The sequence below is a fragment of the Hyperolius riggenbachi genome, chromosome 10 (assembly GCF_040937935.1).
Source record: "Hyperolius riggenbachi isolate aHypRig1 chromosome 10, aHypRig1.pri, whole genome shotgun sequence".
NCBI lineage: Eukaryota > Metazoa > Chordata > Amphibia > Anura > Hyperoliidae > Hyperolius > Hyperolius riggenbachi.
In genome coordinates, this window is record NC_090655.1 from 296,012,409 (window position 1) to 296,156,587 (window position 144,179).

General features: G+C 49.7%; 2 protein-coding genes across 2 annotated transcripts in view; both read right to left on the reverse strand.

Annotated features, from left to right (window-relative positions):
* Positions 1–33,904: 33,904 nt before the first annotated feature.
* LOC137535630 (oocyte zinc finger protein XlCOF7.1-like) lies at positions 33,905–97,316 on the reverse strand. Its single transcript, XM_068257488.1, has 5 exons — positions 97,280–97,316; positions 80,135–80,276; positions 61,991–62,095; positions 55,905–56,025; positions 33,905–37,620 (listed from the first exon to the last, which is right to left on the reverse strand). Exons 2-5 carry the CDS (start codon positions 80,210–80,212, stop codon positions 36,209–36,211), a joined length of 1,716 nt encoding a protein of 571 aa, XP_068113589.1. The 5' UTR covers positions 80,213–80,276; positions 97,280–97,316; the 3' UTR covers positions 33,905–36,208.
* A 32,867-nt stretch (positions 97,317–130,183) lies between these two features.
* Positions 130,184–144,179, reverse strand: part of LOC137535621 (oocyte zinc finger protein XlCOF8.4-like) — a 42,765-nt gene continuing 28,769 nt past the window's right edge. The window contains exons 4-5 of the mRNA XM_068257481.1: positions 139,203–139,326; positions 130,184–138,407 (exon numbers count right to left, since the gene is read on the reverse strand). Coding sequence (XP_068113582.1) covers positions 136,336–138,407; positions 139,203–139,326 — 2,196 coding nt within the window. The 3' untranslated portion in view covers positions 130,184–136,335. The remainder of the gene's footprint in view (positions 138,408–139,202; positions 139,327–144,179) is intronic.

Genomic DNA, 144,179 nt, shown 5'->3' on the forward strand with positions numbered 1-144,179 from the left:
GAGGAGCAGCACTTACACATCTCTCCTCTAGGGGCAGGAGGGGCGGCACTTACACATCTCTCCGCTAGAGGCAGCACCTCCGCATCTCTCCTCTAGAGGCAGCACCTCCACATCTCTCCGCTAGTGGCAGCACTCCACATCTCTCCGCTAGAGGCAGCACTTACACATCTCTCCTCTAGAGGCAGCACCTCCACATCTCTCCTCTAGAGGCAGCACCTCCACATCTCTCCGCTAGAGGCAGCACCTCCACATCTCTCCTCTAGAGGCAGCACCTCCACATCTCTCCTCTAGAGGCAGCACCTCCACATCTTTCCTCTAGAGGCAGCACCTCCACATCTCTCCGCTAGAGGCAGCACCTCCACATCTCTCCTCTAGAGGCAGCACCTCCACATCTCTCCGCTAGAGGCAGGAGCAGCAGCACTTACACATCTCTCCTCTAGGGGCAGCACTTACACATCTCTCCTCTAGGGGCAGGAGGGGCGGCACTTACACATCTCTCCTCTAGGGGCTGGAGGGGCAGCACTTACACATCCCTCCTCTAGGGGCAGCACTTACACATCTCTCCTCTAGGGGCAGCACTTACACATCTCTCCTCTAGGGGCAGCACTTACACATCTCTCCTCTAGGGGCAGGAGGGGCAGCACTTACACATCTCTCCTGTAGGGGCAGCACTTACACATCTCTCCTCTAGGGGCAGGAGGGGCGGCACTTACACATCTCTCCTCTAGAGGCAGGAGGGGCGGCACTTACACATCTCTCCTCTAGGGGCAGGAGGGGCAGCACTTACACATCTCTCCTCTAGGGGCAGGAGGAGCGGCACTTACACATCTCTCCTCTAGGGGCAGCACTTACACATCTCTCCTCTAGGGGCAGGAGGGGCAGCACTTACACATCTCTCCTCTAGGGGCAGCACTTACACATCTCCCCTCTAGGGGCAGCACTTACACATCTCTCCTCGAGAGGCAGGAGGAGCGGCACTTACACATCTCTCCTCTAGGGGCAGGAGGGGCAGTACTTACACATCTCTCCTCTAGGGTCAGGAGGGGCAGCACTTACACATCTCTCCTCTAGGGGCAAGAGGGGCAGCACTTACACATCTCTCCTCTAGGGGCAGGAGGGGCAGCACTTACACATCTCTCCTCTAGGGGCAGCACTTACACATCTCTCCTCTAGGGGCAGGAGGGGCAGCACTTACACATCTCTCCTCTAGGGCCAGGAGGGGCAGCACTTACACATCTCTCCTCTAGGGGCAGCACTTACACATCTCTCCTCTAGGGGCAGGAGGGGCAGCACTTACACATCTCTCCTCTATGGGGCAGCACTTAAACATCTCTCCTCTAGGGGCAGGAGGGGCGGCACTTACACATCTCTTCTCTATGGGGCAGCACTTACACATCTCTTCTCTATGGGGCAGCAGTTACACATCTCTCCTCTAGGGGCAGCACTTACACATCTCTCCTCTAGGGGCTGGAGGGGCAGCACTTACACATCCCTCCTCTAGGGGCAGCACTTACACATCTCTCCTCTAGGGGCAGCACTTACACATCTCTCCTCTAGGGCCAGGAGGGGCAGCACTTACACATCTCTCCTCTAGGGGCAGCACTTACACATCTCTCCTCTAGGGGCAGGAGGGGCAGCACTTACACATCTCTCCTCTATGGGGCAGCACTTAAACATCTCTCCTCTAGGGGCAGGAGGGGCGGCACTTACACTTCTCTCCTCTAGGGGCAGCACTTACACATCTCTCCTCTAGGGGCAGCACTTACACATCTCTCCTCTAGGGGCAGCACTTACACATCTCTCCTCTAGGGGGTGGAGGGGCAGCACTTACACATCCCTCCTCTAGGGGCAGCACTTACACATCTCTCCTCTAGGGGCAGCACTTACACATCTCTCCTCTAGGGCCAGGAGGGGCAGCACTTACACATCTCTCCTCTAGGGGCAGCACTTACACATCTCTCCTCTAGGGGCAGGAGGGGCAGCACTTACACATCTCTCCTCTATGGGGCAGCACTTAAACATCTCTCCTCTAGGGGCAGGAGGGGCGGCACTTACACTTCTCTCCTCTAGGGGCAGCACTTACACATCTCTCCTCTAGGGGCAGCACTTACACATCTCTCCTCTAGGGGCAGCACTTACACATCTCTCCTCTAGGGGCTGGAGGGGCAGCACTTACACATCCCTCCTCTAGGGGCAGCACTTACACATCTCTCCTCTAGGGGCAGCACTTACACATCTCTCCTCTAGGGGCAGCACTTACACATCTCTCCTCTAGGGTCAGGAGGGGCAACACTTACACATCTCTCCTCTAGGGGCAGGAGGGGCAGCACTTACACATCTCTCCTCTAGGGGCAGGAGGGGCAGCACTTACACATCTCTCCTCTAGGGGCAGGAGGGGCGGCACTTACACATCTCTCCTCTAGGGGCAGCACTTACACATCTCTCCTCTAGGGGCTGGAGGGGCAGCACTTACACATCTCTCCTCTAGGGGCAGGAGGGGCAGTACTTACACATCTCTCCTCTAGGGGCAGGAGGTGCAGCACTTACACATCTCTCCTCTAGGGGCAGCACTTACACATCTCTCCTCTAGGGGCAGGAGGGGCGGCACTTACACATCTCTCCTCTAGGGGCGGCACTTACACGTCTCTCCTCTAGGGGCAGCACTTACACATCTCTCCTCTAGGGGCAGGAGGGGTAGCACTTACACATCTCTCCTCTAGGGGCAGCACCTACACATCTCTCCTCTAGGGGCAGCACTTACACATCTCTCCTCTAGGGGCAGCACTTACACATCTCTCCTCTAGGGGCGGCACTTACACGTCTCTCCTCTAGGGGCAGCACTTACACATCTCTCCTCTAGGGGCAGGAGGGGTAGCACTTACACATCTCTCCTCTAGGGGCAGCACTTACACATCTCTCCTCTAGGGGCAGCACTTACACATCTCTCCTCTAGGGGCAGGAGGGGCAGCACTTACACATCTCTCCTCTAGGGGCAGCACTTACACATCTCTCCTCTAGGGGCTGGAGGGGCAGCACTTACACATCTCTCCTCTAGGGGCTGGAGGGGCAGCACTTACACATCTCTTCTCTAGGGGCAGGAGGGGCAGCACTTACACATCTCTCCTCTAGGGGCTGGAGGGGCAGCACTTACACATCTCTCCTGTAGGGGCAGCACTTACACATCTCTCCTCTAGGGGCAGGAGGGGCGGCACTTACACATCTCTCCTCTAGGGGCAGCACTTACACATCTCTCCTCTAGGGGCAGCGCCTCCACATCTCCTCAATTGGCAGCACTTACACATCTCTCCTCTAGGGGCAGCACTTACACATCTCTCCTCTAGGGGCAGGAGGGGCTGCACTTACACATCTCTCCTCTAGGGGCAGGAGGGGCGGCACTTACACATCTCTCCTCTAGGGGCGGCACTTACACGTCTCTCCTCTAGGGGCAGCACTTACACATCTCTCCTCTAGGGGCAGGAGGGGCAGCACTTACACATCTCTACTCTAGGGGCAGGAGGGGCAGTACTTTCACATCTCACCTCTAGAGGCAGGAGGGGCAGCACTTACACATCTCTCCTCTAGGGGCAGCACTTACACATCTCTCCTCTAGGGGCAGGAGGGGCTGCACTTACACATCTCTCCTCTAGGGGCAGGAGGGGCAGTACTTACACATCTCACCTCTAGGGGCAGGAGGGGCAGCACTTACACATCTCACCTCTAGGGGCAGGAGGGGCAGCACTTACACATCTCTCCTCTAGGGGCAGGAGGGGCAGCACTTACACATCTCTTCTCTAGGGGCAGGAGGGGCAGCACTTACACATCTCTCCTCTAGGGGCTGGAGGGGCAGCACTTACACATCTCTCCTGTAGGGGCAGCACTTACACATCTCTCCTCTAGGGGCAGGAGGGGCAGCACTTACACATCTCTTCTCTAGGGGCAGGAGGGGCAGCACTTACACATCTCTCCTCTAGGGGCTGGAGGGGCAGCACTTACACATCTCTCCTGTAGGGGCAGCACTTACACATCTCTCCTCTAGAGGCAGGAGGGGCAGCACTTACACATCTCTCCTCTAGGGGCAGCACTTACACATCTCTCCTCTAGGGGCAGCGCCTCCACATCTCCTCAATTGGCAGCACTTACACATCTCTCCTCTAGGGGCAGCACTTACACATCTCTCCTCTAGGGGCAGGAGGGGCTGCACTTACACATCTCTCCTCTAGGGGCAGGAGGGGCGGCACTTACACATCTCTCCTTTAGGGGCAGCACTTACACATCTCTCCTCTAGGGGCTGGAGGGGCAGCACTTACACATCTCTCCTCTAGGGGCTGGAGGGGCAGCACTTACACATCTCTCCTCTAGGGGCAGCACTTACACATCTCTCCTCTAGGGGCAGGAGGGGCAGTACTTACACATCTCTCCTCTAGGGGCAGCACTTACACATCTCTCCTCTAGGGGCAGGAGGGGCGGCACTTACACATCTCTCCTCTAGGGGCAGCGCCTCCACATCTCAAGTGGTAGCACTTACACATCTCTCCTCTAGGGGCAGCAGTTACACATCTCTCCTCTAGAGGCAGGAGGGGCGGCACTTACACATCTCTCCTCTAGGGGCGGCACTTACGCATCTCTCCTCTAGGGGCAGCGCCTCCACATCTCCTCAAGTGGCAGCACTTACACATCTCTCCTCTAGGGGCAGCAGTTACACATCTCTTCTCTAGGGGCAGGAGGGGCAGCACTTACACATCTCTCCTCTAGGGGAGGAGGGGCGGCACTTACACATCTCTTCTCTAGGGGCAGGAGGGGCAGCACTTACACATCTCTCCTCTAGGGGCAGCACTTACACATCTCTCCTCTAGGTGCAGCGCCTCCACATCTCTCCTCTAGAGGCAGCACTTACACATCTTTCCTCTAGGGGCAGCACTTACACATCTCTCCTCTAGGGGCAGGAGGAGCAGCACTTACACATCTCTCCTCTAGGGGCAGGAGGGGCAGCACTTACACATCTCTCCGCTAGAGGCAGCACCTCCGCATCTCTCCTCTAGAGGCAGCACCTCCACATCTCTCCGCTAGTGGCAGCACTCAACATCTCTCCGCTAGAGGCAGCACTTACACATCTCTCCTCTAGAGGCAGCACCTCCACATCTCTCCTCTAGAGGCAGCACCTCCACATCTCTCCGCTAGAGGCAGCAGCTCCACATCTCTCCTCTAGAGGCAGCACCTCCACATCTCTCCTCTAGAGGCAGCACCTCCACATCTTTCCTCTAGAGGCAGTACCTCCACATCTCTCCTCTAGAGGCAGCACCTCCACATCTCTCCGCTAGAGGCAGCACCTCCACATCTCTCCTCTAGAGGCAGCACCTCCACATCTCTCCGCTAGAGGCAGGAGCAGCAGCACTTACACATCTCTCCTCTAGGGGCAGCACTTACACATCTCTCCTCTAGGGGCAGCACTTACACATCTCTCCTCTAGAGGCAGGAGGGGCAGCACTTACACATCTCTCCTCTAGGGGCAGGAGGGGCAGCACTTACACATCTCTCCTCTAGGGGCAGCACTTACACATCTCTCCTCTAGGGGCAGGAGGGGCAGCACTTACACATCTCTCCTCTAGGGGCAGCACTTACACATCTCTCCTCTAGGGGCAGGAGGGGCAGCACTTACACATCTCTCCTGTAGGGGCAGCACTTACACATCTCTCCTCTAGGGGCAGGAGGGGCAGCACTTACACATCTCTCCTCTAGGGGCAGCACTTACACATCTCACCTCTAGGGGCAGGAGGGGCAGCACTTACACATCTCTCCTCTAGGGGCAGCACTTACACATCTCTCCTCTAGGGGCAGCACTTACACATCTCTCCTCTAGGGGCAGCACTTACACATCTCTCCTCTAGGGGCAGCACTTACACATCTCTCCTCTAGGGGCAGCGCCTCCACATCTCCTCAATTGGCAGCACTTACACATCTCTCCTCTAGGGGCAGGAGGGGCAGCACTTACACATCTCTCCTCTAGGGGCATGAGGGGCAGCACTTACACATCTCTCCTCTAGGGGCAGGAGGGGCGGCACTTACACATATCTCCTCTAGGGGCAGCACTTACACATCTCTCCTCTAGGGGCAGGAGGGGCGGCACTTACACATCTCTCCTCTAGGGGCAGGAGGGGCAGCACTTACACATCTCTCCTCTAGAGGCAGGAGGGGCGGCACTTACACATCTCTTCTCTAGGGGCAGGAGGGGCAGCACTTACACATCTCTCCTCTAGGGGCAGCACTTACACATCTCTCCTCTAGGGGCAGGAGGGGCAGCACTTACACATCTCTCCTCTAGGGGCAGTACTTTCACATCTCACCTCTAGAGGCAGGAGGGGCAGCACTTACACATCTCTCCTCTAGGGGCAGCACTTACACATCTCTCCTCTAGGGGCAGGAGGGGCAGCACTTACACATCTCTCCTCTAGGGGCAGGAGGGGCAGTACTTACACATCTCACCTCTAGGGGCAGGAGGGGCAGCACTTACACATCTCTCCTCTAGGGGCAGGAGGGGCAGCACTTACACATCTCTTCTCTAGGGGCAGGAGGGGCAGCACTTACACATCTTTCCTCTAGGGGCTGGAGGGGCAGCACTTACACATCTCTCCTGTAGGGGCAGCACTTACACATCTCTCCTCTAGGGGCAGGAGGGGTTGCACTTACACATCTCTCCTCTAGGGGCAGGAGGGGCGGCACTTACACATCTCTCCTCTAGGGGCAGCACTTACACATCTCTCCTCTAGAGGCAGCACCTCCACATCTCTCCTCTAGAGGCAGCACCTCCACATCTCTCCGCTAGAGGCAGCAGCTCCACATCTCTCCTCTAGAGGCAGCACCTCCACATCTCTCCTCTAGAGGCAGCACCTCCACATCTCTCCTCTAGAGGCAGTACCTCCACATCTCTCCTCTAGAGGCAGCACCTCCACATCTCTCCGCTAGAGGCAGCACCTCCACATCTCTCCTCTAGAGGCAGCACCTCCACATCTCTCCGCTAGAGGCAGGAGCAGCAGCACTTACACATCTCTCCTCTAGGGGCAGCACTTACACATCTCTCCTCTAGGGGCAGCACTTACACATCTCTCCTCTAGGGGCAGCACTTACACATCTCTCCTCTAGAGGCAGGAGGGGCAGCACTTACACATCTCTCCTTTAGGGGCAGCGCCTCCACATCTCTCCTCTAGGGGCAGCACTTACACATCTCTCCTCTAGAGGCAGGAGGGGCAGCACTTACACATCTCTCCTCTAGGGGCAGGAGGGGCAGCACTTACACATCTCTCCTCTAGGGGCAGGAGGGGCAGCACTTACACATCTCTCCTCTAGGGGCAGGAGGGGCAGCTCTTACACATCTCTCCTCTAGGGGCAGCACTTACACATCTCTCCTCTAGGGGCAGGAGGGGCAGCACTTACACATCTCTCCTGTAGGGGCAGCACTTACACATCTCTCCTCTAGGGGCAGGAGGGGCAGCACTTACACATCTCTCCTCTAGGGGCAGCACTTACACATCTCACCTCTAGGGGCAGGAGGGGCAGCACTTACACATCTCTCCTCTAGGGGCAGCACTTACACATCTCTCCTCTAGGGGCAGCACTTACACATCTCTCCTCTAGGGGCAGCACTTACACATCTCTCCTCTAGGGGCAGCACTTACACATCTCCTCAATTGGCAGCACTTACACATCTCTCCTCTAGGGGCAGGAGGGGCAGCACTTACACATCTCTCCTCTAGGGGCATGAGGGGCAGCACTTACACATCTCTCCTCTAGGGGCAGGAGGGGCGGCACTTACACATATCTCCTCTAGGGGCAGCACTTACACATCTCTCCTCTAGGGGCAGGAGGGGCGGCACTTACACATCTCTTCTCTAGGGGCAGGAGGGGCAGCACTTACACATCTCTCCTCTAGAGGCAGGAGGGGCGGCACTTACACATCTCTTCTCTAGGGGCAGGAGGGGCAGCACTTACACATCTCTCCTCTAGGGGCAGGAGGGGCAGTACTTTCACATCTCACCTCTAGAGGCAGAAGGGGCAGCACTTACACATCTCTCCTCTAGGGGCAGCACTTACACATCTCTCCTCTAGGGGCAGGAGGGGCAGCACTTACACATCTCTCCTCTAGGGGCAGGAGGGGCAGTACTTACACATCTCACCTCTAGGGGCAGGAGGGGCAGCACTTACACATCTCTCCTCTAGGGGCAGCACTTACACATCTCTCCTCTAGGGGCAGGAGGGGCAGCACTTACACATCTCTTCTCTAGGGGCAGGAGGGGCAGCACTTACACATCTCTCCTCTAGGGGCTGGAGGGGCAGCACTTACACATCTCTCCTGTAGGGGCAGCACTTACACATCTCTCCTATAGGGGCAGGAGGGGTTGCACTTACACATCTCTCCTCTAGGGGCAGGAGGGGCGGCACTTACACATCTCTCCTCTAGGGGCAGCACTTACACATCTCTCCTCTAGGGGCAGCACTTACACATCTCTCCTCTAGGGGCAGCACTTACACTTCTCTCCTCTAGGGGCGGCACTTACACGTCTCTCCTCTAGGGGCAGCACTTACACATCTCTCCTCTAGGGGCTGGAGGGGCAGCACTTACACATCTCTCCTCTAGGGGCAGGAGGGGCGGCACTTACACATCTCACCTCTAGGGGCTGGAGGGGCAGCACTTACACATCTCTCCTCTAGGGGCAGGAAGGGCAGCACTTACACATCTCTCCTCTAGGGGCAGCACTTACACATCTCTCCTCTAGGGGCAGTACTTACACATCTCTCCTCTAGGGGCAGCACTTACACATCTCTCCTCTAGGGGCAGGAGGGGCGGCACTTACACATCTCTCCTCTAGGGGCAGCGCCTCCACATCTCAAGTGGCAGCACTTACACATCTCTCCTCTAGGGGCAGCAGTTACACATCTCTCCTCTAGAGGCAGGAGGGGCGGCACTTACACATCTCTCCTCTAGGGGCAGGAGGGGCAGCACTTACGCATCTCTCCTCTAGGGGCAGGAGGGGCGGCACTTACACATCTCTCCTCTAGGGGCGGCACTTACGCATCTCTCCTCTAGGGGTAGCGCCTCCACATCTCCTCAAGTGGCAGCACTTACACATCTCTCCTCTAGGGGCAGCAGTTACACATCTCTTCTCTAGGGGCAGGAGGGGCAGCACTTACACATCTCTCCTCTAGGGGAGGAGGGGCGGCACTTACACATCTCTTCTCTAGGGGAGGAGGGGCGGCACTTACACATCTCTTCTCTAGGGGCAGGAGGGGCAGCACTTACACATCTCTCCTCTAGAGGCAGGAGGGGCGGCACTTACACATCTCTTCTCTAGGGGCAGGAGGGGCAGCACTTACACATCTCTCCTCTAGGGGCAGTACTTTCACATCTCACCTCTAGAGGCAGGAGGGGCAGCACTTACACATCTCTCCTCTAGGGGCAGCACTTACACATCTCTCCTCTAGGGGCAGGAGGGGCAGCACTTACACATCTCTCCTCTAGGGGCAGGAGGGGCAGTACTTACACATCTCACCTCGAGGGGCAGCGCTTACACATCTCTCCTCTAGGGGCAGCACTTACACATCTCTCCTCTAGGGGCAGCACTTACACATCTCTCCTCTAGAGGCAGCACCTCCACATCTCTCCTCTAGAGGCAGCACCTCCACATCTCTCCGCTAGAGGCAGCAGCTCCACATCTCTCCTCTAGAGGCAGCACCTCCACATCTCTCCTCTAGAGGCAGCACCTCCACATCTCTCCTCTAGAGGCAGTACCTCCACATCTCTCCTCTAGAGGCAGCACCTCCACATCTCTCCGCTAGAGGCAGCACCTCCACATCTCTCCTCTAGAGGCAGCACCTCCACATCTCTCCGCTAGAGGCAGGAGCAGCAGCACTTACACATCTCTCCTCTAGGGGCAGCACTTACACATCTCTCCTCTAGGGGCAGCACTTACACATCTCTCCTCTAGGGGCAGCACTTACACATCTCTCCTCTAGAGGCAGCACTTACACATCTCTCCTTTAGGGGCAGCGCCTCCACATCTCTCCTCTAGGGGCAGCACTTACACATCTCTCCTCTAGAGGCAGGAGGGGCAGCACTTACACATCTCTCCTCTAGGGGCAGGAGGGGCAGCACTTACACATCTCTCCTCTAGGGGCAGGAGGGGCAGCACTTACACATCTCTCCTCTAGGGGCAGGAGGGGCAGCTCTTACACATCTCTCCTCTAGGGGCAGCACTTACACATCTCTCCTCTAGGGGCAGGAGGGGCAGCACTTACACATCTCTCCTGTAGGGGCAGCACTTACACATCTCACCTCTAGGGGCAGGAGGGGCAGCACTTACACATCTCTCCTCTAGGGGCAGCACTTACACATCTCTCCTCTAGGGGCAGCACTTACACATCTCTCCTCTAGGGGCAGCACTTACACATCTCTCCTCTAGGGGCAGCACTTACACATCTCCTCAATTGGCAGCACTTACACATCTCTCCTCTAGGGGCAGGAGGGGCAGCACTTACACATCTCTCCTCTAGGGGCATGAGGGGCAGCACTTACACATCTCTCCTCTAGGGGCAGGAGGGGCGGCACTTACACATATCTCCTCTAGGGGCAGCACTTACACATCTCTCCTCTAGGGGCAGGAGGGGCGGCACTTACACATCTCTTCTCTAGGGGCAGGAGGGGCAGCACTTACACATCTCTCCTCTAGAGGCAGGAGGGGCGGCACTTACACATCTCTTCTCTAGGGGCAGGAGGGGCAGCACTTACACATCTCTCCTCTAGGGGCAGGAGGGGCAGTACTTTCACATCTCACCTCTAGAGGCAGGAGGGGCAGCACTTACACATCTCTCCTCTAGGGGCAGCACTTACACATCTCTCCTCTAGGTGCAGGAGGGGCAGCACTTACACATCTCTCCTCTAGGGGCAGGAGGGGCAGCACTTACACATCTCTCCTCTAGGGGCAGGAGGGGCAGTACTTACACATCTCACCTCTAGGGGCAGGAGGGGCAGCACTTACACATCTCTCCTCTAGGGGCAGCACTTACACATCTCTCCTCTAGGGGCAGGAGGGGCAGCACTTACACATCTCTTCTCTAGGGGCAGGAGGGGCAGCACTTACACATCTCTCCTCTAGGGGCTGGAGGGGCAGCACTTACACATCTCTCCTGTAGGGGCAGCACTTACACATCTCTCCTCTAGGGGCAGGAGGGGTTGCACTTACACATCTCTCCTCTAGGGGCAGGAGGGGCGGCACTTACACATCTCTCCTCTAGGGGCAGCACTTACACATCTCTCCTCTAGGGGCAGCACTTACACATCTCTCCTCTAGGGGCAGCGCCTCCACATCTCCTCAATTGGCAGCACTTACACATCTCTCCTCTAGGGGCGGCACTTACACGTCTCTCCTCTAGGGGCAGCACTTACACATCTCTCCTCTAGGGGCTGGAGGGGCAGCACTTACACATCTCTCCTCTAGGGGCTGGAGGGGCAGCACTTACACATCTCTCCTCTAGGGGCAGGAAGGGCAGCACTTACACATCTCTCCTCTAGGGGCAGCACTTACACATCTCTCCTCTAGGGGCAGGAGGGGCAGTACTTACACATCTCTCCTCTAGGGGCAGCACTTACACATCTCTCCTCTAGGGGCAGGAGGGGCGGCACTTACACATCTCTCCTCTAGGGGCAGCGCCTCCACATCTCAAGTGGCAGCACTTACACATCTCTCCTCTAGGGGCAGCAGTTACACATCTCTCCTCTAGAGGCAGGAGGGGCGGCACTTACACATCTCTCCTCTAGGGGCAGCACTTACACATCTCTCCTCTAGAGGCAGGAGGGGCGGCACTTACACATCTCTCCTCTAGGGGCAGCACTTACACATCTCTCCTCTAGAGGCAGGAGGGGCAGCACTTACACATCTCTCCTCTAGGGGCAGGAGGGGCAGCACTTACGCATCTCTCCTCTAGAGGCAGGAGGGGCAGCACTTACACATCTCTCCTCTAGGGGCGGCACTTACGCATCTCTCCTCTAGGGGCAGCGCCTCCACATCTCCTCAAGTGGCAGCACTTACACATCTCTCCTCTATGGGCAGCAGTTACACATCTCTTCTCTAGGGGCAGGAGGGGCAGCACTTACACATCTCTCCTCTAGGGGAGGAGGGGCGGCACTTACACATCTCTTCTCTAGGGGCAGGAGGGGCGGCACTTACACATCTCTTCTCTAGGGGAGGAGGGGCGGCACTTACACATCTCTTCTCTAGGGGCAGGAGGGGCAGCACTTACACATCTCTCCTCTAGGGGCAGGAGGAGCAGCACTTACACATCTCTCCTCTAGGGGCAGGAGGGGCGGCACTTACACATCTCTCCGCTAGAGGCAGCACCTCCGCATCTCTCCTTTAGAGGCAGCACCTCCACATCTCTCCGCTAGTGGCAGCACTCAACATCTCTCCGCTAGAGGCAGCACTTACACATCTCTCCTCTAGAGGCAGCACCTCCACATCTCTCCTCTAGAGGCAGCACCTCCACATCTCTCCGCTAGAGGCAGCAGCTCCACATCTCTCCTCTAGAGGCAGCACCTCCACATCTCTCCTCTAGAGGCAGCACCTCCACATCTCTCCTCTAGAGGCAGCACCTCCACATCTCTCCTCTAGAGGCAGCACCTCCACATCTCTCCTCTAGAGGCAGCACCTCCACATCTCCCTGCTAGAGGCAGCACCTCCACATCTCTCCTCTAGAGGCAGCACCTCCACATCTCTCCGCTAGAGGCAGGAGCAGCAGCACTTACACATCTCTCCTCTAGGGGCAGCACTTACACGTCTCTCCTCTAGGGGCAGCACTTACACATCTCTCCTCTAGAGGCAGGAGGGGCAGCACTTACACATCTCTCCTTTAGGGGCAGCACTTACACATCTCTCCTCTAGGGGCAGGAGGGGCAGCACTTACACATCTCTCCTCTAGGGGCAGCACTTACACATCTCTCCTCTAGGGGCAGGAGGGGCAGCACTTACACATCTCTCCTCTAGGGGCAGCACTTACACATCTCTCCTCTAGGGGCAGGAGGGGCAGCACTTACACATCTCTCCTGTAGGGGCAGCACTTACACATCTCTCCTCTAGGGGCAGGAGGGGCAGCACTTACACATCTCTCCTCTAGGGGCAGGAGGGGCAGCACTTACACATCTCTCCTCTAGGGGCAGCACTTACACATCTCTCCTCTAGGGGCAGCGCCTCCACATCTCCTCAATTGGCAGCACTTAAACATCTCTCCTCTAGGGGCAGCACTTACACGTCTCTCCTCTAGGGGCAGGAGGGGCAGCACTTACACATCTCTCCTCTAGGGGCAGGAGGGGCAGCACTTACACATCTCTCCTCTAGAGGCAGCACTTACACATCTCTCCTCTAGGGGCAGGAGGGGCAGCACTTACACATCTCTCCTCTAGGGGCAGGAGGGGCAGCACTTACACATCTCTCCTCTAGGGGCAGCACTTACACATCTCTCCTCTAGGGGCAGGAGGGGCGGCACTTACACATCTCTCCTCTAGGGGCAGGAGGGGCAGTACTTACACATCTCTTCTCTAGGGGCAGGAGGGACAGCACTTACACATCTCTCCTCTAGGGGCAGCACTTACACATCTCTCCTCTAGGGGCAGCAGTTACACATCTCTTCTCTAGGGGCAGGAGGGGCAGCACTTACACATCTCTCCTCTAGAGGCAGGAGGGGCGGCACTTACACATCTCTTCTCTAGGGGCAGGAGGGGCAGCACTTACACATCTCTCCTCTAGGGGCAGCACTTACACATCTCTCCTCTAGGGGCAGCGCCTCCACATCTCCTCAAGTGGCAGCACTTACACATCTCTCCTCTAGGGGCAGCACTTACACATCTCTCCTCTAGGGGCAGGAGGGGCGGCACTTACACATCTCTCCGCTAGAGGCAGCACCTCCGCATCTCTCCTCTAGAGGCAGCACCTCCACATCTCTCCGCTAGTGGCAGCACTCCACATCTCTCCGCTAGAGGCAGCACTTACACATCTCTCCTCTAGAGGCAGCACCTCCACATCTCTCCTCTAGGGGCAGCACTTACACATCTCTCCTCTAGGGGCAGGAGGAGCAGCACTTACACATCTCTCCTCTAGGGGCAGGAGGGGCGGCACTTACACATCTCTCCGCTAGAGGCAGCACCTCCGCATCTCTCCTCTAGAGGCAGCACCTCCACATCTCTCCGCTAGTGGCAGCACTCCACATCTCTCCGCTAGAGGCAGCACTTACACATCTCTCCTCTAGAGGCAGCACCTCCACATCTCTCCTCTAGAGGCAGCACCTCCACATCTCTCCGCTAGAGGCAGCACCTCCACATCTCTCCTCTAGAGGCAGCACCTCCACATCTCTCCTCTAGAGGCAGCACCTCCACATCTCTCCTCTAGAGGCAGCACCTCCACATCTCTCCTCTAGAGGCAGCACCTCCACATCTCTCCTCTAGAGGCAGCACCTCCACATCTCTCCGCTAGAGGCAGCACCTCCACATCTCTCCTCTAGAGGCAGCACCTCCACATCTCTCCTCTAGAGGCAGCACCTCCACATCTCTCCGCTAGAGGCAGCACCTCCACATCTCTCCTCTAGAGGCAGCACCTCCACATCTCTCCTCTAGGGGCAGCACCTCCACATCTCTCCGCTAGAGGCAGCACCTCCACATCTCTCCTCTAGGGGCAGCACTTACACATCTCTCCTCTAGGGGCAGCACTTACACATCTCTCCTCTAGGGTCAGGAGGGGCAGCACTTCCACATCTCTCCTCTAGGGGCAGCACTTCCACATCTCTCCTCTAGGGGCAGGAGGGGCAGCACTTACACATCTCTCCTCTAGGGGCAGCTCCTCCACATCTCTCCTCTAGAGGCAGGAGGGCCGGCACTTACACATTTCTCCTCTAGGGGCAGCACTTACACATCTATCCTCTAGGGGCAGGAGGGGCAGCACTTACACATCTCTCCTCTAGGGGCAGGAGGGGCAGCACTTACACATCTTTCCTCTAGGGGCAGCACTTACACATCTCTCCTCTAGGGGCAGGAGGGGCAGCACTTACACATCTCTCCTCTAGGGGCAGGAGGGGCGGCACTTACACATCTCTAGTCTAGAGGTAGCGCCTCCACATCTCTCCTCAAGAGGCAGCACCTTTACAACTGTCCTCTAGAGGCAGGAAGGGCAGCACTTACACAACTCTCCTCTAGGGGCAGCACTTAAGCCTCATCTACACGAGGCGATGTGACTCGGCGGCTCGATTGATAAGATCCGTCAGGTCAGATTTCGCCACCGCCGATTCCCTGCTCGTTCCCCACGAGGGGACAATGGCAGGGAATTGAGCGGAAGATAAACGGCGCCGGCGGGGACGAGCGGGGGATCGAATCCGACACATGCGCAGGCGAGCGGGGACGCGGCGGGTACGCACGGGGATGCGGAAGAGGTGATCCGGCGGCTAATCGAGCCGCCGGATCGCCTCGTGTGGATGAAGCTTTACACATCTCTCCTCTATGGGGCAGCACTTACACATCTCTCCTCTAGGGGCAGGAGGGGCGGCACTTACACATCTCTCCTCTAGGGGCTGGAGGGGCAGCACTTACACATCCCTCCTCTAGGGGCAGCACTTACACATCTCTCCTCTAGGGGCAGCACTTACACATCTCTCCTCTAGGGGCAGCACTTACACATCTCTCCTCTAGGGGCTGGAGGGGCAGCACTTACACATCTCTCCTCTAGGGGCAGGAGGGGCAGCACTTACACATCTCTCCTGTAGGGGCAGCACTTACACATCTCTCCTCTAGGGGCAGGAGGGGCGGCACTTACACATCTCTCCTCTAGAGGCAGGAGGGGCGGCACTTACACATCTCTCCTCTAGGGGCAGGAGGGGCAGCACTTACACATCTCTCCTCTAGGGGCAGGAGGAGCGGCACTTACACATCTCTCCTCTAGGGGCAGCACTTACACATCTCTCCTCTAGGGGCAGGAGGGGCAGCACTTACACATCTCTCCTCTAGGGGCAGCACTTACACATCTCCCCTCTAGGGGCAGCACTTACACATCTCTCCTCGAGAGGCAGGAGGAGCGGCACTTACACATCTCTCCTCTAGGGGCAGGAGGGGCAGTACTTACACATCTCTCCTCTAGGGTCAGGAGGGGCAGCACTTACACATCTCTCCTCTAGGGGCAAGAGGGGCAGCACTTACACATCTCTCCTCTAGGGGCAGGAGGGGCAGCACTTACACATCTCTCCTCTAGGGGCAGCACTTACACATCTCTCCTCTAGGGGCAGGAGGGGCAGCACTTACACATCTCTCCTCTAGGGCCAGGAGGGGCAGCACTTACACATCTCTCCTCTAGGGGCAGCACTTACACATCTCTCCTCTAGGGGCAGGAGGGGCAGCACTTACACATCTCTCCTCTATGGGGCAGCACTTAAACATCTCTCCTCTAGGGGCAGGAGGGGCGGCACTTACACATCTCTTCTCTATGGGGCAGCACTTACACATCTCTTCTCTATGGGGCAGCAGTTACACATCTCTCCTCTAGGGGCAGCACTTACACATCTCTCCTCTAGGGGCTGGAGGGGCAGCACTTACACATCCCTCCTCTAGGGGCAGCACTTACACATCTCTCCTCTAGGGGCAGCACTTACACATCTCTCCTCTAGGGCCAGGAGGGGCAGCACTTACACATCTCTCCTCTAGGGGCAGCACTTACACATCTCTCCTCTAGGGGCAGGAGGGGCAGCACTTACACATCTCTCCTCTATGGGGCAGCACTTAAACATCTCTCCTCTAGGGGCAGGAGGGGCGGCACTTACACTTCTCTCCTCTAGGGGCAGCACTTACACATCTCTCCTCTAGGGGCAGCACTTACACATCTCTCCTCTAGGGGCAGCACTTACACATCTCTCCTCTAGGGGCTGGAGGGGCAGCACTTACACATCCCTCCTCTAGGGGCAGCACTTACACATCTCTTCTCTATGGGGCAGCACTTACACATCTCTCCTCTAGGGGCAGCACTTACACATCTCTCCTCTAGGGGCTGGAGGGGCAGCACTTACACATCCCTCCTCTAGGGGCAGCACTTACACATCTCTCCTCTAGGGGCAGCACTTACACATCTCTCCTCTAGGGCCAGGAGGGGCAGCACTTACACATCTCTCCTCTAGGGGCAGCACTTACACATCTCTCCTCTAGGGGCAGGAGGGGCAGCACTTACACATCTCTCCTCTATGGGGCAGCACTTAAACATCTCTCCTCTAGGGGCAGGAGGGGCGGCACTTACACTTCTCTCCTCTAGGGGCAGCACTTACACATCTCTCCTCTAGGGGCAGCACTTACACATCTCTCCTCTAGGGGCAGCACTTACACATCTCTCCTCTAGGGGCTGGAGGGGCAGCACTTACACATCCCTCCTCTAGGGGCAGCACTTACACATCTCTCCTCTAGGGGCAGCACTTACACATCTCTCCTCTAGGGGCAGCACTTACACATCTCTCCTCTAGGGTCAGGAGGGGCAACACTTACACATCTCTCCTCTAGGGGCAGGAGGGGCAGCACTTACACATCTCTCCTCTAGGGGCAGGAGGGGCAGCACTTACACATCTCTCCTCTAGGGGCAGGAGGGGCAGCACTTACACATCTCTCCTCTAGGGGCAGGAGGGGCGGCACTTACACATCTCTCCTCTAGGGGCAGCACTTACACATCTCTCCTCTAGGGGCAGGAGGGGCAGCACTTACACATCTCTCCTCTAGGGGCAGGAGGGGCAGCACTTACACATCTCTCCTCTAGGGGCAGCACTTACACATCTCCCCTCTAGGGGCAGGAGGGGCGGCACTTACACATCTCTCCTCTAGGGGCAGGAGGGGCAGCACTTACACATCTCTCCTCTAGGAGCAGCACTTACACATCTCTCCTCTAGGGGCAGCACTTACACATCTCTCCTCTATGGGGCAGCACTTACACATCTCTCCTCTAGGGGCAGGAGGGGCAGCACTTACACATCTCTCCTCTAGGGGCAGGAGGGTCAGCACTTACACATCTCTCGTCTTGGGGCAGCACTTACACATCTCTCCTCTAGGGGCAGGAGGGGCAGCACTTACACATCTCTCCTCTAGGGGCAGCACTTACACATCTCTCCTCTAGGGGCAGGAGGTGCAGCACTTACACATCTCTCCTCTAGAGGCAGGAGCAGCAGCACTTACACATCTCTCCTCTAGGGGCTGGAGGGGCAGCACTTACACATCTCTCCTCTAGGGGCAGGAGGGGCAGCACTTACACATCTCTCCTCTAGAGGCAGGAGCAGCAGCACTTACACATCTCTCCTCTAGGGGCTGGAGGGGCAGCACTTACACATCTCTCCTCTAGGGGCTGGAGGGACGGCACTTACACATCTCTCCTCTAGGGGCTGGAGGGGCAGCACTTACACATCTCTCCTCTAGGGGCAGCACTTACACATCTCTCCTCTAGGGGCTGGAGGGGCAGCACTTACACATCTCTCCTCTAGAGGCAGCACTTACACATCTCTCCTCTAGGGGCAGCACTTACACATCTCTCCTCTAGGGGCAGGAGGGACAGCACTTACACATCTCTCCTCTAGGGGCTGGAGGGGCAGTACTTACACATCTCTCCTCTAGGGGCTTGAGGGGCAGCACTTACACATCTCTCCTCTAGGGGCAGCACTTACACATCTCTCCTCTAGAGACAGGAGGGGCTGCACTTACACATCTCTCCTCTAGAGGCAGCACCTCCACATCTCTCCTCTAGGGGCAGCATCTCCACATCTCTCCTCTAGAGGCAGCACCTCCACATCTCTCCGCTAGAGGCAGCACCTCCACATCTCTCCTCTAGAAGCAGGGGGTCTGCTCTTACACATCTCTCCTCTAGAGGCAGCAGCTATACAACTGTCCTCTAGAGGCAGGAGGGGCAGCACTTACACATCTCTCCTCTAGGGGCAGCGCCTCCGCATCTCTCCTCTAGGGGCAGCACTTACACATCTCTCCTCTAGGGGCTGGAGGGGCAGCACTTACTCATCTCTCCTCTAGGGGCTGGAGGGGCAGCACTTACACATCTCTCCTCTAGGGGCAGCACTTACACATCTCTCCTCTAGGGGCTGGAGGGGCAGCACTTACACATCTCTCCTCTAGGGGCAGGAGGGGCAGCACTTACACATCTCTCTAGGGGCAGGAGGGGCAGCACTTACACATCTCTCCTCTAGGGGCAGGAGGGGCAGCACTTACACATCTCTCCTCTAGGGGCAGGAGGGGCAGCACTTACACATCTCTCCTCTAGGGGCAGGAGGGGCGGCACTTACACATCTCTCCTCTAGGGGCAGGAGGGGCAGCACTTACACATCTCTCCTCTAGGGGCAGGAGGGGCAGCACTTACACATCTCTCCTCTAGGGGCATGAGGGGCAGCACTTACACATCTCTCCTCTAGGGGCAGGAGGGGCGGCACTTACACATATCTCCTCTAGGGGCAGCACTTACACATCTCTCCTCTAGGGGCAGGAGGGGCGGCACTTACACATCTCTTCTCTAGGGGCAGGAGGGGCAGCACTTACACATCTCTCCTCTAGAGGCAGGAGGGGCGGCACTTACACATCTCTTCTCTAGGGGCAGGAGGGGCAGCACTTACACATCTCTCCTCTAGGGGCAGGAGGGGCAGTACTTTCACATCTCACCTCTAGAGGCAGGAGGGGCAGCACTTACACATCTCTCCTCTAGGGGCAGCACTTACACATCTCTCCTCTAGGTGCAGGAGGGGCAGCACTTACACATCTCTCCTCTAGGGGCAGGAGGGGCAGCACTTACACATCTCTCCTCTAGGGGCAGGAGGGGCAGTACTTACACATCTCACCTCTAGGGGCAGGAGGGGCAGCACTTACACATCTCTCCTCTAGGGGCAGCACTTACACATCTCTCCTCTAGGGGCAGGAGGGGCAGCACTTACACATCTCTTCTCTAGGGGCAGGAGGGGCAGCACTTACACATCTCTCCTCTAGGGGCTGGAGGGGCAGCACTTACACATCTCTCCTGTAGGGGCAGCACTTACACATCTCTCCTCTAGGGGCAGGAGGGGTTGCACTTACACATCTCTCCTCTAGGGGCAGGAGGGGCGGCACTTACACATCTCTCCTCTAGGGGCAGCACTTACACATCTCTCCTCTAGGGGCAGCACTTACACATCTCTCCTCTAGGGGCAGCGCCTCCACATCTCCTCAATTGGCAGCACTTACACATCTCTCCACTAGGGGCGGCACTTACACGTCTCTCCTCTAGGGGCAGCACTTACACATCTCTCCTCTAGGGGCTGGAGGGGCAGCACTTACACATCTCTCCTCTAGGGGCTGGAGGGGCAGCACTTACACATCTCTCCTCTAGGGGCAGGAAGGGCAGCACTTACACATCTCTCCTCTAGGGGCAGCACTTACACATCTCTCCTCTAGGGGCAGGAGGGGCAGTACTTACACATCTCTCCTCTAGGGGCAGCACTTACACATCTCTCCTCTAGGGGCAGGAGGGGCGGCACTTACACATCTCTCCTCTAGGGGCAGCGCCTCCACATCTCAAGTGGCAGCACTTACACATCTCTCCTCTAGGGGCAGCAGTTACACATCTCTCCTCTAGAGGCAGGAGGGGCGGCACTTACACATCTCTCCTCTAGGGGCAGCACTTACACATCTCTCCTCTAGAGGCAGGAGGGGCGGCACTTACACATCTCTCCTCTAGGGGCAGCACTTACACATCTCTCCTCTAGAGGCAGGAGGGGCAGCACTTACACATCTCTCCTCTAGGGGCAGGAGGGGCAGCACTTACGCATCTCTCCTCTAGAGGCAGGAGGGGCAGCACTTACACATCTCTCCTCTAGGGGCGGCACTTACGCATCTCTCCTCTAGGGGCAGCACTTACACATCTCTCCTCTATGGGCAGCAGTTACACATCTCTTCTCTAGGGGCAGGAGGGGCAGCACTTACACATCTCTCCTCTAGGGGAGGAGGGGCGGCACTTACACATCTCTTCTCTAGGGGAGGAGGGGCGGCACTTACACATCTCTTCTCTAGGGGCAGGAGGGGCAGCACTTGCACATCTCTCCTCTAGGGGCAGAACTTACACATCTCTCCTCTAGGTGCAGCGCCTCCACATCTCCTCAAGTGGCAGCACTTACACATCTTTCCTCTAGGGGCAGCACTTACACATCTCTCCTCTAGGGGCAGGAGGGGCGGCACTTACACATCTCTCCGCTAGAGGCAGCACCTCCGCATCTCTCCTTTAGAGGCAGCACCTCCACATCTCTCCGCTAGTGGCAGCACTCAACATCTCTCCGCTAGAGGCAGCACTTACACATCTCTCCTCTAGAGGCAGCACCTCCACATCTCTCCTCTAGAGGCAGCACCTCCACATCTCTCCGCTAGAGGCAGCAGCTCCACATCTCTCCTCTAGAGGCAGCACCTCCACATCTCTCCTCTAGAGGCAGCACCTCCACATCTCTCCTCTAGAGGCAGCACCTCCACATCTCTCCTCTAGAGGCAGCACCTCCACATCTCCCTGCTAGAGGCAGCACCTCCACATCTCTCCTCTAGAGGCAGCACCTCCACATCTCTCCGCTAGAGGCAGGAGCAGCAGCACTTACACATCTCTCCTCTAGGGGCAGCACTTACACATCTCTCCTCTAGGGGCAGCACTTACACATCTCTCCTCTAGAGGCAGGAGGGGCAGCACTTACACATCTCTCCTTTAGGGGCAGCACTTACACATCTCTCCTCTAGGGGCAGGAGGGGCAGCACTTACACATCTCTCCTCTAGGGGCAGCACTTACACATCTCTCCTCTAGGGGCAGGAGGGGCAGCACTTACACATCTCTCCTCTAGGGGCAGCACTTACACATCTCTCCTCTAGGGGCAGGAGGGGCAGCACTTACACATCTCTCCTGTAGGGGCAGCACTTACACATCTCTCCTCTAGGGGCAGGAGGGGCAGCACTTACACATCTCTCCTCTAGGGGCAGGAGGGGCAGCACTTACACATCTCTCCTCTAGGGGCAGCACTTACACATCTCTCCTCTAGGGGCAGCGCCTCCACATCTCCTCAATTGGCAGCACTTAAACATCTCTCCTCTAGGGGCAGCACTTACACGTCTCTCCTCTAGGGGCAGGAGGGGCAGCACTTACACATCTCTCCTCTAGGGGCAGGAGGGGCAGCACTTACACATCTCTCCTCTAGAGGCAGCACTTACACATCTCTCCTCTAGGGGCAGGAGGGGCAGCACTTACACATCTCTCCTCTAGGGGCAGGAGGGGCAGCACTTACACATCTCTCCTCTAGGGGCAGCACTTACACATCTCTCCTCTAGGGGCAGGAGGGGCGGCACTTACACATCTCTCCTTTAGGGGCAGGAGGGGCAGCACTTACACATTTCTCCTCTAGGGGCAGGAGGGGCAGTACTTACACATCTCTTCTCTAGGGGCAGGAGGGACAGCACTTACACATCTCTCCTCTAGGGGCAGCACTTACACATCTCTCCTCTAGGGGCAGCAGTTACACATCTCTTCTCTAGGGGCAGGAGGGGCAGCACTTACACATCTCTCCTCTAGAGGCAGGAGGGGCGGCACTTACACATCTCTTCTCTAGGGGCAGGAGGGGCAGCACTTACACATCTCTCCTCTAGGGGCAGCACTTACACATCTCTCCTCTAGGGGCAGCGCCTCCACATCTCCTCAAGTGGCAGCACTTACACATCTCTCCTCTAGGGGCAGCACTTACACATCTCTCCTCTAGGGGCAGGAGGGGCGGCACTTACACATCTCTCCGCTAGAGGCAGCACCTCCGCATCTCTCCTCTAGAGGCAGCACCTCCACATCTCTCCGCTAGTGGCAGCACTCCACATCTCTCCGCTAGAGGCAGCACTTACACATCTCTCCTCTAGAGGCAGCACCTCCACATCTCTCCTCTAGGGGCAGCACTTACACATCTCTCCTCTAGGGGCAGGAGGAGCAGCACTTACACATCTCTCCTCTAGGGGCAGGAGGGGCGGCACTTACACATCTCTCCGCTAGAGGCAGCACCTCCGCATCTCTCCTCTAGAGGCAGCACCTCCACATCTCTCCGCTAGTGGCAGCACTCCACATCTCTCCGCTAGAGGCAGCACTTACACATCTCTCCTCTAGAGGCAGCACCTCCACATCTCTCCTCTAGAGGCAGCACCTCCACATCTCTCCGCTAGAGGCAGCACCTCCACATCTCTCCTCTAGAGGCAGCACCTCCACATCTCTCCTCTAGAGGCAGCACCTCCACATCTCTCCTCTAGAGGCAGCACCTCCACATCTCTCCTCTAGAGGCAGCACCTCCACATCTCTCCTCTAGAGGCAGCACCTCCACATCTCTCCGCTAGAGGCAGCACCTCCACATCTCTCCTCTAGAGGCAGCACCTCCACATCTCTCCTCTAGAGGCAGCACCTCCACATCTCTCCGCTAGAGGCAGCACCTCCACATCTCTCCTCTAGAGGCAGCACCTCCACATCTCTCCTCTAGGGGCAGCACCTCCACATCTCTCCGCTAGAGGCAGCACCTCCACATCTCTCCTCTAGGGGCAGCACTTACACATCTCTCCTCTAGGGGCAGCACTTACACATCTCTCCTCTAGGGTCAGGAGGGGCAGCACTTCCACATCTCTCCTCTAGGGGCAGCACTTCCACATCTCTCCTCTAGGGGCAGGAGGGGCAGCACTTACACATCTCTCCTCTAGGGGCAGCTCCTCCACATCTCTCCTCTAGAGGCAGGAGGGCCGGCACTTACACATTTCTCCTCTAGGGGCAGCACTTACACATCTATCCTCTAGGGGCAGGAGGGGCAGCACTTACACATCTCTCCTCTAGGGGCAGGAGGGGCAGCACTTACACATCTCTCCTCTAGGGGCAGGAGGGGCAGCACTTACACATCTTTCCTCTAGGGGCAGCACTTACACATCTCTCCTCTAGGGGCAGGAGGGGCGGCACTTACACATCTCTAGTCTAGAGGTAGCGCCTCCACATCTCTCCTCAAGAGGCAGCACCTTTACAACTGTCCTCTAGAGGCAGGAAGGGCAGCACTTACACAACTCTCCTCTAGGGGCAGCACTTAAGCCTCATCTACACGAGGCGATGTGACTTATCAATCGAGCCGCCGATGCGGCTCGATTGATAAGATCCGTCAGGTCGGATTTCGCCACCGCCGATTCCCTGCTCGTTCCCCACGAGGGGACAATGGCAGGGAATTGAGCGGAAGATAAACGGCGCCGGCGGGGACGAGCGGGGGATCGAATCCGACACATGCGCAGGCGAGCGGGGACGCGGCGGGTACGCACGGGGATGCGGAAGAGGTGATCCGGCGGCTAATCGAGCCGCCGGATCGCCTCGTGTGGATGAAGCTTTACACATCTCTCCTCTATGGGGCAGCACTTACACATCTCTCCTCTAGGGGCAGGAGGGGCGGCACTTACACATCTCTCCTCTAGGGGCTGGAGGGGCGGCACTTACACATCTCTCCTCTAGGGGCAGCACTTACACATCTCTCCTCTAGGGGCAGCACTTACACATCTCTCCTCTAGGGGCAGCACTTACACATCTCTCCTCTAGGGGCTGGAGGGGCAGCACTTACACATCTCTCCTCTAGGGGCAGGAGGGGCAGCACTTACACATCTCTCCTGTAGGGGCAGCACTTACACATCTCTCCTCTAGGGGCAGGAGGGGCGGCACTTACACATCTCTCCTCTAGGGGCAGGAGGGGCAGCACTTACACATCTCTCCTCTAGGGGCAGGAGGAGCGGCACTTACACATCTCTCCTCTAGGGGCAGCACTTACACATCTCTCCTCTAGGGGCAGGAGGGGCAGCACTTACACATCTCTCCTCTAGGGGCAGCACTTACACATCTCCCCTCTAGGGGCAGCACTTACACATCTCTCCTCGAGAGGCAGGAGGAGCGGCACTTACACATCTCTCCTCTAGGGGCAGGAGGGGCAGTACTTACACATCTCTCCTCTAGGGTCAGGAGGGGCAGCACTTACACATCTCTCCTCTAGGGGCAAGAGGGGCAGCACTTACACATCTCTCCTCTAGGGGCAGGAGGGGCAGCACTTACACATCTCTCCTCTAGGGGCAGCACTTACACATCTCTCCTCTAGGGGCAGGAGGGGCAGCACTTACACATCTCTCCTCTAGGGCCAGGAGGGGCAGCACTTACACATCTCTCCTCTAGGGGCAGCACTTACACATCTCTCCTCTAGGGGCAGGAGGGGCAGCACTTACACATCTCTCCTCTATGGGGCAGCACTTAAACATCTCTCCTCTAGGGGCAGGAGGGGCGGCACTTACACATCTCTTCTCTATGGGGCAGCACTTACACATCTCTTCTCTATGGGGCAGCAGTTACACATCTCTCCTCTAGGGGCAGCACTTACACATCTCTCCTCTAGGGGCTGGAGGGGCAGCACTTACACATCCCTCCTCTAGGGGCAGCACTTACACATCTCTCCTCTAGGGGCAGCACTTACACATCTCTCCTCTAGGGCCAGGAGGGGCAGCACTTACACATCTCTCCTCTAGGGGCAGCACTTACACATCTCTCCTCTAGGGGCAGGAGGGGCAGCACTTACACATCTCTCCTCTATGGGGCAGCACTTAAACATCTCTCCTCTAGGGGCAGGAGGGGCGGCACTTACACTTCTCTCCTCTAGGGGCAGCACTTACACATCTCTCCTCTAGGGGCAGCACTTACACATCTCTCCTCTAGGGGCAGCACTTACACATCTCTCCTCTAGGGGCTGGAGGGGCAGCACTTACACATCCCTCCTCTAGGGGCAGCACTTACACATCTCTTCTCTATGGGGCAGCACTTACACATCTCTCCTCTAGGGGCAGCACTTACACATCTCTCCTCTAGGGGCTGGAGGGGCAGCACTTACACATCCCTCCTCTAGGGGCAGCACTTACACATCTCTCCTCTAGGGGCAGCACTTACACATCTCTCCTCTAGGGCCAGGAGGGGCAGCACTTACACATCTCTCCTCTAGGGGCAGCACTTACACATCTCTCCTCTAGGGGCAGGAGGGGCAGCACTTACACATCTCTCCTCTATGGGGCAGCACTTAAACATCTCTCCTCTAGGGGCAGGAGGGGCGGCACTTACACTTCTCTCCTCTAGGGGCAGCACTTACACATCTCTCCTCTAGGGGCAGCACTTACACATCTCTCCTCTAGGGGCAGCACTTACACATCTCTCCTCTAGGGGCTGGAGGGGCAGCACTTACACATCCCTCCTCTAGGGGCAGCACTTACACATCTCTCCTCTAGGGGCTGGAGGGGCAGCACGTACACATCTCTCCTCTAGGGGCTGGAGGGGCAGCACTTACACATCTCTCCTCTAGGGGCAGCACTTACACATCTCTCCTCTAGGGGCAGCACTTACACATCTCTCCTCTAGGGTCAGGAGGGGCAACACTTACACATCTCTCCTCTAGGGGCTGGAGGGGCAGCACTTACACATCTCTCCTCTAGGGGCAGCACTTACACATCTCTCCTCTAGGGGCAGCACTTACACATCTCTCCTCTAGGGTCAGGAGGGGCAACACTTACACATCTCTCCTCTAGGGGCAGGAGGGGCAGCACTTACACATCTCTCCTCTAGGGGCAGGAGGGGCAGCACTTACACATCTCTCCTCTAGGGGCAGGAGGGGCAGCACTTACACATCTCTCCTCTAGGGGCAGGAGGGGCGGCACTTACACATCTCTCCTCTAGGGGCAGCACTTACACATCTCTCCTCTAGGGGCAGGAGGGGCAGCACTTACACATCTCTCCTCTAGGGGCAGGAGGGGCAGCACTTACACATCTCTCCTCTAGGGGCAGCACCTACACATCTCTCCTCTAGGGGCAGGAGGGGCGGCACTTACACATCTCTCCTCTATGGGGCAGCACTTACACATCTCTCCTCTAGGGTCAGGAGGGGCAGCACTTACACATCTCTCCTCTAGGGGCTGGAGGGGCAGCACTTACACATCTCTCCTCTAGGGGCAGCACTTACACATCTCTCCTCTAGGGGCAGCACTTACACATCTCTCCTCTAGGGTCAGGAGGGGCAACACTTACACATCTCTCCTCTAGGGGCAGGAGGGGCAGCACTTACACATCTCTCCTCTAGGGGCAGGAGGGGCAGCACTTACACATCTCTCCTCTAGGGGCAGGAGGGGCAGCACTTACACATCTCTCCTCTAGGGGCAGGAGGGGCGGCACTTACACATCTCTCCTCTAGGGGCAGCACTTACACATCTCTCCTCTAGGGGCAGGAGGGGCAGCACTTACACATCTCTCCTCTAGGGGCAGGAGGGGCAGCACTTACACATCTCTCCTCTAGGGGCAGCACCTACACATCTCTCCTCTAGGGGCAGGAGGGGCGGCACTTACACATCTCTCCTCTATGGGGCAGCACTTACACATCTCTCCTCTAGGGGCAGGAGGGGCAGCACTTACACGTCTCTCCTCTAGGGGCAGGAGGGGCAGCACTTACACATCTCTCCTCTAGGGGCAGGAGGGGCAGCACTTACACATCTCTCCTCTAGGGGCAGCACTTACACATCTCCCCTCTAGGGGCAGGAGGGGCGGCACTTACACATCTCTCCTCTAGGGGCAGGAGGGGCAGCACTTACACATCTCTCCTCTAGGAGCAGCACTTACACATCTCTCCTCTAGGGGCAGCACTTACACATCTCTCCTCTATGGGGCAGCACTTACACATCTCTCCTCTAGGGGCAGGAGGGGCAGCACTTACACATCTCTCCTCTAGGGGCAGGAGGGTCAGCACTTACACATCTCTCGTCTTGGGGCAGCACTTACACATCTCTCCTCTAGGGGCAGGAGGGGCAGCAGTTACACATCTCTCCTCTAGGGGCAGCACTTACACATCTCTCCTCTAGGGGCAGGAGGTGCAGCACTTACACATCTCTCCTCTAGAGGCAGGAGCAGCAGCACTTACACATCTCTCCTCTAGGGGCTGGAGGGGCAGCACTTACACATCTCTCCTCTAGGGGCAGGAGGGGCAGCACTTACACATCTCTCCTCTAGAGGCAGGAGCAGCAGCACTTACACATCTCTCCTCTAGGGGCTGGAGGGGCAGCACTTACACATCTCTCCTCTAGGGGCTGGAGGGACGGCACTTACACATCTCTCCTCTAGGGGCTGGAGGGGCAGCACTTACACATCTCTCCTCTAGGGGCAGCACTTACACATCTCTCCTCTAGGGGCTGGAGGGGCAGCACTTACACATCTCTCCTCTAGAGGCAGCACTTACACATCTCTCCTCTAGGGGCAGCACTTACACATCTCTCCTCTAGGGGCAGGAGGGACAGCACTTACACATCTCTCCTCTAGGGGCTGGAGGGGCAGTACTTACACATCTCTCCTCTAGGGGCTTGAGGGGCAGCACTTACACATCTCTCCTCTAGGGGCAGCACTTACACATCTCTCCTCTAGAGACAGGAGGGGCTGCACTTACACATCTCTCCTCTAGAGGCAGCACCTCCACATCTCTCCTCTAGAGGCAGCATCTCCACATCTCTCCTCTAGAGGCAGCACCTCCACATCTCTCCGCTAGAGGCAGCACCTCCACATCTCTCCTCTAGAAGCAGGGGGTCTGCTCTTACACATCTCTCCTCTAGAGGCAGCAGCTCCACAACTGTCCTCTAGAGGCAGGAGGGGCAGCACTTACACATCTCTCCTCTAGGGGCAGCGCCTCCGCATCTCTCCTCTAGGGGCAGCACTTACACATCTCTCCTCTAGGGGCTGGAGGGGCAGCACTTACACATCTCTCCTCTAGGGGCAGGAGGGGCAGCACTTACACATCTCTCTAGGGGCAGGAGGGGCAGCACTTACACATCTCTCCTCTAGGGGCAGGAGGGGCAGCACTTACACATCTCTCCTCTAGGGGCAGGAGGGGCAGCACTTACACATCTCTCCTCTAGGGGCAGGAGGGGCGGCACTTACACATCTCTCCTCTAGGGGCAGGAGGGGCAGCACTTACACATCTCTCCTCTAGGGGCAGGAGGGGCGGCACTTACACATCTCTAGTCTAGAGGTAGCGCCTCCACATCTCTCCTCAAGAGGCAGCAGCTCCACAACTGTCCTCTAGAGGCAGGAAGGGCAGCACTTACACAACTCTCCTCTAGGGGCAGCACTTAAGCCTCATCTACACGAGGCGATGTGACTTATCAATCGAGCCGCCGATGCGGCTCGATTGATAAGATCCGTCAGGTCGGATTTCGCCACCGCCGATTCCCTGCTCGTTCCCCACGAGGGGACAATGGCAGGGAATTGAGCGGAAGATAAACGGCGCCGGCGGGGACGAGCGGGGGATCGAATCCGACACATGCGCAGGCGAGCGGGTACGCGGCGGGTACGCACGGGGATGCGGAAGAGGTGATCCGGCGGCTAATCGAGCCGCCGGATCGCCTCGTGTGGATGAAGCTTTACACATCTCTCCTCTAGGGGCAGGAGGGGCAGCACTTACACATCTCTCCTCTAGGGGCAGGAGGGGCAGCACTTACACATCTCTCCTCTAGGGGCAGGAGGGGCAGCACTTACACATCTCTCCTCTAGGGGCAGCACTTACACATCTCTCCTCTAGAGGCAGGAGCAGCAGCACTTACACATCTCTCCTCTAGGGGCAGCACTTACACATCTCTCCTCTAGGGGCAGCACTTACACATCTCTCCTCTAGGGGCAGGAGGGGCAGCACTTACACATCTCTCCTCTAGGGGCAGCACTTACACATCTCTCCTCTAGAGGCAGGAGCAGCAGCACTTACACATCTCTCCTCTAGGGGCAGCACTTACACATCTCTCCTCTAGGGGCAGCACTTACACATCTCTCCTCTAGGGGCAGGAGGGGTAGCACTTACACATCTCTCCTCTAGGGGCAGCACTTACACATCTCTCCTCTAGGGGCAGGAGGGGCAGCACTTACACATCTCTCCTCTAGGGGCAGCACTTACACATCTCTCCTCTAGAGGCAGGAGCAGCAGCACTTACACATCTCTCCTCTAGGGGCAGCACTTACACATCTCTCCTCTAGGGGCGGCACTTACACATCTCTCCTCTAGGGGCAGCACTTACACATCTCTCCTCTAGGGGCAGCACTTACACATCTCTCCTCTAGGGGCAGGAGGGGTAGCACTTACACATCTCTCCTCTAGGGGCGGCACTTACACATCTCTCCTCCAGGGGCAGCATTTACACATCTCTCCTCTAGGGGCAGTACTTACACATCTCTCCTCTAGGGGCAGGAGGGGCAGCACTTGGCATGGATTGGGAGGCGGGGAAGGTTACAGATCAGCAGCGCTGGGTATCCTGCCAGTTCCTCTGTTTGCCCCTCCCACTTAGCATGGATTAGGAGGCGGGGGAAGGTTACAGATCAGCAGCGCTGGGTATCCCGCCTGTTCCTGTGTTTGCCCCTCCCACTTGACATGGAGTGGGAAGCATGGGGAAGGTTACAGATCAGCAGCACTGGGTACCCCGCCTGTTCCTGTGTTGGCCCCTCCCACTTGGCATGGATTGGAAGGCAGGGGGAAGGTTACAGATCAGCAGCACAGGGTATCCCGCCTGTTCCTGTGTTGGCCCCTCCCACTTTACATGGATTGGGAGGCAGGGGGAAGGTTACAGATCAGCAGCACTGGGTATTCCCACCTGTTCTGGGTTGGCCCCTCCCACTTAGCATGGATTGGAAGGCAGGGGGAAGGTTACAGATCAGCAGCACTGGGTATCCCGCTTGTTCCTGTGATGGCCCCTCCCACTTGGCATAGATTGGGAGGCAGGGGGGAAGGTTACAGATCAGCAGCTCTGGGTATCCTGCCTGTTCCTGTGAATGCCCCTCCCACTTGGCATGGATTGGGAGGCAGGGGGAAGGTTACAGATCAGCAGCGCTCTGTATCCCGCCTGTTCCTGTGTTGGCCCCTCCCACTTCACATGGATTGGGAGGCAGGGGGCAGGTTACAGATCAGCAGCACTGGGTATCCTGCCTGTTCCTGTGTTTGCCCCTCCCATTTGGCATGGATTGGCAGGGAGAGCGTTACAGATCAGCAGCCCTTAGTATCCCGCCTGTTCCTGTGTTTACCCCTCCCACTTTGCATGGATTGGGAGGCGGGGGAAGGTTACAGATCAGCAGCGCTGGGTATCCCGCCTGTTTCTGTGTTGGCCCCTCCCACTTTGCATGGATTGGGAGGTGGGGGAAGGTTACAGATCAGCAGCGCTCTGTATCCCGCCTGTTCCTGTGTTTGCCCCTCCCACTTGGCATGGATTGGGAGGCAGGGGGAAGGTTACAGATCAGCAGCACTGGGTATCCCGCTTGTTCCTGTGATGGCCCCTCCCACTTGGCATAGATTGGGAGGCAGGGGGGAAGGTTACAGATCAGCAGCTCTGGGTATCCCGCCTGTTCCTGTGTTTGCCCCTCTCACTTGGCATGGATTGGGAGGCAGGGGGAAGGTTACAGATCAGCAGCGCTCTGTATCCCGCTTGTTCCTGTGTTGGCCCCTCCCACTTTACATGGATTGGGAGGCGGGGGAAGGTTACAGATTAGCAGCGCTGGGTATCCCGCCAGTTCCTGTGAATGCCCCTCCCACTTGGCATGGATTGGGAGGCAGGGGGAAGGTTACAGATCAGCAGCACTGGGTATCCCGCCTGTTCCTGTGTTAGCCCCTCCCACTTGGCATGGATTGGGAGGCAGGGAGAGCGTTACAGATCAGCAGCGCTGGGTATTCCCACCTGTTCCTGTGTTTGCCCCTCCCACTTGGCATGGATTGGGAGGCAGGGAGGACGTTACAGATCAGAAGCACTGGGTATCCCGCCTGTTCCTGTGTTTGCCCCTCCTACTTGGCATGGATTGGGAGGCAGGGGGAAGGTTACAGATCAGCAGCACTGGATATCCTGCCTGTTCCTGTGTTGGCCCCTCCCACTTAGCATGGATTGGGAGGCGGGGGAAGGTTACAGATCAGCAGCGCTGGGTATCCTTCCTGTTCCTGTGTTTGCTCCTCCCACTTGGCATTGATTGGGAGGCAGGGGGAAGGTTACAGATCAGCAGCACTGGATATCCCGCCTGTACCTGTGTTTGCCCCTCCCACTTGGCATGGATTGGGAGGCAGGGGGAAGGTTACAGATCAGCAGCTCTGGGTATTCCCACCTGTTCCTGTGTTGGCCCCTCCCACTTGGCATGGATTGGGAGGCAGGGAGGACGTTACAGATCAGAAGCACTGGGTATCCTGCCTGTTCCTGTGTTTGCCCCTCCTACTTGGCATGGATTGGGAGGCACGGGGAAGGTTACAGATCAGCAGCGCTGGGTATCCTGCCTGTACCTGTGTTTGCCCCTCCCACTTGGCATGGATTGAGAGGCAGGGGGAAGGTTACAGATCAGCAGCACTGGGTATCCCGCCTGTTCCTGTGAATGCCCCTCCCACTTGGCATGGATTGGGAGGCAGGGGGAAGGTTACAGATCAGCAGCACTGGGTATTCCCACCTGTTCCTGTGTTGGCCCCTCCCACTTGGCATGGATTGGGAGGCAGGGGGAAGGTTACAGATCAGCAGCGCTGGGTATCCTGCCTGTACCTGTGTTTGCCCCTCCCACTTGGCATGGATTGAGAGGCAGGGGGAAGGTTACAGATCAGCAGCACTGGGTATCCCGCCTGTTCCTGTGAATGCCCCTCCCACTTGGCATGGATTGGGAGGCAGGGGGAAGGTTACAGATCAGCAGCACTGGGTATTCCCACCTGTTCCTGTGTTGGCCCCTCCCACTTGGCATGGATTGGGAGGCAGGGGGAAGGTTACAGATCAGCAGCTCTGGGTATTCCCACCTGTTCCTGTGTTGGCCCCTCCCACTTGGCATGGATTGGGAGGCAGGGAGGACGTTATAGATCAGAAGCACTGGGTATCCTGCCTGTTCCTGTGTTTGCCCCTCCTACTTGGCATGGATTGGGAGGCACGGGGAAGGTTACAGATCAGCAGCGCTGGGTATCCTGCCTGTACCTGTGTTTGCCCCTCCCACTTGGCATGGATTGAGAGGCAGGGGGAAGGTTACAGATCAGCAGCTCTGGGTATCCCGCCTGTACCTGTGTTTGCCCCTCCCACTTGGCATGGATTGGGAGGCAGGGGGAAGGTTACAGATCAGCAGCACTGGGTATCCCGCTGGTTCCTGTGTTTTCCCCTCCCACTTGGCATGGATTGGGAGACAGGGGGAAGGTTACAGGTTAGCAGCACTGGGTATCCCGCCTGTTCCTATGTTGGCCCCTCCCACTTGGCATGGATTGGGAGGCAGGGGGAAGGTTAGAGATCAGCAGCACTGGGTATTCCGCCTGTTCCTATGTTGGCCCCTCCCACTTGGCATGGATTGGGAGGCAGGGGGAAGGTTACAGATTAGCAGCGCTGGGTATCCTGCCTGTTCCTGTGTTTGCCCCTCCCACTTGGCATGGATTGGGAGGCGGGGAAAGGTTACAGTTCAGCAGCGCTGGGTATCCCCGCCTGTTCCTGTGTTTGCCCCTCCCACTTGGCATGGATTAGGAGGCGGGGGAAGGTTACAGATCAGCAGCGCTGGGTATCCCGCCTGTTCCTGTGTTTGCCCCTCCCACTTGGCATGGATTGGGAGGCGGGGAAAGGTTACAGTTCAGCAGCGCTGGGTATCCCCGCCTGTTCCTGTGTTTGCCCCTCCCACTTGGCATGGATTAGGAGGCGGGGGAAGGTTACAGATCAGCAGCACTGTATATTTTGCCTTTTGCAATGAATAGCACATTGATTATGGTGTATTTGGGTGTGATGTATACAGTATATAGTGTAAATCAATATATCCTCTATCCCCGCAGTCCATAAAAAACGGACAAATCTGAGGAATCTAACATGAGTTTATTTTCAATCTGGCAGCGAGCTTTAATTGGACAATCCAAATGTATAAAATTAAAGGAACACTATTGATTAACTTTTATTTCCCCTGGGATTGAGAGAGTTCCTGAAGTGCTGGCAAATAATGATGAATACAATTCACTTGCTTATCTCTTTTGCTCCTTTTTTTACTGTATCAAATTCCTTTAACTCTAATCTGATGACAGAATGAGCCATGATGGGAGGGGGGATTCCCTCACAGTGCATCTGTTAACCGTGCTAGTGTGTGTGAGAGAAAGCGGTGTCCTGTGTTTTTGACTGGAGTGTCTGAAGAGAGCAGACTTGTTATAAATATTTGTAATTGTCTCTGACACCACAGCTTTTCATACTTTAATTTGCTTTCAGAAAACAATACTCTGTAGTCTGATATGCAAAAAAATCATTGGTTGTGCATTGAAGCAGACACCAGTTTTGATAATTATTTGTCCCAATAGAGCTAAATCCTACACACAATGAATTACAGCTTTCACCTCTGATATTTAACATGAAAAGTAGAAAAATGTACTTAGACATTATTTGTACATTGTCATTTCTTTAAAGAGCGCTAAGTCTGTTTTCATTATGTAGAAAAAGGCCCTCCACAGGCTTCAAACTTGCCTATGTCTGTTTATTTGAGCAGCTGAACACACACTACATGTTACGGGTTCACTGCCCCTTCCTCAGGTGTAGCCACCACCCACTAAGAGTCTGTTTTACAGAACACAGATACAGTGCGCAAACTGCCCATGTTACAACTCACACAATTATAAAAATAAGCTCAGCTTTGCGCTTTCATAGATCCCAGACTCTGAGAATGGGGACAGCTGATTCTGTGCCTCCAGACATTTCATAGATCCCAGACTCTGAGAATGGGGACAGCTGATTATGTGCCTCCAGACATTACATAGATCTCAGATTCTGAGAATGGGGACAGCTGATTCTGTGCCTCCAGACATTTCATAGATCCAAGACTCTGAGAATGGGAACAGCTAATCCTGTGCCTCCAGACATTACATAGATCCCAGACTCTGAGAATGGGGACAGCTGATTCTGTGCCTCCAGACATTATATAGATCCCAGACTCTGAGAATTGGGACAGCTGATTCTGTGCCTCCAGACCTATCATAGATCCCAGACTCTGAGAATGGGGACAGCTGATTCTGTGCCTCCAGACCCTTCATAGATCCCAGACTCTGAGAATGGGGACAGCTGATTCTGTGCCTCCAGACCTTTCATAGATCCCAGACTCTGAGAATGGGGACAGCTGATTCTGTGTCTCCAGACCTTTCATAGATCCCAGACTCTGAGAATGGGGACAGCTGATTCTGTGCCTCCAGACATTACATAGATCCCAGACTCTGAGAATGGGGACAGCTGATTCTGTGCCTCCAGACATTACATAGATCCCAGACTCTGAGAATGGGGACAGCTAATCATGTGCCTCCAGACCTATCATAGATCCCAGACTCTGAGAATGGGGTCAGCTGATTCTGTGCCTCCAGACCCTTCATAGATCCCAGACTCTGAGAATGGGGACAGCTGATTCTGTGCCTCCAGACCTTTCATAGATCCCAGACTCTGAGAATGGGGACAGCTGATTCTGTGCCTCCAGACCTTTCATAGATCCCAGACTCTGAGAATGGGGACAGCTGATTCTGTGCCTCCAGACCTTTCATAGATCCTAGACTCTGAGAATGGGGACAGCTGATTCTGTGTCTCCAGACCTTTCATAGATCCCAGACTCTGAGCATGGGGACAGCTGATTCTGTGTCTCCAGTCATTTGAAAAACTGTTGATATGTTGGAAATAATCGATCTGACAGTAAATCTGTCAGAAAATTGCATCGTGTGTACCTAGCATTTAACTTGTCAGAAATGGCTTGAGGCCTCTGCATTGTGAAATTCGGGACATTTAAGATGGAAAATACTGTACAATCATCTTGTATCTATCTAGTATTACCCTGGAAAAAATCACTGGTAAAACCACAATGTGACTGAGGGGGCAATAGTGAGAATTGGAGGACAACAGAGATTCTTACAAAGGTGGCCACTGGAAGAAACAGGAAGGGTCACAAGAAAGATCAGACAAATTGGCTGCTTTACTTTGGGAAGGAAAACATAATGGAAAACTAGAAAGAAAATGTTGTATTTTGAACACGATTGATGATAAATTTAACTCACCCCCCCCCTCCCCCTCCCACCGGAGTGTGTAAGACGTGGGACATCATTCACCATATGTGAAAGCGGGAGTCTATAGTAGGAAGATGGTTATTATGGGATTGTTTGAAGTGTTGCTGGAAGGTTCTCTTGTGGACGTACAGCTGGGATTTTATCCTGGAGATCTTCCAGCAGTCGGAGGGAAAGGTGAGTTCTCCGGTGTGTGATGAGGTTGGAGCTGTTGGAAAAACATTTACCGCATTCTGGACAGGAAAATGGTTTCTCCCCCGTATGAACCCGCCGATGGCGGAGTAGATGAGGGTTGCTGGTGAAGGTCTTCCCACAGTCCTGGCATGCAAACGGCCGCTCTCCAGAGTGAGTGCGTTGATGCTTGAGAAGATTGGAGTCCTGGTTAAACCTTCGGCCGCACTCAGCACATTCAAACGGTTTCTCACCAGTGTGGATCCGCAGGTGGCGAACCAGGTGAGGGTTTCTGGCAAAGCGTTTGCCACACTGCAGGCAAGCAAAGGGCTTTTCCCCCGTGTGAGTCCTCTGGTGCATGAGCAGGTTGGAACTGCTGGAGAATAATTTTCCACAGTCTGTACATTTGAAAGGGCGTTCACCAGTGTGAGTCCGCTGGTGGCGTGTAAGGTGTGGACCACACGAAAAGCACTTTCCGCACTCTAAACACATAAAAGTCTTGTCCCCAGAAGCCTGGACACTTGAGGTGCCTGTCCCGCAATTATATAGCAGCCCTGGAGAATTGCTGGCTATCTGTGGTGGGGCAACGTCCCAGGGGCTTAGCTGACCTGCAGAGTCCTCGGTATATGTATTTAGTGCAGAGATGTAGAGGTTAGCGGAAAAGTTCTCATCAGTGAATACTGAGCTGGGCTCTTCTTTAATATTGGTGGACATATAGCCTGTTGGGCCATTTGCTGCAGGAGTGTAAAAGTCACTAAGGTCGGCTTCTTCACATAAACTGGATTCCTCCTTAATACTGGTGGATGAATAAAGGGTAGTATTTATGGACTTATAAATATTAGCATCAAGAAGATCTTCTTCATTTGGCTCCTCTTTAATGACTCTAGTTGTATACTCTGAAGGATCAATGCTTGTTGGAGCATCAAGCGTCCTCTCCTCAAGTGAGTGTGGTGGACCGATGCCATCACATGTAAAATGCACAGGACTTATAGTCATATAAAGGCCAGTACTTGCCATAGTGTCATCTACATGAGCATAGAGCTCTTCCTTGTGGGCCGGATCTGTGGGTGTATAAATGTCGAGAAAGGTTTCATCACATGACTGAAGATCTTCCATAGGAACGTTCTGAACAAGATTAGTCTCCATTACATTTCCCCTTTCTTCCAGCACACCATTCATGGTGTTTCTTTGCAACATGGCTGTCTTGGGACTGTACAAAATTTCACCTTCCTGATGACCATTAATTCCAGGGGTAAGGCAATCTGTGGCGCTGTGATGTTCTTCACAAATGGAATATTTGGCGATACATCTGGTTGGTGGTACATCTGGAAGGAACAAAGAAACAGTCATAAAAGGTTACGTGAAAGAAATATGTAGAGGTCAATGAAAGTGATTTTATTTTCACAACACTGCAGGTTTTTCTAAAGAAAGCTGAGAACTATTAGAGATGCTGCAACTATTAGATTGTGAGCTCCTTGTCCTTACACTATGATGGAGGTGTGACTATGGTAGGGATTAGATTGTGAGCCCCTTGTCCTTACACTATGATGGGGATGTGACTATGGTAGGGATTAGATTGTGAGCCTCTTGTCCTTACACTATGATGGAGGTGTAACTATGGTAGGGATCTTGAAGGCATTCAGCGCTTCAGGCATAGTAACCTCTTAGATTGGTTGGGGAGTCCACACACAGTACAGTTGTGATTGGATGTACAATTGATACAATCTGCGATCTCATATAGAGATGGGGTTGATGCCACCAATCCCCATTAGGATGCGGATACGCAAATGTAACTTTAGCTACTCCTGTAGGAAAAAAATCAATATCCTTTCTAGAGATGGCAAAATGTAACAATATCGATGCAACAGTTATTGTAATGTTATCTTAGGAAATGCGGGACTCTTTGTGGAGATTTTAGAACAAGCACTCCGACAAACCATTTGTAATCATTTATTTTATAGGAAAATAATACATAATATGAATACAGAAAATGAACAGATTGCTATAATAAAATAGTAGGCATTGAAAGTGAAAATGACCGGATAATGTCTGACGCAGTCTGTACAATGACGTTTAGCACTGAAAGTGTAGGTCAAAACAGAAGTTAGAAAGTTCTGTGGGTAATAGTCCTGCGGTAAATATCCAAATCCTTGATGGTGTATGGGTTGGCAATGGAAGAACCCCCAAACAGAGATGGGCAGTCTTTGTGTCCAGCAATGTAACCCTCTCTCTGCTGGAGGCTGGAGATGGTAATCAGAGATGGGCAGCCTGTGTGTCCTGCAATGTAACCCTCTCTCTGCTGGAAGGTGGAGATGGTAACCAGAGATGGGCAGCCTGTGTGTCCAGCAATATAACCCTTTCTCTGCTGGAGGGTGGAGATGGTAACCAGAGATGGGCAGCCTGTGTGTCCAGCAATGTAACCCTCTCTCTGCTGGAGGGTGGAGATGGTAATCAGAGATGGGCAGCCTGTGTGTCCAGCAATGTAACCCATTCTCTGCTGGAAGGTGGAGATGGTAACCAGAGATGGGCAGCCTGTGTGTCCAGCAATGTAACCCTCTCTCTGCTGGAAGGTGGAGATGGTAACCAGAGATGGGCAGCCTGTGTGTCCAGCAATATAACCCTTTCTCTTCTGGGGGTGGAGATGGTAACCAGAGATGGGCAGCCTGTGTGTCCAGCAATGTAACCCTCTCTCTGCTGGAGGGTGGAGATGGTAATCAGAGATGGGCAGCCTGTGTGTCCAGCAATGTAACCCTCTCTCTGCTGGAGGGTGGAGATGGTAATCAGAGATGGACAGTCTGTGTGTCCAGCAATATAACCCTTTCTCTTCTGGGGGTGGAGATGGTAATCAGAGATGGGCAGCCTGTGTGTCCAGCAATATAACCCTTTCTCTGCTGGAGGGTGGAGATGGTAACCAGAGATGGGCAGCCTGTGTGTCCAGCAATGTAACCCTCTCTCTTCTGGGGGTGGAGATGGTAATCAGAGATGGGCAGCCTGTGTGTCCTGCAATGTAACCCTCTCTCTGCTGGAAGGTGGAGATGGTAACCAGAGATGGGCAGCCTGTGTGTCCAGCAATGTAACCCTCTCTCTGCTGGAGGGTGGAGATGGTAATCAGAGATGGACAGCCTGTGTGTCCAGCAATATAACCCTTTCTCTTCTGGGGGTGGAGATGGTAATCAGAGATGGGCAGCCTGTGTGTCCAGCAATATAACCCTTTCTCTGCTGGAGGGTGGAGATGGTAATCAGAGATAGGCAGCCTGTGTGTCCAGCAATATAACCCTCTCTGCGCTGGAGGGTGGAGATGGTAATCAGAGATGCGCAGTCTGTGTGTCCAGCAATATAACCCTTTCTCTGCTGGAGGGTGGAAATGGTAATCAGAGATGGGCAGTCTGTGTGTCCAGCAATATAACCCTCTCTCTGCTGGAGGGTGGAAATGGTAATCAGAGATGGGCAGTCTGTGTGTCCAGCAATGTAACCCTCTCTCTGCTGGAGGGTGGAGATGGTAATCAGAGATGGACAGCCTGTGTGTCCAGCAATATAACCCTTTCTCTTCTGGGGGTGGAGATGGTAATCAGAGATGGGCAGCCTGTGTGTCCAGCAATATAACCCTTTCTCTGCTGGAGGGTGGAGATGGTAACCAGAGATGGGCAGCCTGTGTGTCCAGCAATGTAACCCTCTCTCTTCTGGGGGTGGAGATGGTAATCAGAGATGGGCAGCCTGTGTGTCCTGCAATGTAACCCTCTCTCTGCTGGAAGGTGGAGATGGTAACCAGAGATGGGCAGCCTGTGTGTCCAGCAATGTAACCCTCTCTCTGCTGGAGGGTGGAGATGGTAATCAGAGATGGACAGCCTGTGTGTCCAGCAATATAACCCTTTCTCTTCTGGGGGTGGAGATGGTAATCAGAGATGGGCAGCCTGTGTGTCCAGCAATATAACCCTTTCTCTGCTGGAGGGTGGAGATGGTAATCAGAGATAGGCAGCCTGTGTGTCCAGCAATATAACCCTCTCTGCGCTGGAGGGTGGAGATGGTAATCAGAGATGGGCAGTCTGTGTGTCCAGCAATATAACCCTTTCTCTGCTGGAGGGTGGGGATGGTAATCAGAGATGGGCAGCCTGTGTGTCCAGCAATATAACCCTTTCTCTGCTGGAGGGTAGAGATGGTAATCAGAGATGGGCAGTCTGTGTGTCCAGCTATATAACCCCTTCTCCGCTGGAGGGTGGAGATGGTAATCAGAGATGGGCAGTCTGTGTGTCCAGCAATGTAACCCTCTCTCTGCTGGAGGGTGGAGATGGTAATCAGAGATGGGCAGCCTGTGTGTCCAGCAATGTAACCCTCTCTCTGCTGGAGGGTGGAGATGGTAATCAGAGAGGGACAGCCAGTGTGTCCAGCAATATAACCCTCTCTCTGCTGGAGGGTGGAGATGGTAATCAGAGAGGGACAGCCAGTGTGTCCAGCAATGTAACCCTCTACCTGCTGGGGGGTGGAGATGGTAATCAGAGATGTGCAGTCTGTGTGTTAAGCAATATAACCCTCTCTCTACTGGAGGGTGGAGATGGTAACCAGAGATGGGCAGTCTGTGTGTCCAGCAATATAACCCTTTCTCTGCTGGAGGGTGGAGATGGTAATCAGAGATGGGCAGTCTGTGTGTCCAGCAATATAACCCTCTCTCTGCTGGAGGGTGGAGATGGTTACCAGAGATGGGCAGTCTGTGTGTCCAGCAATATAACCCTCTCTCCGCTGGGGGGTGCAGATGGTAATCAGAGATGGGCAGTCTGTGTGTCCAGCAATATAACCCTTTCTCTTCTGGGGGTGGAGATGGTAATCAGAGATGGGCAGTCTGTGTGTCCAGCAATGTAACCCTCTTTCTGCTGGGGGGTGGAGATGGTAATCAGAGATGGGCAGTCTGTGTGTCCAGCAATGTAACCCTTTCTCTGCTGGAGGGTGGAGATGGTAATCAGAGATGGGCAGCATGTGTGTCCAGGAATATAACCCTTTCTCTGCTGGAGGGTGGAGATGGTAATCAGAGATGGGCAGTCTGTGTGTCCAGCAATGTAACCCTCTCTCTGCTGGGGGGTGGAGATGGTAATCAGAGAGGGGCACAGTCTGTGTGTCCAGCAATATATCTGTAACGATTGTGGAATTCTTTCCGTGGTCAGCGCACAGGATGCGTGCTGACACTGCGGAAATCCTCCACAAGCGTATAATCTGAGAGAACCCAGCAAAAGGTGCAATGCACCTGTAGAGGGGAATTCCTGCCGGTAGATGGAGCCGTGCAGTGCAGAGGAAAAGATTCTCTGCACAGCCACAGATGCCAATAGGAATTGTACGAGGGGAAGCAATGCAGGGCAAGATAGCCCTTAAAGAGAGAGAGCACAGCGACAGGGTGTATGTGTGTCCACCAATCTAGTCGCCATCCAGCAACGATGAACCCACAACCGTGAAGATCAGGTGGGAAAGCAATCGCAAGAGATGGCGATTGCTAACAGCGACACTAGACTGAATAAGCACAGAGAAGGAATGTATGTATGTCCACCAATCTCGTCGCCAACCTGCGACGATGAACACACAACAGTGGAAACCAAGTGAGAACGCAATCGCAAGAAAAGCGAATGAGAATGAGCACAGGGACAGAATGTATGTGTGTGCACCAATCTAGTCGCCAACCCGCGACGGTGCACACACAACAGCAGAAACAAAGTAGGAACGCAATCGCGAGAGAGGCGATTGCCAGAAGTGACACAAGACTGAGCAAGACAGAGCACGACAGTAGCAAAGGCACAGCAAACAACAATGAGAAGATAAGGAAAATAACAAACGCTAGCTAAACGCGAACACCGCACTCATTCGCAAAAGCGGACGCGTTTACGGCACGGTCTCCGCACGATAAGCGCAACAGAGACAAGCACGCCACCCTAACTAACCAACGCCACACAAACACGAAATAGAGAACGCGAACGCTTGCTTAACGGTTACCCCAACGAGCCTACAGCAAGCGTTCGTATCAGACAAGACAGAGAGAAGGAGCAACCAGCAGCAACCGCAGCTCTGGCCTGCACTCCCAGACAGAGTTCAAAAGGAACCACCGCTGCTACCGCTAGAGCGAGTGCGATCCAGACAGACAAACGAACAGAAACAGGAATAGGTCAGATGAGATCCACCACTCTTCCGCCAGAGCGAGTGCGATCTAGGTTTAGGGACAGGACAGGAAGGATCCACTGCTCTTTCCGCCAGAGCGAGTGTGAACCAACTACAGAAACAGAGCTAGCAGGATCCACTGCTCTTTCCACCAGAGCAAGTGTGATCCAAGTACAGAAACAGGCTAGCAGGATCCACTGCTCTTCCCGCCAGAGCAAGTGTGATCCAAGTACAGAAACAGAGCTTAGTAGGATCCACTGCTCTTTCCGCCAGAGCAAGTGTGATCCAGGCTCTGGAGCAAACGATTCACCATCGCCAACCGCTGTCGACAGTGCAATCGCAAGGACAAACAGAAGACAGAACAGGCAATACAAATAATACAACCTGACTGTAATAGAGGGATGCCTAATGCAGTCCCCAGGAATACTCTAAGATAATCTTTAGCAGACAATAGCAAGGTTGACACTCCAGGAGTGTTTCAACAGTAACAAACCATGATGACCAGCAAAGGATTGTGGGATCACATGGTATTTATGCTGCAAGCCTTCAAGGGAGGCGACTAGGAAATTTGCATAATCAGTATATGCAAATTCCTCAGCAGAGCAGGTCTGAAGCTTGCAAAGCAAAGACAGGTCTCTTATCCAGAGACCTGCACCCCACAGAGTCAAGGAATGGTCAAACAGCTGTCTGCCTGTGCAGCCAGCTGAGCGGATCATTACATTAACCCTCTCTCCGCTGGGGGGTGGAGATGGTAATCAGAGATGGGCAGTCTGTGTGTCCAGCAATATAACCTTCTCTCTGCTGGGGGGTGGTGATGGTAATCAGAGATGGGCAGTCTGAGTGTCCAGCAATATAACCCTCCCTCTGCTGGAGGGTGGAGATGGTAGTCAGAGATGGGCAGCCTGTGTGTCCAGCAATATAACCCTCTCTCTGCTGGGGGATGGAGATGGTAATCAGAGATGGGCAGCCTGTGTGTCCAGCAATATAACCCTCTCTCTGCTGGGGGATGGAGATGGTAATCAGAGATGGGCAGCCTGTGTGTCCAGCAATATAACCCTCTCTCCGCTGGAGGGTGGAGATGGTAATCAGAGATGGGCAGTCTGTGTGTCCAGCAATGTAACCCTCTCTCCGCTGGGGGGTGGAGATGGTAACCAGAGATGGGCAGTCTGTGTGTCCAGCAATGTAACCCTCTCTCCGCTGGAGGATGGAGATGGTAACCAGAGATGGGCAGCCTGTGTGTCCAGCAATGTAACCCTCTCTCTGCTGGAGGGTGGAGATGGTAATCAGAGATGGGCAGTCTGTGTGTCCAGCAATGTAACCCTTCCTCCGCTGGGGGGTGGAGATGGTAATCAGAGATGGGCAGCCTGTGTGTCCAGCAATGTAACCCTCTCTCTGCTGGGGGGTGGAGATGGTAACCAGAGATGGGCAGCCTGTGTGTCCAGCAATGTAACCCTCTCTCTGCTGGAGGGTGGAGATGGTAATCAGAGATGGGCAGCCTGTGTGTCCTGCAATGTAACCCTCTCTCTGCTGGAGGGTGGAGATGGTAACCAGAAATTATACCTCCACCCCTAGCAATCGGGCCACTTGCCTTAGCGAGAGAATATGGCATTTTCTCCAATTTTTTCCTGTCACTGTGGATATCCAACATACGATATAAAAAACAACATTTTAGACTCAGTCATTATGCGCTGAACCCACAGATAGAAACATTCTTGTTTTACCACCTTCCCTGTCTATGGAATTGATATCTCAGGGTGTGAACCAGTTATCCGAACCATTAACCTCCCTGACGGTAATCCTGAGCGGAGCTAGCTAGCTGCTGTAGTCTCAATGCAAGTCAATGGAGGGCATCGGGAGCTTTTACTCACCTCCTGGGGGATCCAGACGTCGGTGGCCATTCTCCTTCCTGTCCTCTGAGGCTCTGAGTCACTCTGTTGAGATCACCGTCATTGATCTCACCAAAGTGTTACAGCACCACCCGGTGGATGGGGGTAAAACTGCAGCACTGGAGCCCAGGGAGGTGAGTGAGAGGTAGGGCTGCTGCTGGCATTCTGGCAGCATGATTGTTTCCTGATTTTAGGGTCTGAAATGTTCAGAAAATACCTCAAAATCTGGAAGTAATAATACCGCCAGGGAACGAAGCTCGCAGTGGGCGGGCGCAACGCGTCAATGGGCGGGGTCACGTCCCGTCCTGTGTACTGAGCACCTCACTCCAAGCTGACAAGTGCTGGGAGGACCGAGTGGACGCTGAATCGCCGCTCCCCGCTGATTGACGCAGTGTGGTTGAGTGCTGCGAAGAAGAAACAGCAGTCTGGAGACTCAGCCGAGACCAAGAGCTGTGGGATTAGCACTGGGCGCCCAGGGACTGGTGAGACACTTGACTGGCAGCGCTGCCAACTGTGCATACAAGGCTTGCTTTGGCTGCTTATGTCTGTGCATAGACCGGAACTAACAGCATTGTAATGTCGGCTTACCATCTAACTGACTACAGCAATTGTCTAAACCCCTCTCCACCACTCTGAAGAAAATCCGGATTGTGTGGTACCGGTACCAGTGTGGATGTGATTGGGTGACAGTTTGCTGGGTCATGAGTGAGGAGCGCTCCACAGGCTGTTTTTAAGTGATTTTAATGTGTTCAGGGACCTTTTGCATTTTTGGAGACTGTACTTAATAAAGGCATATAATTGAAATGGGAAACCCTAGAGCAGCTGGTTTGAATTTTTCTTCCTTAACCTGTAAAAAGGCGCATTGACCTTGTTGCATTGCGAATCGTCAACAACTGCACCCGAGCGGGTCTGAAATATTCATCAAGTGATGATGGCACCATATGGAATCATATATAGCAGAGCTGAATTAGGGGACAGTGAATTCCAGGCAATGTGCAGGAAGGTGGTTCTGGACAGCCAGACATTTATGATCGCTGATCTGGTTTCTGGCCTCTGGACTCTCCTGATCCATCCCTAAGGATATGAGATGCTTCAGGGTTTATGGCACTTTCAGTAGGGAAGGATAAGCAAACAACCGTTTCCCCCAGAGCAGAGGCCTGGGCTCAAGGAAACACTGTGTTTTTTTTGCAAAGAGGCTCAGAGACGACGTATAGTATAGCTCGGATACTTACCCAGGGGGTTCCTCCCGCCCCATAAACACGTCTCAGTCCCGCGCCATCCCCCCGTGGTCTGCCGTTCAGCCTTAGCTCCGTTATCAGCTTCAGTGATGTCAGTCCAAGACTACTGCGCATCCGAGGGAGGTCTGCTCATGCACGGGAGGCCTGCTCATGCACGGGAGGTCTGCTCATGCACGGGAGGCCTGCTCATGCACGGGAGGCCTGCTAATGCACGGGAGGCCTGCTCATCCGAGGGAGGTCTGCTCATGCACGGGAGGTCTGCTCATCCGAGGGAGGTCTGCTCATGCACGGGAGGCCTGCTCATCCCAGGGAGGTCTGCTCATCCGAGGGAGGTCTGCTCATGCACGGGAGGCCTGCTCATCCGAGGGAGGTCTGCTCATCCGAGGGAGGTCTGCTCATGCACGGGAGGTCTGCTCATCCGAGGGAGGTCTGCTCATCCGAGGGAGGTCTGCTCATGCACGGGAGGTCTGCTCATCCGAGGGAGGTCTGCTCATGCACGGGAGGTCTGCTCATCCGAGGGAGGTCTGCTCATGCACGGGAGGTCTGCTCATGCACGGGAGGCCTGCTCATGCACGGGAGGTCTGCTCATGCACGGGAGGCCTGCTCATGCACGGGAGGCCTGCTCATCCGAGGGAGGTCTGCTCATGCGCGGGAGGCCTGCTCATCCGAGGGAGGTCTGCTCATGCACGGGAGGCCTGCTCATGCACGGGAGGTCTGCTCATGCACGGGAGGCCTGCTCATGCACGGGAGGTCTGCTCATGCACGGGAGGCCTGCTCATGCACGGGAGGCCTGCTCATGCACGGTAGGCCTGCTCATCCGAGGGAGGTCTGCTCATGCACGGGAGGTCTGCTCATCCGAGGGAGGTCTGCTCATGCACGGGAGGCCTGCTCATCCGAGGGAGGTCTGCTCATCCGAGGGAGGTCTGCTCATGCACGGGAGGTCTGCTCATCCGAGGGAGGTCTGCTCATGCACGTTAGGCCTGCTCATGCACGGGAGGTCTGCTCATGCACGGGAGGCCTGCTCATGCACGGGAGGCCTGCTCATGCACGGGAGGCCTGCTCATCCGAGGGAGGTCTGCTCATGCACGGGAGGTCTGCTCATCCGAGGGAGGTCTGCTCATGCACGGGAGGCCTGCTCATCCGAGGGAGGTCTGCTCATGCACGGGAGGTCTGCTCATCCGAGGGAGGTCTGCTCATGCACGGGAGGTCTGCTCATCCGAGGGAGGTCTGCTCATGCACGGGAGGTCTGCTCATGCACGGGAGGCCTGCTCATGCACGGGAGGTCTGCTCATCCGAGGGAGGTCTGCTCATGCGCGGGAGGCCTGCTCATCCGAGGGAGGTCTGCTCATGCACGGGAGGCCTGCTCATGCACGGGAGGTCTGCTCATGCACGGGAGGTCTGCTCATGCACGGGAGGCCTGCTCATGCACGGGAGGCCTGCTCATGCGCGGGAGGCCTGCTCATGCGCGGGAGGCCTGCTCATGCACGGGAGGCCTGCTCATGCACGGGAGGCCTGCTCATCCGAGGGAGGTCTGCTTATCCGAGGGAGGTCTGCTCATCCGAGGGAGGTCTGCTCATGCACGGGAGGTCTGCTCATCCGAGGGAGGTCTGCTCATGCACAGGAGGCCTGCTCATCCGAGGGAGGTCTGCTCATCCGAGGGAGGTCTGCTCATGCACGGGAGGCCTGCTCATCCGAGGGAGGTCTGTTCATGCACGGGAGGTCTGCTCATGCACGGGAGGTCTGCTCATGCACGGGAGGCCTGCTCATGCACGGGAGGTCTGCTCATCCGAGGGAGGTCTGCTCATGCGCGGGAGGCCTGCTCATGCACGGGAGGCCTGCTCATGCACGGGAGGTCTGCTCATCCGAGGGAGGTCTGCTCATGCACGGGAGGCCTGCTCATGCGCGGGAGGCCTGCTCATGCGCGGGAGGCCTGCTCATGCGCGGGAGGCCTGCTCATGCGCGGGAGGCCTGCTCATGCATGGGAGGCCTGCTCATGCGCGGGAGACCTGCTCATGCGCGGGAGGCCTGCTCATGCACGGGAGGCCTGCTCATCCGAGGGAGGTCTGCTCATGCACGGGAGGCCTGCTCATGCACGGGAGGCCTGCTCATGCACGGGAGGTCTGCTCATCCGAGGGAGGTCTGCTCATGCATGGGAGGCCTGCTCATGCGCGGGAGGCCTGCTCATGCACGGGAGGCCTGCTCATGCACGGGAGGTCTGCTCATGCACGGGAGGCCTGCTCATGCACGGGAGGTCTGCTCATCCGAGGGAGATCTGCTCATGCACGGGAGGTCTGCTCATCCGAGGGAGGTCTGCTCATGCACGGGAGGTCTGCTCATGCACGGGAGGCCTGCTCATCCGAGGGAGGTCTGCTCATGCACGGGAGGTCTGCTCATGCACGGGAGGCCTGCTCATCCGAGGGAGGTCTGCTCATCCGAGGGAGGTCTGCTCATGCACGGGAGGTCTGCTCATCCGAGGGAGGTCTGCTCATGCACGGGAGGTCTGCTCATCCGAGGGAGGTCTGCTCATGCACGGGAGGTCTGCTCATCCGAGGGAGGTCTGCTCATGCACGGGAGGTCTGCTCATCCGAGGGAGGTCTGCTCATGCACGGGAGGTCTGCTCATGCACGGGAGGTCTGCTCATGCACGGGAGGCCTGCTCATGCACGGGAGGTCTGCTCATCCGAGGGAGGTCTGCTCATGCGCGGGAGGCCTGCTCATCCGAGGGAGGTCTGCTCATGCACGGGAGGCCTGCTCATGCACGGGAGGTCTGCTCATGCACGGGAGGTCTGCTCATGCACGGGAGGTCTGCTCATGCACGGGAGGTCTGCTCATGCACGGGAGGCCTGCTCATGCACGGGAGGCCTGCTCATGCGCGGGAGGCCTGCTCATGCACGGGAGGCCTGCTCATGCACGGGAGGCCTGCTCATCCGAGGGAGGTCTGCTCATGCATGGGAGGCCTGCTCATGCGCGGGAGGCCTGCTCATGCACGGGAGGCCTGCTCATGCACGGGAGGCCTGCTCATGCACGGGAGGCCTGCTCATGCACGGGAGGTCTGCTCATCCGAGGGAGGTCTGCTCATGCATGGGAGGCCTGCTCATGCGCGGGAGGCCTGCTCATGCGCGGGAGGCCTGCTCATGCGCGGGAGGCCTGCTCATGCACGGGAGGCCTGCTCATGCACGGGAGGCCTGCTCATGCACGGGAGGTCTGCTCATGCACGGGAGGTCTGCTCATCCGAGGGAGGTCTGCTCATGCACGGGAGGTCTGCTCATCCGAGGGAGGTCTGCTCATCCGAGGGAGGTCTGCTCATGCACGGGAGGTCTGCTCATCCGAGGGAGGTCTGCTCATGCACGGGAGGTCTGCTCATGCACGGGAGGTCTGCTCATGCACGGGAGGCCTGCTCATGCACGGGAGGCCTGCTCATGCGCGGGAGGCCTGCTCATGCGCGGGAGGCCTGCTCATGCGCGGGAGGCCTGCTCATGCACGGGAGGCCTGCTCATGCACGGGAGGCCTGCTCATGCACGGGAGGTCTGCTCATGCACGGGAGGTCTGCTCATCCGAGGGAGGTCTGCTCATGCACGGGAGGTCTGCTCATCCGAGGGAGGTCTGCTCATCCGAGGGAGGTCTGCTCATGCACGGGAGGTCTGCTCATCCGAGGGAGGTCTGCTCATGCACGGGAGGTCTGCTCATGCACGGGAGGTCTGCTCATGCACGGGAGGCCTGCTCATGCACGGGAGGCCTGCTCATCCGAGGGAGGTCTGCTCATGCGCGGGAGGCCTGCTCATCCGAGGGAGGCCTGCTCATGCACGGGAGGCCTGCTCATGCACGGGAGGTCTGCTCATGCACGGGAGGTCTGCTCATGCACGGGAGGTCTGCTCATGCACGGGAGGCCTGCTCATGCACGGGAGGCCTGCTCATGCACGGGAGGCCTGCTCATGCGCGGGAGGCCTGCTCATGCACGGGAGGCCTGCTCATGCACGGGAGGCCTGCTCATCCGAGGGAGGTCTGCTCATGCATGGGAGGCCTGCTCATGCGCGGGAGGCCTGCTCATGCACGGGAGGCCTGCTCATGCACGGGAGGCCTGCTCATGCACGGGAGGCCTGCTCATGCACGGGAGGCCTGCTCATGCACGGGAGGTCTGCTCATCCGAGGGAGGTCTGCTCATGCATGGGAGGCCTGCTCATGCGCGGGAGGCCTGCTCATGCACGGGAGGCCTGCTCATGCACGGGAGGCCTGCTCATGCACGGGAGGTCTGCTCATGCACGGGAGGCCTGCTCATGCACGGGAGGTCTGCTCATCCGAGGGAGGCCTGCTCATCCGAGGGAGATCTGCTCATGCACGGGAGGTCTGCTCATCCGAGGGAGGTCTGCTCATGCACGGGAGGTCTGCTCATCCGAGGGAGGTCTGCTCATGCACGGGAGGCCTGCTCATCCGAGGGAGGTCTGCTCATGCACGGGAGGTCTGCTCATCCGAGGGAGGTCTGCTCATGCACGGGAGGCCTGCTCATGCACGGGAGGTCTGCTCATGCACGGGAGGCCTGCTCATGCACGGGAGGTCTGCTCATGCACGGGAGGTCTGCTCATGCACGGGAGGCCTGCTCATGCACGGGAGGTCTGCTCATCCGAGGGAGATCTGCTCATGCACGGGAGGTCTGCTCATCCGAGGGAGGTCTGCTCATGCACGGGAGGTCTGCTCATGCACGGGAGGTCTGCTCATCCGAGGGAGGTCTGCTCATCCGAGGGAGGTCTGCTCATGCACGGGAGGTCTGCTCACCCGAGGGAGGTCTGCTCATGCACGGGAGGTCTGCTCATCCGAGGGAGGTCTGCTCATGCACGGGAGGCCTGCTCATGCACGGGAGGTCTGCTCATCCGAGGGAGGTCTGCTCATGCACGGGAGGCCTGCTCATGCATGGGAGGCCTGCTCATGCGCGGGAGGCCTGCTCATGCACGGGAGGTCTGCTCATCCGAGGGAGGTCTGCTCATGCGCGGGAGGCCTGCTCATGCACGGGAGGCCTGCTCATGCACGGGAGGTCTGCTCATCCGAGGGAGGTCTGCTCATGTGCGGGAGGCCTGCTCATGCACAGGAGGCCTGCTCATGCACGGGAGGCCTGCTCATGCACGGGAGGTCTGCTCATCCGAGGGAGGTCTGCTCATGCACGGGAGGTCTGCTCATGCACGGGAGGTCTGCTCATCCGAGGGAGGTCTGCTCATGCACGGGAGGTCTGCTCATGCACGGGAGGTCTGCTCATGCACGGGAGGTCTGCTCATCCGAGGGAGGTCTGCTCATGCACGGGAGGCCTGCTCATCCGAGGGAGGTCTGCTCATGCACGGGAGGTCTGCTCATCCGAGGGAGGTCTGCTCATGCACGGGAGGTCTGCTCATGCACGGGAGGTCTGCTCATGCACAGGAGGCCTGCTCATGCGCAGTAGCCCCTGACTGGCATCGACTGAGGCTGATAATGGAGCTAAGGCTGAACGGCAGAGGGCAGGAGGACGGCGTGGGACTGAGACATGTTTATGGGGCGGGAGGAAGCCCCGGGTAAGTATTAGAGCTTGAGTATTCTTCCTCTCTGAGCCTCTGTAAATGGATACTCTGAATCATGCTTTTCGTGCTCGATTTCGTGCAATTGTTAAGGTGGCGCAGGCAAATATGTGACACCCCCTACCCCACCTCTTGTTCCCCCCTCCCCATGCCTTTAGATTGTAAGCTTGCCAGGGCAGAGCTCTCTCACCCTTTTGTCTCTTTGAATTTGTTATGCAATGTATATTAATCATGTTACTCTTGTCAATGTAATTACCAATTCTGTATTTTACATTGATTCTGTATTTTGTCACCAATTTATTTTACTGCATTTTGTCTGTATTATTATGTACAAAAGTAAAAGCCACTGCACCAATGATGAGGAAATGATGTGCTGAAATCACCTCTGGAGCCACAAGTGTCATGCAAAATACTCCATACGATCCGCACCATCAAAAAGTGTATCTTTATTTATAGCTCATAAAAACAATTAAAATCCATCTATGGGTTTGTGCAAAATAGATGACGCACAGGCGTTTCTGGCCATCATAGGTCCTTTCTCAAATCATGACCAGCCCATAATGTTGTCTAGTTCATACAATAGTTCATTTAAGGTCTCAAAGAGGACCACATAGAAAACTGCAGGATTTGCATACATGCATATTCATGTTCCCAAACCTCCAATAGAAAGCCACAGAATAGTACATTCCAAACAAACATCCAAAGTTGTTATTTATATAATGTATATCATCTCCTGGTGTTAACACACATTTTATCCACAATATGGATACTCACCAACTGCCTCACATGTATAAAATACATGTGGGAAAAGCAGGATATACTCCAGGATCACAGTATCCAATTGCAATGTGGCCTACAGCGTCCGCCATAGGACTATATCCAATCACTGGGAGGAAGTCCGACACACCCCTCTCTCCACACTGGCTAGTCATGTGCGCTGCGGCGAAGAAAAAACATCGCTGTATACCAAAGCTTCCGTATCTGAATACGGAAGTAGCTAAAGGGAGCGCCCAATCCCGAGAGACATGCCAAGGCTCCCAGCCAATCAAAAATGGAGCGACAGCGTCCGCCTAAAAGACCGCAGCAGAACGCCAACCAATCTGGGAACAAAAGAGAGTGGCCAATGCAGACAGCGCCTACGCCGTCCGCCCAGGAAGACTGCACAGTCATCCAATAGCTAAGCCGCCGATGACGTCCGCTAGCTGTAGTCTATAGAGACCCGTGATAATATCACGTGTCTCTGGCTCCCTATCCCGCGCCGTCCGCCTCTAAGGGCGAAACAAACATATAATGGGGCAATCAGAATGTCCCTATTCAAATTAGCCATGTGGAGAGCAGGAGATTCTCGGACCTCCCCACAGCATCAGAATATATACAATCAGAGAACATAAGATGGATATCCGTAGAACGGATAAGTGAGGACGGGGCACACATAACATATGACCAACAATAAAAAGCAACAATAATAAGAAAAATGTGACCCCTTACCAAACCTAACCAATGTACGGTGGCCATCTATGGAGAAAAACAAACAATGCATAAAGCACCTTAAATCACAGCAGTCAGGTCGTAGTCTCTATTTAGACCCTTTGGGTTCACAAGTCTCCAACTTATTGATCCAATAAAATTCCCTCAAGGCTAGCAATTTTTGTCTATCTCCCCCCCTACGCAAGTGGGGTATCCCTTCAATCACCTGAACCCTTAGTTGTGCTAGAGAGTGGTTTTTGTTACAAAGGTGTTCAGATACAGTTAAATCCCTATTTTTGTTCCTAATATTGGATTTATGAGAAGCAATACGGTCCTTAAGGGGTTGGGTCGTCTTTCCCACATACCCCAAGCCGCAGGGACATTTTAACAGATAAATCACATATCTGGATTCGCAATTATAGAATCCTTTCATCTTATATCTAGTCCCTCGGCTTGGGTGGGTAAAGACGTCCCCCCTGACCATATAGCTACACAGATGAATATTTAAGCATGGATAGTTCCCATTCCTCTTATTAGTTATAATTTCCACCGGGCCCACATCATTTTTAACTACCTTGTCTCTTAGTGATGGAGCTTTTATAAATGAAAGAAGAGGATAATCATGAAACTCTTTTATGTTCTCTGATTGTATATATTCTGATGCTGTGGGGAGGTCCGAGAATCTCCTGCTCTCCACATGGCTAATTTGAATAGGGACATTCTGATTGCCCCATTATATGTTTGTTTCGCCCTTAGAGGCGGACGGCGCGGGATAGGGAGCCAGAGACACGTGATATTATCACGGGTCTCTATAGACTACAGCTAGCGGACGTCATCGGCGGCTTAGCTATTGGATGACTGCGCAGTCTTCCTGGGCGGACGGCGTAGGCGCTGTCTGCATTGGCCACTCTCTTTTGTTCCCAGATTGGTCGGCGTTTGTAATAAGTAGTTTTGATGTTTTAATCTCTGAGCAATCTAAATATGTGATGATTAGAATTCTCTGAGTGGCTTGGGCCCAGCTATGATGAGAAGAATAGTTATCTATATTGGATGTGACGCGATTGAGATATCAAAGCTATAGATAAATTATATATGTGATATTGATAAGACTGATTGAAAGAAATCTTCTATTATCTAGCATAGGCATACAAGGCTGGAGTGGAAATTCTATAGACAATAGGTCTGCTCTCAGGAAGTCTTTGCTTTGAGAAGCAATGGTATGTATAGGATAACCATCCCCACATAGTGGAATAAGAAGATTGGTCAAACAGATGTTTCTCATTATCTCTGGCCAAGGCATACCAGAAGATTGCCAGTTCTGGTTTAAGCCAGAATGGAACGTGCTTTCTCTGGGATATATGAACAGTGAACTGAAATAGCTAGATTCAGTAGTCGACCAATAGAGACTACAGCATTGTTTAATGGGACCAATCACAGATAGCATCGTGTTATATTGTGGGTCCATTCCATTTAAGTTATACAGGGTACTGAGGCGGGAAAAGGTTCATTCCTTTCTTTCCTTTCTTCCTGCTTCCAGCCTCAAGCACAGACTCATACACACACCCACATTCATATTCACATACATGCAGACATATAGGCTAGTACAATAAGTTTTTATTAATATACTTGCAGATTACTCAGCAATCAATTTGTTCATCTTTTGTAATCATTTATAATGTAACTAAGATTTGTACCTTTATTGATTTATTTTTGAATATTCATGGAAGATCAATAATGTTAAATAAACAACCACATCCTTTTAAATGATTTACTCTGGTCTCTGAAAGACTTTGTGTTCAAGTTACTAATCCCACATTTAACAGCGTTCTGCTGCGGTCTTTTAGGAGGACACTGTCGCTCCATTTTTGATTGGCTGGGAGCCTTGGCATGTCTCTCGGGATTGGGCGCTCCCTTTAGCTACTTCCGTATTCAGATACGGAAGCTTTGGTATACAGTGACGTTTTTTCTTCGCCGCAGCGCACATGACTAGCCAGTGTGGAGAGAGGGGTGTGTCGGACTTCCTCCCAGTGATTGGATATAGTCCTATGGCGGACGCTGTAGGCCACATTGCAATTGGATACTGTGATCCTGGAGTATATCCTGCTTTTCCCACATGTATTTTATACATGTGAGGCAGTTGGTGAGTATCCATATTGTGGATAAAATGTGTGTTAACACCAGGAGATGATATACATTATATAAATAACAACTTTGGATGTTTGTTTGGAATGTACTATTCTGTGGCTTTCTATTGGAGGTTTGGGAACATGAATATGCATGTATGCAAATCCTGCAGTTTTCTATGTGGTCCTCTTTGAGACCTTAAATGAACTATTGTATGAACTAGACAACATTATGGGCTGGTCATGATTTGAGAAAGGACCTATGATGGCCAGAAACGCCTGTGCGTCATCTATTTTGCACAAACCCATAGATGGATTTTAATTGTTTTTATGAGCTATAAATAAAGATACACTTTTTGATGGTGCGGATCGTATGGAGTATTTTGTATTATTATGTACCTCATGTTCGTTTCATACTTTGTACAACGCCACAGAATATGTTGCAGCTCTATAAATCAATAATAATAATAATAATGATACATGCTATTTGGATGTCGGGTTCCCCCGTTATGCCCTAGCGATGTGGGAGAGCTAAGAAAGGCGGGGCTGAATCTATTTACCAGCCAATCGGAGGAGAAGGGAGGGTTTATCCTCGCCTTCCTCTGCCTCTCCATTGTATTCTTAACCTCCTTAGCGGTAACCCCGTGCTGGACACGGGGTAAGCCGCCGGAGGGTGCCGCTCAGGCCCTGCTGGGCCGATTTTCATAATTTTTTTTTTGCTGGACGCAGCTAGCACTTTGCTAGCTGCGCCAGCACTCTGATCGCCGCCGGCCCCCGCCCGATCGCCGCTATCTGCTGCGGCGCGCGCCCCCCCCCCCCCCCAGACCCCAGCGCTGCCTGGCCAATCAGTGCCAGGCAGCGCCGAGGGGTGGCCCGGGACTCCCAATGACGTCCCGACGTCAGTGACGTCGGTGACGTCATCCCGCCCCGTCGCCATGGCGACGGGGGAAGCCCTCCAGGAAATCCCGTTCTATGAACGGGATTTCCTGATCGGAGATCGCCGAAGGCGATCGAAGCGGGCGGGGGGATGCCGCTCAGCAGCGGCTATCATGTAGCGAGCCCTGGGCTCGCTACATGATTTAAAAATAAAATAAAATAAAAAACATTGCTGCGCTGCCCCCTGGCGGGATTTTTCATACCGCCAAGGGGGTTAATTGGACATGGGATAAAAATCGACTTATTGTAAACTGCTTATTCTATATAACATCATTATGTATTATCACCTACCAGCTGACAGAAGAGTATGCCGATTCTCCATTACGTCCTTGTAGAGGTCCTTGTGTCCTGCTACATACTGCCACTCCTCCATGGAGAAATATACGGTGACATCATCACACCTTATAGGAACCTGAAACACAACATGGTACAGTCACCACACAGACACGCCCCTTGTGTTACTGGATAACATCCCATAATTCCCAGCACCTCTCACCACCCAGACACGCCCCTTGTATTACTGGATAATATCCCATAATTCCCAGCACCTCTCACCACCCAGACACGTCCCTTGTATTACTGGATAATATCCCATAATTCCCTGCTCACCACCCAGACACGCCCCTTGTGTTACTGGATAATGTCCCATAATTCCCAGCACCTCTCACCAACCAGACATGCCTCTTGTGTTACTGGATAATGTCCCATAATTCCCAGCCCCTCTCACCACCCAGACACACCCCTTGTGTTACTGGATAATGTCCCATAATGCTCTGCTCACCACCCAGACACGCCCCTTGTGTTACTGGATAATGTCTCATAATTCCCAGCACCTCTCACCAACCAGACATGCCTCTTGTGTTACTGGATAATGTCCCATAATTTCCAGCACCTCTCACCACCCAGACACGCCCCTTGTGTTACTGGATAATGTCCCATAATTCCCAGCACCTCTCACCACCCAGACACGCCCCTTGTGTTACTGGATAATGTCCCATAATTCCCAGCACCTCTCACCAACCAGACATGCCTCTTGTGTTACTGGATAATGTCCCATAATTCCCAGCACCTCTCACCACCCAGACACACCCCTTGTGTTACTGGATAATGTCCCATAATTCCCAGCACCTCTCACCACCCAGACACTCCCCTTGTGTTACTGGATAATGTCTCATAATTCCCAGCACCTCTCACCACCCAGACACGCCCCTTGTGTTACTGGATAATGTCCCATAATTCCCTGCTCACCACCCAGATAAGCCCCTTGTATTACTGGATAATGTCCCATAATTCCCAGCACCTCTCACCACCCAGACACACCACTTGTGTTACTGGATAATCTCCCATAATTCCTAGCACCTCTCACCACCCAGACATGCCTCTTGTGTTACTGGATAATGTCCCATAATTCCCTGCTCACCACCCAGACACACCCCTTGTATTTCGCAAGGAAATGAACAGCGCTACTTAAAAACAGGCAAGTGCCTACCTGCAAAAAAGTGCAAGCCCCACTTGTGGGGTCGAATACACACTGAGCATACACATGACCTGTATACCACTGGAGGATGTTGGTTTCCTGTAACAGCTTGCATGCAACCTATTAAGTACTCGTCCCTCCCACTGCAAAGAAGTCAATCCTCCATGGGAGGGGCCTAACACTAACTAAATCCTAACCTATGTATATGCATAGCCTGGGTGCGGCTAATCAAGTAAAATTTAAAATTGCGCAAAAGGTGGATCAGCGCAACACCAGGCCGCCTCCGAATGGCCTCCATCAGAGATGCGCTGAGCCCCCCCAGGAACTACAAACGCACCTTGAACCCAAACAGAAGCTCTGCATATACACTAAAAGCATGGCTGTTAAGTGGGAGCAGCTGACCAAAAACGAATTAAATTAGTACATAGCAAGGAAATGAGCAGCGCTACTTAAAAACAGGTGAGTGCCTACCTGCAAAAGAGTGCAAGCCCCACTTGTGGGATATAATACACACCGAGCATACACATGACCTGTCCCTTGTATTACTGCATATACCCCTTGTATTACTGGATAATGTCCCATAATTCCCAGCACCTCTCACCACCCAGACACGCCCCTTGTGTTACTGGATAATGTCCCATAATTCCCTGCTCACCACCCAGACACGCCCCTTGTGTTACTGGATAATGTCCCATAATATCCAGCACCTCTCACCACCCAGACACGCCCTTTGTGTTACTGGATAATGTCCCATAATTCCCAGCACTGCTCACCACCCAGACACGTCCCTTGTGTTACTGGATAATGTCCCATAATTCCCTGCTCACCACCCAGACACGCCCCTTGTGTTACTGGATAATATCCCATAATTCCCAGCATCTCTCACCACCCAGACACGCCCCTTGTGTTACTGGATAATATCCCATAATTCCCAGCACCTCTCACCACACATACACGCCTCGTGTTACTGGATAATGTCCCATAATATCCAGCACCTCTCACCACCCAGACACGCCCTTTGTGTTACTGGATAATGTCCCATAATTCCCAGCACTGCTCACCACCCAGACACGTCCCTTGTGTTACTGGATAATGTCCCATAATTCCCAGCATCTCTCACCACCCAGACACGCCCCTTGTGTTACTGGATAATGTCCCATAATTCCCAGCACCTCTCACCACCATGACACGCCCCTTGTGTTACTGGATAATGTCCCATAATTCCCAGCACCTCTCACCACCCAGACACGCCCCTTGTGTTACTGGATAATGTCCCATAATTCCCAGCACCTCTCACCACCCAGACACGCCCCTTGTGTTACTGGAAAATATCCCATAATTCCCTGCTCACCACCCAGACACGCCCCTTGTGTTACTGGATAATGTCTCATAATTCCCTGCTCACCACTCAGACACGCCCCTTGTGTTACTGGATAATGTCCCATAATTCCCTGCACCTCTTACCACCCAGACACGCTCCTTGTGTTACTGGATAATCTCCCATAATTCCCTGCTCACCACCCAGACACACCCCTTGTGTTACTGGATAATATCCTATAATTCCCAGCTCACCACCCAGACACGCCCTTGTGTTACTGGATAATGTCCCATAATTCCCAGCACCTCTCACCACCCAGACATGCCCCTTGTGTTACTGGATAATATCCCATAATTCCCTGCTCACCACCCAGACACGCCCCTTGTGTTACTGCATAATATCCCATAATTCCTAGCACCTCTCACCACCCAGACACGCCCCTTGTGTTACTGGATAATATCCCATAATTCCCAGCACCTCTCACCACCCAGACACGCCCCTTGTATTACTGGATAATATCCCATAATTCCCAGCACCTCTCACCACCCAGACACACCCCTTGTGTTACTGGATAACATCCCATAATTCCCTGCTCATCACCCAGACACGCCCCTTGTGTTACTGGATAATGTCCCATAATTCCCAGCACCTCTCACCACCCAGACACGCCCCTTGTATTACTGGATAATATCCCATAATTCCCAGCACCTCTCCCCACCCAGACACACCCCTTGTGTTACTGGATAATGTCCCATAATTCCCTGCTCACCACCCAGACACACCCCTTGTATTAGTGGATAATGTCCCATAATTCCCAGCACCTCTCACCACCCAGACACGCCCCTTGTGTTACTGGATAATGTCCCATAATTACCTGCTCACCACCCAGACACACCCCTTGTGTTACTGGATAATGTCCCATAATTCCCAGCACCTCTCACCACCCAGACACACCCCTTGTGTTACTGGATATCCCATAATTCCCAGCACCTCTTACCACCCAGACACACACCTTGTGTTACTGGATAATGTCCCATAATTCCCAGCACCTCTCACCACCCAGACACGCCCCTTGTGCTACTGGATAATATCCCATAATTCCCTGCTCACCACCCAGACACGCCCCTTGTGTTACTGGATAATGTCCCATAATCCCCAGCACCTCTCATCTCCAAGACACGCCTCTTGTGTTACTGGATAATGTCCCATAATTCCTGCTCATCACCCAGACACACCCCTTGTATTAGTGGATAATGTCCCATAATTCCCAGCACCTCTCACCACCCAGACACGCCCCTTGTGTTACTGGATAATGTCCCATAATTACCTGCTCACCACCCAGACACCCCCCTTGTGTTACTGGATAATGTCCCATAATTCCCAGCACCTCTTACCACCCAGACACACCCCTTGTTACTGGATATCCCATAATTCCCAGCACCTCTTACCACCCAGACACACCCCTTGTGTTACTGGATAATGTCCCTGAATTCCCAGCACCTCTCACCACCCAGACACGCCCCTTGTGTTACTGGATAATATCCCATAATTCCCAGCACCTCTCACCACCCAGACACGCCCCTTGTGTTACTGGATAATATCCCATAATTCCCTGCTCACCACCCAGACACGCCCCTTGTGTTACTGGATAATGTCCCATAATTCCTAGCATCTTTCACCACCCAGACACACCCCTTGTGTTACTGGATAATGTCCCATAATTCCCAGCACCTCTCACCACCCAGACACACCCTTTGTGTTACTGGATAATCTCCCATAATTCCCAGCACCTCTCACCACCCAGACACGCCCCTTGTGTTACTGGATAATGTCCCTGAATTCCCAGCACCTCTTACCACCCAGACACACACCTTGTGTTACTGGATAATGTCCCATAATTCCCAGCACCTCTCACCACCCAGACACGCCCCTTGTGCTACTGGATAATATCCCATAATTCCCTGCTCACCACCCAGACACGCCCCTTGTGTTACTGGATAATGTCCCATAATCCCCAGCACCTCTCATCTCCAAGACACGCCTCTTGTGTTACTGGATAATGTCCCATAATTCCTGCTCATCACCCAGACACACCCCTTGTATTAGTGGATAATGTCCCATAATTCCCAGCACCTCTCACCACCCAGACACGCCCCTTGTGTTACTGGATAATGTCCCATAATTACCAGCACCTCTCACCACCCAGACACGACCCTTGTGTTACTGGATAATAGCCCATAATTCCCTGCTCACCACCCAGACACGCCCCTTATGTTACTGGATAATGTCCCATAATTCCCTGCTCACCACCCAGACATGCCCCTTGTGTTACTGGATAATGTCCCATAATTACCTGCTCACCACCCAGACACCCCCCTTGTGTTACTGGATAATGTCCCATAATTCCCAGCACCTCTTACCACCCAGACACACCCCTTGTTACTGGATATCCCATAATTCCCAGCACCTCTTACCACCCAGACACACCCCTTGTGTTACTGGATAATGTCCCTGAATTCCCAGCACCTCTCACCACCCAGACACGCCCCTTGTGTTACTGGATAATATCCCATAATTCCCAGCACCTCTCACCACCCAGACACGCCCCTTGTGTTACTGGATAATATCCCATAATTCCCTGCTCACCACCCAGACACGCCCCTTGTGTTACTGGATAATGTCCCATAATTCCTAGCATCTTTCACCACCCAGACACACCCCTTGTGTTACTGGATAATGTCCCATAATTCCCAGCACCTCTCACCACCCAGACACACCCTTTGTGTTACTGGATAATCTCCCATAATTCCCAGCACCTCTCACCACCCAGACACGCCCCTTGTGTTACTGGATAATGTCCCTGAATTCCCAGCACCTCTCACCACCCAGACACGCCCCTTGTGTTACTGGATAATCTCCCATAATTCCCAGCACCTCTCTCCACCCAGACACGCCCCTTGTGTTACTGGATAATATCCCATAATTCCCTGCTCACCACCCAGACACGCCCCTTGTGTTACTGGATAATGTACCATAATTCCCAGCACCTCTCACCACCCAGACACGCCCCTTGTGTTACTGGATAATATCCCATAATTCCCAGCACCTCTCACCACCCAGACACACCCTTTGTGTTACTGGATAATCTCCCATAATTCCCAGCACCTCTCACCACCCAGACACGCCCCTTGTGTTACTGGATAATGTCCCATAATTCCCAGAACCTCTCACCACCCAGACACGCCCCTTGTGTTACTGGATAATATCCCATAATTCCCAGCACCTCTCACCACCCAGACACACCCTTTGTGTTACTGGATGTCCCATAATTCCCAGCACCTCTCACCACCCAGACACACCCCTTGTGTTACTGGATATTATCCCATAATTCCCAGCACCTCTCACCACCCAGACACACCCTTTGTGTTACTGGATAATCTCCCATAATTCCCAGCACCTCTCACCACCCAGACACGCCCCTTGTGTTACTGGATAATCTCCCATAATTCCCAGCATCTTTCACCACCCAGACACACCCCTTGTGTTACTGGATAATGCCCCATAATTTTCAGCAGCTCCCACCTCTCCTGTCAGCAGCTCTATCATCTTCCTGGTTACTTCCAGAATTTTCTGTTCTTTGATCTTCTCTGGTATTAAGTTGTGAGGCAATGGCACTCCAATAGAACTCTGTCGAAAAAAAAAATAAAGAATTTGACTAGTTAGAAGTTTGTTACCCAATACTAAAAATGTTTTTACACCCTCATGGTTCCTTATATTACATGAGTTTGACAGTGGTTACTGTCCTTACCAGTGGTATAACAATAACCCCTGCCATTGGGCATTTTATTATTACTAGAGATAAGAGTGATGTCATGTGACCTCGCAAAATCCCCCTCACCTCTCCGGTCACCTGTGTGTTATATTACTAGAGATAAGAGTGACGTCATGTGACCTCCCAGAATCCCCCTCACCTCTCCGGTCACCTGTGTGTTATATTACTAGAGATAAGAATGATGTCATGTAACCTCCCAGAATCCCCCACACCTGTCCGGTCACCTGTGTGTTATATTACTAGAGATAAGAGTGACGTCATGTGACCTCCCAGAATCCCCCTCACCTCTCCAGTCACCTGTGTGTTATATTGCTAGAGATAAGAGTGACGTCATGTGACCTCTCAGAATCCCCCTCACCTCTCCTGTCACCTGTGTGTTATATTACTAGAGATAAGACTAACGTCATGTGACCTCCCAGAATCCTCCTCACCTCTCCAGCCACCTGTGTGCTATATTACTAGGGATAAGAGTGATGTCATGTGACCTCCCAGAATCCCCCTCACCTCTCCAGTCACCTGTGTGTTATATTACTAGAGATAAGAGTGATGTCATGTGACCTCCCAGAATCCTCCTCACCTCTCCGGTCACCTGTGTGTTATATTACTAGAGATAAGAGTGACGTCATGTGACCTCCCAGAATCCCCCTCACCTCCCCAGTCACCTGTGTGCTATATTACTAGAGATAAGAGTGACGTCATGTGACCTCCCAGAATCCCCCTCACCTCTCCAGTCACCTGTGTGTTATATTGCTAGAGATAAGAGTGACGTACTGGACCTCCCAGAATCCCCCTCACCTCTCCTGTCACCTGTGTGTTATATTACTAGAGATAAGAGTGACGTCATGTGACCTCTCAGAATCCCCCTCACCTCTCCGGTCACCTGTGTGTTATATTACTAGGGATAAGAGTGACGTCATGTGACCTCCCAGAATCCTCCTCACCTCTCCAGTCACCTGTGTGTTATATTACTAGAGATAAGAGTGATGTCATGTGACCTCCCAGAATCCCCCTCACCTCCCCGGCCACCTGTGTGTTATATTACTAGAGATAAGAGTGATGTCATGTGACCTCCCAGAATCCCCTCACCTCTCCATTCACCTGTGTGCTATATTACTAGAGATAAGAGTGACGTCATGTGACCTCCCAGAATCCTCCTCACCTCTCCGGTCACCTGTGTGTTATATTACTAGAGATAAGAGTGACGTCATGTGACCTCCCAGAATCCCCCTCACCTCTCCAGTCACCTGTGTGCTATATTACTAGAGATAAGAGTGACGTCATGTGACCTCCCAGAATCCCCCTCACCTCTCCAGTCACCTGTGTGTTATATTGCTAGAGATAAGAGTGACGTCCTGGACCTCCCAGAATCCCCCTCACCTCTCCTGTCACCTGTGTGTTATATTACTAGAGATAAGAGTGATGTCATGTGACCTCCAAAAATCTCGCTCACCTCTCCAGTCACCTGTGTGTTATATTAATAGAGATAAGAGTGACGTCATGTGACCGCCCAGAATTCTCCTCACCTCTTCGGTCACCTGTGTGTTATATTACTAGAGATAAGAGTGACGTCATGTGACCTCCCAGAATCCCCCTCACCTCTCCAGTCACCAGTGTGTTTTATTACTGGCAATAATAGTGACGTCATGTAACCTCCCAGAATCCCCCTCACCTCTCCAGTCACCTGTGTGTTTTATCACTAGACATAAGAGTGAGGTCATGTGACCTCCCAGAATCCCCCTCACCTCTCCGGTCACCTGTGTGTTATATTACTAGAGATAAGAGTGATGTCATGTGACCTCCCAGAATCCCCCTCACCTCTCCGGACACCTGTGTGTTATATTACTAGAGATAGGAGTGACGTCATGTGACCTCCCAGAATCCTCCTCACCTCTCCGGTCACCTGTGTGTTATATTACTAGAGATAAGAGTGATGTCATGTGACCTCCAAAAATCTCGCTCACCTCTCCAGTCACCTGTGTGTTATATTAATAGAGATAAGAGTGACGTCATGTGACCTCCCAGAATCCCCCTCACCTCTCCAGTCACTTGCGTGTTATATTGCTAGAGATAAGAGTGATGTCATGTGACCTCCCAGAATCCCCCTCACCTCTCCGGTTACCTGTGTGTTATATTACTAGAGATAAGAGTGATGTCATGTGACCTCCCAGAATCCCCCCCACCTCTCTGAACACCTGTGTGTTATATTACTAGAGATAAGAGTGACGTCATGTGACCTTCCAGAATCCCGCTCACCTCTCCAGTCACCTGTGTGCTATATTACTAGAGATAAGAGTGACGTCATGTGACCTCCCAGAATCCCCTCACCTCTCCAGTCACCTGTGTGTTATATTGCTAGAGATAAGAGTGACGTCCTGGACCTCCCAGAATCCCCCTCACCTCTCCTGTCACCTGTGTGTTATATAACTAGAGATAAGAGTGATGTCATGTGACCTCCCAGAATCCTCCTCACCTCTCCAGTCACCTGTGTGTTATATTGCTAGAGATAAGAGTGATGTCATGTGACCTCCCAGAATCCCCCTCACCTCTCTGGTCACCTGTGTGTTATATTACTAGAGATAAGAGTGACGTACTGGACCTCCCAGAATCCCCCTCACCTCTCCTGTCACCTGTGTGTTATATTACTAGAGATAAGAGTGACGTCATGTGACCTCTCAGAATCCCCCTCACCTCTCCGGTCACCTGTGTGTTATATTACTAGAGATAAGAGTGATGTCATGTGACCTCCCAGAATCCCGCTCACCTCTCCGGTCACCTGTGTGTTATATTACTAGAGATAAGAGTGATGTCATGTGACCTCCCAGAATCCCCCTCACCTCTCCGGTCACCTGTGTGTTATATTACTAGGGATAAGAGTGACGTCATGTGACCTCCCAGAATCCTCCTCACCTCTCCAGTCACCTGTGTGTTATATTACTAGAGATAAGAGTGACGTCATGTGACCTCCCAGAATCCCCCTCACCTCCCCGGCCACCTGTGTGTTATATTACTAGAGATAAGAGTGATGTCATGTGACCTCCCAGAATCCCCTCACCTCTCCAGTCACCTGTGTGCTATATTACTAGAGATAAGAGTGACGTCATGTGACCTCCCAGAATCCCCCTCACCTCTCCAGTCACCTGTGTGCTATATTACTAGAGATAAGAGTGACGTCATGTGACCTCCCAGAATCCCCCTCACCTCTCCAGTCACCTGTGTGTTATATTGCTAGAGATAAGAGTGACGTCCTGGACCTCCCAGAATCCCCCTCACCTCTCCTGTCACCTGTGTGTTATATTACTAGAGATAAGAGTGATGTCATGTGACCTCCAAAAATCTCGCTCACCTCTCCAGTCACCTGTGTGTTATATTAATAGAGATAAGAGTGACGTCATGTGACCTCCCAGAATCCCCCTCACCTCTCCAGTCACCTGTGTGTTATATTGCTTGAGATAAGAGTGATGTCATGTGACCTCCCAGAATCCCCCTCACCTCTCCGGTCACCTGTGTGTTATATTACTAGAGATAAGAGTGATGTCATGTGACCTCCCAGAATCCCCCTCACCTCTCCGGTCACCTGTGTGTTATATTACTAGAGATAAGAGTGATGTCATGTGACCTCCCAGAATCCTCCTCACCTCTCCAGTCACCTGTGTGCTATATTACTAGAGATAAGAGTGATGTCATGTGACCTCCCAGAATCCTCCTCACCTCTCCAGTCACCTGTGTGTTATATTACTAGAGATAAGAGTGACGTCATGTGACCGCCCAGAATTCTCCTCACCTCTTCGGTCACCTGTGTGTTATATTACTAGAGATAAGAGTGACGTCATGTGACCTCCCAGAATCCCCCTCACCTCTCCAGTCACCAGTGTGTTTTATTACTGGCGATAATAGTGACGTCATGTAACCTCCCAGAATCCCCCTCACCTCTCCAGTCACCTGTGTGTTTTATCACTAGACATAAGAGTGATGTCATGTGATCTCCCAAAATCCCCCTCACCTCTCCGGTCACCTGTGTGTTATATTACTAGAGATAGGAGTGACGTCATGTGACCTCCCAGAATCCTCCTCACCTCTCCGGTCACCTGTGTGTTATATTACTAGAGATAAGAGTGATGTCATGTGACCTCCAAAAATCTCGCTCACCTCTCCAGTCACCTGTGTGTTATATTAATAGAGATAAGAGTGACGTCATGTGACCTCCCAGAATCCCCCTCACCTCTCCAGTCACCTGCGTGTTATATTGCTAGAGATAAGAGTGATGTCATGTGACCTCCCAGAATCCCCCTCACCTCTCCGGTTACCTGTGTGTTATATTACTAGAGATAAGAGTGATGTCATGTGACCTCCCAGAATCCCCCCCACCTCTCTGAACACCTGTGTGTTATATTACTAGAGATAAGAGTGACGTCATGTGACCTTCCAGAATCCCGCTCACCTCTCCAGTCACCTGTGTGCTATATTACTAGAGATAAGAGTGACGTCATGTGACCTCCCAGAATCCCCTCACCTCTCCAGTCACCTGTGTGTTATATTGCTAGAGATAAGAGTGACGTCCTGGACCTCCCAGAATCCCCCTCACCTCTCCTGTCACCTGTGTGTTATATAACTAGAGATAAGAGTGATGTCATGTGACCTCCCAGAATCCTCCTCACCTCTCTAGTCACCTGTGTGTTATATTGCTAGAGATAAGAGTGATGTCATGTGACCTCCCAGAATCCCCCTCACCTCTCCGGTCACCTGTGTGTTATATTACTAGAGAGAAGAGTGACGTCATGTGACCTCCCAGAATCCTTCTCACCTCTCTGGTCACCTGTGTGTTATATTACTAGAGATAAGAGTGATGTCATGTGACCTCCCAGAATCCCCCTCACCTCTCCGGTCACCTGTGTGTTATATTACTAGAGATAAGAGTGACGTCATGTGACCTCCCAGAATCCCCCTCACCTCTCCGGTCACTGGTGTGTTATATTACTAGAGATAAGAGTGACGTCATGTGACCGCCCAGAATTCTCCTCACCTCTTCGGTCACCTGTGTGTTATATTACTAGAGATAAGAGTGACGTCATGTGACCTCCCAGAATCCCCCTCACCTCTCCAGTCACCAGTGTGTTTTATTACTGGCGATAATAGTGACGTCATGTAACCTCCCAGAATCCCCCTCACCTCTCCGGTCACCTGTGTGTTATATTACTAGAGATAAGAGTGATGTCATGTGATCTCCCAGAATCCCCCTCACCTCTCCGGTCACCTGTGTGTTATATTACTAGAGATAGGAGTGACGTCATGTGACCTCCCAGAATCCCCCTCACCTCTCCAGTCACCTGTGTGTTATATTACTAGAGATAGGAGTGACGTCATGTGACCTCCCAGAATCCCCCTCACCTCTCCAGTCACCTGTGTGTTATATTACTAGAGATAGGAGTGACGTCATGTGACCTCCCAGAATCCTCCTCACCTCTCCGGTCACCAGTGTGTTATATTACTAGAGATAAGAGTGATGTCATGTGATCTCCCAGAATCCCCCTCACCTCTCCGGTCACCTGTGTGTTATATTACTAGAGATAGGAGTGACGTCATGTGACCTCCCAGAATCCCCCTCACCTCTCCAGTCACCTGTGTGTTATATTACTAGAGATAGGAGTGACGTCATGTGACCTCCCAGAATCCTCCTCACCTCTCCGGTCACCAGTGTGTTATATTACTAGAGATAATAGTGACGTCATGTGACCTCCCAGAATCCCCCACACCTTTCCAGTCACCTGTGTGCTATATTACTAGAGATAAGAGTGACGTCATGTGACCTCCCAGAATCCTCCTCACCTCTCCAGTCACCTGTGTGTTTTATTACTAGAGAGAAGAGTGACGTCATGTGACCTCCCAGAATCCTCCTCACCTCTCCGGTTACCTGTGTGTTATATTACTAGAAATAAGTGATGTCATGTGACCTCCCAGAATCCTCCTCACCTCTCCGGTCACCTGTGTGTTATATTACGATAGATAAGAGTGATGTCATGTGACCTCCCAGAATCCCCCTCACCTCCCCGGCCACCAGTGTGTTATATTACTAGAGATAAGAGTGACGTCATCTGACCTCCCAGAATCCCCCCCACCTCTCCGGTCACCTGTGTGTTATACTACTAGAGAGAAGAGTGACGTCATGTGACCTTCCAGAATCCTCCTCACCTCTCCGGTCACCTGTGTGTTATATTACTAGAGATAAGTGATGTCATGTGACCTCCCAGAATCCTCCTCACCTCCCCGGCCACCTGTGTGTTATATTACTAGAGATAAGAGTGATGTCATGTGACCTCCCAGAATCCCCCTCACCTCTCTAGTCACCTGTGTGTTATATTACTAGAGATAAGAGTGACGTCATGTGACCTCCCAGAATCCCCCTCACCTCTCCAGTCACCTGTGTGTTATATTGCTAGAGATAAGAGTGACGTCATGTGACCTCTCAGAATCCCCCTCACCTCTCCTGTCACCTGTGTGTTATATTACTAGAGATAAGAATAACGTCATGTGACCTCCCAGAATCCTCCTCACCTCTCCAGCCACCTGTGTGCTATATTACTAGAGATAAGAGTGATGTCATGTGACCTCCCAGAATCCCCCTCACCTCTCCAGTCACCTGTGTGTTATATTACTAGAGATAAGAGTGATGTCATGTGACCTCCCAGAATCCCGCTCCCCTCTCCAGTCACCTGTGTGTTATATTACTAGAGATAAGAGTGACGTCATGTGACCTCCCAGAATCCCCCTCACCTCTCCAGTCACCTGTGTGTTATATTGCTAGAGATAAGAGTGACGTCCTGGACCTCCCAGAATCCCCCTCACCTCTCCTGTCACCTGTGTGTTATATAACTAGAGATAAGAGTGATGTCATGTGACCTCCAAAAATCTAGCTCACCTCTCCAGTCACCTGTGTGTTATATTAGTAAAGATAAGAGTGACGTCATGTGACCTCCCAGAATCCCCCTCACCTCTCCAGTCACCTGTGTGTTATATTGCTAGAGATAAGAGTGACGTCATGTGACATCTCAGAATCCCCCTCACCTCTCCGGTCACCTGTGTGTTATATTACTAGAGATAAAAGTGATGTCATGTGACCTCCCAGAATCCCCCTCACCTCTCCAGTCACCTGTGTGTTATATTACTAGAGATAAGAGTGATGTCATGTGACCTCCCAGAATCCCCCTCACCTCCCCGGCCACCTGTGTGTTATATTACTAGAGATAAGAGTGATGTCATGTGACCTCCCAGAATCCCCTCACCTCTCCAGTCACCTGTGTGCTATATTACTAGAGATAAGAGTGACGTCATGTGACCTCCCAGAATCCTCCTCACCTCTCCGGTCACCTGTGTGTTATATTACTAGAGATAAGAGTGACGTCATGTGACCTCCCAGAATCCCCCTCACCTCTCCAGTCACCTGTGTGTTATATTGCTAGAGATAAGAGTGAGTCCTGGACCTCCCAGCATCCCCCTCACCTCTCCTGTCACCTGTGTGTTATATAACTAGAGATAAGAGTGATGTCATGTGACCTCCAAAAATCTCGCTCACCTCTCCAGTCACCTGTGTGTTATATTAATAGAGATAAGAGTGACGTCATGTGACCTCCCAGAATCCCCCTCACCTCTCCAGTCACCTGTGTGTTATATTGCTAGAGATAAGAGTGATGTCATGTGACCTCTCAGAATCCCCCTCACCTCTCCGGTCACCTGTGTGTTATATTACTAGAGATAAGAGTGATGTCATGTGACCTCCCAGAATCCTCCTCACCTCTCCAGTCACCTGTGTGTTATATTACTAGAGATAAGAGTGATGTCATGTGACCTCCCAGAATCCCCCTCACCTCCCCTTCCACCTGTGTGTTATATTACTAGAGATAAGAGTGATGTCATGTGACCTCCCAGAATCCCCTCACCTCTCCAGTCACCTGTGTGCTATATTACTAGAGATAAGAGTGACGTCATGTGACCTCTCAGAATCCTCCTCACCTCTCCGGTCACTTGTGTGTTATATTACTAGAGATAAGAGTGACGTCATGTGACCGCCCAGAATTCTCCTCACCTCTTCGGTCACCTGTGTGTTATATTACTAGAGAGAAGAGTGACGTCATGTGACCTCCCAGAATCCCCCCCACCTCTCCGGTCACCTGTGTGTTATATTACTAGAGAGAAGAGTGATGTCATGTGATCTCCCAGGGTCCCCCTCACCTCTCCGGTCACCTGTGTGTTATATTACCAGAGATAAGAGTGATGTCATGTGACCTCCCAGAATCCCCCTCACCTCTCCGGTCACCTGTGTGTTATATTACTAGAGATAAGAGTGACGTCATGTGACCTCCCAGAATCCCCCTCACCTCTCCGGAAACCTGTGTGTTATATTACTAGAGATAACAGTGACGTCATGTGACCTCCCAGAATCCCCCTCACCTCTCCAGTCACCTGTGTGTTATATTACTAGAGATAATAGTGACGTCATGTGACCTCCCAGAATCCCCCTCACCTCTCCGGTCACCTGTGTGTTATATTACTAGAGATAGGAGTGACGTCATGTGACCTCCCAGAATCCTCCTCACCTCTCCGGTCACCTGTGTGTTATATTACTAGAGATAATAGTGACGTCATGTGACCTCCCAGAATCCCCCACACCTCTCCAGTCACCTGTGTGCTATATTACTAGAGATAAGAGTGACGTCATGTGACCTCCCAGAATCCTCCTCACCTCTCTGGTCACCTGTGTGTTATATTACTAGAGATAAGAGTGACGTCATGTGACCTCCCAGAATCCCCCTCACCTCTCCAGTCACCAGTGTGTTTTATTACTGGAGCTAATAGTGACGTCATGTGACCTCCCAGAATCTCCCTCACCTCTCCAGTCCCCTGTGTGTTTTATTACTAGAGATAAGAGTGATGTCATGTAATCTCCCAGAATCCCCCTCACCTCTCCGGTCACCTGTGTGTTATATTACTGGAGATAAGAGTGACGTCATGTGACCTCCCAGAATCCCCCCCACCTCTCCGGTCACCTGTGTGTTATATTACTAGAGATAAGAGTGACGTCATGTGACCTCCCAGAATCCTCCTCACCTCTCCGGTTACCTGTGTGTTATATTACTAGAAATAAGTGCTGTCATGTGACCTCCCAGAATCCTCCTCACCTCTCCGGTCACCTGTGTGTTATATTACGATAGATAAGAGTGATGTCATGTGACCTCCCAGAATCCTCCACACCTCTCCGGTCACCTGTGTGTTATATTACTAGAGGTAAGAGTGATGTCATGTTACCTCCCAGATTCCCCCTCACCTCTCCAGTCACCTGTGTGTTATATTACTAGAGATAAGAGTGATGTCATGTGACCTCTCAGAATCCTCCTCACCTCTCCAATCACCTGTGTGTTATATTACTAGAGATAAGAGTGATGTCATGTGACCTCCCAGAATCCCCCTCACCTCTCCAGTCACCTGTGTGTTATATTACTAGAGATAAGAGTGACGTCATGTTACCTCCCAGATTCCCCCTCACCTCTCCAGTCACCTGTGTGTTATATTACTAGAGATAAGAGTGATGTCATGTGACCTCTCAGAATCCTCCTCACCTCTCCAATCACCTGTGTGTTATATTACTAGAGGTAAGAGTGACGTCATGTGACCTCCCAGAATCCCCCTCACCTCTCCAATCACCTGTGTGTTATATTACTAGAGATAAGAGTGACGTCATGTTACCTCCCAGATTCCCCCTCACCTCTCCAGTCACCTGTGTGTTATATTACTAGAGATAAGAGTGATGTCATGTGACCTCCCAGAATCCTGCTCACCTCTCCGGTCACCTGTGTGTTATATTACTAGAGATAAGAGTGACGTCATGTGACCTCCCAGAATCCCCCTCACCTCTCCGGTCACCTGTGTGTTATATTACTAGAGAGAAGAGTGACGTCATGTGACCTTCCAGAATCCTCCTCACCTCTCCGGTCACCTGTGTGTTATATTACTAGAGATAAGTGATGTCATGTGACCTCCCAGAATCCTCCTCACCTCCCCGGCCACCAGTGTGTTATATTACTAGAGATAAGAGTGATGTCATGTGACCTCCCAGAATCCCCCTCACCTCTCTAGTCACCTGTGTGTTATATTACTAGAGATAAGAGTGATGTCATGTGACTTCCCAGAATCCTCCGCACCTCTCCGGTCACCTGTGTGTTATATTACTAGAGATAAGAGTGACGTCATGTGATCTCCCAAAATCCCCCTCACCTCTCCGGTCACCTGTGTGTTATATTACTAGAGATTGGAGTGACGTCATGTGACCTCCCAGAATCCTCCTCACCTCTCCGGTCACCTGTGTGTTATATTACTAGAGATAAGAGTGACGTCATGTGACCTCCCAGAATCCCCCTCACCTCTCCGGTCACCTGTGTGTTATATTACTAGAGATAAGAGTGACGTCATGTGACCTCCCAGAATCCCCCTCACCTCTCCGGTCACCTGTGTGTTATATTACTAGAGATAAGAGTGACGTCATGTGACCTCCCAGAATCCCCCTCACCTCTCCGGTCACCTGTGTGTTATATTACTAGAGATAAGAGTGACGTCATGTGACCTTCCAGAATCCCCCTCACCTCTCCGGTCACCTGTGTGTTATATTACTAGAGATAAGAGTGATGTCATGTGACCTCCCAGAATCCCCCTCACCTCTACAGTCACCTGTGTGTTATATTACTAGAGATAAGAGTGATGTCATGTGACCTCCAAAAATCTCGCTCACCTCTCCAGTCACCTGTGTGTTATATTAATAGAGATAAGAGTGACGTCATGTGACCTCCCAGAATCCCCCTCACCTCTCCAGTCACCTGCGTGTTATATTGCTAGAGATAAGAGTGATGTCATGTGACCTCCCAGAATCCCCCTCACCTCTCCGGTTACCTGTGTGTTATATTACTAGAGATAAGAGTGATGTCATGTGACCTCCCAGAATCCCCCCCCACCTCTCTGAACACCTGTGTGTTATATTACTAGAGATAAGAGTGACGTCATGTGACCTCCCAGAATCCCCTCACCTCTCCAGTCACCTGTGTGTTATATTGCTAGAGATAAGAGTGACGTCCTGGACCTCCCAGAATCCCCCTCACCTCTCCTGTCACCTGTGTGTTATATTGCTAGAGATAAGAGTGATGTCATGTGACCTCCCAGAATCCCCCTCACCTCTCCGGTCACCTGTGTGTTATATTACTAGAGATAAGAGTGATGTAATGTGACCTCCCAGAATCCTCCTCACCTCTCCAGTCACCTGTGTGTTATATTACTAGAGATAAGAGTGATGTCATGTGACCTCCCAGAATCCCCCTCACCTCTCCGGTCACCTGTGTGTTATATTACTAGAGATAAGAGTGATGTCATGTGACCTCTCAGAATCCTCCTCACCTCTCCGGTCACCTGTGTGTTATATTACTAGAGATAAGAGTGACGTCATGTGACCGCCCAGAATTCTCCTCACCTCTTCGGTCACCTGTGTGTTATATTACTAGAGATAAGAGTGATGTCATGTGACCTCCCAGAATCCCCCTCACCTCTCCAGTCACCTGTGTGTTATATTACTAGAGATAAGAGTGACGTCATGTGACCTCCCAGAATCCCGCTCACCTCTCCGGTCACCTGTGTGTTATATTACTAGAGAGAAGAGTGACGTCATGTGACCTCCCAGAATCCCCCTCACCTCTCCAGTCACCTGTGTGTTTTATTACTAGACATAAGAGTGATGTCATGTGATCTCCCAGGGTCCCCCTCACCTCTCCGGTCACCTGTGTGTTATATTACTAGAGATAGGAGTGACGTCATGTGACCTCCCAGAATCCTCCTCACCTCTCCGGTCACCTGTGTGTTATATTACTAGAGATAATAGTGACGTCATGTGACCTCCCAGAATCCCCCACACCTCTCCAGTCACCTGTGTGCTATATTACTAGAGATAAGAGTGACGTCATGTGACCTCCCAGAATCCTCCTCACCTCTCCGGTCACCTGTGTGTTATATTACTAGAGATAAGAGTGACGTCATGTGACCTCCCAGAATCCCCCTCACCTCTCCAGTCACCAGTGTGTTTTATTACTGGAGCTAATAGTGACGTCATGTGACCTCCCAGAATCTCCCTCACCTCTCCAGTCCCCTGTGTGTTTTATTACTAGAGATAAGAGTGATGTCATGTAATCTCCCAGAATACCCCTCACCTCTCCGGTCACCTGTGTGTTATATTACTGGAGATAAGAGTGACGTCATGTGACCTCCCAGAATCCCCCCCACCTCTCCGGTCACCTGTGTGTTATATTACTAGAGATAAGAGTGACGTCATGTGACCTCCCAGAATCCTCCTCACCTCTCCGGTTACCTGTGTGTTATATTACTAGAAATAAGTGCTGTCATGTGACCTCCCAGAATCCTCCTCACCTCTCCGGTCACCTGTGTGTTATATTACTAGAGATAAGAGTGACGTCATGTGACCTCCCAGAATCCCCCTCACCTCTCCGGTCACCTGTGTGTTATATTACTAGATATAAGAGTGACGTCATGTGACCTCCCAGAATCCCCCTCACCTCTCCGGCCACCCGTGTGTTATATTACTAGAGATAAGAGTGATGTCGTGTGACCTCCCAGAATCCCCCTCACCTCCCTGGCCACCAGTGTGTTATATTACTAGAGATAAGAGTGATGTCATGTGACCTCCCAGAATCCCCATCACCTCTCCAGTCACCTGTGTGTTATATTACTGGAGATAAGAGTGACGTCATGTGACCTCCCAGAATCCTCCTCACCTCTCCGGTCATCTGTGTGTTATATTACTAGAGATAAGAGTGACGTCATGTGACCTCCCAGAATCCCCCCCACCTCTCCGGTCACCTGTGTGTTATATTACTAGAGAGAAGAGTGACGTCATGTGACCTCCCAGAATCCCCCTCACCTCTCTAGTCACCTGTGTGTTATATTACTAGAGATAAGAGTGATGTCATGTGACTTCCCAGAATCCTCCTCACCTCTCCGGTCACCTGTGTGTTATATTACTAGAGATAAGAGTGACGTCATGTGACCTCCCAGAATCCCCCTCACCTCTCCGGTCACCTGTGTGTTATATTACTGGAGATAAGAGTGATGTCATGTGACCTCCCAGAATCCTCCTCACCTCTCCTGTCACCTGTGTGTTATATAACTAGAGATAAGAGTGATGTCATGTGACCTCCAAAAATCTCGCTCACCTCTCCAGTCACCTGTGTTATATTACTAGAGATAAGAGTGATGTCATGTGACCTCCCAGAATCCCCCTCACCTCTCCAGTCACCAGTGTGTTATATTGCTAGAGATAAGAGTGACGTCATGTGACATCTTAGAATCCCCCTCACCTCTCCAGTCACCTGTGAGTTATATTACTAGAGATAAGAGTGATGTCATGTGACCTCCCAGAATCCCCCTCACCTCTCCAGTCACCTGTGAGTTATATTACTAGAGATAAGAGTGATGTCATGTGACCTCCCAGAATCCCCCTCACCTCTCCAATCACCTGTGTGTTATATTACTAGAGATAAGAGTGATGTCATGTGACCTCCCAGAATCACCCTCACCTCTCCAGTCACCTGTGTGTTTTATTACTAGAGATAAGAGTGATGTCATGTGACCTCCCAGAATCCCCCTCACCTCTCCAGTCACCTGTGTGTTATATTACTAGAGATAAGAGTGATGTCATGTGACCTCCCAGATTTCCCCTCACCTCTCCGGTCACCTGTGTGTTATATTACTAGAGATAAGAGTGATGTCATGTGACCTCCCAGAATCCTCCTCACCTCTCCGGTCACCTGTGAGTTATATTACTAGAGATAAGAGTGATGTCATGTGACCTCCCAGATTCCCCCTCACCTCTCCGGTCACCTGTGTGTTATATTACTGGAGATAAGAGTGATGTCATGTGACCTCCCAGAATCCTCCTCACCTCTCCTGTCACCTGTGTGTTATATAACTAGAGATAAGAGTGATGTCATGTGACCTCCAAAAATCTCGCTCACCTCTCCAGTCACCTGTGTTATATTACTAGAGATAAGAGTGATGTCATGTGACCTCCCAGAATCCCCCTCACCTCTCCAGTCACCTGTGTGTTATATTGCTAGAGATAAGAGTGACGTCATGTGACCTCCCAGAATCCCCCTCACCTCTCCGGTCACCTGTGTGTTATATTACTAGAGATAAGAGTGATGTCATGTGACCTCCCAGAATCCCCCTCACCTCTCCAGTCACCTGTGTGTTATATTGCTAGAGATAAGAGTGACGTCATGTGACCTCCCAGAATCCCCCTCACCTCTCCAGTCACCTGTGAGTTATATTACTAGAGATAAGAGTGATGTCATGTGACCTCCCAGAATCCCCCTCACCTCTCCAGTCACCTGTGTGTTATATTACTAGAGATGGAGTGATGTCATGTGACCTCGCAGAATCCCCCTCACCTCTCCAGCCACCTGTGTGTTATATTACTAGAGATAAGAGTGACGTCATGTGACCTCCCTGAATCCTCCTCACCTCTCCAGTCACCTGTGTGTTATATTATTAGAAATAGAGTGATATCATGTGACCTTCCAGAATCCCCCTCACCTCTCCGGTCACCTGTGTGTTATATTACCAGAGATAAGAGTGATGTCATGTGACCTCCCAGAATCCTCCTCACCTCTCCGGTCACCTGTGTGTTTTATTACTAGAGAAAAGAGTGACGTCATGTGACCTCCCAGAATCCCCCTCACCTCTCCGGTCACCTGTGTGTTATATCACTAGAGATAAGAGTGACGTCATGTGACCTCCCAGAATCCCCATCTCCTCTCCAGTCACCTGTGTGTTATATTACTAGAGATAAGAGTGATGTCATGTGACCTCCCAGAATCCCCCTCTCCTCTCCGGTCACCTCCTGTGTGTTATATTACTAGAGATAAGAGTGACGTCATGTGACCTCCCAGAATCCCCCTCACCTCTCCGGTCACCTGTGTGTTATATTACTAGATATAAGAGTGATGTCATGTGACCTCCCAGAATCCCCCTCACCTCTCCGGTCACCTGTGTGTTGTATTACTAGATATAAGAGTGATGTCATGTGACCTCCCAGAATCCCCCTCACCTCTCCGGTCACCTGTGTGTTATACTACTAGAGATAAGAGTGATGTCATGTGACCTCCCAGAATCCCCCTCACCTCTCCAGTCACCTGTGTGTTATATTACCAGAGATAAGAGTGATGTCATGTGACCTCCCAGAATCCCTCTCTCCTCTCCAGTCACCTGTGTGTTATATTACTAAAGATAAGAGTGACGTCATGTGACCTCCCAGAATCCCCTTCTCCTCCCCAGTCACCTGTGTGTTATATTACTAGAGATAAGAATGATGTCATGTGACCTCCCAGAATCCCCCTCTCCTCTCCGGTCACCTCCTGTGTGTTATATTACTAGAGATAAGAGTGATGTAATGTGACCTCCCAGAATCCCCCTCACCTCTCCAGTCACCTGTGTGTTATATTACTAGAGATAAGAGTGACGTCATGTGACCTCCCAGAATCCCCCTCACCTCTCCAGTCACCTGTGTGTTATATTACTAGAGATAATAGTGACGTCATGTGACCTCCCAGAATCCTCCTCACCTCTCCAGTCACCTGTGTGTTATATTACTAGAGACAGAGTGATGTCATGTGACCTCCCAGAACCCCCCTCACCTCTCCGGTCACCTGTGTCTTATATTACTAGAGATAAGAGTGACGTCATGTGACCTCCCAGAATCCCCCTCAACTCTCCGGTCACCTGTGTGTTATATTACTAGAGATAAGAGTGACGTCATGTGACCTCCCAGAATACTCCTCACCTCTCCGGTTACCTGTGTGTTATATTACTGTTATATTACTAGAGATAAGAATGATGTCATGTGACCTCCCAGAATCCTCCTCACCTCTCCAGTCACCTGTATGTTATATTACTAGTGATAAGAGTGATGTCATGTGACCTCCCAGAATCCCCCTCACCTCTCCTGTCTCCTGTGTGTTATATTACTAGAGATTAGAGTTACGTCATGTGACCTCCCAGAATCCCCCTCACCTCTCCTGTCACCTGTGTGTTATATTACTAGAGATAAGAGTAATGTCATGTGACCTCCCAGAATCCCCCTCACCTCTCCAGTCACCTGTGTGTTATATTACTAGAGATAAGAGTGATGTCATGTGACCTCCCAGAATCCCCCTCACCTCTCCGGTCACCTGTGTGTTATATTACTAGAGGTAAGAGTGATGTCATGTGACCTCCCAGATTCCCCCTCACCTCTCCGGTCACCTGTGTGTTATATTACTAGAGAGAAGAGAGATGTCATGTGACCTCCCAGAATCCCCCTCACCTGTCCGGTCACCTGTGTGTTATTTTAATAGAGATAAGAGTGATGTCATGTGATCTCCCAGAATCCTCCTCACCTCTCCTGTCACCTGTGTGTTATATTACTAGAGATAAGAGTGACGTCATGTGACCTCCCAGAATCCCCCTCACCTCTCCGGTCCCCTGTGTGTTATATTACTAGAGATAAGAGTGATATCATGTGACCTCCCAGAATCCTCCTCACCTCTCCGGTCACCTGTGTGTTATATTACTAGAGATAAGAGTGATGTCATGTGACCTCCCAGAATCCCCCTCACCTCTCCCGTCACCTGTGTGTTATATTACTAGAGATAAGAGTGACGTCATGTGACCTCCCAGAATCCCCCTCACCTCTCCAGTTACCTGTGTGTTATATTACCAGAGATAAGAGTGACGTCATGTGACCTCCCAGAATCCCCCTCACCTCTCCAATCACCTGTGTGTTATATTACTAGAGATAAGAGTGATGTCATGTGACCTCCCAGAATCACCCTCACCTCTCCAGTCACCTGTGTGTTTTATTACTAGAGATAAGAGTGATGTCATGTGACCTCCCAGAATCCCCCTCACCTCTCCAGTCACCTGTGTGTTATATTACTAGAGATAAGAGTGATGTCATGTGACCTCCCAGATTTCCCCTCACCTCTCCGGTCACCTGTGTGTTATATTACTAGAGATAAGAGTGATATCATGTGACCTCCCGGAATCCCCCTCACCACTCCGGTCACCTGTGTGTTATATTACTAGAGATAAGAGTGATGTCATGTGACCTCCCAGATTCCCCCTCACCTCTCCGGTCACCTGTGTGTTATACTATTAGAGATAAGAGTGACGTCATGTGACCTCCCAGAATCCTCCTCACCTCTCCGGTCACCCGTGTGTTATATTACTAGAGGTAAGAGTGACGTCATGTGACCTCCCAGAATCCCCCTCACCTCTCCGGTCACCTGTGTGTTATATTACTAGAGATAAGAGTGATGTCATGTGACCTCCCAGAATCCCCCTCACCTCTCCGGTCACCTCCTGTGTGTTATATTACTAGAGATAAGAGTGACGTCATGTGACCTCCCAGAATCCCCCTCACCTCTCCAGTCACCTGTGTGTTATATTACTAGAGATAAGAGTGACGTCATGTGACCTCCCAGAATCCCCCTCACCTCTCCAGTCACCTGTGTGTTATATTACTAGAGATAAGAGTGACGTCATGTGACCTCCCAGAATCCCCCTCACCTCTCCAGTCACCTGTGTGTTATATTACTAGAGATAAGAGTGACGTCATGTGACCTCCCAGAATCCCCCTCACCTCTCCGGTCACCTGTCTGTTATATTACTAGAGATAAGAGTGATGTCATGTGACCTCCCAGAATCCCCCTCACCTCTCCAGTCACCTGTGTGTTTTAGTAATTGAGAAAAGAGCTGTGTGTGAGAAGTGTCACCTCCAAGAATCCTTTCCCGCCCACCTCTCTAACTCCCCCCACCTCTCCAGTTAGCAGGTAGACGATCTCCAATGTGAGCTTTAGGATTCTACTGGCTATTTCCTTTCTGTCTTTGTCCATCCTTGGAGGGAGTGGTCAGGCAGGTGATTGGATTTTAGGCAGCAGATGTCCACATGAGATCGCCCTGTATATAACAAAGAGAAGCCATATTATGCTGACATCACAGAGCTTTTACAAAGTTTTGTGGATTCCATATTTTTAATAAATATATTACAAGTACCTGGCTTGCTGCATTCAGTGGGAGTTACTTCCCCAGTGCAGAGCTGATCACCTGACTCCGCCCACTTCTACATCTGGTGTTACGTAACGCTTTGCGACTAACACTAACTGCAGCTTACCACTTCCTCCCTGCTTCACGTGTGAGACCGCCGCTTACCACTTCCTCCTCGCTTAACGCGCAAGACCGCCCCCTGCCACTTTCTCCCCGCTTCACGCGCGAGACCGCCGCCTGCCACTTTCTCCCCGCTTCACGTGCGAGACCGCCGCCTGCCACTTTCTCCCCGCTTCACGTGCGAGACCGCCGCCTGCCACTTCCTCCCCGCTTCACGCGCGAGACCGCCGTCCTGCCACTTTCTCCCCGCTTCACGTGCGAGACCGCCGCCTGCCACTTCCTCCCCGCTTCACGCGCGAGACCGCCCCCTGCCACTTTCTCCCCGCTTCACGCGCGAGACCGCCGCCTGCCACTTTCTCCCCGCTTCACGTGCGAGACCGCCGCCTGCCACTTCCTCCCCGCTTCACGTGCGAGACCGCCGTCCTGCCACTTTCTCCCCGCTTCACGTGCGAGACCGCCGCCTGCCACTTCCTCCCCGCTTCACGCGCGAGACCGCCGTCCTGCCACTTTCTCCCCGCTTCACGCGTGAGACCGCCGCCTGCCACTTTCTCCCAGCTTCATGCGTGAGACTACCACTTTCTCATTATTATCAGCCCACCATACATTACTATTATTCCCTATACCAGCCCTGTATTCTGTATATACAGGCTGTACAACTACTGCCATATTACACAGAGACTGACACACATATTACAGGTGATCACAGGTACCATAGTAGTGTTATTATCAGCCCTCCATACATTACTATTATTCTCTATATACCAGCCCTGTATTCTGTATATACAGGCTGTACAGCTACTGCCATATTACACAGAGACTGACACACATATTACAGGTGATCACAGGTACCATAGTAGTGTTATTATCAGCCCACCATACATTACTATTATTCTCTATATACCAGCCCTGTATTCTGTATATACAGGCTGTACAGCTACTGCAATATTACACAGAGACTGTCACACATATTACAGGTGATCACAGGTACCATAGTAGTGTTATTATCAGCCCTCCATACATTACTATTATTCTCTATATACCAGCCCTGTATTCTGTATATACAGGCTGTACAGCTACTGCCATATTACACAGAGACTGACACACATATTACAGGTGATCACAGGCACCATAGTAGTGTTATTATCAGCCCACCATACATTACTATTATTCTCTATATACCAGCCCTGTATTCTGTATATACAGGCTGTACAGCTACTGCCATATTACACAGAGACTGTCACACATATTACAGGTGATCACAGGTACCATAGTAGTGTTATTATCAGCCCACCATACATTACTATTATTCTCTATATACCAGCCCTGTATTCTGTATATACAGGCTGTACAACTACTGCCATATTACACAGAGACTGACACACATATTACAGGTGATCACAGGTACCATAGTAGTGTTATTATCAGCCCACCATACATTACTATTATTCTCTATACCAGCCCTGTATTCTGTATATACAGGCTGTACAACTACTGCCATATTACACAGAGACTGACACACATATTACAGGAGATCACAGGTACCATAGTAGTGTTATTATCAGCCCACCATACATTACTATTATTCTCTATATACCAGCTCTGTATTCTGTATATACAGGCTGTACAGCTACTGCCATATTACAGAGAGACTGACACACATATTACAGGTGATCACAGGTACCATAGTAGTGTTATTATCAGCCCACCATACATTACTATTATTCTCTATACCAGCCCTGTATTCTGTATATACAGGCTGTACAGCTACTGCCATATTACACAGAGACTGTCACACATATTACAGGAGATCACAGGTACCATAGTAGTGTTATTATCAGCCCACCATACATTACTATTATTCTCTATATACCAGCCCTGTATTCTGTATATACAGGCTGTACAGCTACTGCCATATTACACAGAGACTGTCACACATATTACAGGTGATCACAGGTACCATAGTAGTGTTATTATCAGCCCACCATACATTACTATTATTCTCTATATACCAGCCCTGTATTCTGTATATACAGGCTGTACAGCTACTGCCATATTACACAGAGACTGTCACACATATTACAGGAGATCACAGGTACCATAGTAGTGTTATTATCAGCCCAACATACATTACTATTATTCTCTATATACCAGCTCTGTATTCTGTATATACAGGCTGTACAGCTACTGCCATATTACAGAGAGACTGACACACATATTACAGGTAATCACAGGTACCATAGTAGTGTTATTATCAGCCCACCATACATTACTATTATTCCCTATATACCAGCCCTGTATTCTGTATATACAGGCTGTACAACTACTGCCATATTACACAGACTGACACACATATTACAGGAGATCACAGGCACCATAGTAGTGTTATTATCAGCCCTCCATACATTACTATTATTCTCTATATACCAGCCCTGTATTCTGTATATACAAGCTGTACAACTACTGCCATATTACACAGAGACTGACACACATATTACAGGAGATCACAGGTACCATAGTAGTGTTATTATCAGCCCACCATACATTACTATTATTCTCTATATACCAGCCCTGTATTCTGTATATACAGGCTGTACAGCTACTGCCATATTACACAGAGACTGTCACACATATTACAGGTGATCACAGGTACCATAGTAGTGTTATTATCAGCCCACCATACATTACTATTATTCTCTATACCAGCCCTGTATTCTGTATATACAGGCTGTACAGCTACTGCCATATTACACAGAGACTGACACACATATTACAGGAGATCACAGGTACCATAGTAGTGTTATTATCAGCCCTCCATACATTACTATTATTCTCTATATACCAGCCCTGTATTCTGTATATACAGGCTGTACAGCTACTGCCATATTACACAGAGACTGACACACATGATACAGGTGATCACAGGTACCATAGTAGTGTTATTATCAGCCCACCATACATTACTATTATTCTCTATATACCAGCCCTGTATTCTGTATATACAGGCTGTACAACTACTGCCATATTACACAGAGACTGACACACATATTACAGGTGATCACAGGTACCATAGTAGTGTTATTATCAGCCCCCCATACATTACTATTATTCTCTATATACCAGCCCTGTATTCTGTATATACAGGCTGTACAACTACTGCCAGATTACACAGAGACTGACACACATATTACAGGTGATCACAGGTACCATAGTAGTGTTATTATCAGCCCACCATACATTACTATTATTCTCTATATACCAGCCCTGTATTCTGTATATACAGGCTGTACAGCTACTACCATATTACACAGAGACTGTCACACATATTACAGGTGATCACAGGTACCATAGTAGTGTTATTATCAGCCCACCATACATTACTATTATTCTCTATATACCAGCCCTGTATTCTGTATATACAGGCTGTACAACTACTGCCATATTACACAGAGACTGTCACACATATTACAGGTGATCACAGGTACCATAGTAGTGTTATTATCAGCCCACCATACATTACTATTATACTCTATATACCAGCACTGTATTCTGTATATACAGGCTGTACAGCTACCGCCATATTACACAGAGACTGTCACACATATTACAGGAGATCACAGGCACCATAGTAGTGTTATTATCAGCCCTCCATACATTACTATTATTCTCTATATCCCAGCCCTGTATTCTGTATATACAGGCTGTACAACTACTGCCATATTACACAGAGACTGACACATATATTACAGGTGATCACAGGTACCATAGTAGTGTTATTATCAGCCCACCATACATTACTATTATTCTCTATATACCAGCCCTGTATTCTGTATATACAGGCTGTACAGCTACTGCCATATTACACAGAGACTGTCACACATATTACAGGTGATCACAGGTACCATAGTAGTGTTATTATCAGCCCACCATACATTACTTTTATTCCCTATATACCAGCCCTGTATTCTGTATATACAGGCTGTACAACTACTGCCATATTACACAGAGACTGACACACATATTACAGGAGATCACAGGTACCATAGTAGTGTTATTATCAGCCCCCCATACATTACTATTATTCTCTATATACCAGCCCTGTATTCTGTATATACAGGCTGTACAACTACTGCCATATTACACAGAGACTGTCACACATATTACAGGTGATCACAGGCACCATAGTAGTGTTATTATCAGCCCTCCATACATTACTATTATTCTCTATATACCAGCCCTGTATTCTGTATATACAGGCTGTACAGCTACTGCCATATTACACAGAGACTGACACACATATTACAGGAGATCACAGGTACCATAGTAGTGTTATTATCAGCCCACCATACATTACTATTATTCTCTATATACCAGCCCTGTATTCTGTATATACAGGCTGTACAACTACTGCCAGATTACACAGAGACTGACACACATATTACAGGTGATCACAGGTACCATAGTAGTGTTATTATCAGCCCTCCATACATTACTATTATTCTCTATATACCAGCCCTGTATTCTGTATATACAGGCTGTACAACTACTGCCATATTACACAGAGACTGACACACATATTACAGGTGATCACAGGTACCATAGTAGTGTTATTATCAGCCCTCCATACATTACTATTATTCTCTATATACCAGCCCTGTATTCTGTATATACAGGCTGTACAACTACTGCCATATTACACAGAGACTGACACACATATTACAGGAGATCACAGGTACCATAGTAGTGTTATTATCAGCCCACCATACATTACTATTATTCTCTATACCAGCCCTGTATTCTGTATATACAGGCTGTACAACTACTGCCATATTACACAGAGACTGACACACATATTACAGGTGATCACAGGTACCATAGTAGTGTTATTATCAGCCCACCATACATTACTATTATTCTCTATACCAGCCCTGTATTCTGTATATACAGGCTGTACAGCTACTGCCATATTACACAGAGACTGACACACATATTACAGGTGATCACAGGTACCATAGTAGTGTTATTATCAGCCCACCATACATTACTATTATTCTCTATATACCAGCCCTGTATTCTGTATATACAGGCTGTACACCTACTGCCATATTACACAGAGACTGTCACACATATTACAGGTGATCACAGGTACCATAGTAGTGTTATTATCAGCCCACCATACATTACTATTATTCTCTATATACCAGCCCTGTATTCTGTATATACAGGCTGTACAGCTACTGCCATATTACACAGAGACTGACACACATATTACAGGAGATCACAGGTACCATAGTAGTGTTATTATCAGCCCACCATACATTACTATTATTCTCTATATACCAGCCCTGTATTCTGTATATACAGGCTGTACAGCTACTGCCATATTACACAGAGACTGACACACATATTACAGGAGATCACAGGTACCATAGTAGTGTTATTATCAGCCCACCATACATTACTATTATTCTCTATACCAGCCCTGTATTCTGTATATACAGGCTGTACAACTACTGCCATATTACACAGAGACTGACACACATATTACAGGTGATCACAGGTACCATAGTAGTGTTATTATCAGCCCACCATACATTACTATTATTCTCTATACCAGCCCTGTATTCTGTATATACAGGCTGTACAGCTACTGCCATATTACACAGAGACTGACACACATATTACAGGTGATCACAGGTACCATAGTAGTGTTATTATCAGCCCACCATACATTACTATTATTCTCTATACCAGCCCTGTATTCTGTATATACAGGCTGTACAGCTACTGCCATATTACACAGAGACTGACACACATATTACAGGTGATCACAGGTACCATAGTAGTGTTATTATCAGCCCACCATACATTACTATTATTCTCTATATACCAGCCCTGTATTCTGTATATACAGGCTGTACACCTACTGCCATATTACACAGAGACTGTCACACATATTACAGGTGATCACAGGTACCATAGTAGTGTTATTATCAGCCCACCATACATTACTATTATTCTCTATATACCAGCCCTGTATTCTGTATATACAGGCTGTACAACTACTGCCATATTACACAGAGACTGACACACATATTACAGGTGATCACAGGTACCATAGTAGTGTTATTATCAGCCCTCCATACATTACTATTATTCTCTATATACCAGCCCTGTATTCTGTATATACAGGCTGTACAACTACTGCCATATTACACAGAGACTGACACACATATTACAGGAGATCACAGGTACCATAGTAGTGTTATTATCAGCCCACCATACATTACTATTATTCTCTATACCAGCCCTGTATTCTGTATATACAGGCTGTACAACTACTGCCATATTACACAGAGACTGACACACATATTACAGGTGATCACAGGTACCATAGTAGTGTTATTATCAGCCCACCATACATTACTATTATTCTCTATACCAGCCCTGTATTCTGTATATACAGGCTGTACAGCTACTGCCATATTACACAGAGACTGACACACATATTACAGGTGATCACAGGTACCATAGTAGTGTTATTATCAGCCCACCATACATTACTATTATTCTCTATATACCAGCCCTGTATTCTGTATATACAGGCTGTACACCTACTGCCATATTACACAGAGACTGTCACACATATTACAGGTGATCACAGGTACCATAGTAGTGTTATTATCAGCCCACCATACATTACTATTATTCTCTATATACCAGCCCTGTATTCTGTATATACAGGCTGTACAGCTACCGCCATATTACACAGAGACTGTCACACATATTACAGGAGATCACAGGCACCATAGTAGTGTTATTATCAGCCCTCCATACATTACTATTATTCTCTATATCCCAGCCCTGTATTCTGTATATACAGGCTGTACAACTACTGCCATATTACACAGAGACTGACACATATATTACAGGTGATCACAGGCACCATAGTAGTGTTATTATCAGCCCACCATACATTACTATTATTCTCTATATACCAGCCCTGTATTCTGTATATACAGGCTGTACAGATACTGCCATATTACAGAGAGACTGACACACATATTACAGGTGATCACAGGTACCATAGTAGTGTTATTATCAGCCCTCCATACATTACTATTATTCTCTATATACCAGCCCTGTATTCTGTATATACAGGCTGTACAACTACTGCCATATTACACAGAGACTGACACACATATTACAGGTGATCACAGGCACCATAGTAGTGTTATTATCAGCCCTCCATACATTACTATTATTCTCTATATACCAGCCCTGTATTCTGTATATACAGGCTGTACAGCTACTGCCATATTACACAGAGACTGTCACACATATTACAGGTGATCACAGGTACCATAGTAGTGTTATTATCAGCCCTCCATACATTACTATTATTCTCTATATACCAGCACTGTATTCTGTATATACAGGCTGTACAACTACTGCCATATTACACAGAGACTGACACACATATTACAGGTGATCACAGGCACCATAGTAGTGTTATTATCAGCCCTCCATACATTACTATTATTCTCTATATACCAGCCCTGTATTCTGTATATACAGGCTGTACAACTACTGCCATATTACACAGAGACTGACACACATATTACAGGTGATCACAGGTACCATAGTAGTGTTATTATCAGACCACCATACATTACTATTATTCTCTATATACCAGCCCTGTATTCTGTATATACAGGCTGTACAGCTACTGCCATATTACACAGAGACTGTCACACATATTACAGGAGATCACAGGTACCATAGTAGTGTTATTATCAGCCCACCATACATTACTATTATTCTCTATATACCAGCACTGTATTCTGTATATAGAGGCTGTACAGCTACTGCCATATTACACAGAGACTGTCACACATATTACAGGTGATCACAGGTACCATAGTAGTGTTATTATCAGCCCACCATACATTACTATTATTCTCTATATACCAGCACTGTATTCTGTATATAGAGGCTGTACAACTACTGCCATCTTACACAGAGACTGACACACATATTACAGGTGATCACAGGTACCATAGTAGTGTTATTATCAGCCCACCATACATTACTATTATTCTCTATATACCAGCACTGTATTCTGTATATAGAGGCTGTACAACTACTGCCATATTACACAGAGACTGACACACATATTACAGGTGATCACAGGTACCATAGTAGTGTTATTATCAGCCCTCCATACATTACTATTATTCTCTATATACCAGCACTGTATTCTGTATATACAGGCTGTACAACTACTGCCATATTACAGAGAGACTGACACACATATTACAGGTGATCACAGGTACCATAGTAGTGTTATTATCAGCCCACCATACATTACTATTATTCTCTATACCAGCCCTGTATTCTGTATATACAGGCTGTACAACTACTGCCATATTACACAGAGACTGACACACATATTACAGGAGATCACAGGTACCATAGTAGTGTTATTATCAGCCCTCCATACATTACTATTATTCTCTATATACCAGCCCTGTATTCTGTATATACAGGCTGTACAGCTACAGCCATATTACACAGAGACTGACACACATATTACAGGTGATCACAGGCACCATAGTAGTGTTATTATCAGCCCACCATACATTACTATTATTCTCTATATACCAGCCCTGTATTCTGTATATACAGGCTGTACAGCTACTGCCATATTACACAGAGACTGACACACATATTACAGGAGATCACAGGTACCATAGTAGTGTTATTATCAGCCCACCATACATTACTATTATTCTCTATATACCAGCCCTGTATTCTGTATATACAGGCTGTACAACTACTGCCATATTACACAGAGACTGACACACATATTACAGGTGATCCCATGTACCATAGTAGTGTTATTATCAGCCCTCCATACATTACTATTATTCTCTATATACCAGCCCTGTATTCTGTATATACAGGCTGTACAGCTACTGCCATATTACACAGAGACTGACACACATATTACAGGTGATCACAGGCACCATAGTAGTGTTATTATCAGCCCTCCATACATTACTATTATTCTCTATATACCAGCCCTGTATTCTGTATATACAGGCTGTACAGCTACTGCCATATTACACAGAGACTGACACACATACTACAGGTGATCACAGGTACCATAGTAGTGTTATTATCAGCCCACCATACATTACTATTATTCTCTATACCAGCCCTGTATTCTGTATATACAGGCTGTACAACTACTGCCATATTACACAGAGACTGTCACACATATTACAGGTGATCACAGGTACCATAGTAGTGTTATTATCAGCCCTCCATACATTACTATTATTCTCTATATACCAGCACTGTATTCTGTATATACAGGCTGTACAGCTACTGCCATATTACACAGAGACTGACACACATATTACAGGTGATCACAGGTACCATAGTAGTGTTATTATCAGCCCACCATACATTACTATTATTCTCTATACCAGCCCTGTATTCTGTATATACAGGCTGTACAACTACTGCCATATTACACAGAGACTGACACACACACATATTACAGGTGATCACAGGCACCATAGTAGTGTTATTATCAGCTCACCATACATTACTATTATTCTCTATATACCAGCACTGTATTCTGTATATACAGGCTGTACAGCTACTGCCATATTACACAGAGACTGACACACATATTACAGGTGATCACAGGTACCATAGTAGTGTTATTATCAGCCCTCCATACATTACTATTATTCTCTATATACCAGCCCTGTATTCTGTATATACAGGCTGTACAACTACTGCCATATTACACAGAGACTGTCACACATATTACAGGTGATCACAGGTACCATAGTAGTGTTATTATCAGCCCACCATACATTACTATTATTCTCTATATACCAGCCCTGTATTCTGTATATACAGGCTGTACAGCTACTGCCATATTACACAGAGACTGACACACATATTACAGGTGATCACAGGTACCATAGTAGTGTTATTATCAGCCCTCCATACATTACTATTATTCTCTATATACCAGCACTGTATTCTGTATATACAGGCTGTACAGCTACTGCCATATTACACAGAGACTGACACACATATTACAGGAGATCACAGGCACCATAGTAGTGTTATCAGCCCTCCATACATTACTATTATTCTCTATATACCAGCCCTGTATTCTGTATATACAGGCTGTACAGCTACTGCCATATTACACAGAGACTGACACACATATTACAGGAGATCACAGGTACCATAGTAGTGTTATTATCAGCCCACCATACATTACTATTATTCTCTATATACCAGCACTGTATTCTGTATATACAGGCTGTACAGCTACTGCCATATTACACAGAGACTGACACACATATTACAGGTGATCACAGGCACCATAGTAGTGTTATTATCAGCCCTCCATACATTACTATTATTCTCTATACCAGCCCTGTATTCTGTATATACAGGCTGTACAACTACTGCCATATTACACAGAGACTGACACACATATTACAGGTGATCACAGGTACCATAGTAGTGTTATTATCAGCCCTCCATACATTACTATTATTCTCTATACCAGCCCTGTATTCTGTATATACAGGCTGTACAGCTACTGCCATATTACACAGAGACTGTCACACATATTACAGGTGATCACAGGTACCATAGTAGTGTTATTATCAGCCCTCCATACATTACTATTATTCTCTATATACCAGCCCTGTATTCTGTATATACAGGCTGTACAGCTACTGCTATTTTACACAGAGACTGACACACATATTACAGGAGATCACAGGTACCATAGTAGTGTTATTATCAGCCCACCATACATTACTATTATTCTCTATATACCAGCCCTGTATTCTGTATATACAGGCTGTACAACTACTGCTATATTACACAGAGACTGACACACATATTACAGGAGATCACAGGTACCATAGTAGTGTTATTATCAGCCCACCATACATTACTATTATTCTCTATATACCAGCACTGTATTCTGTATATACAGGCTGTACAGCTACTGCCATATTACACAGAGACTGACACACATATTACAGGTGATCACAGGTACCATAGTAGTGTTATTATCAGCCCACCATACATTACTATTATTCTCTATATACCAGCACTGTATTCTGTATATACAGGCTGTACAGCTACTGCCATATTACACAGAGACTGACACACATATTACAGGTGATCACAGGTACCATAGTAGTGTTATTATCAGCCCACCATACATTACTATTATTCTCTATACACCAGCCCTGTATTCTGTATATACAGGCTGTACAACTACTGCCATATTACACAGAGACTGACACACATATTACAGGTGATCACAGGTACCATAGTAGTGTTATTATCAGCCCTCCATACATTACTATTATTCTCTATATACCAGCACTGTATTCTGTATATACAGGCTGTACAGCTACTGCCATATTACACAGAGACTGTCACACATATTACAGGAGATCACAGGTACCATAGTAGTGTTATTATCAGCCCACCATACATTACTATTATTCTCTATACCAGCCCTGTATTCTGTATATACAGGCTGTACAACTACTGCCATATTACACAGAGACTGTCACACATATTACAGGTGATCACAGGTACCATAGTAGTGTTATTATCAGCCCACCATACATTACTATTATTCTCTCTATACCAGCCCTGTATTCTGTATATACAGGCTGTACAGCTACTGCCATATTACACAGAGACTGTCACACATATTACAGGAGATCACAGGCACCATAGTAGTGTTATTATCAGCCCTCCATACATTACTATTATTCTCTATACACCAGCCCTGTATTCTGTATATACAGGCTGTACAGCTACTGCCATATTACACAGAGACTGACACACATATTACAGGAGATCACAGGTACCATAGTAGTGTTATTATCAGCCCTCCATACATTACTATTATTCTCTATACACCAGCCCTGTATTCTGTATATACAGGCTGTACAACTACTGCCATATTACACAGAGACTGACACACATATTACAGGTGATCACAGGTACCATAGTAGTGTTATTATCAGCCCTCCATACATTACTATTATTCTCTATATACCAGCACTGTATTCTGTATATACAGGCTGTACAGCTACTGCCATATTACACAGAGACTGACACACATATTACAGGTGATCACAGGTACCATAGTAGTGTTATTATCAGCCCCCCATACATTACTATTATTCTCTATACACCAGCCCTGTATTCTGTATATACAGGCTGTACAACTACTGCCATATTACACAGAGACTGTCACACATATTACAGGAGATCACAGGTACCATAGTAGTGTTATTATCAGCCCTCCATACATTACTATTATTCTCTATATACCAGCCCTGTATTCTGTATATACAGGCTGTACAACTACTGGCATATTACACAGAGACTGTCACACATATTACAGGTGATCACAGGTACCATAGTAGTGTTATTATCAGCCCTCCATACATTACTATTATTCTCTATATACCAGCACTGTATTCTGTATATACAGGCTGTACAGCTACTGCCATATTACACAGAGACTGACACACATATTACAGGTGATCACAGGTACCATAGTAGTGTTATTATCAGCCCACCATACATTACTATTATTCTCTATATACCAGCCCTGTATTCTGTATATACACTGTACAGCTACTGCCATATTACACAGAGACTGACACACATATTACAGGTGATCACAGGTACCATAGTAGTGTTATTATCAGCCCTCCATACATTACTATTATTCTCTATATACCAGCCCTGTATTCTGTATATACAGGCTGTACAGCTACTGCCATATTACACAGAGACTGTCACACATATTACAGGTGATCACAGGTACCATAGTAGTGTTATTATCAGCCCTCCATACATTACTATTATTCTCTATATACCAGCACTGTATTCTGTATATACAGGCTGTACAGCTACTGCCATATTACACAGAGACTGACACACATATTACAGGTGATCACAGGTACCATAGTAGTGTTATTATCAGCCCTCCATACATTACTATTATTCTCTATACCAGCCCTGTATTCTGTATATACAGGCTGTACAACTACTGCCATATTACACAGAGACTGACACACATATTACAGGAGATCACAGGTACCATAGTAGTGTTATTATCAGCCCACCATACATTACTATTATTCTCTATATACCAGCACTGTATTCTGTATATACAGGCTGTACAACTACTGCCATATTACACAGAGACTGTCACACATATTACAGGAGATCACAGGCACCATAGTAGTGTTATCAGCCCTCCATACATTACTATTATTCTCTATATACCAGCCCTGTATTCTGTATATACAGGCTGTACACCTACTGCCATATTACACAGAGACTGACACACATATTACAGGAGATCACAGGTACCATAGTAGTGTTATTATCAGCCCACCATACATTACTATTATTCTCTATATACCAGCCCTGTATTCTGTATATACAGGCTGTACAACTACTGCCATATTACACAGAGACTGACACACATATTACAGGTGATCACAGGTACCATAGTAGTGTTATTATCAGCCCACCATACATTACTATTATCCTCTATATACCAGCCCTGTATTCTGTATATACAGGCTGTACAGCTACTGCCATATTACACAGAGACTGACACACATATTACAGGTGATCACAGGTACCATAGTAGTGTTATTATCAGCCCACCATACATTACTATTATTCTATATACCAGCCCTGTATTCTGTATATACAGGCTGTACAGCTACTGCCATATTACACAGAGAATGACACACATATTACAGGTGATCACAGGTACCATAGTAGTGTTATTATCAGCCCTCCATACATTACTATTATTCTCTATATACCAGCCCTGTATTCTGTATATACAGGCTGTACAACTACTGCCATATTACACAGAGACTGTCACACATATTACAGGTGATCACAGGCACCATAGTAGTGTTATTATCAGCCCACCATACATTACAATTATTCTCTATATACCAGCCCTGTATTCTGTATATACAGGCTGTACAACTACTGCCATATTACACAGAGACTGTCACACATATTACAGGAGATCACAGGTACCATAGTAGTGTTATTATCAGCCCACCATACATTACTATTATTCTCTATATACCAGCCCTGTATTCTGTATATACAGGCTGTACAGCTACTGCCATATTACACAGAGACTGACACACATATTACAGGTGATCACAGGTACCATAGTAGTGTTATTATCAGCCCTCCATACATTACTATTATTCTCTATATACCAGCCCTGTATTCTGTATATACACTGTACAGCTACTGCCATATTACACAGAGACTGTCACACATATTACAGGTGATCACAGGCACCATAGTAGTGTTATTATCAGCCCACCATACATTACTATTATTCTCTATATACCAGCCCTGTATTCTGTATATACAGGCTGTACAGCTACTGCCATATTACACAGAGACTGTCACACATATTACAGGAGATCACAGGTACCATAGTAGTGTTATTATCAGCCCTCCATACATTACTATTATTCTCTATATACCAGCCCTGTATTCTGTATATACACTGTACAGCTACTGCCATATTACACAGAGACTGACACACATATTACAGGTGATCACAGGTACCATAGTAGTGTTATTATCAGCCCACCATACATTACTATTATTCCCTATATACCAGCCCTGTATTCTGTATATACAGGCTGTACAACTACTGCCATATTACACAGAGACTGACACACATATTACAGGTGATCACAGGTACCATAGTAGTGTTATTATCAGCCCACCATACATTACTATTATTCTCTATATACCAGCCCTGTATTCTGTATATACAGGCTGTACAGCTACTGCCATATTACACAGAGACTGACACACATATTACAGGTGATCACAGGTACCATAGTAGTGTTATTATCAGCCCACCATACATTACTATTATTCTCTATATACCAGCCCTGTATTCTGTATATACAGGCTGTACAGCTACTGCCATATTACACAGAGACTGACACACATATTACAGGTGATCACAGGTACCATAGTAGTGTTATTATCAGCCCACCATACATTACTATTATTCTATATACCAGCCCTGTATTCTGTATATACAGGCTGTACAGCTACTGCCATATTACACAGAGACTGACACACATATTACAGGTGATCACAGGTACCATAGTAGTGTTATTATCAGCCCACCATACATTACTATTATTCTCTATATACCAGCCCTGTATTCTGTATATACAGGCTGTACACCTACTGCCATATTACACAGAGACTGACACACATATTACAGGTGATCACAGGTACCATAGTAGTGTTATTATCAGCCCACCATACATTACTACTATTCTCTATATACCAGCCCTGTATTCTGTATATACACTGTACAGCTACTGCCATATTACACAGAGACTGACACACATATTACAGGAGATCACAGGTACCATAGTAGTGTTATTATCAGCCCTCCATACATTACTATTATTCTCTATATACCAGCCCTGTATTCTGTATATACAGGCTGTACAGCTACTGCCATATTACACAGAGACTGACACACATATTACAGGAGATCACAGGTACCATAGTAGTGTTATTATCAGCCCTCCATACATTACTATTATTCTCTATACCAGCCCTGTATTCTGTATATACAGGCTGTACAGCTACTGCTATATTACACAGAGACTGACACACATATTACAGGTGATCACAGGTACCATAGTAGTGTTATTATCAGCCCCCCATACATTACTATTATTCCCTATACCAGCCCTGTATTCTGTATATACAGGCTGTACAGCTACTGCCATATTACACAGAGACTGACACACATATTACAGGTGATCACAGGTACCATAGTAGTGTTATTATCAGCCCACCATACATTACTATTATTCTCTATACCAGCCCTGTATTCTGTATATACAGGCTGTACAACTACTGCCATATTACACAGAGACTGACACACATATTACAGGTGATCACATAGTAGTGTTATTATCAGCCCCCCATACATTACTATTATTCTCTATATACCAGCCCTGTATTCTGTATATACAGCCTGTACAGCTACTGCCATATTACACAGAGACTGACACACATATTACAGGTGATCACAGGTACCATAGTAGTGTTATTATCAGCCCACCATACATTACTATTATTCTCTATATACCAGCCCTGTATTCTGTATATACAGGCTGTACAGCTACTGCCATATTACACAGAGACTGACACACATATTACAGGTGATCACAGGTACCATAGTAGTGTTATTATCAGCCCACCATACATTACTATTATTCTCTATATACCAGCACTGTATTCTGTATATACAGGCTGTACAGCTACTGCCATATTACACAGAGACTGACACACATATTACAGGTGATCACAGGTACCATAGTAGTGTTATTATCAGCCCACCATACATTACTATTATTCTCTATATACCAGCACTGTATTCTGTATATACAGGCTGTACAGCTACTGCCATATTACACAGAGACTGACACACATATTACAGGTGATCACAGGTACCATAGTAGTGTTATTAATATAGGTAATCAGCCCATGATACATTATTATTATACCCATAGTAGTAGCATTATGCTGCCATATAATATCTGCACCTGATAGTTCCTAGCCTGTATACTAGTAACAATGTCACATCATTTCTAACATGCACACAACAGTGTCTTTACCTCTCAGTAGATCAGCAGAGGGACACCATTTAGGGAGACACAGGAAGCAGTGACATCACAGCTCCAGAAATGATGGGAATTGTAGTCAGGGCTTCTGTAGACACTTTTATGGTGTGATGTAGGCTGAGGTTTCCCTCTAGTGCTGAGCAGGAGATGTCACATGACTTGGACCAGCCTATCAGAGGAGGGGGAAGGTAAACAATAGACAATAGAGGCAGAAGCTGTGACAGGGTTTGCTGTCTCCACTACGGTGAGAGTGGAGCTTCAATCCGCAGAGTGTTACTGACCGTATTACCGCACGTTCCGCAATAATGTCAGGTCGCTAATGCAAAAGCAGAATTCACAGAAAAGTATCACACAAGTTTACCACCTGGTCGGTAAATGTTTGGTAAATGTGCGGTAGAAATGCGGTATGGAATCGGTAAGTGCGCACAGAAATGCAATTCACCGAGGAAAAAAGGAGGCGGGAATTAGGAGCAGTTTATCACCTAAATGTAGCTGCATTATTTCATTCTCACACAGCTGCAGGAGGAATTCACACTTTACTTAATGGAGTTCTCCCCTATTTTGAGATATATATATATATATATATATATATATATATATATATATATATATATATATATATATAATATATATACTAGCAGACCCAATCCCGTTTAAAAACGGGCTGTAGGGTCTGTGTTTCTCGCAGCCACATGGACTGCACACGCACGTGCACCCGGCGCACACACCCGATTTACACCGCGCTGCCCGCTCACACGCCCACCTGGCTTCCTGGTCCCGTCCTTCTGTCTCTGTAAGGCTGGGTCCATGCTACACACATGCTGCGCAGTAGCAAAAAGCAGGGACCCAGCTACACAGAGACAGCACACGCAGGGACAGGTTTTTGTGACCCTAGGCTATGACCTCTTCAGCCTAGGGGCCCGAAACTCACCAGTCATGTTCTCCCTAAGGGTCCCTACAATGCTAGAAAATTTGCCACTGCTGAGCCATTGCCCTTTGAAAAGATGTGAGATTTTGGAACTGTAAATAGGAGGCCCAATTAAAGCCTATGGGGGATTTTACCAATTTTGGACCCCTGTAACTCTGGTTTGCAGAGATGTAGGGACCCCATCTTTGGAATCCAAGTCTAACAATATGTCTTCTACCTGCAATTCAGACGTTGCTAACGGCCATAGCTGAGATTTATGTACGTCAGCATCACTACCATTGAAATAGCCCAAATAAACAGGTTTTTGTGACCCTAGGCTATGACCTCTTCGGCCTAGGGGCCCGAAACTCACCAGTCATGTTCCCCCTTAAGGGTCCCTACAATGCTAGAAAATTTGCCACTGCTGAGCAATTGCCCTTTGAAAAGATGTGAGATTTTGGAAAGTGAAACAGGGCAGTATTCAGCACTTTTGCACCCCTATAATTCTGGTTGGTTATCATCACCCGCCAACTTTAGCAGTTAATAGCAGAGGCCCCTTACATCCTAGCAACACCAAATTTGCAGGATATGTTATAAAGATAGCAGGAAACAATATTTAACAGACTTCCTAGGCCACAAATGTGAAAAAAGTTAAATACCTTTTCATAATCCAGATCCATGGAGGACGCCATCCGCGCCCTCCCGTTCATTCCCCCATTGCTCCCGCAGTAATACCGGCCCCGGTCGGGTCCCGACTCCCGACCCCTCTGAACAGGTCGGGTTCTCATTCCCTCCTCAATATGGCCACCACAGATTGCCGCGACTGCGCAGTCCGCACAGACGCGATTGCACCTGCGCAGCTCTAGGTCCTCCTCCCGCCGCGTCATCAATATGCGTGCATACATTGGACGCATCGGGAGGAGAACCTAGAGCTGCGCAGCCGCAATCGCATCTATGTGGACTGCGCAGCCGCGGCAATCTGTGGCGGCCATATTGAGGGGGGAATGAGAACCCGACCCGTTTGGAGGGGTCAGGACCCGACCGGGGCCGGTATTACTGCGGGTGCCAATGGCGGAATGAACAGGAGGGCGCAGATGGCGTCCTCCATGGATCTGGATTTTGAAATGGTATTTAACTTTTTTCATACTTGTGGCCTCTTAAGTCCTTTAAAAAAAAATATATATATATTTTGCGGAGCAAGACCTCTGAGCTGCCAGTAGCCAAACATTGGCGCAATGCAGGTCACAGAGACACTGAGTTAAAGTTTATGGTCATTGACCATCAACCCAAACCGAGACGTGGGGGGGACAGAGTTCTCCTCCTAAGGAAAAGGGAGGTTATGTGGATACATAAATTGAAATGTTTACACCCTGAGGGTCTTAACAAAGATTTTGACCTCCATCTGTTTCTGTAAATTTCAGATTATATGATGCGACTATATTGGATCAGGAACGATGGGACACTGATGCTGGATTGGACTTGATTAATTTGAAGCTAAGTGTGAAATTTAACACTGTTTGCTCTATACTGGGCATGATCCCATATTTAACATATGTTACCTCCTTGTTATTGGGCGTTGTCCCACATTAGCATGTCACTTCCTGCCTGTCAGGTATATATTGATTTGATTCACTTCTTTTTGTGTTGGCATTGAGAAAGGTCGGGGACGACCGAAACTGTTTGCTTGTACCTTTGCTTGTACCTTATGGTTTTTGCTTCAAATAAAAAAAGAGCTGTGTGCTGCAACCCTACGTCTTTTTTCTATATATATATGTGTGTATATATATTTCCATACGTGTGCATGTCAGCACGGATGGGTTAAGTCCCGCCCACCTAACCCCTATAGGACCATACATGTATAAATTTCTCCCAGGTACTCCCCCCCAGTAGTCTTTTGTCCTCGTCATCACCTACTAGTGATGGGAATTCCGGCTCTTTTTAGAGAATCGGCTCTTCTGAATCGGCTCCCATTAAAGAGCCGGCTCTTACGGTTCTGAATCGGCTCTTCATTAAATGTCACTAAACACCACTCAGAGTCGGAGTAAAAGCCCCGCCCCCGTCTCCATGACTGCTTATCTGACTGAGGCAATCCCTCCTGCTAGTGCTCTGCTCCCCCATACATCCGCCCCGTACACTCCTACAAGCTGAAAGAGTAGGACTACATCTCCCAGCATGCCTCAGCGCCCTTTATCACACAGCAAAGCAGAGCTGTGTGGGGCGGCTGAGGCATCGGCTCTTTTAAAACTAAGAACCGGCTCTTGTCGTTCACAGCAAAGAGCCGGCTCGTTCGCGAACGACCCATCACTATCACCTACTCTGGGACCATTCGTGCAAGCTAAGTACTAAAAATATGTATAGCTGGTGTTCTTACCCTCCATGCAGGTTACCCCTCCTGTATGATGCTCCGATTTGAGTCTAAATGGCTCCCATATCTGGAAAGATCCACTGCTGGTCACGGATATCTGGCTCCCAGTGAGGTAAATCCTCCATTACTTAGGCCTGCTCGCAGGGACGGATCTAGGGGGGGCAAGCGGGTATCTTGCCCCAGGCGCAGTTTGTTGAATTCTTAAAAAGGCGGCAAACTGAATGGCAGTTTAGGCGCCAAAACCTGACCTTTAGGCGCCAAAACCTGACCTTGCCCCAGGCGCAACTTGGTCTTGATCCGTCCCTGCCTGCTCGTGTAGCTAAACGCTACCTCGGTAGCCTGTTCCTGTATGTCGGGTGGGCGTGCGTGTCAGCGTGCATTCCACCACTATAGAACTTCCGGCGCTTCCGTATAGGGATTGGATTGGTCAGGCGTGTTTTCCTCTGTGACGTCTAGAGGAGGCATTGGTGACTGCCGGCGCCGCCTTCCCTAGCAGCCGATTGGTTCAGGCTGATGGGGAGGAGGATTTAAGTGGGCTGCGCAGCGTCTAGCGCTGGCTGTCAGTCGGAGAGACGCTGAATGTTAGCAGGCTGCACTGCGGATAGCCCCCAAGCTTTGAGAAGATGTCAGAGGGTATGAATGGAAACAATCGGTGGATTATTAGACCTTCTGCTCAGAAGTATACTAAGAAGTGCTGGTATTGTGTTTTCTCTACAGCAGAGGCTGTTGGTGTGGAACAGGAGTTGCCAATTGACCAGGGACAGAGCAATGGGTAAGACACTATGCTATTAGGTAAGTGTTCTGTTTTTTTTTTTTTTAGGGAAAAAGGGAGGTGAGCTGACATGTTGTTCTGCTTTGCAGATCAGCGGAGCCACAGATGCCAATTAGGCGTAAAGCCTCGAGACCGCTCTGCATCACGCTCATGAAGTCGGAAAAGGAGGAATTCCAGGAGCAGATCTCGCTCAAGGAGAAGATCCTCACGCAGAAGACGTCGTCATAGTAGATCTTCTAGTAGAGAGAGATCATACCACAGACACTCATCAAGGAAGAAGTGTTGGGCCTGTGGGAGCGAAGTAATGCCAGGAAAACTGGTGTGTTACTCCTGCTTTAGATCCATGTCGGCGGGTACAGAACAACCTAAAGACATTGGCTTGATGATAAAAGAGGCAGTACAGGAGTCTATGAATGACTATATTGCATCATTACCAGCTCCTGCCCCTCCACAAGCAGAACCTCCGGCGGCACAGCATAGTACCTCTCAATTTGTGGAGGAGGCAGATCAGCCGGATGTAGGGTTTAATTTTAATCTAGTACAGCCCTATGTACAGTCAGTGTGTGAGGCCATGCAATGGCAGGAGGATGACGCTCAGGATCCTGCCACATCCGCCCAAAAGGAATATTATCCCCACTTAAAAAAGACGGTTAAGGCGTTTCCTCTTATTGATACAATACATGAGGTCATCACAGAAGAGTGGAAGAAGACGGAGAAAAAGATGGTTATTTCTAATAGATTAAACAAGTTATATCCTATGGAAGAGGGTAGATTATCTGCCCTAGAGAATCCCCCCAAAGTAGACGCTTCTGTTGTTGGCCTTGCAAAACATGTCACACTGCCCAGAGAGGATGCTGCCTCCTTCAAAGATCCTCTTGATAGGAAGATTGATGCAGAATGCAAGAAGGCGTATATATCATCCGGGGGCGCATGTAAGCCAGCAATAGCGTTGATGGCAGTAGCCGAGGCTCTTAGGGCCTGGATTGATAATATCGAGGAAGCCTTAAAAGCCGATACAGACAGAGAAACAATTATTGCTGCGTTGGACGACATTAAACTAACGGCCGATTTTATGGGAGAGGCAGCAGTCGACATTCTTCGATGTGCAGCAGGATCAATGCTACATTCGGTCATCGCTAAGAGGGCTTTATGGTTGAAAGGCTGGTCAGCGGACGCAACATCAAAGCAAGATTGGTGTAGAATTCCGTATGACGGCAAGAATCTTTTCGGAGAAGAGATGGACACGGCTATTCGCAGGGTGACAGGAGGAAATTCCGGCCTAATTCCACAAGATCATAAACCTAGGAGAATTAATTATCGAAGAAATTCATACCAGTCCAGATTCAGGCCAAGTGGACCTTCTCGACCTGGCAGAGACTTCAGGAGAAGTTGGCAAAGTTCTCAGTCAGCGTTGGCTAAGCTAAATAAACAAAGGAAAACAGCACAACCACCAAACCATCAGAAGTCTTTTTGATGGTCGTTCAGATACTACCGGTGGGGGGAAAATTGAAAAACTTCGCGAATATCTGGACAGAGGCGATGCAAAGTCAATGGATTACTCAAACGATAAAAGTCGGACATCGTTGGAGATTCTTGAGAGAACCCCCCAACATTTTCAGAATGACACATCTGCCAAGAAGTCAGGAAAAGAGGGACATTCTACAGAAATATATTCAGGAACTAATACTAAAAGATGCTATTGTGGAGGTTCCACTAGCGCAGAGAGGTCAGGGAATATACTCACCCCTTTTCTTCGTAAAGAAGAAGTCAGGCGACCTCAGACCAGTGATGGACTTGAGAAAACTAAATTCCTTTATCGAGGTGGAACATTTCAAGATGGAGAATATACAGACATTCGTGAAGATAGTCATGCCAAACGACTGGGCCCTCTCCATAGATTTGGAGGATGCCTACCTGCACATTGCAATACATCTGCAATACCAAAGATACTTAAGGTTCATAGTGGGAGATCAACATCTGCAATTCCGCTGTCTACCCTTTGGCATATGCACAGCCCCCAGAACCTTTTCAAACGTTCTACTGTCTTTGGTCGAGATCTTAAGGCTACAGGGTCTCAGACTTTTCCACTACCTTGACGACCTGTTGTTACTACACCAAGACAAAGACTTGATAATTCAACACAGACAATTGCTTCTCCAGGAACTACAAAGATTCGGGTGGAGAATAAATCTGGCCAAAAGTCATCTACAGCCAACACAGGATATCATATTTCTAGGAGCACGTCTCCAGACAAGTCACAATGCGATTGGTCTACCGGACGAAAAACAGTTGAAGATTCAGACGCTGATGCGGAATACAATATGTATGCCAATCCTGACAGCGAGACAATGTCTCAGTGTACTGGGAACTATGACATCCACAATTCCCATGTTGAGATGGGCACAGTGGCACGCAAGACCATGGCAAGTCGGACTACTGTCCCAGTGGTCCAGCAAGCACATGGATCAGAGGATAGTAATAACGCCGAAGATGAAGGACTCTCTGTTCTGGTGGTTACAGCGGGAGAACTTGACAGCGCCGCTGTCTATTCAGCCGTCGTCAGTGACCATACTTACCACAGACGCCAGCCAGAGAGGCTGGGGAGCACATCTTCAATCACAAGTAGTACAGGGTCAGTGGGGACACCAGCAGAAACAAGTCCCAGAAACAAGTCCCAGCCAATGTACTCTGTTCTGGGTCCAGTGCTCTTCAATTTATTTATTAATGACCTAGTAGATGCAGTAGTGAGCAATGTTGCTATTTTTGCAGATGATACAAAATTGTGCAGAATCATCAACTCTCAGGAAGATAGTGTCATATTGCAACAGGATCTGGATAGGATGGCTATATGGGCACATACATGGCAGATGAAATTCAATGTTGACAAATGTAAGGTCATGCATTTTGGACGTACTAATGGTCTAGCACCATACAAAATAAATGGGATACAGTTGGGGACATCAAACTTGGAGAAGGACTTAGGAGTACTCATTGACAACAAGTTAAATAATCGTACTCAATGCCAAGCAGCTGCAGCTAAAGCTAACAAAATTTTGGGATGCATTAAAAGGGAAATAAAAACTCGAGATGCTAGCATAATATTGCCCCTGTTTAACTCTCTAGTAAGGCCACATCTGGAATATGGAATTCAGTTCTGGGCACCACATTACAAAAAAGATATTGCAGTTTTAGAGCAGGTGCAGAGACGAGCTACAAAATTGATACGTGGGATGGAAGGTCTCACTTACCAAGAAAGGTTAGATAAACTGGGTTTATTTAGTCTAGAGAAAAGACGCCTTAGAGGGGATCTAATTAACATGTATAAATACATCAGAGGGCAATATAATAGCTTGGCGGATGAGCTTTTTGTCCCTAGGCCTTCTCAAAGGACTAGAGGACATGATCTGCGCATGGAGGAAAAATGTTTTAGCCATTTATTTAGGAAAGGGTTCTTTACAGTAAGAGTGATTAAGATGTGGAATGCATTGCCACAGGAAGTCGTTATGGCAAACTCTATACCTGCATTTAAAGGGGGCTTAGATGCTTTCCTTGCGTTGAAAGACATCCATGGCTACAATTACTAGGTAATGCCTAATGATGTTGATCCAGGGATTTTATCCGATTGCCATCTGGAGTCGGGAAGGAATTTTTCCCTTTAGGGGCTAATTGGACCATGCCTTGTAAGGGTTTTTTCGCCTTCCTCTGGATCAACAGGGATATGTGAGGGAGCAGGCTGGTGTTGTACTTTATACTGGTTGAACTCGATGGACGTATGTCTTTTTTCAACCAAAATAACGATGTAACTATGTAACTATATAACTATGTAACTATGTAACTATATAACTATGTAACTATGTAACTATATAACTATGTAACTATGTACTGGAGGTCAGAGCGGCTCTGTTAGCTCTTTTCAGCTTCAAGGAACAGTTACTAGGACAGCATGTTGTCTTACGTATGGACAATCGTATGGCAGTAGCCTACGTGAGGAGACAGGGAGGGACAAGATCAAAGACCCTCCTACGAGAGGTAGCCCCAATCTTTCTGTTTGCAGAGAAGTATCTCACCAGTCTCTCAGCTGTATATATTCCAGGGAAGGAGAATATAACGGCAGATTTCCTCAGCAGATCACAACTGGACAACAACGAGTGGTCACTGAGCAACCAGGTGTTCCAAACTATCTGCACTCAGTTCGGAACCCCACAGATCGATCTGATGGCAACCTCGAGCAACACCAAGTGCAAGAAGTTTTTCGCCAGACGACAGACACCGACAGCGTTAGGCACGGATGCATTACTAGTACCATGGGACTTTACCTTCGCATATGTATTTCCACCGATACCCTTAATCCATCAACTACTATTGAGGCTGATACGAGAGAAAGTAATAGTAATAGCAGTCATCCCGTTCTGGCCCAGGAGACCATGGTTTCTGCTATTGTGGCACCTAAAAACCCAACAACCACTGCTCCTCCCGTCGGACCACAACTTACTAACCCAGGGTCCAATATGCTACCCTCATCCACACAAATTAAACCTGGCTGTCTGGAGATTGAAAGGAGGAAGCTGCGATCCTTGGGATGTTCCACGGATGTGATTGAAACCTTGCTTAAAGCAAGAAAGCCATCTACTAACAACTCATACCAGAGAGTTTGGGCAAGATTTCAGGAGTTCGCGATACAGCATCAGTTTGAACCATTGAAACCGCAAGTAACACAGATCTTACAGTTTCTTCAATCTGGTCTGGACAAGGGGCTAGGTTTTCACACCTTAAAGGTCCAGGTGTCGGCACTCTCGGCACTTACGGACCAAAGGTGGGCGTTACACCCCTTAGTTGTTCAATTTCTTCGTGGTGTCTTGAAGGAAAGACCACCAATCAAGGTGGTTTTTCCTAAATGGAATCTTCCGTTAGTCCTGGAGACTCTGTCGCAACCACCTTTTTCAAACCTGGAAAATTGTAAGCTGGTACAATTAACACATAAAGCTATCTTCTTGGTGGCAATGGCCTCAGCCAGGAGAATATCAGAACTGCAAGCACTAGGATGTGAAGAACCTGAAGACAGGGTAGTTTTAAGGCCAGTGCAACATTTTATAACCAAAGTTGCATCAGTTTATCATTTCAACCAGGAATGGACTTTGCCAACCCTAATGGAAGAGACTAATGCTAACCCACATCCTCTAGATGTTGGAAGCACATTAAAAGTCTATCTTGATAGAACCAGAGAGATAAGGAAAACTGAAAAGTTGTTCATTATCCCGGCCGGATACAGGGTAGGCCAACCAGCATCTTCACGCACAATTGCCCAGTGGTTAGTGCACATGATTCAAACAGCCTACAAGACTAATAACTTGCCTCCACCAGAGCAGCTAACAGCCCATTCAACAAAGGGGATGGCGGCATCATGGGCCGCCTTTAATAAGGTACCGGCCGAGAAGATATGTCAGGCTGCCAATTGGTCATCAATTAATACCTTCATGAAGCATTATAGGGTAGACCCTGCAGTCAATTCTACTGTACAATAGTGTTGGGCGAACAGTGTTCGCCACTGTTCGGGTTCTGCAGAACATCACCCTGTTCGGGTGATGTTCGAGTTCGGCCGAACACCTGATGGTGTTCGGCCTTTTAAGTTCGGGTTCGCCCCGAACTTCTGTATGCCCCCGAACAGGGCCGAACAGGGCCCCTGTTCGGGCGAACAGGGCCCTGTTCGGCCGAACAGGCCGCAATACGGCCCCCCTATGGGGTCGCAGGCATAAGGGGGGAGCATGCCCCGATCGCGGGGGGGGTCGGAAATTCCCCCCACCCCCTCCGCTAGTGCTCCCCCCTCTGCCCGCTTCCCCATAAAAAAAGTTTAAATCAAGTTCAATAGTAGTGTACCTGGGCTGGTGGCATTGGCTGGCAGTGGAGTGAGGAGGAGGAGGAGTCCGAGTAGCAGAGTGACGTTGAGGCCGGGCAGCGGGCGGTTCAGCGCTAGTACCCTTGTGGTACTTCCGCCCTTTCTCTGACCTCACGTCCTCTGCATACGAGGGTACGCATCACGCGTACCCTCGTATGCGTCATCACGCAGAGGACGTGAGGTCAGAGAAAGGGCGGAAGTACCACAAGGGTACTAGCGCTGAACCGCCCGCTGCCCGGCCTCAACGTCACTCTGCTATTCGGACTCCTCCTCCTCCTCACTCCACTGCCAGCCAATGCCACCAGCCCAGGTACTATTGAACTTGATTTAAACTTTTTGTATGGGGAAGCGGGCAGAGGGGGGAGCGCTAGCGGAGGGGGTGGGGGGAATTTCCGACCCCCCCGCGACCGGGGCATGCTCCCCCCTTATGCCTGCGACCCCATAGGGCCCCCAAAATGGGCATGTTCGGGGGTCCCATTGACTCCCATTGAGTTCGGCGTTCGGGCCGAACATGCCGAACATCTGGCCCATGTTCGGCCTGTTCGGCCCGAACCCGAACATCCAGGTGTTCGCCCAACACTACTGTACAATTTGGAACTGCTGTATTAAAATTGATGTGAAGTAACATTAAACTTGTTTTCAGCATTGCACCCCATCCCTCCCTGAGTTTTATTCTAGTTAACTCCCATCCGTGCTGACATGGACACGTATGGAATACGGAAAATTGAATACTTACCTGCCGGTAATTTTCCTTTCCATATGTGTCCAAGGCAGCACGGAGCTCCCTCCCTAGATTCGGTGATTCCGAGTTTAAGACTACTGTGGGAGTACCTGGGAGAAATTTATACATGTATGGTCCTATAGGGGTTAGGTGGGCGGGACTTAACCCATCCGTGCTGCCATGGACACATATGGAAAGGAAAATTACCGGCAGGTAAGTATTCAATTTTCCATAATATGTGTGTGTATATATATATATATATATATATATATATATATTTTTTATTTTTTTATTATTTTTATGTGCTGAGTGTGGGAAATCTGAAAAAAAAAATGACGTGGGGTCCCCCCTCCCGAGCCTCTGTAACCCCTTGTCCCCCATGCAGGCTGGGATAGCCAGAATGCGGAGCCCCGGCCGACATATGTTGCGATCTTCTATTAAGTTGATTAAAGATCTCCGAAGCCCCCCACCCACATAGCAGAGAATGCGTCCTTTCGGATGCATAGCTGCTAGCTCCCGCTGTCTCTCCCCACCTGCCTGCCTGCACCTGTCAACCCCCACCTAGGCTGGCACTCAGTGCACCCATGGGTGCGCTGGGTGCCAGCCTAGGTGAGGGTGACAGGTGCAGGCAGGTGGGGAGAGACAGCAGCGGGAGCCAGCAGCTTCACGTCCTTCCGAGGATGCATTCTCTGCTATACTAACGGCTCATGAATGAATCGGTTCTTTTTTTATGAATCGACTCTTTTTTTTTACTTTAAAATCGATTTTCTCAAAAACTATAAGGTCTTTTTGAAAAAAAAATGTTTCCTCTTGTTCCCGCTTTTCTTCTTAACATTCCCAGTAATTTTGGTGTTGCTAGCTTTTAAAGGGGCTTTGCAATTAACCATTAAAGTCGGCTGGGGTATATTTTCCCACGGTCAGAAGGAGAATTTACATTGAAACTTTAAAATTGATTTTCTCAAAAACTATAAGGTCTTTTTGAAAAAAAAAATTTCCTCTTATTCCCACTGTTCTTCTTAACATTTTCTGCAAGTTTGGGGTTTCTAGCTTTTAAAGCGGCTTTGCTATTAACTGCTAAAGTCGGCGGGCGCTTAATTTTCACACGGTCAGAAGGAGTTACTTTAAAATTGATTTTCTCAAAAACTATAAGGTATTTTTGAATTCCCCCCAACCCCCTCTTGTAGTCACTGAAAGATCTCAGGTGTTAGACACCTTGAAACATCTTTTCCATCACTTTTGTGGCCAGCATAATTTTTTCTATTTTTCAAAGTTCGCCTCCCCATTGAAGTCTATTGCGGTTCGCGAACTTTTCCGCGAACCGAACCTTCCGCGGAAGTTCGCGAACCCGGTTCGCGGACCGAAAATCGGAGGTTCGCGACATCTCTAGCTTATACTGGGGGACACCTAAACCTGGCTACCTATACTGGGGGCACAGCTGCTGAGTTTATTTGGTCCTGCGTATGACCGTCATTACCATTACCATTTTCTTCTGCTGTTGTAGCCCATCCGCCTCAAGGTTGTGTGTGTCGTGGCTTCACAAATGCTTTGCTGCATACCTCGGTTGTAACGAGTGGATATTTCAGTCAACGTTGCTCTTCTATCAGCCTGAATCAGTCGGCCCATTCTCCTCTGAGCTCTAGCATCAACAAGGCATTTTCGCCCACAGGACTGCCGCATACTGGATGTTTTTCCCTTTTCACACCATTCTTTGTAAACCCTAGAAATGGTTGTGCGTGAAAATCCCAGTAACTGAGCAGATTGTGAAATACTCAGACCGGCCCGTCTGGCACCAACAACCATGCCACGCTCAAAATTGCTTAAATCACCTTTCTTTCCCATTCTGACATTCAGTTTGGAGTTCAGGAAATTGTCTTGACCAGGACCACACCCCTAAATGCATTGCAACGCCCCTGACCACACCCCTAAATGCATTGCAACGCCCCTGACCACACCACTAAATGCATTGAAGCAACTGCCATGTGATTGGTTGATTAGATAATTGCATTAATAAGAAATTGAACTGGTGTTCCTAATAATCCTTTAGGGCTCGTTTCCACTATTGCGGTGTGGAATCGCCTGGATTCCACCGCTGATAAAATCGCATGCGGATGCGATTCCCCATGCGGTTTTTGCCGCGAATTCGCATAGGTGAGGGTATATGCGATTTTAACCATGTCACTGCCTGGGTGAATTTACATTGGTACCTATGCAAATTTATGGCAAAAAACGCATTGGGAAAACACATGCGATTTCCCTATTAAATACATTGCATGCGATTCGCATGCATTCCACTCGCAGGCGAATTCTGCGGCTCTTTTGTGCGTTTTTTCACCGCTGAAAAAAACGCACCTCAACAACGCTACAGTGGAAACAGGCCCATCCACTTGCATTACATGTGTGAATCCGCATGCGTTGGACGCATGTGGATTCGCGATAGTGGAAACGAGCCCTCAGGTGAGTCTATATAGCACTGGCATCTTCTGCAGCACTGCAGAGAACATAGTCATGGTAAATAGAACATAGTCATGTAACTGACTTTTCTCAGAGGAGTTCACAATCTAATACCTACCACTATTTTGAGCGAGAGAACACTGGCTAATGTGTTTTTTGTTTTTTTTTTGGTGGGAACATTTCCTACTTGCTTTTTTAGGGTCACTTTTTACCCATATCCAGGGAGAAAACACGGCCCCACCGACTTTCGGTTGCACTCTTAGTAGGAAATTTTAATTGGTCACACCCACTGTAGGTTAGGGACACGCCCACTGCATTCTGTGACCACGCCCATTATTTGCTGCGCCGCGCTCCGCCAACGCACTTTTATAGGGGTGGGGAGGCGCGTCGTAGGTCTAGGGTGCCTAGGGCTGCCCAAACCCTAAATACAGCCCTGTCTATGAGAAAACTAATAAGAAATCTGCCAGCAGCATTGGTGTAATATCTCTGGAGCTCTTCGTCACAGTCACAGGTTGGAAGAAATATGGCCACCCCATTCTTTTTCTGCCTAAACAGTGGGCTCATAAGAGTGTCCGGACCACCAGTGTGGGGCATACCTGGCAATTCCCCCTCAGCTAAGCACTGCGTTACAAGGTAACTCACACCGATGAAAAGTCCAGTATCAGTGTGATGTGGCCATGTGTACTGTATTGCCAGTTAGGGTAAGAGTGTCTGGACCACCAGTGTGGGGCACACCTGGCAATTCCCCCTCAGCTAAGCACTGCGTTACAAGGTAACTCACACCGATGAAAAGTCCAGTATCAGTGTGATGTGGCCATGTGTACCGTATTGCCAGTTAGGGTAAGAGTGTCCGGACCACCAGTGTGGGGCATACCTGGCAATTCCCCCTCAGCTAAGCACTGCGTTACAAGGTAACTCACACCGATGAAAAGTCCAGTATCAGTGTGATGTGGCCATGTGTACCGTATTGCCAGTTAGGGTAAGAGTGTCCGGACCACCAGTGTGGGGCACACCTGGTGATTCCCCCTCAGCTAAGCACTGCGTTACAAGGTAACTCACACCCATGAAAAGTCCAGTATCAGTGTGATGTGGCCATGTGTACCGTATTGCCAGTTAGGGTAAGAGTGTCCGGACCACCAGTGTGGGGCATACCTGGCAATTCCCCCTCAGCTAAGCACTGCGTTACAAGGTAACTCACACCCATGAAAAGTCCAGTATCAGTGTGATGTGGCCATGTGTACCGTATTGCCAGTTAGGATAAGAGTGTCCGGACCACCAGTGTGAGGCACACCTGGCGATTCCCCCTCAGCTAAGCACTGCGTTACAAGGTAACTCACACCGATGAAAAGTCCAGTATCAGTGTGATGTGGCCATGTGTACCGTATTGCCAGTTAGGGTAAGAGTGTCCGGACCACCAGTGTGAGGCACACCTGGCAATTCCCCCTCAGCTAAGCACTGCGTTACAAGGTAACTCACACCGATGAAAAGTCCAGTATCCGTGTGATGTGGCCATGTGTACCGTATTGCCAGTTAGGATAAGAGTGTCCGGACCACCAGTGTGAGGCACACCTGGCAATTCCCCCTCAGCTAAGCACTGCGTTACAAGGTAACTCACACCGATGAAAAGTCCAGTATCAGTGTGATGTGGCCATGTGTACCGTATTGCCAGTTAGGGTAAGAGTGTCCGGACCACCAGTGTGAGGCACACCTGGCAATTCCCCCTCAGCTAAGCACTGCGTTACAAGGTAACTCACACCGATGAAAAGTCCAGTATCAGTGTGATGTGGCCATGTGTACCGTATTGCCAGTTAGGGTAAGAGTGTCCGGACCACCAGTGTGGGGCATACCTGGCAATTCCCCCTCAGCTAAGCACTGCGTTACAAGGTAACTCACACCGATGAAAAGTCCAGTATCAGTGTGATGTGGCCATGTGTACCGTATTGCCAGTTAGGGTAAGAGTGTCCGGACCACCAGTGTGAGGCACACCTGGCAATTCCCCCTCAGCTAAGCACTGCGTTACAAGGTAACTCACACCGATGAAAAGTCCAGTATCAGTGTGATGTGGCCATGTGTACCGTATTGTCAGTTAGGATAAGAGTGTCCGGACCACCAGTGTGGGGCACACCTGGCAATTCCCCCTCAGCTAAGCACTGCGTTACAAGGTAACTCACACCCATGAAAAGTCCAGTATCAGTGTGATGTGGCCATGTGTACCGTATTGTCAGTTAGGATAAGAGTGTCCGGACCACCAGTGTGGGGCACACCTGGCAATTCCCCCTCAGCTAAGCACTGCGTTACAAGGTAACTCACACCCATGAAAAGTCCAGTATCAGTGTGATGTGGCCATGTGTACCGTATTGCCAGTTAGGGTAAGAGTGTCCGGACCACCAGTGTGGGGCATACCTGGCAATTCCCCCTCAGCTAAGCACTGCGTTACAAGGTAACTCACACCGATGAAAAGTCCAGTATCAGTGTGATGTGGCCATGTGTACCGTATTGTCAGTTAGGGTAAGAGTGTCCGGACCACCAGTGTGAGGCACACCTGGCAATTCCCCCTCAGCTAAGCACTGCGTTACAAGGTAACTCACACCCATGAAAAGTCCAGTATCAGTGTGATGTGGCCATGTGTACCGTATTGTCAGTTAGGGTAAGAGTGTCCGGACCACCAGTGTGGGGCATACCTGGCAATTCCCCCTCAGCTAAGCACTGCGTTACAAGGTAACTCACACCGATGAAAAGTCCAGTATCAGTGTGATGTGGCCATGTGTACTGTATTGCCAGTTAGGGTAAGAGTGTCTGGACCACCAGTGTGAGGCATACCTGGCAATTCCCCCTCAGCTAAGCACTGCGTTACAAGGTAACTCACACCGATGAAAAGTCCAGTATCAGTGTGATGTGGCCATGTGTACCGTATTGCCAGTTAGGATAAGAGTGTCCAGACCACCAGTGTGGGGCACACCTGGCAATTCCCCCTCAGCTAAGCACTGCGTTACAAGGTAACTCACACCGATGAAAAGTCCAGTATCAGTGTGATGTGGCCATGTGTACCGTATTGCCAGTTAGGGTAAGAGTGTCCGGACCACCAGTGTGGGGCATACCTGGCAATTCCCCCTCAGCTAAGCACTGCGTTACAAGGTAACTCACACCGATGAAAAGTCCAGTATCAGTGTGATGTGGCCATGTGTACCGTATTGCCAGTTAGGGTAAGAGTGTCCGGACCACCAGTGTGAGGCACACCTGGCAATTCCCCCTCAGCTAAGCACTGCGTTACAAGGTAACTCACACCGATGAAAAGTCCAGTATCAGTGTGATGTGGCCATGTGTACCGTATTGTCAGTTAGGATAAGAGTGTCCGGACCACCAGTGTGGGGCACACCTGGCAATTCCCCCTCAGCTAAGCACTGCGTTACAAGGTAACTCACACCCATGAAAAGTCCAGTATCAGTGTGATGTGGCCATGTGTACCGTATTGTCAGTTAGGATAAGAGTGTCCGGACCACCAGTGTGGGGCACACCTGGCAATTCCCCCTCAGCTAAGCACTGCGTTACAAGGTAACTCACACCCATGAAAAGTCCAGTATCAGTGTGATGTGGCCATGTGTACCGTATTGCCAGTTAGGGTAAGAGTGTCCGGACCACCAGTGTGGGGCATACCTGGCAATTCCCCCTCAGCTAAGCACTGCGTTACAAGGTAACTCACACCGATGAAAAGTCCAGTATCAGTGTGATGTGGCCATGTGTACCGTATTGTCAGTTAGGGTAAGAGTGTCCGGACCACCAGTGTGGGGCATACCTGGCAATTCCCCCTCAGCTAAGCACTGCGTTACAAGGTAACTCACACCGATGAAAAGTCCAGTATCAGTGTGATGTGGCCATGTGTACTGTATTGCCAGTTAGGGTAAGAGTGTCTGGACCACCAGTGTGAGGCATACCTGGCAATTCCCCCTCAGCTAAGCACTGCGTTACAAGGTAACTCACACCGATGAAAAGTCCAGTATCAGTGTGATGTGGCCATGTGTACCGTATTGCCAGTTAGGATAAGAGTGTCCGGACCACCAGTGTGGGGCACACCTGGCAATTCCCCCTCAGCTAAGCACTGCGTTACAAGGTAACTCACACCGATGAAAAGTCCAGTATCAGTGTGATGTGGCCATGTGTACCGTATTGCCAGTTAGGATAAGAGTGTCTGGACCACCAGTGTGGGGCATACCTGGCAATTCCCCCTCAGCTAAGCACTGCGTTACAAGGTAACTCACACCGATGAAAAGTCCAGTATCAGTGTGATGTGGCCATGTGTACTGTATTGCCAGTTAGGATAAGAGTGTCCGGACCACCAGTGTGGGGCATACCTGGCAATTCCCCCTCAGCTAAGCACTGCGTTACAAGGTAACTCACACCCATGAAAAGTCCAGTATCAGTGTGATGTGGCCATGTGTACCGTATTGCCAGTTAGGATAAGAGTGTCCGGACCACCAGTGTGGGACATACCTGGCAATTCCCCCTCAGCTAAGCACTGCGTTACAAGGTAACTCACACCGATGAAAAGTCCAGTATTAGTGTGATGTGGCCATGTGTACCGTATTGCCAGTTAGGATAAGAGTGTCCGGACCACCAGTGTGGGGCATACCTGGCAATTCCCCCTCAGCTAAGCACTGCGTTACAAGGTAACTCACACCCATGAAAAGTCCAGTATCAGTGTGATGTGGCCATGTGTACCGTATTGCCAGTTAGGGTAAGAGTGTCCGGACCACCAGTGTGAGGCACACCTGGCAATTCCCCCTCAGCTAAGCACTGCGTTACAAGGTAACTCACACCGATGAAAAGTCCAGTATCAGTGTGATGTGGCCATGTGTACCGTATTGCCAGTTAGGGTAAGAGTGTCCGGACCACCAGTGTGGGGCATACCTGGCAATTCCCCCTCAGCTAAGCACTGCGTTACAAGGTAACTCACACCGATGAAAAGTCCAGTATCAGTGTGATGTGGCCATGTGTACTGTATTGCCAGTTAGGGTAAGAGTGTCTGGACCACCAGTGTGAGGCATACCTGGCAATTCCCCCTCAGCTAAGCACTGCGTTACAAGGTAACTCACACCGATGAAAAGTCCAGTATCAGTGTGATGTGGCCATGTGTACTGTATTGCCAGTTAGGATAAGAGTGTCCGGACCACCAGTGTGGGGTATACCTGGCAATTCCCCCTCAGCTAAGCACTGCGTTACAAGGTAACTCACACCCATGAAAAGTCCAGTATCAGTGTGATGTGGCCATGTGTACCGTATTGCCAGTTAGGGTAAGAGTGTCCGGACCACCAGTGTGAGGCACACCTGGTGATTCCCCCTCAGCTAAGCACTGCGTTACAAGGTAACTCACACCCATGAAAAGTCCAGTATCAGTGTGATGTGGCCATGTGTACCGTATTGCCAGTTAGGGTAAGAGTGTCCGGACCACCAGTGTGAGGCACACCTGGCAATTCCCCCTCAGCTAAGCACTGCGTTACAAGGTAACTCACACCCATGAAAAGTCCAGTATCAGTGTGATGTGGCCATGTGTACTGTATTGCCAGTTAGGATAAGAGTGTCCGGACCACCAGTGTGGGGCATACCTGGCAATTCCCCCTCAGCTAAGCACTGCGTTACAAGGTAACTCACACCGATGAAAAGTCCAGTATCAGTGTGATGTGGCCATGTGTACTGTATTGCCAGTTAGGGTAAGAGTGTCCGGACCACCAGTGTGGGGCACACCTGGCAATTCCCCCTCAGCTAAGCACTGCGTTACAAGGTAACTCACACCGATGAAAAGTCCAGTATCCGTGTGATGTGGTCATGTGTACCGTATTGTCAGTTAGGGTAAGAGTGTCCGGACCACCAGTGTGGGGCACACCTGGCAATTCCCCCTCAGCTAAGCACTGCGTTACAAGGTAACTCACACCGATGAAAAGTCCAGTATCAGTGTGATGTGGCCATGTGTACTGTATTGCCAGTTAGGGTAAGAGTGTCCGGACCACCAGTGTGGGGCACACCTGGCAATTCCCCCTCAGCTAAGCACTGCGTTACAAGGTAACTCACACCGATGAAAAGTCCAGTATCAGTGTGATGTAGCCATGTGTACTGTATTGCCAGTTAGGATAAGAGTGTCCGGACCACCAGTGTGGGGTATACCTGGCAATTCCCCCTCAGCTAAGCACTGCGTTACAAGGTAACTCACACCGATGAAAAGTCCAGTATCAGTGTGATGTGGCCATGTGTACCGTATTGCCAGTTAGGGTAAGAGTGTCCGGACCACCAGTGTGGGGCACACCTGGCAATTCCCCCTCAGCTAAGCACTGCGTTACAAGGTAACTCACACCGATGAAAAGTCCAGTATCCGTGTGATGTGGCCATGTGTACCGTATTGCCAGTTAGGGTAAGAGTGTCCGGACCACCAGTGTGGGGCACACCTGGCAATTCCCCCTCAGCTAAGCACTGCGTTACAAGGTAACTCACACCGATGAAAAGTCCAGTATCAGTGTGATGTGGCCATGTGTACCGTATTGCCAGTTAGGGTAAGAGTGTCCGGACCACCAGTGTGAGGCACACCTGGCAATTCCCCCTCAGCTAAGCACTGCGTTACAAGGTAACTCACACCGATGAAAAGTCCAGTATCAGTGTGATGTGGCCATGTGTACCGTATTGTCAGTTAGGGTAAGAGTGTCCGGACCACCAGTGTGGGGCACACCTGGCAATTCCCCCTCAGCTAAGCACTGCGTTACAAGGTAACTCACACCGATGAAAAGTCCAGTATCAGTGTGATGTGGCCATGTGTACCGTATTGCCAGTTAGGATAAGAGTGTCCGGACCACCAGTGTGGGGCACACCTGGCAATTCCCCCTCAGCTAAGCACTGCGTTACAAGGTAACTCACACCGATGAAAAGTCCAGTATCAGTGTGATGTGGCCATGTGTACCGTATTGTCAGTTAGGGTAAGAGTGTCCGGACCACCAGTGTGGGGCACACCTGGCAATTCCCCCTCAGCTAAGCACTGCGTTACAAGGTAACTCACACCGATGAAAAGTCCAGTATCAGTGTGATGTGGCCATGTGTACCGTATTGCCAGTTAGGGTAAGAGTGTCCGGACCACTAGTGTGGGGCATACCTGGCAATTCCCCCTCAGCTAAGCACTGCGTTACAAGGTAACTCACACCGATGAAAAGTCCAGTATCAGTGTGATGTGGCCATGTGTACTGTATTGTCAGTTAGGATAAGAGTGTCCGGACCACCAGTGTGGGGCATACCTGGCAATTCCCCCTCAGCTAAGCACTGCGTTACAAGGTAACTCACACCCATGAAAAGTCCAGTATCAGTGTGATGTGGCAATGTGTACCGTATTGCCAGTTAGGATAAGAGTGTCCGGACCACCAGTGTGGGACATACCTGGCAATTCCCCCTCAGCTAAGCACTGCGTTACAAGGTAACTCACACCGATGAAAAGTCCAGTATCAGTGTGATGTGGCCATGTGTACTGTATTGTCAGTTAGGATAAGAGTGTCCGGACCACCAGTGTGGGGCATACCTGGCAATTCCCCCTCAGCTAAGCACTGCGTTACAAGGTAACTCACACCCATGAAAAGTCCAGTATCAGTGTGATGTGGCCATGTGTACCGTATTGCCAGTTAGGGTAAGAGTGTCTGGACCACCAGTGTGGGGCACACCTGGCAATTCCCCCTCAGCTAAGCACTGCGTTACAAGGTAACTCACACCGATGAAAAGTCCAGTATCAGTGTGATGTGGCCATGTGTACCGTATTGCCAGTTAGGATAAGAGTGTCCGGACCACCAGTGTGGGGCATACCTGGCAATTCCCCCTCAGCTAAGCACTGCGTTACAAGGTAACTCACACCCATGAAAAGTCCAGTATCAGTGTGATGTGGCCATGTGTACCGTATTGCCAGTTAGGGTAAGAGTGTCCGGACCACCAGTGTGAGGCACACCTGGTGATTCCCCCTCAGCTAAGCACTGCGTTACAAGGTAACTCACACCGATGAAAAGTCCAGTATCAGTGTGATGTGGCCATGTGTACCGTATTGCCAGTTAGGATAAGAGTGTCCGGACCACCAGTGTGGGGCATACCTGGCAATTCCCCCTCAGCTAAGCACTGCGTTACAAGGTAACTCACACCGATGAAAAGTCCAGTATCAGTGTGATGTGGCCATGTGTACCGTATTGCCAGTTAGGGTAAGAGTGTCCGGACCACCAGTGTGGGGCATACCTGGCAATTCCCCCTCAGCTAAGCACTGCGTTACAAGGTAACTCACACCGATGAAAAGTCCAGTATCAGTGTGATGTGGCCATGTGTACTGTATTGCCAGTTAGGGTAAGAGTGTCTGGACCACCAGTGTGAGGCATACCTGGCAATTCCCCCTCAGCTAAGCACTGCGTTACAAGGTAACTCACACCGATGAAAAGTCCAGTATCAGTGTGATGTGGCCATGTGTACTGTATTGCCAGTTAGGATAAGAGTGTCCGGACCACCAGTGTGGGGTATACCTGGCAATTCCCCCTCAGCTAAGCACTGCGTTACAAGGTAACTCACACCCATGAAAAGTCCAGTATCAGTGTGATGTGGCCATGTGTACCGTATTGCCAGTTAGGGTAAGAGTGTCCGGACCACCAGTGTGAGGCACACCTGGTGATTCCCCCTCAGCTAAGCACTGCGTTACAAGGTAACTCACACCCATGAAAAGTCCAGTATCAGTGTGATGTGGCCATGTGTACCGTATTGCCAGTTAGGGTAAGAGTGTCCGGACCACCAGTGTGAGGCACACCTGGCAATTCCCCCTCAGCTAAGCACTGCGTTACAAGGTAACTCACACCCATGAAAAGTCCAGTATCAGTGTGATGTGGCCATGTGTACTGTATTGCCAGTTAGGATAAGAGTGTCCGGACCACCAGTGTGGGGCATACCTGGCAATTCCCCCTCAGCTAAGCACTGCGTTACAAGGTAACTCACACCGATGAAAAGTCCAGTATCAGTGTGATGTGGCCATGTGTACTGTATTGCCAGTTAGGATAAGAGTGTCCGGACCACCAGTGTGGGGTATACCTGGCAATTCCCCCTCAGCTAAGCACTGCGTTACAAGGTAACTCACACCGATGAAAAGTCCAGTATCAGTGTGATGTGGCCATGTGTACCGTATTGCCAGTTAGGGTAAGAGTGTCCGGACCACCAGTGTGGGGCACACCTGGCAATTCCCCCTCAGCTAAGCACTGCGTTACAAGGTAACTCACACCGATGAAAAGTCCAGTATCCGTGTGATGTGGCCATGTGTACCGTATTGCCAGTTAGGGTAAGAGTGTCCGGACCACCAGTGTGGGGCACACCTGGCAATTCCCCCTCAGCTAAGCACTGCGTTACAAGGTAACTCACACCGATGAAAAGTCCAGTATCAGTGTGATGTGGCCATGTGTACCGTATTGCCAGTTAGGGTAAGAGTGTCCGGACCACCAGTGTGGGGCATACCTGGCAATTCCCCCTCAGCTAAGCACTGCGTTACAAGGTAACTCACACCGATGAAAAGTCCAGTATCAGTGTGATGTGGCCATGTGTACCGTATTGCCAGTTAGGATAAGAGTGTCCGGACCACCAGTGTGGGGCATACCTGGCAATTCCCCCTCAGCTAAGCACTGCGTTACAAGGTAACTCACACCGATGAAAAGTCCAGTATCAGTGTGATGTGGCCATGTGTACCGTATTGCCAGTTAGGATAAGAGTGTCCGGACCACCAGTGTGGGGCATACCTGGCAATTCCCCCTCAGCTAAGCACTGCGTTACAAGGTAACTCACACCCATGAAAAGTCCAGTATCAGTGTGATGTGGCCATGTGTACCGTATTGCCAGTTAGGATAAGAGTGTCCGGACCACCAGTGTGGGACATACCTGGCAATTCCCCCTCAGCTAAGCACTGCGTTACAAGGTAACTCACACCGATGAAAAGTCCAGTATCAGTGTGATGTGGCCATGTGTACTGTATTGTCAGTTAGGATAAGAGTGTCCGGACCACCAGTGTGGGGCATACCTGGCAATTCCCCCTCAGCTAAGCACTGCGTTACAAGGTAACTCACACCCATGAAAAGTCCAGTATCAGTGTGATGTGGCCATGTGTACCGTATTGCCAGTTAGGGTAAGAGTGTCCGGACCACCAGTGTGGGGCACACCTGGCAATTCCCCCTCAGCTAAGCACTGCGTTACAAGGTAACTCACACCCATGAAAAGTCCAGTATCAGTGTGATGTGGCCATGTGTACCGTATTGCCAGTTAGGGTAAGAGTGTCTGGACCACCAGTGTGGGGCACACCTGGCAATTCCCCCTCAGCTAAGCACTGCGTTACAAGGTAACTCACACCGATGAAAAGTCCAGTATCAGTGTGATGTGGCCATGTGTACCGTATTGCCAGTTAGGATAAGAGTGTCCGGACCACCAGTGTGGGGCATACCTGGCAATTCCCCCTCAGCTAAGCACTGCGTTACAAGGTAACTCACACCCATGAAAAGTCCAGTATCAGTGTGATGTGGCCATGTGTACCGTATTGCCAGTTAGGGTAAGAGTGTCCGGACCACCAGTGTGAGGCACACCTGGTGATTCCCCCTCAGCTAAGCACTGCGTTACAAGGTAACTCACACCGATGAAAAGTCCAGTATCAGTGTGATGTGGCCATGTGTACCGTATTGCCAGTTAGGATAAGAGTGTCCGGACCACCAGTGTGGGGCATACCTGGCAATTCCCCCTCAGCTAAGCACTGCGTTACACGGTAACTCACACCGATGAAAAGTCCAGTATCAGTGTGATGTGGCCATGTGTACCGTATTGCCAGTTAGGGTAAAGAGTGTCCGGACCACCAGTGTGGGGCATACCTGGCAATTCCCCCTCAGCTAAGCACTGCGTTACAAGGTAACTCACACCGATGAAAAGTCCAGTATCAGTGTGATGTGGCCATGTGTACTGTATTGCCAGTTAGGGTAAGAGTGTCTGGACCACCAGTGTGAGGCATACCTGGCAATTCCCCCTCAGCTAAGCACTGCGTTACAAGGTAACTCACACCGATGAAAAGTCCAGTATCAGTGTGATGTGGCCATGTGTACTGTATTGCCAGTTAGGATAAGAGTGTCCGGACCACCAGTGTGGGGTATACCTGGCAATTCCCCCTCAGCTAAGCACTGCGTTACAAGGTAACTCACACCCATGAAAAGTCCAGTATCAGTGTGATGTGGCCATGTGTACCGTATTGCCAGTTAGGGTAAGAGTGTCCGGACCACCAGTGTGAGGCACACCTGGTGATTCCCCCTCAGCTAAGCACTGCGTTACAAGGTAACTCACACCCATGAAAAGTCCAGTATCAGTGTGATGTGGCCATGTGTACCGTATTGTCAGTTAGGATAAGAGTGTCCGGACCACCAGTGTGGGGCATACCTGGCAATTCCCCCTCAGCTAAGCACTGCGTTACAAGGTAACTCACACCCATGAAAAGTCCAGTATCAGTGTGATGTGGCCATGTGTACCGTATTGTCAGTTAGGATAAGAGTGTCCGGACCACCAGTGTGGGGCATACCTGGCAATTCCCCCTCAGCTAAGCACTGCGTTACAAGGTAACTCACACCGATGAAAAGTCCAGTATCAGTGTGATGTGGCCATGTGTACCGTATTGCCAGTTAGGATAAGAGTGTCCGGACCACCAGTGTGGGGTATACCTGGCAATTCCCCCTCAGCTAAGCACTGCGTTACAAGTTAACTCACACCCATGAAAAGTCCAGTATCAGTGTGATGTGGCCATGTGTACCGTATTGCCAGTTAGGATAAGAGTGTCCGGACCACCAGTGTGGGGCATACCTGGCAATTCCCCCTCAGCTAAGCACTGCGTTACAAGGTAACTCACACCGATGAAAAGTCCAGTATCAGTGTGATGTGGCCATGTGTACCGTATTGCCAGTTAGGGTAAGAGTGTCCGGACCACCAGTGTGGGGCATACCTGGCAATTCCCCCTCAGCTAAGCACTGCGTTACAAGGTAACTCACACCGATGAAAAGTCCAGTATCAGTGTGATGTGGCCATGTGTACTGTATTGCCAGTTAGGGTAAGAGTGTCTGGACCACCAGTGTGAGGCATACCTGGCAATTCCCCCTCAGCTAAGCACTGCGTTACAAGGTAACTCACACCGATGAAAAGTCCAGTATCAGTGTGATGTGGCCATGTGTACTGTATTGCCAGTTAGGATAAGAGTGTCCGGACCACCAGTGTGGGGTATACCTGGCAATTCCCCCTCAGCTAAGCACTGCGTTACAAGGTAACTCACACCCATGAAAAGTCCAGTATCAGTGTGATGTGGCCATGTGTACCGTATTGCCAGTTAGGGTAAGAGTGTCCGGACCACCAGTGTGAGGCACACCTGGTGATTCCCCCTCAGCTAAGCACTGCGTTACAAGGTAACTCACACCCATGAAAAGTCCAGTATCAGTGTGATGTGGCCATGTGTACCGTATTGTCAGTTAGGATAAGAGTGTCCGGACCACCAGTGTGGGGCATACCTGGCAATTCCCCCTCAGCTAAGCACTGCGTTACAAGGTAACTCACACCCATGAAAAGTCCAGTATCAGTGTGATGTGGCCATGTGTACCGTATTGTCAGTTAGGATAAGAGTGTCCGGACCACCAGTGTGGGGCATACCTGGCAATTCCCCCTCAGCTAAGCACTGCGTTACAAGGTAACTCACACCGATGAAAAGTCCAGTATCAGTGTGATGTGGCCATGTGTACCGTATTGCCAGTTAGGATAAGAGTGTCCGGACCACCAGTGTGGGGTATACCTGGCAATTCCCCCTCAGCTAAGCACTGCGTTACAAGTTAACTCACACCCATGAAAAGTCCAGTATCAGTGTGATGTGGCCATGTGTACCGTATTGCCAGTTAGGATAAGAGTGTCCGGACCACCAGTGTGGGGCATACCTGGCAATTCAAGGACTCTGAGAGATACCTTGACCTCCAGTCATTTTTGTCGTAGTGGTCGTCGTAGGCACTGCACCACAGTGGGTACCTATAGCTGTGGTGGCTGTGCTTACTGCAGATATCTGACAATAGGGCCTGAGGTGGTGCTTCCCAATGAGCGTAGGTGGAAACTACGCCACTTTGTAAATTGCAACACTGTTTGTGTTGTGTATTTACTCACGTGTAGATGTGGATGCTTCTATGTGGGAAAAACCAGTCGGGCATTTAAAGAACGTATAAAAGAACACACGGGCGACATTGGGGGGTGTAACTTTAGGTCCCCAATTTCTAGACACATCCACATGACACATAGGGGTGATGCTAGCTACATTAGGTTTGTAGGTCTAGACAGAGTACACCCACATGAAAGAGGTGGGGATGTTGACAAACGACTTCTACAGATTGAACTTAGGTGGATTTATGAATTAAATGCCACCAAGGGCAAAGGTCTAAATGACGCAGTGCAATATGGTGCTTTCCTGCCGTCCTAGCAGGTTGGCTGTATCCTGGTGTGTTTCTTGTACTCTGCTCAATTGCACCCTCCCTAGCGGGTGTTCCCTTAGGTTTCCCTTCCCTTTCCTTTTCCCTTACTACTTTTTTTTTTTTTTTTTTTTTTTCCCCTTTTTCCCGTCCCCCTCCCTCCTCTCTCCCCCCCTTTTTCCCCTTTCCCCTTTCCCTCCCCCCTTTTCCTTCCTTCTTCTCCCCTGTCTCCTTTCTTTCCCTCCTTTGTTTATGCGCATGGGTCCCACTTATTACAATAGGAATGTGTTATGTAGGTTCACATAAGTTGAGAATACTGTTTTTACATTTATATGGTCTAATCTTTGAGCCTCTGTTTAAGATGGATAATAGTACTAGTATATAAATATTGATTTGAATATTTGTGTGGGCCCCTCGGGATGCCTTTTTGTCTTTGTTTTGTTTTCTTAGGTTGTTTTGTATGTTTATTTTGATTGATTATGTTTTTCGTGTGTGGATGCTGGTATCAAACGGTAAATGCCATGCTGTGCCGAGGTTTTTTGCATGCCTCCCTCCTCTCCCCCTGCTCGCCGTCAATGGGACGCTGAACTTTCGTTTGCGCCCCATGCTGGGACGCACGGTGTGCTTACGTCCGTCTCCATGCGCCTTGGTGCGCTGGGCGGCGTGTGACACCGTGCGTCTGTGATTGGCTGTCTCTTGCAGCTGATCAGGCGTACCATGTGGGTGGAGATGGGCGTGGTCTAGAGCTGAAATACTCGGCACAGTCTGTCAGTGATTAGAGAGCTGTAAGGACGCTGTCTTGGAAGAGGCCGTCATTGGCAACGGCGAAACATGTCGACACTTATGCGTCTATTCATGGACTGTATCCCAGCAATCTTCTTGTAAGCCAGAGACCCTGTACTTCCCTGGGGTCATCTACACTGGATGGTAACTATGCATTACTCCATGCAGCGCTCATGAACTGCCTTATAACTGCCCAGAAACTGCTGCTTGCTAATCCAGCTAATCTAGCTTTTTTGCTTTGCCACTACCAAGTGTTTTTACATCAATGTTTGCTGATCTAACTGCATTTTGGATTAGAGGCCTGTACTTCCTTGGGCTCATCCACATTGGATGGTAACTATGCATTATTTCATGCAGCGCTTGTGAACTGCCTCCTAACTGCTCTCAAACTGCTGATTTCTAATCCAGCTAACTCAGCTTGCCTGCTTTGCTGCTATCAATGTCTGCTGATCTAACTGCATCTTGGATTACATTTGAACCATCCACATTGGTGTTTTGATGCATGTATTGATATCCCTGTCTGTGCTGGAACTTTTTCTCTGGGCTAAGAGAGGCTTTACACTACGGTGACTGCACACATTAGTCCCACGGATTTGTGGACTTCCTGGGTGACTGCGATTGGGTCCAGGACTACCTGCATTCATAATACATGGCGGGACTCTTTCCAGCAATTAATTGATTGGCTGCATATGGGCATTTTTGAGCATTTTTTGGGCTTTTTGGAGCATTTTTGGAGCTTTTTAGAGCATTTTTTGAGCTTTTTAGAGCATTTTTTGGAGCTTGGCGAATTGCAATTTTGAGTTACCAATATATGTGGTTACAATTGCTCATTAGGTGACAGTGTCACTTTGTGAGCACCACAGAAACCATTTAACTGGCCAGGTCAGGAGGACTGCAGCCTCCCTTCAATTGGGATATTTTGTCCAATTTTTAAGAGTGTTTTTGTATGTGTGTATTTGTTATGTATTTGTTGTGTATTGTGTCTGTATATCCATGCAATTTTTGATACTTAATCTTTTTTTACTTTATTGATCTAATTAAATTATTCAAAATAAATAATTAAGAATATTTCTGCATGCACCCAAGAGTCAGTTCAATTCTTTGTTCTATGTTTATTATACCTGGCAATTCCCCCTCAGCTAAGCACTGCGTTACAAGGTAACTCACACCCATGAAAAGTCCAGTATCAGTGTGATGTGGCCATGTGTACCGTATTGTCAGTTAGGATAAGAGTGTCTGGACCACCAGTGTGGGGCACACCTGGCAATTCCCCCTCAGCTAAGCACTGCGTTACAAGGTAACTCACACCGATGAAAAGTCCAGTATCAGTGTGATGTGGCCATGTGTACCGTATTGCCAGTTAGGGTAAGAGTGTCCGGAGCACCAGTGTGGGGCACACCTGGCAATTCCCCCTCAGCTAAGCACTGCGTTACAAGGTAACTCACACCCATGAAAAGTCCAGTATCCGTGTGATGTGGCCATGTGTACCGTATTGCCAGTTAGGGTAAGAGTGTCCGGACCACCAGTGTGAGGCATACCTGGCAATTCCCCCTCAGCTAAGCACTGCGTTACAAGGTAACTCACACCCATGAAAAGTCCAGTATCAGTGTGATGTGGCCATGTGTACTGTATTGCCAGTTAGGATAAGAGTGTCCGGACCACCAGTGTGGGGCATACCTGGCAATTCCCCCTCAGCTAAGCACTGCGTTACAAGGTAACTCACACCCATGAAAAGTCCAGTATCAGTGTGATGTGGCCATGTGTACCGTATTGTCAGTTAGGGTAAGAGTGTCTGGACCACCAGTGTGGGGCACACCTGGCAATTCCCCCTCAGCTAAGCACTGCGTTACAAGGTAACTCACACCGATGAAAAGTCCAGTATCAGTGTGATGTGGCCATGTGTACCGTATTGCCAGTTAGGATAAGAGTGTCCGGACCACCAGTGTGGGGCATACCTGGCAATTCCCCCTCAGCTAAGCACTGCGTTACAAGGTAACTCACACCGATGAAAAGTCCAGTATCAGTGTGATGTGGCCATGTGTACCGTATTGTCAGTTAGGATAAGAGTGTCCGGACCACCAGTGTGGGGCACACCTGGCAATTCCCCCTCAGCTAAGCACTGCGTTACAAGGTAACTCACACCCATGAAAAGTCCAGTATCAGTGTGATGTGGCCATGTGTACCGTATTGCCAGTTAGGATAAGAGTGTCTGGACCACCAGTGTGGGGCATACCTGGCAATTCCCCCTCAGCTAAGCACTGCGTTACAAGGTAACTCACACCCATGAAAAGTCCAGTATCAGTGTGATGTGGCCATGTGTACTGTATTGCCAGTTAGGATAAGAGTGTCCGGACCACCAGTGTGGGGCATACCTGGCAATTCCCCCTCAGCTAAGCACTGCGTTACAAGGTAACTCACACCCATGAAAAGTCCAGTATCAGTGTGATGTGGCCATGTGTACCGTATTGTCAGTTAGGGTAAGAGTGTCTGGACCACCAGTGTGGGGCATACCTGGCAATTCCCCCTCAGCTAAGCACTGCGTTACAAGGTAACTCACACCCATGAAAAGTCCAGTATCAGTGTGATGTGGCCATGTGTACCGTATTGCCAGTTAGGGTAAGAGTGTCTGGACCACCAGTGTGGGGCATACCTGGCAATTCCCCCTCAGCTAAGCACTGCGTTACAAGGTAACTCACACCCATGAAAAGTCCAGTATCAGTGTGATGTGGCCATGTGTACCATATTGCCAGTTAGGGTAAGAGTGTCTGGATCACCAGTGTGGGGCATACCTGGCAATTCCCCCTCAGCTAAGCACTGCGTTACAAGGTAACTCACACCGATGAAAAGTCCAGTATCAGTGTGATGTGGCCATGTGTACCGTATTGCCAGTTAGGATAAGAGTGTCCGGACCACCAGTGTGGGGCACACCTGGCAATTCCCCCTCAGCTAAGCACTGCGTTACAAGGTAACTCACACCCATGAAAAGTCCAGTATCAGTGTGATGTGGCCATGTGTACCGTATTGTCAGTTAGGGTAAGAGTGTCTGGACCACCAGTGTGGGGCACACCTGGCAATTCCCTCTCAGCTAAGCACTGCGTTACAAGGTAACTCACACCGATGAAAAGTCCAGTATCAGTGTGATGTGGCCATGTGTACCGTATTGCCAGTTAGGGTAAGAGTGTCCGGACCACCAGTGTGAGGCACACCTGGCAATTCCCCCTCAGCTAAGCACTGCGTTACAAGGTAACTCACACCCATGAAAAGTCCAGTATCAGTGTGATGTGGCCATGTGTACCGTATTGCCAGTTAGGGTAAGCGCCAAAAACACTACCATAACCAAAATGACACTGAATTTTACTCTTTTCACTTGAGCTGATTGGACTAGAATGGCGCCATAAAACATCCACACTGCGGTCTGTCAGAGGTCGTCATATTTTTTTTAAATTGCAGATACCACAACTTCAACTGAATTCACATAAAAAAACAAAACAGAAAAAAAAAATCAAAAGTTACATGTTTTTATCTCTTTATTAAAGAGAAATGTGAACGTAAAATGACTGATACTTACAATTAGCAAAAATAGAAAAAGAAGATGAACTGGTAAACAGTACATCGGAGAACAAAGCAAATCTGAAACATTGGTAATAACCGTTTCTTAACACGCAAAGTAAAAAGCTGTGACCATAAAAATGCAATATCATAGTGCCTGCGATGAGGCAGGCAGGGTAATACTGGAACAAAAGACTTTTGTAAGATACGAGGCAGCCGCGGCGAGCAGCACCGCCACCGCAGCTGCCTCCATGCGGCCATCCGTACCCTCGGCGTCCAGGACGGTGAGGACGGAACGTTCTCCCGTGCAGGGGGTCGCCGTATCGCGCGGGCGCGCGCACAGACGGGACCTTTATGCGGGGAGGAAGCCCGTCAGCTGACCTGCTGGTCGGCTGACGTCAGAGGAGTCCCACGGCGCCCCGGATTGGCTGAGGGAAGGGGGCGTGCCAGTGAGGTCTCCTCTGCTTCTTAAGCCTTCGGGCTTCATTCTGCTGGTGTCTGTTGTCGTGAATACTTGCGTGTTAGCGCTCAGACTTTAGACTAGATCCCAGGTGTTGATGCTAAGGAGTTCACACCTAGGCCCATATGCAATTCTCTTTTTCACCTGAGTTTTCTCCTAGGAGATAATTTTTCATCTTCAATTTTCAATAACTTTCCAGCACTTTTCAACTAAAAAAGTACCATAAAGTAGGTGAAAAAGTACTATCGAAATTATTTTGAGTATTTTCTTGCTTTTTGGTGGCTTAAAAGGCATTTTATTGACAAGTTTAAAAATATCTCCCAGGAGAAAACTATGGAGAAAAAGTGAATTGCATATGGGCCCTAGTCTAGGATATTGCTACCTTGTCTTTGTTATTTGTCTAGACTAGTTCCCGGGTGTTGATGCCAAGGACTTCACACCTAGACTAGGATATTGCTACCTTGTCTTTGTTATTTGTCTAGACTAGTTCCCGGGTGTTGATGCCAAGGACTTCACACCTAGACTAGGATATTGCTTACTGTATTGATCTCCTGTGTATGACTCTTAGCTAAAACTCTGACTCTGATCCTGTTTTCTGATCCTGTACTTTCGCCTATCTGCCTCCTAGTTGCCGAACCTCTGCCTGATTACCGATTACTCTCTTGTCTCACGATTCTATACCGATACGTACCTTCCTGTTGCTGAACCTCTGCCTGATTACTGATTACTCTCTTGTCTCACGATTCTATACAGATACGTACCTTCCTGTTGCTGAACCTCTGCCTGATTACCGATTACTCTCCTTGCCTCACGATTCTATACAGATACGTACCTTCCTGTTGCTGAACCTCTGCCTGATTACCGATTACTCTTCTGTCTCACGATTCTATACCGATACGTACCTTCCTGTTGCTGAACCTCTGCCTGATTACCGATTACTCTCTTGTCTCACGATTCTATACCGATACGTACCTTCCTGTTGCTGAACCTCTGCCTGATTACTTATTACTCTCTTGTCTCACGATTCTATACCGATACGTACCTTCCTGTTGCTGAACCTCTGCCTGATTACCGATTACTCTCTTGTCTCACGATTCTGTACTGATACGTACCTTCCTGTTGCTGAACCTCTGCCTGATTACTTATTACTCTCTTGTCTCACGATTCTATACCGATACGTACCTTCCTGTTGCTGAACCTCTGCCTGATTACTTATTACTCTCTTGTCTCACGATTCTATACCGATACGTACCTTCCTGTTGCTGAACCTCTGCCTGATTACTGATTACTCTCTTGTCTCACGATTCTATACCGATACGTACCTTCCTGTTGCTGAACCTCTGCCTGATTACTGATTACTCTCTTGTCTCACGATTCTATACCGATACGTACCTTCCTGTTGCTGAACCTCTGCCTGATTACCGATTACTCTCTTGTCTCACGATTCTATACCGATACGTACCTTCCTGTTGCTGAACCTCTGCCTGATTACCGATTACTCTCTTGTCTCACGATTCTATACCGATACGTACCTTCCTGTTGCTGAACCTCTGCCTGATTACTGATTACTCTCTTGCCTCACGATTCTGTACCGATACGTACCTTCCTGTTGCTGAACCTCTGCCTGATTACTGATTACTCTCTTGCCTCACGATTCTATACCGATACGTACCTTCCTGTTGCTGAACCTCTGCCTGATTACTGATTACTCTCTTGTCTCACGATTCTATACCGATACGTACCTTCCTGTTGCTGAACCTCTGCCTGATTACCGATTACTCTCTTGTCTCACGATTCTATACCGATACGTACCTTCCTGTTGCTGAACCTCTGCCTGATTACTGATTACTCTCTTGCCTCACGATTCTATACCGATACGTACCTTCCTGTTGCTGAACCTCTGCCTGATTACCGATTACTCTATTGTCTCACGATTCTATACCGATACGTACCTTCCTGTTGCTGAACCTCTGCCTGATTACCGATTACTCTCTTGTCTCACCATTCTATACCGATACGTACCTTCCTGTTGCTGAACCTCTGCCTGATTACCGATTACTCTCTTGTCTCACCATTCTATACCGATACGTACCTTCCTGTTGCTGAACCTCTGCCTGATTACCGATTACTCTCTTGCCTCACGATTCTATACCGATACGTACCTTCCTGTTGCTGAACCTCTGCCTGATTACTGATTACTCTCTTGTCTCACAATTCTATACCGATACGTACCTTCGTGTTGCTGAACCTCTGCCTGATTACCGATTACTCTCTCGTCTCACGATTCTATACCGATACGTACCTTCCTGTTGCTGAACCTCTGCCTGATTACCGATTACTCTATTGTCTCACGATTCTATACAGATACGTACCTTCCTGTTGCTGAACCTCTGCCTGATTACCGATTACTCTCTTGTCTCACGATTCTATACCGATACGTACCTTCCTGTTGCTGAACCTCTGCCTGATTACTTATTACTCTCTTGTCTCACGATTCTATACCGATACGTACCTTCCTGTTGCTGAACCTCTGCCTGATTACCGATTACTCTCTTGTCTCACGATTCTGTACTGATACGTACCTTCCTGTTGCTGAACCTCTGCCTGATTACTTATTACTCTCTTGTCTCACGATTCTATACCGATACGTACCTTCCTGTTGCTGAACCTCTGCCTGATTACTTATTACTCTCTTGTCTCACGATTCTATACCGATACGTACCTTCCTGTTGCTGAACCTCTGCCTGATTACTGATTACTCTCTTGTCTCACGATTCTATACCGATACGTACCTTCCTGTTGCTGAACCTCTGCCTGATTACTGATTACTCTCTTGTCTCACGATTCTATACCGATACGTACCTTCCTGTTGCTGAACCTCTGCCTGATTACCGATTACTCTCTTGTCTCACGATTCTATACCGATACGTACCTTCCTGTTGCTGAACCTCTGCCTGATTACCGATTACTCTCTTGTCTCACGATTCTATACCGATACGTACCTTCCTGTTGCTGAACCTCTGCCTGATTACCGATTACTCTTGTCTCACGATTCTATACCGATACGTACCTTCCTGTTGCTGAACCTCTGCCTGATTACCGATTACTCTCTTGTCTCACGATTCTATACCGATACGTACCTTCCTGTTGCTGAACCTCTGCCTGATTACTGATTACTCTCTTGCCTCACGATTCTGTACCGATACGTACCTTCCTGTTGCTGAACCTCTGCCTGATTACTGATTACTCTCTTGCCTCACGATTCTATACCGATACGTACCTTCCTGTTGCTGAACCTCTGCCTGATTACTGATTACTCTCTTGTCTCACGATTCTATACCGATACGTACCTTCCTGTTGCTGAACCTCTGCCTGATTACCGATTACTCTCTTGTCTCACGATTCTATACCGATACGTACCTTCCTGTTGCTGAACCTCTGCCTGATTACTGATTACTCTCTTGCCTCACGATTCTATACCGATACGTACCTTCCTGTTGCTGAACCTCTGCCTGATTACCGATTACTCTATTGTCTCACGATTCTATACCGATACGTACCTTCCTGTTGCTGAACCTCTGCCTGATTACCGATTACTCTCTTGTCTCACCATTCTATACCGATACGTACCTTCCTGTTGCTGAACCTCTGCCTGATTACCGATTACTCTCTTGTCTCACCATTCTATACCGATACGTACCTTCCTGTTGCTGAACCTCTGCCTGATTACTGATTACTCTCTTGCCTCACGATTCTATACCGATACGTACCTTCCGGTTGCTGAACCTCTGCCTGATTACCGATTACTCTCTTGTCTCACCATTCTATACCGATACGTACCTTCCTGTTGCTGAACCTCTGCCTGATTACCGATTACTCTCTTGCCTCACGATTCTATACCGATACGTACCTTCCTGTTGCTGAACCTCTGCCTGATTACTGATTACTCTCTTGTCTCACAATTCTATACCGATACGTACCTTCGTGTTGCTGAACCTCTGCCTGATTACCGATTACTCTCTCGTCTCACGATTCTATACCGATACGTACCTTCCTGTTGCTGAACCTCTGCCTGATTACCGATTACTCTCTTGTCTCACGATTCTATACCGATACGTACCTTCCTGTTGCTGAACCTCTGCCTGATTACCGATTACTCTCTTGTCTCACGATTCTATACCGATACGTACCTTCCTGTTGCTGAACCTCTGCCTGATTACCGATTACTCTCTTGTCTCACGATTCTATACCGATACGTACCTTCCTGTTGCTGAACCTCTGCCTGATTACCGATTACTCTCTTGTCTCACGATTCTATACCGAAATGTACCTTCCTGTTGCTGAACCTCTGCTTGATTACCGATTACTCTCTCGTCTCACGATTCTGTACCGACACTTACCTCTCTGCTGCCAAACCTTGCCTGCCTGACCATTTTACTCACCAGTGGGCCCTCGCCACTGGTGAGGTGTTAGCTACGCCAGCTCCGCTGGTCAAGCAGTTTCTGTTAGGCTGTAGTACAGCCTTAATTACCTGCTCATTAGGTAATCTGTCATTGTAGTGTTACTGTGTCTCCTAGGTTGCAGTACAGTCTGACTCACCCGCACCTCGGGTGTTCATTTGCCTGCAGTACATTCTGAATCACCCACTCCTCGGGAGATTCAGCCTCTTCAGTATTGTTTCTCCAGCGTGCTGGAGTTTGTACCTTAGTGCACGCTCAGTGTACTGATAGTACCTCACCAGCCCCTCTGGTGAGGTCTCGTTCACTATTAAAGTTACGGTTGCACCAAATCACTACACACTCAGCTCTTTGTCTGCTATACTAGTATTATTGGTGATTCTGCAGATCACCCATAATCAGGTATAGCGTCTGTATTATTGGTGATTCTGCAGATCACCACATAATCAGGTATAGCTTCTGTATTATTGGTGATTCTGCAGATCACCACATACTCAGACATCTGAGCAACGACACAAGACCGTTACAACTTGGAATACTTTGTCAGGTGCACTTTTATTCCACTATTATCCTGTTTGCCTCATCACAGGCCACTATGATATTGCATTTTTTATGTTTTTTTTCCAGTGACTAATTAGCATATGCCCAGGAGGAAGACAGTCTATAAGAAGACCAGAATAGTTTTCAGATCATAGGTATATTGTTTATTCTGGTACCAATATTCCATGTGTGTCCTGTATTAGCACTGTGCTACAATCGCAACATATTCTGTTCTTACAGATTATCTTCCTCATGGACATATGCTCATTAGTTATTGCTTTCCAAACCTGGAGTATGGAAGGGGAGCCATTTGTCCATCTAAGTGCTATAGTTTTCCTAGCCAGAAACAATTATTCCCTAAGGAAAATATGTTGGACACTATGGGGGACACTGGGGGGGGGGGGGGGGGGGACACACACTTTGGAGGACACTGGGAGGCTGGGATACACTATGGGGGACACACTATGGGGGACACTAGGAAGCTGGACACACTATGGGGACACTGGGAAGCTGGAACACACTATGGAGGACACTGGGGGGCTGGGACACACTATGGAGGACACTGGAGGGCTGAGACACACTATGGGGGACACTAGGGAGCTGGGGCACACTATGGAGGACACTGGGAAGCTGGGACACACTATGGATGAAACTAGGAAGCTGGGACACACTATGGAGGACACTGGGGGGCTGGGACACACTATGGAGGACACTGGGGGGCTGGGACACACTATGGGGGACACTGGGAAGCTGGGACACACTATGGAGGGACACTGGGGGGCTGGGACACACTATGAAGGACACTGGGGGGCTGGGACACACTATAGGGGACACTGGGGGGCTGGGACACACTTTGGAGGACACTGGGAAGCTGGGACACACTATGGGGACACTGGGGGGCTGGGACACACTATGGAGGACACTGGGAAGCTGGGACACACTATGGGGGACACTGGGGAGCTGGGACACACTATGGAGGACACTGGGGGGCTGGGACACACTATGGAGGACACTGGGGGGCTGGGACACACTATGGAGGACACTGGGACACACTATGGAGGACACTGGGAAGCTGGGACACACTATGGAGGACACTGGGGGGGCTGGGACACACTATGGGGGACACTGGGAAGCTGGGACACACTATGGGGGACACTGGAAAGCTGGGACACACTATGGGGGACACTGGGGAGCTGGGACACACTATGGGGGACACTGGGACACACTATGGAGGACACTGGGAAGCTGGGACACACTATGGAGGACACTGGGGGGGCTGGGACACACTATGGGGGACACTGGGAAGCTGGGACACACTATGGGGGACACTGGAAAGCTGGGACACACTATGGGGGACACTGGGGAGCTGGGACACACTATGGGGGACACTGGGGAGCTGGGACACACTATGGGGGACACTGGGGAGCTGGGACACACTATGGGGGACACTGGGGAGCTGGGACACACTATGGGGGACACTGGGGAGCTGGGACACACTTTGGAGGACACTGGGAAGCTGGGACACACTATGGAGGACACTGGGGGGATGGGACACACTTTGGAGGACACTGGGAAGCTGGGACACACTATGGGGGACACTGGGGGCTGGGACACACTTTGGAGGACACTGGGAAGCTGGGACACACTATGTGGACACTGGGGGGCTGGGACACACTTTGGAGGACACTGGGAAGCTGGGACACACTATGGGGGACACTGGGGGGCTGGGACACACTTTGGAGGACACTGGGAAGCTGGGACACACTATGGGGGACACTGGGGGGCTGGGACACACTTTGGAGGACACTGGGAAGCTAGGACACACTATGGAGGACACTGGGGGGCTGGGACATCCTAGACACAAAAAAGATCTTTCAGATGTACCAAATATTCTGCGGATATGAAGTGTGGATCTGCTAAGTGTGATAGAATTTGCATCTTATTTGGTAAGAGGACCAATTCCAATGTGTGAAAATCTCACTAAGGGAAGGGAGGAGGGAGTGTTTTGGATAAAGAATGGTGGATTGTGTGATTGACAAATGTGGTAAATATAGAATGATTTGTATGACTATTGCACAGATTTGACTATGCCCTTTATAAAGGTGGATACATTAGCAGGGTGGAAGAACTGAAGGAATACTAAAGCACTGATTCCATGGTCATTTGCAGTGGCAAACCCATGTAAGAACCATCAGTTTTCCCTGTATTTGTAGTTTTGCCAGCTCACATAGTCGTATCCATTTGTTCAGTGAATGTTGGCTGGTAGACATGTTTCTGAAGAACAGACCAGCTGCATCCATCAAGGTCACACCGCCAATGTTACTGCTAAAGCGTGGCTCCACCCTCATCCTGAAAATGAGGTTCTCCTAAGTCACGGGTGGACAATCTCCTGAGTCACGGGTGGACAATCTCCTAAATCACGGGTGGACAATCTCCTGAGTCACGGGTGGACGCAGTTCCCACCTGTTCTTCTACCTCACCACTTGTGGCCTGCATCTCCATCGCCTTGGGTGTAGAATGGTGGACGTGTCAGATCCCTCAGGGCCTGAAAGCTGCACCAACTGCGACTTATTTGATGTAGACAGAAGAATTGTACGCACATTCACTGCCTTCTCCACAATCTGGATTGAGAGCTGAATAATTAAATACTGATTAAGCGTATGGGTCAGAGGTAAGGAAAGGGTTTCCTCCCTCTATGAGTTCTTTGGTGGGCAATAAGACTAGAGTTTTTCATGAAGGATTTCCCACACTCTGGGCAGGAGAATGGCTTCTCTCCACCGTGGATCCGCTGGTGAGTAACCAGATTGGAGCTCTTGATGAAAGATTTCCCACACAAAGAACACACAAATGGCTTTTCACCTGTGTGGGTCCTTTGATGTGTCACCAAAATGGACTTTTGATTAAAGCTTTTGCCACAATCTGTACAAGAGAACGGTTTCTCACCGGTGTGAATGCGCTGGTGACGGATAAGGTGTGGATTACTTGAGAAATATTTCCCACATTCAAAACAGACAAATTGAGTCTCTCTGGGAGAAAATCTCCGGGAAAATTCAGATGGCCTAGGTAACCTCCTCTCTCCCTCGTACCAAGGTAAAGACTTTCCACTGGATTGTCCACTTGTAGGTGCCACTAGATTTTGATTGTTGTTGCCACGAAAAGTTTTCCACCAATCAGGAAAAGCAGCTGGTTTCTCTCCAGCACAAGTCCTGGAATTTGTCTGAGAGGTCATCCTGTTGGAGGTTTCACCACCACGTTTAGCAGCAGAGACAAACATTGAGTTTTGTAATTGTTCAGAACTGACCTCCCAACTGTTATATCCCAGAATGCCACTGTCAGGATATACCTGGTCTGATGGACCATACGAGTTGAATGTAATTTCTTCATATACATCTGTAGGTAAGAAAAGGTCAGTGAGATCCCCTTCTGCACAGGAGGCTGTCTCCACCTTTATGTAATGACTTGGTAAAAGTGTACGGTCTGTGGAAGTATTGATTCTACTCCTGGAAACACTCCCGTCATCTAAAGAATTGGCCTTCTCTTTACTATGAGCAGAAGGACAAGGAGGATAATTCTTGGAGTTATAAATGCTAGGATCTGAAGGGTATCCTCTCTCACAGGACTGGGGTTCTACCTTGATATGAGCGCAAAGATCTGGTGGAAAATCTCTAGGGTTATACACATCATTGCTAGATGAGGGTTGGGGAGCAGCTCCAGGTTTATAAATTCCATTATTAGATGGAGGTTGTGGAGCAGCTCCAGGGTTATAAATGTCATTACTAGTCGGGGGTTGGGGAGCAGCTCCAGGGTTATAAATGTCATTACTAGTCGGGGGTTGGGGAGCAGCTCCAGGGTTATAAATGTCATTACTAGTCGGGGGTTGGGGAGCAGCTCCAGGGTTATAAATGTCATTACTAGTCAGGGGTTGGGGAGCAGCTCCAGGGTTATAAATGTCATTACTAGTCGGGGGTTGGGGAGCAGCTCCAGGGTTATAAATGTCATTACTAGTCGGGGGTTGGGGAGCAGCTCCAGGGTTATAAACGTCCTTGATGGGGCAGGAATTGCCTTCACACGAATGTGGTTCTTTCTTGACAGGAGTACAGGAATCCTGTGGATGAATGCCAGAGGCATAAATATTCTGAGTAGATGTATTCTGTAAATGTTCCCGGGTATAAATCTTATTATGAGTAGATGGATTTGGTGGATCATCTCCAGGTTTATAAGTACTCTGAGTAGCGAGAAGTGCTGAAGCATCTAAAGGGTTGCAATGCTTTTGATAAGAGAGATCTTGTTGATCATCTACAGGATTATAAATATTCTGAGAAGAGTGATCTTGTAGACCATCTCCATGATCATAAATGTCCTTGTTTGAATAGTAACCAGATTCCTCCTTGATAGGGTTGGATGGGCATTTTATGTGACGTTCAGCATTTTCACCATGTCCTTGATTTGGAACAGTTTGAGGAGTAGGATCTCCAGGAGTGGGACCATATAAATTCAGAATACCATGTGAAATCGCCTTGTCCTTTTTACCAGGAGCGTTCATATAGCCGTTGGATGTGTTTCCATGTTCTTCCTTCAACAAGTCTAAAGAATGGGACTCCTTCTTCTCAGTGCCACCGACTATGTCCTGACCATCATTTCCACATTGGCTTCTAACCAAACTTTTGTCATCTACAGGACTGACCACGGAAAGATGTGGTAAAAAATCCCCAGAAGAAAAGTATCCAGCTGACAGCTCTAAAGAGAAAACGAACACAATTTAGTGTAAACCATATCACCATAAAACTACCAACGTTTTCTAATATCTGCCTTCCTAATTCTAACAGTAGCTTTAACATCAAACTAATCTGAAAATATCACCACGGGGATGAACGGTCAGAGATTGGACTTGCCTAGGTTACTTGCTTGATTTATCTGCACTGTAGGAGGAAGCACCTCCTCCAGACACGACTTCTGGATGATTATAACAAATGCTGACTTAGGGCCAGTGCACACCAGAAAGTGATGGCGTACTCGCAAACGCTCAGCATTTTTTGAAGTCATTTTTCTAGGCGATTCTAGGCATGTGCCTAACAATTTTCTAATCATGCCTAGCGATTTTCGGAGCGTTTCAGTGTAGAGTTTTTCTACTTTGTTACAGTAGATCTGTAACTCAGCAGCTTCTGTAACAAGAACGCTTGGAATATCGCTCAGATCTAGCGCTTTTCAGATCGATTTTCCACTTTACTATACTTAACATTGAGGCTGAATCGCCTCAGAACTCAGCAGAAATGCTGCAGGACTCGCGTTTGGGAGAAAATCACATCGCTCTGGTGTGATCCATCCCATCCAAATACATTAGCCAAGCGCTTGTCAAGCTGCTGGCGTTTTTTAAAAGCGCTCACAAGCGTTCTTGGTGTGCACCAGTCCTGGAAAGCATCTGTACTTCCCTTCAAGCCTGGCAAATGAATCCTTTACTAGCAGGCACCAGCCCTTATATAACACATGACTCCCTCCTTCCCACAACATGAAGAACACATGAACATTGCTTACCGTGTGACGTGCGGGTCCAGTCTTCCTCCATAATGATGTCCTTGTAGAGGTCCTTGTGTCCTTCTACATACTGCCACTCCTCCATGGAGAAATACACGGTGACATCCTCACACCTTATAGGAACCTGAAACACACAATGGTACAGTCACCACCCAGACACACCCCTTGTGTTACTGGATAATCTCCCATAATTCCCAGCACCGCTCACCACCCAGACACGCCCCTTGTGTTACTGGATAATGTCCCATAATTCCCTGCTCACCACCCAGACACGCCCCCTTGTGTTACTGGATAATATCCCATAATTCCCTGCTCACCACCCAGACACGCCCCTTGTGTTACTGGATAATATCCCATAATTCCCTGCTCACCACCCAGACACACCCCTTGTGTTAATAGATAATATCCCATAATTCCCAGCACCTCTCACCACCCAGACACGCCCCTTGTGTTACTGGCTAATTTCCCATAATTCTCTGCTCACCACCCAGACACGCCCCTTGTGTTACTGGATAATGTCCCATAATTCCCAGCACCTCTCACCACACAGACACGCCCCTTGTGTTACTGGATAATATCCCATAATTCCCTGCTCACCACCCAGACACACCCACTTGTGTTACTGGATAATGTCCCATAATACCCAGCACCTCTCACCACCCAGACACGCCCCTTGTGTTACTGGATAATGTCCCATAATTCCCTGCTCACCACCCAGACACGCCCCTTGTGTTACTGGATAATGTCCCATAATTCCCTGCTCACCACCCAGACACGTCCCTTGTGTTACTGGATAATATCCCATAATTCCCAGCACCTCTCACCACCCAGACATGCCCCTTGTGTTACTGGATAATATCCCATAATTCCCAGCACCTCTCACCACCCAGACACGCCCCTTGTGTTACTGGATAATATCCCTTATTTCCCTGCCCACCAACCAGACACGCCCCTTGTGTTACTGGATAATATCCCATAATTCCCAGCACCTCTCACCACCCAGACACGCCCCTTGTGTTACTGGATAATATCCCTTATTTCCCTGCTCACCACCCAGACACGCCCCTTGTGTTACTGGATAATGTCCCTTATTTCCCTGCTCACCACCCAGACACGCCCCTTGTGTTACTGGATAATATCCCTTATTTCCCTGCTCACCACCCAGACACGCCCCTTGTGCTACTGGATAATGTCCCATAATTCCCTGCTCACCACCCAGACACGCCCCTTGTGTTACTGGATAATGTCCCATAATTCCCTGCTCATCACCCAGACACGCCCCTTGTGTTACTGGATAATGTCCCATAATTCCCAGCACCTCTCACCACCCAGACACGCCCCTTGTGTTACTGGATAATAGCCCATAATTCCCTGCTCACCACCCAGACACGCCCCTTGTGTTACTGGATAATGTCCCATAATTCCCAGCACCTCTCACCATCCAGACACGCCCCTTGTGTTACTGGATAATGTCCCATAATTCCCAGCACCTCTCACCACTCAGACACGCTCCTTGCGTTACTGGATAATGTCCCATAATTTCCTGCTCACCACCCAGACACGCCCCTTGCGTTACTGGATAATGTCCCATAATTCCCTGCTCACCACCCAGACACGCCCTTTGTGTTACTGGTTAATGTCCCATAATTCCCTGCTCACAAACCAGACACGCCCCTTGTGTTACTGGATAATGTCCCATAATTCCCAGCACCTCTCACCACCCAGACACACCCCTTGTGTTACTGGTTAATGTCCCATAATTCCCTGCTCACCACCTAGACACGCCCCTTGTGTTACTGGATAATGTCCCATAATTCCCAGCACCTCTCACCACCCAGACACGCCCCTTGTGTTACTGGTTAATGTCCCATAATTCCCTGCTCACCAACCAGACACGCCCCTTGTGTTACTGGATAATGTCCCATAATTCCCAGCACCTCTCACCACCCAGACACGCTCCTTGCGTTACTGGATAATGTCCCATAATTCCCTGCTAACCAACCAGACACGCCCCTTGTGTTACTGGATAATGTCCCATAATTCCCAGCACCTCTCACCACCCAGACACGCCCCTTGTGTTACTGGATAATATCCCATAATTCCCTGCTCACCACCCAGACACGCCCCTTGTGTTACTGGATAATGTCCCATAATTCCCAGCACCTCTCACCACCCAGACACGCTCCTTGCGTTACTGGATAATGTCCCATAATTCCCTGCTCACCACCCAGACACGCCCCTTGTGTTACTGGATAATGTCCCATAATTCCCAGCACCTCTCACCATCCAGACACGCCCCTTGTGCTACTGGATAATGTCCCATAATTCCCTGCTCATCACCCAGACACGTCCCCTTGTGTTACTGGATAATATCCCATAATTCCCTGCTCACCACCCAGACACACCCCTTGTGTTACTGGATAATGTCCCATAATTCCCTGCTCACCACCCAGACACGCCCCTTGTGTTACTGGATAATATCCCATAATTCCCAGCACCTTTCACCATCCAGACACGCCCCTTGTGTTACTGGATAATGTCCCATAATTCCCAGCACCTCTCACCACCCAGACACGCTCCTTGAGTTACTGGATAATGTCCCATAATTCCCTGCTCACCACCCAGACACGCCCCTTGTGTTAATGGATAATATCCCATAATTCCCAGCACCTCTCACCACCCAGACACGCCCCTTGTGTTACTGGATAATGTCCCATAATACCCTGCTCACCACCCAGACACGCCCCTTGTGTTACTGGATAATGTCCCATAATTCCCAGCACCTCTCACCACCCAGACATGCCCCTTGTGTTACTGGATAATATCCCATAATTCCCTGCTCACCACCCAGACACGCCCCTTGTGTTACTGGATAATATCCCATAATTCCCAGCACCTCTCACCATCCAGACACGCCCCTTGTGTTACTGGATAATGTCCCATAATTCCCAGCACCTCTCACCACCCAGACACGCTCCTTGAGTTACTGGATAATGTCCCATAATTCCCTGCTCACCACCCAGACATGCCCCTTGTGTTAATGGATAATATCCCATAATTCCCAGCACCTCTCACCACCCAGACACGCCCCTTGTGTTACTGGATAATGTCCCATAATTCTCAGCACCTCTCACCACCCAGACACGTCCCTTGTGTTACTGGATAATATCCCATAATTCCCTGCTCACCACCCAGACACACCCCTTGTGTTACTGGATAATATCCCATAATTCCCAGCACTGCTCACCACCCAGACACGCCCCTTGTGTTACTGGATAATATCCCATAATTCCCAGCACCTCACACCACCCAGACACGCCCCTTGTGTTACTGGATAATATCCCATAATTCCCTGCTCACCACCCAGACACACCCCTTGTGTTACTGGATAATGTCCTATAATTCCCTGCTCACCACTAGAGATGGCCCGAACCTCCGATTTTAGGTCCACGAACCTACCGCGAAAGTTCGGTTTGCGCAAACTTTCGCGAACCGCAATAGACTTCAATGGGGAGGCGAACTTGGAAAATTAGAAAAAATTATGCTGGCCAGAAAAGTGATGAAAAAGATGTTTCAAGGGGTCTAATGCCTGGAGGGAGACATGGTTGAGTTTGATAGACGTCAAAAGTCCCGGAAAAAAAATCTGGATTTGACGCAAATCAGTGTTTTAAGGACAGAAATCACATTGAATGTTAAATTGCAGGCCTAAACTACTTTATAACATCTTGCATGTGTATACATCAATCAGGGAGTGTAATTCCTCCTTCCTCCTCCTCCTGTCTTGATTTGTCTTGCAGGGATTTGTAGGATGTCAAAAGCCAGCTTACATACATTGGCCAGGAATAGAACCCAGGTCAACTGCTTGGAAGGCAGCTATGCTCACCACTATACCACCGACACTACATGCTGAAGCCAGCCTAGCATGTACCATTCTGATATACCCAAGAGAAAAATGAGCTTGCTTAGCGATTTGTAGGATGTCAAAAGCACACTCACATACATTGGCCAGGAATCAAACCCGGGTCAACTGCTTGGAAGGCAGCTATGCTCACCACTATACCACCAACGCTACATGCTGTGGTGTCACAGTTCACTCATCTCTTCAACTACAAGAAAGGCCCAGGAATAGTCTTAGCTACCGTAATATCTATGTTACGGCGGGGCCCTTATTACACTTTCTCTTACAGGGCTATGGAAACCGTTATGTCCATGCGATAAAGCGAGGTGCAAAAATGTAATCATGCCTAGCAGAGGATGATTTCGATCCATCAACCTCTGGGTTATGGGCCCAGCACACTTCTGCTGCACCACTCTGCAGTCTGCTTACATTTGTATACAATCTTCAAGTTTAAGAAGGGTACATTAGTTGAAATAGTTACACTACAATCTATGTTACAGCAAAGCCCTAATGACACTTTCTCCTAAGGGGTTATGGTGGCCGATTGGCCCATGTGGTAAAGCAAGGTGTAAAAACCAAAGTACACCTAGCAGAGGATAGTTTTGATCCATCGACCTCTGGGTTATGGGCCCAGCACGCTTCCGCTGCACCACTCTGCTTATGTTTGTATATAACCTTCAAGTTTAAGAAGGGTACATTAGTTGAAATAGTTACACTACAATCTATGTTACAGCAAGGCCCTAACGACACTTTCTCTTACGGGGCTATGGCCGCCGATTGGCCCATGTGGTAAAGCAAGGTGTAAAAACCAAAGTACACCTAGCAGAGGATGGTTTCGATCCATCGACCTCTGGGTTATGGGCCCAGCACACTTCCGCTGCGCCACTCTGCTGCTGTACAGCAGATGCTTCGTTGTAGGAAAAAGTGAGTGAGACCTCTTAGCCGTACGGAAAAATGGGCACTCCTTTGCTTACTTCTTTCTGGCCTTTGTCATCATGAAAGGATCATAGAAATATATGTAGATATTTGATATATACAGGTTTTGTTTAAAGTGGCGTTAAACTTCTTGGAGCAGACTT

Excerpts from the sequence above, each read along its gene's own strand:
- LOC137535630 (XM_068257488.1), bottom strand. The coding sequence starts at position 80,212 with ATGGACAAAGACAGAAAGGAAATAGCCAGTAGAATCCTAAAGCTCACA. Across the intron at positions 56,026-61,990 it reads TAGAGCTGCTGACAGGAGAG|GTTCCTATAAGGTGTGATGA; the intron begins GTGGGAGCTGCT and ends GTTGTGTTTCAG. Across the intron at positions 37,621-55,904 it reads GCATACTCTTCTGTCAGCTG|ATGTACCACCAACCAGATGT; the intron begins GTAGGTGATAAT and ends TGTTCCTTCCAG.